Consider the following 144,179-nt stretch of genomic DNA (forward strand, 5'->3'; position numbering starts at 1 on the left):
TAAAATTTATCTGAACGTGCCCAATTTTGTAGAACACTTTTAGGTTTGTTTCCACTGGAGAAATACCTTTGCAAGCATCTGGTGGAGGAGCCACCATTTGGTAGGGAATGGACAAAACATCATGAACAAATGGACTAACACTGTTAACTTCCTTTCCACATTCTGGTGACAGCAACATCTCCTAATATTTTTTATATGTCCCAAGACTGGTTTGAGGGAAAACGATGGAAAAAAAAGGGGGGGGGGGCTCAATCATGGAAAATCATGTAGAGAGGGAAAAAGCGGAAGTAAAAAATATACCCAGGTAGTATTCCAGTGGGAACTACAAACTGGGCTGAGAAAGCACATGGATAAAACCATAGGTAGGCTGAAACACAGAAAGTTTCCCTAATGGCTCAGGTTTGACTGATTACCTAAGCAGTCCTGAAGAAGCATTTCAGATGTGAGTGTCAAGAGGAAGGCAACATAATTTGCTATGTTTGGGGTGTGACATTTTAGTAGTATTTTGGTATATAAAATAGTATTCAGGGGCGCCTGGGTGGCTCAGCAGGTTAAGCGTCTCCCCTAGGCTCAGGTCATGATCTCCAGGTCAGCAGGGATCTGCTTCTCTCTCTCTTCTCCCTTTACTCCTCCCCGCTGCTCAGTCTCTCTCTCTCTCTTTCAAATAAATAAACAAAATCTTAAAAAAGTATTCAATATGAAGAAAATTTTGATTTTGGTATTCTGAAGATGTTTCTACTTAAATTTCTTAACATTAACTCTCTGTTTCTAATATGCTGTCCATCGATTCACTTAGATTTCCTAGTAGGCAGTTTTGACATCTGGAAATAGGACACCTCTAACTTTTAATTTTCAGTAAGTATATCCCATGATTATTTTTTTTACTTCCTTGTATGTTGTCCTTAGGACTTACCAAAAATGTTGAATCAAGAAAGTAATAGCAGACAGCAACATCTTCCCTTAATAAGAATGTTTTTTTTTTTTTTAATATTTTATCACCAAGAATGTTCTCTTCTGTTGGACACTCCTTAACAGATTCAGAAAAGTCCCTTTTATTCATTACTTGCTATGAATGTTGAGATTTGCTGCTTAGTATGGAATCATGTATTACACTTCTGTATGGCTTAAGTACTAATTTTGTCATATTCAGGTAATAATATTTTCCCATAATTTATTAATATAGAAGTTTTCATTTTTTTTTTCCTCTAACATTAAAATAGTCCTGTGGTTCTGAGAAAGCTAGAACTGGCTTTCTGGGGACTTCTTTCACTATGCTCAATTTGCCAAGGTTTTCTTAGGAAATTTTGCCTTTTTATTCACAATCATCTTAGTCCAGAGTTTTCTTGTATTTTCCTTTTCTATATTGGGAATTGGTACTATGTTAGCCTTATAAATGACTTAATTAGCTGCGCCTTCATCTCTAGCCTCTGAAACAAGGTATGTAACATGCATCTTATCTGTTTCTTAATGCCAAAGTGAAACATGTTAAGTAAAATGTACTGGGCAAGCTGGTATGCACTCTTGTGCTTCTGTGTGTATAAAATAGAAGTACAAAACTTTCACTGAAATTTATTTTATCTGCCTGACCTGATTTTATATTTCCTCAGGGAAAAAAAAGTGTTGTGAATCGTCTAATTTGTTTATTTTTTGGAAAGTCAATTGTTACCATAACATTTTTTAAAATGATAGCTTAAATATCATCCATTTTTCATAATTTAAGAAATTATTTATATTTTAATCTATCACTCCTATTTATTTGTAACATTTTAATTGTATCTTCTGTTTTTGTCTTTTTCTGAATTTCTAAAATGTATGATCATATCATACTTATCAAATCTACCATTTTCCTAATCTTTGCTTTTTTTCTTTAAGAAAGAATTCTAAGAATTGTTTTTCTTACCCTTTAGTTGCTTTTATTATTTAAAATTAATAAAGCTTCTTGGATTGAAGCTTAGTTCACTTTTTTCCAGTTTTTCTTGATTTTTATTGAAAATATTTTAGGCTATCACTTTTCTCTGGTATGTTTAGTTGCATATGGAAGTTTTGTATTTAGTATTTTTCATTGTTAATTGTTTCTAAATGGTTAGTACTGTCCATCCACATTTTTTCCTTTAAACTAAGAGTTCTTTAGGAGGATATTAGAGAATTTTTTTTTAGATCTTTTTCTTTTACTTTTGTTTTTCTTTTTCTTTCTTTTTTTTTTCTTTTTTTTTTGCTGTTTATTTCTAATCTTGATGCATTTGATTGTGGTTGTGGATTTGCATTTTTTTTTTAATTTGCAGATATTTCAACAAATTTGTTACTGATGTGTTTGTGTGTGTGAATGTTCCATCTATGTTTGAAATGTTAGATACTTTCTATTGAAGGATGCAAATATTTACTGTGATTAAGCTTATTTGCAATGTTAGTAGAATCATTTTTATCCTTTTGGCTATGACTCTTCTCAATGCCCATTTTTAATCTAATAAGTTAATTAATGTAGGGTTATTTGGATTTATATAAAAGAAAATTAATTAATCAAAGAATTTGTAAGAACCCTTTTCCCCCAAATTGTTAGATTTATTTAAAGATAACAGATTATTTTCTAATGTTTATTATTCTTCCTTCTTGTCTGAGTCCCAGATAGTCAACAAGAAAAGAACAATTTTTGATACTTTCTGTCTTTGGTCATGGGAAAGATTGGGGGATGTCAACTCCAGGACAATTTCTCCAAGGTTATAGTCCAATGGTTAATAACATTATATGGGTACAAGGTTGTATTACAAACCACAGTTTCTGAAACAAGAAAAATATTTCTTTAAGACCAGTCAAGGTCCTGTAATTCAAGGCTAGTACTGTAATTCAAGTTAAATAGAAAGTGGCATATACACTTCTTGCCTTCTAGAAAGTAATCTATTTCTAAAATTTAATGTTCCTTCTCAAAAATGAACTTTAAAATGTTTAAAAATAGAATGTAAACTGAACAAGAAAAACTGGATCGAGAACTGATTTCCATGGGGCTGTTGAACTTCATTTTTTTCTTTTACTTTCCTTTGTTTTTCTTTACAAAAAGAAGAGAAAGTTTACTTTGTGGTCTGTAAGTTCTATAAGGAAAACCCTTTTTTTTCTCCACTATTTTATCCCTAGCATGAGTTTTTTAAATGTTTTAGAAATAAAGGGTGAGTGAACAAAAATGGTTGGGTTAAATCATCTGCCAAAGAGGCAAGGAAACGGATTAACTCCTTTTTCCTAGTAGTTCCTAGACCTCTCTAGCTATGATGGGATTGTAATGTTCACAATCCCACTAATGTATTATAGAGTATTGTCAGGGGACCGAAAAAATAAATAAATAAGTAAAGGCCCTTAGATACATACTTTCAAGAACCAACCTATAAATAACTCTATATCCTTTCTTACCTGGAACAAACCCCTTGTTTTCACTTTTAACCACCTCATAAGGCTGTTGGCAGGTTAGCTACTTAGTGAGGTGACATGAAAACTAATAACTGTTTTCCTACCCAATCAATTGATTGATACCATTTTTCTTCTCAACATTTTGCTTGGCTTGCTTTCCCTTTGGCTAAGAAAAGTCTCCCTGGGTTTCATAATATTTTACCATTTCAACCCACCATTTGCTGCTCCATGGGTTTTCATCACTTGAATGTATGCTTAGCTACCGCAGCAAGTTGCTAAAATCTTGGGACCAGCATAAAACAATTTATGAGAGTTCATAGGTACTATAGGTCATACTATATCTCCCAAAGTAAGAAATTATAGTTGTATGTAATTGAGATACTTCTTTTTTCTCACTGTCTAAAGTAAAGCTGGAACCTCAGATAACTAGAGCAGGTTTCCAAGACTTGGTAAATTAGCATTGCAGATTTCAGGAGCTAAATGGGGAAAAAAAAAAAGTCGGCATTTAAATAGACAACCTTATATTTTGAGTATTATACATTGTTGCCAGGTATTCTAATTGCCTTTTTTGCAAATCCAAGTTCCCTGAACAAAGGAGATTAGAGGTTGCAGACACACTGGAAGTTTCACCACATGAAATGAGTCAAAATGAGAAAGCAGTAGAGTTTATCTTTGGCAGGTCAAGCTCTCTTACTCTGTGATGGTTTTTCTTCTGGGGCTCGGTATTTTTTTTGTAACCTATAGATACATAAGCATGCATTTATTATGTTAATAATAATAAGTGTTGCTTATTGGTTGCATAAGATTTATTTACAAGGATTCTGAAAGGTAGGCACTATTTTGTCAATTTTTAACTCACAGGGTAAGAGGCACAAAGCATCGAGTGGGGTGGCCCTCAGCTACACAACTATTACTGTAGCCTGTGTGCCCTCTCTGGTGATTACTCTCTCAAAGGGAATAGTTTCTTATATTTGAGTGTGAAACCAAATCTTCATCTACATGTTGAAATAATTTTAGTCTTGATTGTTAGGTAGGATATTCCCTGTACTCCTAAACACACAAGAACATTTAGTCCCCTATCCTTCTGCTGACCAGATACGGCAACCCAGTTCTCTTGTGTGCATTTCCTTAGTGGTGCCTTGAGTATGTGCTAAAGCTGAAGGGGGTTCTCAGGTCAGGGCTGTTTGCATCTATGCAAACAAAGCATGGAAGAGCCACTACAGGCATGAGTGGTTCAACAAATATTTTAAAAATAATGGATAGTACCATATTTTAAGACTTTAAATACTTCTTTCCTTGTTCTTTCCTTTTATTTTCTTTCCTTTCATTTTTATTAAGATTTTATTTTTAAGAAAACTCTATACCCAATGTGGGGCTCAAACTCAAAACCCAGAGATCAAGGGTCTCATGATCCATGGATTGAAGCAGGGGCCCCTCCTTTCCATTTTTAAACAAGGATTTGGAGTAAGACAGCTACAGTTGGAGAAGAATTAGTTAAATTTAGCATGAGATTAGAATTAGAGTCAGGGTCTCTGTCCTCAGAGAGATGCTCAAGATGGGACATCAAAATGCATTGCAACTTCCCAGCAATGAAAACAGAGGAAAATTGATCAATTTTCAAGCATTCAGGGGTCCTAAAATAATATAAAGCACAGTGTCCCTAGAACTAAGACTTGAGAAAATTCTCAACACACACATGATATACTGGATATTTTTTAATAATTATCACAACTTTCATGAAGTAATAAATTGAAGTCTATATTTTTGACATGACTATTTTATAACTTACATTAATGCAATATAGTGATTAAGACCATAGTTCAATGAATGTTTATTTTCTTTCTTTTTTTTTTTCTCCACTTGACAGAGATACAGAGACAGACAAAAAGAGAGAGAGAGAAAGAGAGAGAGGGAAGGAGTACAAGCAGAGGGAGGGGCTCCTTACTGAGTGAGAAGCCCTATTATGGGACTGTATCCAAGGACCCTGGGGTGGTGACCTAGCTGAAGGCAGATGTTCAACCAACTGAGCCACCCAGGTGCCCCATATTTCCTGACTTTTATTTATTATTTCTAACTTAAAAAAAAAAATAAGGTAATTTTCAATGATTAAATACAGTCTGGTGCCTAGAAAATGTGTTTTATTTGCTTTTACTTTTTTGTAGGTATTTGATATGAATTGTTAGAAGTAGCTATGAATTATCACTAAAATCATTTACCAAATTAAGAATAACCCCTCCCACAATGTGCAATAAGCAGTTGAAATCAAATGTGTATGCAATCAAACTGCATTGCTACATTCTTGTAACTCTTTTTTTTAAATTCTAGTAACTTATTTTTTATTAAGGTTTATTTATTTATTTTAGAGACAGAGAAAGAGAGAACAGGGGGAAGGGGAAGAGGGAGAAAGAGAGAATGTCAAGCAGAATCCACACTAAGCTCGGAGCCCCATAGGGCTCGATTTCATGCCTCTGAGGTCATGACATGAGCCAAAATCAAGAGTTGGATGCTTAACCAACTAAACCACCCATGCACCCCTCATTCTAATAACTTTTTGATATGAAAGAAGACTCAGAAGTTAAATAATATAATGAATTAGAGTAATTTTTAATCTAGCATTCATCACAAAGCTTAGATATCATTGTATGCATGCTCACTCAATATACTCTAGAGCAGTATCATCCAATAAAAATAAAATGCAAGCCACATATTCAATTTAAAATGTTCTTACAGTCATATAAAAAATAAACTGAGACAGACTAAACTCATGGTATTATTTTTATTCTACTCAAAATATCAAAAAAATTGTTATGTCAATATGAATTCAATATAAAAATAGTAATTTTACCATATATATATATAAAACTTTATATATGTATATATTTACATATATATGTATATAAAGTCTTCAGAATGTGTCATGTAATTTAGTTTTACAGTAATTTTTACATCTCAGTTTGGATGAGCCACATCTCAGATGCTCCACAACCACATGTGATAGGTGACTACCATATTGGACAGCATAACTCTTGGGGATAAACATCACTCCTCTTCAAAATGACTCACAGGAATTCTCTCTCTTGCTAACACACAAGTAAAGAAGGGTCTTTTTTCTGAATAATTTTTCCCAGTCCATTGCAGATCCTTATACGTGGTCTTAGGTGCATACATAGCACATCAAGATTGACAACTACCTGAACTGGTGTTTGGACCAGTTCATTACCTCCACTGTGTTCAGCAAGGTGGGGTGTAGATGTGGTGGCTGCGCCTGGGTTTTCAAAAATCTTTCTACATGGAGCCTCTCAGTCCTAGCATTGGTCTCCTAATTGATCAGTAAGGAGCAGTTTTGGTCTGATGCAGACCACTCTGAGTAGAACAGCTCCACCAGAATCCCAGCAGTTGAAAGGTTATAAAAAGAAACACATTTTTATAGCAGAAAGATATTCATTAAGTAAATGTACTAATCATAAAAACAGTTCCATTCAATCTCACATAATCCACATCTCTCCTGTCCACCACATCAGTTAATTTGTCAGAATGTAGTATTTGTGAAAACCATGTAACACAATGTATATTCAGAGGAAACTATATCAAAGTTCAAGTAGAAAATTCACAGAGAAGCTGAAGCATGCAACATTTAAGAAATTAAAATAAATATAAATAAATATATAAATATATACATATATATGTATAAATATAAAAATAAACAGAGAAGACTCAAAGGACAATTATTTAACTATCAAGGAATTAATAGATATTTATGGGAACTTGAAAAATCCAAAAAGTGTTCATACTTTTCTGGTTGTGTATTAAACAAAAGTTGCAGTAACATGTTCTTTTCTTATAATATTTGACCAGAAAACTCTATACCAATGGGTACCTGGGTGTCTCAGTCAGTTAAGCATCAGACTCTTGATATAAGCCCAAGTCATAACCTCAGGGTTGTGAGACCAAGCCCTGCATAGGGCACCTTACTCAGTGAGGAAGCTGTTTGAAATTCTCTCTCTCTCTCTGCCCCTCACCCATGTGCATGCACATGTGCTCACTCCCTCTCTCAAATAAATAAAAAACAAAACAATACCAAAAAACTTTATACCAAGATAGTAACATTTGGCATCCTTTGTTTATTCTAGTAATTTCACAGAAGTCATTACAATTGATTTGATTAAATATTTTTAAAAACTAATCATTTCTTACTTTTATAATTTTAGTCCTTTTATAACAAAGGTAGACTTATAAAATATTGCCTGCAAGCAATAAAAGCTATAATCACCCAAATCATTTTCTTCTCTTTTATTTGAAATTCTTGTATTAAAGAAGAAGCTGTTTTCCTTTTTAACACCCAGGAAAGTTGATGCTTACACATGGGCACTTTAAAAATGGTTTATAATGTATGAGCATCTGCTCTCCTCTATTCAGAATATCAACAGGGAAAGTGTGATCGAATATTAAGTGTTGCCCACATCATTACTGTTAAAATGAATAAGATAAATATTTTAACATAATGGTGTACTTTATCATAAAAACATATTGAGGTTATTTGGGGGAATTCATAATGTTTCATTTAATCACAACAAAAAGTAAGGGGCATGAAATATACAGAGAATGGGCTTGCTGATGTGGGAGCTATTTTCCTTGTTGTGATCTTCAGTGGAATTCTATTAACTCAGACCCTATGCAGTTTGCAAATTAAGATTATTTAGACATGATATATTTGATTCCAGATTAGTAAAAATTTGGGAGTAATGTATTTATTTATGAGGTATAAAACTATTGCTCTTGAGAAAGGGGAATGTGGAATAATCAAAACAAGTCTCAAAAAAAAAAAAAAATCTATGCTGTAATTCTGAATTCAGGAGGTAATGTTGACTAGACAGGGACCAAGGCCTCCAGGGCAGACACCAGGGCTAGTCTCAGCCCTTCCTACTCCCCAGCCTGTGTCCTCTGGCCATCACTGGAATCCTGTGCTTTCACAATCTCACCTTTAATGAAAAAGGGTAAAACAGATGGTTATTAACTTTCCTGCCAGCTTTAAGTGTTTGTGAATCTAATTTATATGAGTTAAATGATATATGTGCCTAGCATATATTACCATGTCATTGAGAGAATTGAGCATTCATTCTTATTTAATAAATTAGGGCTTATGCAGCATATCCTCTATATTCTAAGGCATTTGTTTGTTTGCTTTTTCCTTTTTTCTCATTTTTCTCCTTCATAATTACAGAAATCAGCCAGCAGGTAGACATTAGTCTCAGATTATAATTTTGTCCATCTCACTACTTTGATTTTTCCATAGGCTTGTTCAGTAAAATCAAAGACCATATTTTATTTTATATTAAATATTTTAAGTGATTTTTATGCATAAGTATTAAATAGATTTAACACAACATTATATTTAAACTCAATACAATATTTAAATATGTTTTCAAATGTATTTACATGTAAACACTTTTCTTGGATTCTTTTTTTTTTTTTTTTTAAACTATCTGGTCTTTTAAGCCTGGCTGAATCACCCACATAAGACTTTCTAGTGTGCTCCTAAATTGTAGAAAACACAATTTTTTAGCTTTTATTTTTTTAAAATATTTTATTTATTTATTTGAGAGAAAGAGAGCAGGAGAAGAGAGAAGGAGCAGAGGGAGAGGGAGAAGCAGACTCCCCTCAGAGCAGGGATCCTGACGCTAGGTCCAGGATCATGGACCCAAGGTGAAGGCAGATGCTTAACCAACTGAGCAACCCAGGTGCCCCAATTTTTTTAGCCTTTAAAATTTCCTTCATATGATCCACTGAGATCTGGAAGAAAGAATTTGAATTTCTATCTCATTTTATATTTGTAATTTTCTTTCCCTTTTCAAATTTTTTCTCCATATGTTTTATAAAGTATACTATCTCTTTATACAACTTGACATATTTATTATTTAAAAATACATTTTGAAGATATATTTAAAGTGTGTTTACCAATAAAGGATACATGTTAAAAAACTGTTGGGAGGATACGTCTCAAGCCCATGCTATGTAGTAGAAATATAAGCAACATGTATAATTTTAAATTTCCTAGAAGTCACATTAAAAGAAAAAAGTAAACCATATATCCAACATATCAAAAATATTATCATTTTAACATATAAAAACATAAATATGTTAATGATAGATTTTGCATTCTTTTTTATACTTTTTACTCTATCTTGGAAATCCCATGTGTATTTTACACTGAGGACACATCTCTATTTGGACCTGTCACATTCCAAGTACTCATTAGCTACATGTGTCAAGTGGGTATCATCCTACACAACTCATTTTTCATAACAACACAAGGAAGTTCTTCCTCCAGTTGGTTTGTTCTTAATGCTCCCTTTTGCTATTTTTTTGTTTTGTTTTGTTTTTTCCTATCCCTAGAATGTCACATGGTAGTCCTATTCCCATATCTGGCTCTGTACCTTTGATTTGGGCTGCACATAAAATATTTAGCTTCTTTTTTTTTAGTTGTGGATATTATTTTTATTTTATTTTATTATGTTCAGCTAGCTGCTGTATAATATCATTAGTTTTTTTTTTAATCTGCTTCCTATTTTTTTAAAAGATCTTATTTATTTATTTGAGAGAGAGAGAGAACATGAAAGGGGAGAAGGTCAGAGGGAGAAGCAGATTCCCCATGGAGCTGGGAGCCAAATGTAGGACTCCATTCTAGGACTCCAGGATCAGGATGTGAGCCAAAGGTAGTTTCTTAACCAACTGAGCCACCCAGGTGCCCTACATCATTAGTTTCTGATGTGGTGTTCAGTGATTCATTAGTTGCATATAACACCCAGTGCTCAACACAACACATGTCCTCCTTAATGCCCATTACCAGGTTACCCTATTCCCTCATCCCCCTCCCTTCTGAAACCCTCAGTTTGTTTCCCAGAGTCCAGGGTATCTCATGTTTTATCTCCCTCTCGTATTTCTTCCCATGCAGTTTTCCCTCCTTCCCTGTGGTCCTCCATGCTATTCCTATGTTCCACACATGAGTGAAACCATATGATAATTGTCTTTCTCTGCTTGACTTACTTCACTTAGCATAGTCCCTCCTGTTCTGTGCTCCTCCCATGCCCTTGCTGTGCTGCCCATTTGGATTTTGAGGACTGTCCCCAGCTACCCTCAGGGAACACCTTAGCTGTGGGATCCTGAGACAGGAATCATTTCTGAATACTGGTATTCTTGCTCAATCAGCAAACCCAGCTGATGCAACACTTTCCCTAACTCCTTAGTTCTCAAACTATGCTTCTCCAAGTAGGATTAAGGTTTTCCTTTACTTGAATACAACAATAATGGGTGTTTTCTAATTCACAGAAAATAAATAAAAATCCAATAGAAAGAATTAATTTTCCCTATGTGCCTTTAAAATGTTTGCCCTAATAACATTTCTAAAAATTTTGTTTCCTGCTAATAGTTCTTGCCAGTGAGTTCTCACAGATGGTGAAATAAATTTAATATAGAGAAAATATTGCTGACAGCAAACACTAAAAAGCATCTTTTGGAAATATTATTTGCAATTTCTTTATGGTAGTGTATTTTGGCCTTTGCCAACCCATGTTGGTTTATTAGCATATAAGCCCCAGACTATAGGACTTTTTTTTTTCCTTTTTTTCTGTAGTACCCCCAAGGTCTCCTAGAGTGTATGACATACATTTGGAGAGTAATTAAATATTTATTAGCCAAATGAATTTTTAAAAGTCATCTTTTCTGGTCACAAAATAATTCCTATAAGTGAAATACCTCATGGTGCAGTCTACAACTAGTGCAATGACTAAGGGTACTTTATAACTGAACCAGTATGAGCATCAGTTGTGAAAAGTCCTTCTGGATTTTATAGAGGGCTCTAGAAGCGCCGCATCATCTGAGGAAATTCAGTATTGTTTACCTTGAGGATGACTGTACACCAGCATTTAGTGTCTATCTTGCTTTCAAGCTGGAGAACCACCTCTGCCCAAAGGGTCTGTATTCTTCCATGATCCATTCTCATTCACGTGGCTTCACATCTCTTAAGAGCAAAATCAGAAAGAGAAACAAAACATGGGAGTCAATCTCCTGATCTAAGTTAAAAGTTTAAAGTATGATGTTCTTTGTTCGGTTCACACTTTCTCCAATACATCCATGATAATTATCTTTCTTGTTGCATTTTTTGCCAACTTAAAAAAAAATTCTACTTTCATTGTTGTTTTCATCTTCTGGTCAGTGTAATATTTTTGTTTTATTTTGCTATATTTCTCTCCCTTATAGTAGTTACATCCTATTCCACTTTCATATTAGCAAAGTTAGTATGTATAACAGTGCTTTCTGTTTAGTTAGATAGAAACATCGCACATTTGACAAATTGTGATTATTGCCATTATTATTAGTTATTATTAGTTATTTAATTGGTCTGTTGAAACAGTCTTTTTTCCTTGCCTCTTTGCCATCTTATATTCTTTTTCCATTCTGTTTATATTAACTTCATATTCCTGACACAAAATAACTTTCTTATGTGAAAGGAATGCTATTTGGAGTTGGAGGAAGGAAACCAGATCCCATTAGAAGACTTACAGAAAATAAAACATTCTAAGACTGCATTTCACAATCACACTTGAGTAGCCTCCAAATAATTGAAGTCAATTATTTCTGGTCAGTGCTTGAGGTCAGTGAGCCAGGTGGGAGTTGGGAGATATGGTCGGTAAACATGGGTGGTTTATGGGCCTTTTAAGCTAGAGAAATACAAAGGCAGAATGTTTTACACATTATGGTTTGCTGGAGAACTGAAGTATCATGTGGGGATTTAGTGAATTAGTGAAATGCATAGTTGGTCTAAATATTTTTTTGTAAAATAGTAAAAATACCTTTAAAGTCTTTTCCAGCTCTCATCTTTGATTTATTTCTTTCTGTGATCTCACCGTTATACTCAAAATATCTGGAAAGGCAAGTTGACATCATATGTTGCTGACCAAGAAAAGAGGCTGCAAAGCATGGGGCACCTGGGTCGCTCAGTGGGTTAAGCCTCTGTCTTTGGCTCAGGTCATGATCTCAGGGTCCTGGGATCAAGCCCTGCATCCGGCTCTCTGCTCAGTGGGGAGCCTGCTTCCCCCTCCTTCTCCGCCTGCCTCTCTGCCTACTTCTGATCTTTCTCTCTGTCAAATAAATAAATAAAATCTTTAAAAGAAAGAGGCTGCAAAACAAAAACAAATAAATAAACAAAAAAAAGCAAAACAACAATGAAAAATATTTATTTAGAGTCTTTGGGACTGTAACCGGGATACACAGAATCCATAGAGTTCCAAAGTATGTTCAGAATTGTGAGTAGGGACTGGACGTGTATAAAGGCAAAAACTACAAGGTTACATAATTTATTCAGGGCTGACAGAATTAAACAATCAAATACATGATTGACTTTTAGCTAACAAATGTTATATCATTTCTGTTTCAGTCCAAAGTAGAAGGATTTTTTTCAAGGGGTTTGTTGCAATTGACAAGTTGTAATTGACAGATGTCAGGAGTCTCATGGTGTTCCCAGAATTGAAACAGGAGGCAGGCACAGGCTCTATTTCCTCCATATCCCACCAAAACAATTTTAAATGGCTCTTTTAGCAAAGATTACTTCATTTTTGGAATCTCCTTTCACACCATGAACAGAGCACCAGCTAACTCATCACACACATAGGGGGTCTAGAGAGCATACAAGGTATTTAATTTTCCAGAAGCATGATCATTCGGCTCCCCTGGAGTCAGTCCCAGATGAACTTTCTCCTCTTTCTGTGTCTATCCCCCTCTTCCATTTTCTGCATCTTTACCCAGGCTTCCTGCTGCACACTCCTGCCCAGTCCCATTCTGGTCAAATGCTGTGATCCTGACTGTTAATGTTTCATTCTTCCTTCTCAAGGCCTGAAAGTTCTCCATAGTATGTGTGAGCCCATAGTTCTCCATGGAAGAAGTATTAGCTATTCTAGACTGGCTAGTAGAGATCCTCGGTGGCACAAACTGCCTACTTGCCAATAGGCATCATTTCTCATCGCCTAATTTCAAAGGGCTATTAGATTAAAGCACTCCCTTTTCAAAAGGAATATGAAGGAGAAGGAGAATAAACGTGGTTAGTGAGAGAAAACCCTGAGCGACTATTCATTTATTCATTGAGAATTTAATGGGACTCATCTATACACCTATAATCATCCAATATATTAGAACATTAAAATAAATCAAACACTATGCTTTTTTTCTCAAAATTTCTTTTTTTAATGGAGAAGACAGACACACAAGTGATGAATTATGTTGCAAAAGTGCTATGATAGATGCTAAACAAAAGACTGTACAATATAAATTATTTTGAAGGGACAAATATTGAAAGCTGAGTGTTTCAAGTAGCATATTACCTGGAGAATGGGGCAACATAGAGGTAAAACTTTCCACCTGCAATGCCCACATGGCTTACATGAAAGAAACTATGGTGATGGATCAACCCATTCCTGCTCTACCATGTTTAAAGTATTTATAGAGTATACCTGCAAATACAGGATAGCTATATTAGTATATTATTATATATTATATATATAATATATTAGTATTATATATATATAAATATATATATTACTATATAATACTAATATATATATTAGTATATATATTAGTATTGATAAAACTTGAAATAGATTTGTATCAATGGTCACTACATAGAGAATAGGGAATAATTTAAGAAAGAATTGGTAAAACACTAAATTGGACTTTGTGAAGTCCTCAAAGAAAATCCTTTGTGTGCTGGTATCTTCTGTGACAGCTTAAAGAACTGTTTCTATGAGGTGTTGACAATGTGTTAAATTATGGGCAGTGGCTTTATGGAAAGAAATGGAAATCTTAGTGTATCAAAGAGTGAAAATTTTAGGAAGAAATATTCTAAAATCATTTTAAAGATCTTTGTTATGTAAAATAAAATAATACTCTGAGGAAAAATGTTTTATTTATAATTTTCCAGTTCTTCTCATTGCTAACAAGATTATTTTCCTTAAAATGAACTAAAGACTTTGTGAAATGCCAAATCAAATATAGAGTTGGATTCACTGAGTTGATGTCACTTAGCATGCCTGGGCACTGAGCATGTCTAAACTTTTTTCAAAAAATTTTTTTTTCCTTCCGAAGTAGGAACTCTATGTACCTCTTATGGTATAATGAAGAGTTGTATTACATTCCTGATATACTATCTATGTAGTGTTTGTATCATCCTATGTACTTCATGTTCATGTTGTCCTATGAACTTCAGTTACATAACTCTATCTGATGATCTTTAGATAACCTATCTGATAGTTTGGTATGAGAGTTGAATGGACTGACCAATGGAGAGCACGATGTACAAACCTAGGCATTCACCTGAACTTCCATGAATTGGTCCCAACTCCTTCTTTCTATGACCTCCAAGCTTTGAATTAGATGACCAGTTAGATTAAATTTTGAGTCAAGTGGATGAACTAGCTCTTGTTCTTCAAATATTTTTATCGCATATACCCTTTGAGACAGGTTCAGGAAATTTTAGCATTTTGTAGAGAAATAAGAATTGATAAATCCCTTTGGGAATGAGTACTTTCTTTTCCTCTCCTATTATAAAGGAAGACTAAAGATAAAGGAGCTGGATAGGAACACAGTATTTTGAAATATGATAATTACCAGAATGGTTGCATCGGCTGGCTAGAATGAGTAGTAGCAAGCTTAGCTTCTGAGGTTGAAAGCTTTGCATGAGCTGGGTTTAGAAGGTGAGAGGCACTTCTAGTAATGCTCAGATGTAGAGAGGTATCTGAGAGCATTATGGTACTGCAAGCATGGGACAAAACTGCCATTAAAATGCAACCTCCTGGGGCGCCTGGGTGGCTCAGTGGGTTAAGCCGCTGCCTTCGGCTCAGGTCATGATCTCAGGGTCCTGGGATCGAGTCCCGCATCGGTCTCTCTGCTCAGCAGGGAGCCTGCTTCCCTCCCTCTCTCTCTGCCTGCCTGTCTACTTGTGATCTCTCTCTGTCAAAGAAATAAAATCTTTAAAAAAAAAAAATGCAGCCTCCTTCATTTACACAATCTGGGTGAGAACATCTTGAGGTATACTATTTTCCAGGATCCTTTGAGATGGGCATCAACTAATCTTGAAAATTCTAAGGGAAAACCTTCCACTTGTGACAAGGGAATACTTGAATGTTGGCATGTTATACACACACATAAGTAGATATGTCCTATCTGTGGAAAGTTATGCTGTACCCCGAAGACCTGTGGGCCAACAAAGGAGTTATGGTTGGCCATTTAAGGCCATACTTCTGGTGAGCTGGGAAGGGCAGAGGTGGCATGCCTACATCCATCGCATTTTTCCTTCTTAGAGTTGGACAAGCTTAAGGGTTGAGAGGGCTAGGATATCACTAGAGGTAAGAAGAGTAGGGTGAGAGTCTTAAACTCCAGAGAAAGAAAAGTGAGCCCAGGAACCTGGAGGAACTGGTTGAATATTGAGAAGTTATTCAGGAACTCCATGGCTGCTGTGTTTGGATGGATCCCAAGTGATGGAGCCCATTTCAAACTCCACCCAGCTTTGGCTGTGCACCAGTCTCCTCTGTGACCAGCCACCTTCTGATAGAGGTAGAAAAGGAAATCTGCTGCCTAGAGTTCTCTGACTCAGAGTTAAATGTTGTATTGTATTTCTGGAGATTTGCCTATTAACTGAGCATTTGCTCTTTGGATTTGCACTGATTCCTCCTTCCTTTCCTTCTTTCTAGATTTTATAGACTTGATCTTAAAATTGAGGTAGAATGGGGGCTCCTGGGTGGCTCAGTCAGTTAGGCAACCAAGTCTTGATTTTGCCTCAGGTCATCATCTCCCATGGTGAGATCAGCCTGCCTAGTGCTCTATGATCCATGTGGAGTCGGTTAGAGATTCCCTCTCTCCCTCTGCCCCTTTCCCCACTTGCACTCTCTTTCTCTCAAAATAAATAAATAAAATCTTAAAAAAAAAATTGAGCTAGAATAAGTTTTGTGGCAAGTCAAGAGTCAGTTTTCAAGGGACCTGATAAGTGATCCAACCCAATGAGCTTTAATGTTTTTGCTCTAATATCCTCTAAAGAAATACGAAAAATATTTCTTGCAATTTTAAGTTGATTTCAAACATTTTCCTCTTCAGTTTAAATACTATAGTTACAAATGATGTATATGTTAATGTTTTAAAATACTAATATTTTAAACAAAGTTGTCATAAGACTTTTAAATGTATGCAATGGAATAGTAATACCATAACAATTAGATACCGGGGCACCTGGGTGGCTCAGTCCTTATGCCTGTGCCTTCAGCTCTGGTCATGATCCCAGGGTACTGAAATCTAGCCCCCGCATCAGGCTCCCTGTTCTCTCCCTCCCCCACTCCCTGTGCTTGCGTTCCCTCTCTCACAGTCTCTCTCTCTTCCTGTGAAATAAATAAATAAAATCTTAAAAAAAAATAACAATCAGATACCTACAATTTTTCATTTAAAAATGAAAGCTTCTCTAAGAGTCATAAATTTTATAGTATTTCACTTTCCCCCTTATCTTTTGCTTCCCTTCCATATTTTCTCACAGAATTTAATCCTAATGTAGCATATTTTATCACTGAAAATTTTTTACTTACCACCACTTTATGAATCTCCACCATAAAATATGTCTCCATGTATAAATTCAGATGCTTGTATATCTTGTAATCAAAAAAGCATGAAAGTAGTTTTTTTTTTTCTTTCAGGATAAAGCTATCATTACAATTATTAGTAGCACATAACTGATTAAAACATTATAATACAAATTTGGATTAATATTATTAAACATAAAAAGTAAACTTTCAAATGAAACCTATCTCTTAATGAGATGTATTTTTTCAATTAATTTATGTATCCATAAACATTACTAATTGCTGGAAAGAGACAGAGTTCAGTGAAAATTAACAGGAAAAAGAAAAATTTAGACCACATTAACTCTAAGTCCTAAAAAGATGAATTAGTAATTGTTGCTGATGTATTATTTACAGTAAAATGAATACATATTCTCATTAATTATTCCAGATTTAATTAGTCTATGCCAGAAATGAATAAATAAGCAGATAAAAGTTTGGGTAACAATAGAGTGGTAAGAGATTTGATAATAAGTAAAAATGAGTATAAATTTAGAGACTGTGATAATCTTTTGCAAAAAGTTCATAAAATACCAAATTCTCATTTATTTCTAATATATGTTCCTATTACTCAGTAACTTATGTTGATTTGAGGAAAGTAAACATGGGATTTTTTTCCTCCCTCTCTCTGGTATGAGGCAAAATTTTCAACTGAGATATGAACCAAGACAGAATAATTTTAAAAATTCACCAAGATGCAAAAGTTGAAATGCAGAGAAGACACACTTTCTAATGGGTAATTTTTAGCATATTTTTAAATAATTATTGACTATTTTTATCTAGCTATATGGATATTCTCCATTAATAGGTAATAAGGACACAGGTTTCCTATGTTTGTGTTGTCTGGAAGAAATAAAGTATTGTCACATTCAATATTTTGGTTTTTTTTTTCTTTTTTTTTTTCTGTTGTGTGCTACAACATGGATAAAGCATGTTTATTAGCTTTATTAGCTGTAACATTATATTAGCATGTAACATTATATAAATTTCAGGCATATAGCATTATAAGTTGACATCTGTACATTATAGCATGTAACATTATATAAATTTCAGGCATACAGCATTATAAGTTGACATCTGTATTCATTACTGTGATTACCTCCAAAAGTCTAGTTTCTGTCCATCAACATGCTTTTGATCTCCTTCATCCATTTCACCCACAAACCCCATCCACTTCCCTTCTGCTAAGGGCTAATCTGTTCCTTGTATCTATGAATTTGTTTTGTTTCATTTTGTTTGCTTTGCTTTTTTATGCCTTTTTTTTTTCATTAAAAAATTAGTTGACACACAATGTTATATTAGTTCCAGGTGCACAACCTGTGATTTGACAATTCTATCATCATTCTATGCTCATCCCAAGTGTAGTTACTATCAGTCACCATACAATGTTATTACAATACCATAGAAGGTATTCCCTATCCTGTACCTCTTACTCCCATGACTTATCCATTTAATAACTGGAAACCTGTATCCCCACTCATCTTCATCCACTTTGCCCAACCCCCATGCTCTTTTCCTATAGTAATAGTTTGTTCTCCATATTTATGGGTCTGTTTCTGTTTTGTTTTGTTTTTGTTGTTTGTTTTCTTTTCTTTTCTTTTAGATTCCACGTATGAGTGAAATCCTACTGCTTTTGTTTTTTTCTTCTGACTTATTTCATTTAACATAATACCCATGAGGCCCACCTGTGTTGCCACAGATGGCAAGATTTCATTGATTTTTATAGCTGAGTGGTATTTCACTGTGCATATGTAACATTCACTTTTCCTCCATTCATCCATTGATGGACATTTAGGGTGTTGCCATATCCTTGTTATTGTATATAATGTTGCTAAAAATATTGGGGTACACTTATCTTTTCAAATTGGTGAAATACGATTTTTTGTATTCTTTAGAAAATGCCCAGAAGAGAAATACCTGGATTGTGTGGTAGTTCTAGTCTTAACTTTTTAAGGAATCTTCATACAGTTTTTGATAATGGCTGCACCAGTTTACATTCCCTCTAACAGAGCATGAAGGTTCCCTTTTCTCCACATTCTTCCCAGTGCTTGTTACCTTTTATCTTCATGATGATAGCCAAACTAAGCAATGTGTGGTAATATTTTAGTATGGTTTTGATTTGCATTTTCCTAATAATTAGTGATGTTGAACTTCTTTACATAGTAGCTGTTTATCTTCTTTGAAAAATGTCTACTCAGATCCTTTGCCCATTTTTTAAAATCAAGTAGTTTGATTAATTGTTGTTAAGATGTATGTGTTCTTTACATATTTTAGTTATTTACCCCCTGTCAGATATGTAATTTGGAAATATCTTCTCCCATTCAGTAGGTTGAGTTTTCATTTGGTTGATGGTTTCCTTTGCAATGTAGAAGCTTTTTAGTTTGACATAGTGCCATTTGTTTATTTTTGCTTTTGTTTCCCTTGCCTTTAGAATCAAATCCACAAAAACATATCTAAGACCAATGTCAAGGAACTTAGCATCTGTGTTCTCTTTTAGAAGTCCTATGGTTTCAGGTCTTACATTAGTCTTTAATACATTTGGAGTTAATTTTTGTGTACGGCATAACATTGTGGTCCAGTTTCATTATTTTTCATGTGGTTGTCCAGTTGTCCCACCACCATTTATTAAAGATACTCTTCTTTTATCCCTTGTATGTTCTTTTTTTTTTTTTTTTAGATTTTTTGTTTGTTTGTTTTTTTGACAAAGAGATGAAGAGCACAAGTAGGCAGAGCAGCATGCAGAGGGAGAGGGAGAAGCAGGCTTTCCGCTGACGACAGAGTCCAACATGGGACTCCATTCCAGGACCTTGAGATCATGACCTGAGCCAAAGGCGGACACTTAACTGCCTGAGACTCAGGTGCCCAAATTTCCTGTGTGTTCTTGGCTCCTTTCTTAGAAACTGATTGTCCATATATGTGCATGTCTATTGTTGGGTTCTCAATTCTGTTCCATTAATCTGTGTGCCTATTTTTATGTCAATACCATACTGTTTTGATTACTATAACTTTTAATAAAATTTTAAGGCAGGAAACATGATTCCTCCAGTTTTTCTTCATAAGATTACTTTGGTTATTTAGGATTGTTCATGGTTCTATACAAATTTTTCATTTATTCATTCTAGTTCTGTCAAAAATGACTTTGGAATTTTGATAGGAATTTCACCAGACCTAGATTGCTTTCAGTAGCATAGACATTTTTTTTAATTGTGTTATGTTAGTCGCCATACAGTACATCATTAGTTTTTGATGTAGTGTTCCATGATTCATTGTTTATGCATAACACCCAGTGCTCCATACAATCTGTGCCCTCCTTAATACTCATCACCAGTCTCATGCATCACCCACCCCCCGCTTCTTTCTAAAACCCTCAGTTTGTTTCCTGGAGTCCATTGTCATGGCTCGTCTCCCATTCTGATTTCTCCTCCTTCATTTTTCCCTTCTCATAATGTCCTCTATGCTATTCCTTATGTTCTACAAATAACTGAAACCATATGATAATTGACTTTGACGTATTTCACTTGGCAAAATCTCCTTCAGTCTCATCCATGTTGATGCAAAAGTTGTGTATTCATCCTTTCTGTGGCTGAGTAATATTCCATTGTATATATGGACTACATCTTCTTTATCCATTTTTCTGTTGAAGGGCATCTTGGCTCTTTCCACAGTTTGGCTATTGCGGACATTGCTGCTATGAACATTGGGGTACAGATGGCCCTTCTTTTCACTACATCTGTATCTTTGGGGTAAATATCCACTAGTGCAATTGCAGGGCCATATGGTAGCTCTATTTTTAATTTTTGAGGAATCTCCACACTGTTTTCCAAAGTGGCTACACCAACTTGCATTCCCTCCACAGTGTAAGAGGGGTCCCCTTTCTCCACATCCTCTCCAACATTAGTTGTGTCTTGCCTTGTTAATTTTTGCTATTCTAACTGGGCTAAAGTGGAATCTCAGTGTGGTTTTGATTTGAATTTCCCCGATGGCTGATGATGATGAACACTTTTTCCATCTGTCTTCTAGCCATTTGCATGTCTTCATTGGAGAAGTGTCTGTTCATGTCTTCTGGCCATTTTTTTGTTTGTTTGTTTGTTTACTTGATTATCTATTTTTTGGGTGTTGAGTTTGAGAAGTTCTTGATAGATCTTGGACATCAGCCCTTTGTAGTGTCATTTGCAAATATCTTCTCCCATTCCGTGGGTTGCCTTTTTGTTTTGTTGACTATATCCTTTGCTATCCAGAAGCTTTTGATCTTGATGAAGTCCCAAAAGTTCATTTTTCCTTTTTTTTCCCTTTCCTTTAGAGATGTATCTTGAAAGAAGTTGCTGTGTGGCCAATGTTGAAGAGGTTACTGCCTATGTTCTCCTCTAGGATTTTGATGGATTCCTGTCTCACATTTAGGTCTTTCATCCACTTTGAGTTTATCTTTGTGTATGGTGTAAGAGAATGGTTGAGTTTCATTTTTCTGTATATACCTCTCCAATTTTTCCAGCACCATTTATTGAAGAGACTGCCTTTTTTCCACTGGATATTTTTTTTTCCTGCTTTGTCGAAGATTAGTTGACCATAGAGTTAAGAGTCCATATCTAGGCTCTCTATTCTGTTTCATTTGTCTATGTGCCTGTTTTTGTGTCAGTACCTTCCTGTCTTGGTGATCACAGCTTTGTAATATAGGTTAAAATCAGGCAATGTGATGCTCCTAGCTTTGATTTTCTTTTTCAATGTTTCCTTGGCAATTCACTGTCTTTTCAAATTTGCCAAATTTCAAAATTTGCCAAATTTTCAAAATTGCCAAATTCCTTGGAAATTCACAGTCCCATACAAATTTTAGGATTGTTTGTTCCAGCATTTTGAAAAATGCCATTGGTATTTTGATTTGGATGGCATTGAAATTATAGATTTCTCTGGGCAGTATAGTCATCTTAACAATGTTTATTCTTCTGATCCATGAGTATGGACTCTTTTTCCATCATATTGTGTCTTTAACTTCTTTCATGAGTGTTTTGTAGTTCCTAGAGTAGAAATCCTTCACCTCTTTGGTTAGGTTCATTCCAAGGTATCTTATGGGTTTTAGTGCTATTGTAAATGGAATCAATTCTCTAATTTCTCTTTCTATGGTTTCATTATTAGTGTATAAGAAAGCAACTGACTTGTGTGCATTGATTTGTATCTTGCCACATTGCTGAGTTGCTGTATGAGTTCTAATAATTTGGGGGTGGAGACTTTTGGATTTTCCACATAGCCTATCATGTCATCTGCAAAGATAGAGAGTTTGACTTCTTCTTTGCCAATTTGAATACCTTTTATTTCTTTTTTGTTGTCCGATTGCTGTTGCTAGGACTCCTATGTTGAACAATAGTGTGGAGAGTTGTGTTCCTGATCTCAATGGGAAGGCTCTCAGCTTTTCCCCATTGAGAATGATATTCCCTGTGGGTTTTTCATAGATGGATTTTATGAAGTTGAGGAATGTTCCCTTTATTCCTATACTCTGAAGAGTTTTAATCAGGAAAGGATGCTATATTTTGTCAAATGCTTTTTCTGCATCAATTGAGAGGACCATGTGGTTCTTGTCTCTTCTCTTATTTATGTGTTCTATCACATTGATTGATTTGCGAATGTTAAACCACCCTTGCCTCACATGGATAAATCCTATCTTGTCATGATGGATAATCCTTTTAATGTACTGTTGGATCCTATTAACTAGGATCTTGTTGAGAATTTTGGCATCTATATTCATCAGGGATATTAGTCTGAAATTCTCCTTTTTGATGGGGTCTTTGCCTGGTTTGGGGATCGAGGTAATGTTGGCCTCATAGAAAGAGTCTGGAAGTTATCCTTCTGTTTCTATTTTTTGAAACAGCTTCAGGAGAGTAGGTATTTTTTCTTCTTTGAATGTTTGATAGAACTCCCCAGGGAATTCATCAGTCCCTGGACTCTTGTATTTTGGGAGGTTTGATCATTGCTTCTACCTCATTACCAGTTATTGGTCTATTCAGGTTATTCGTTTCTTCCTGTTTCAGTCTTGGAAGTTTATAGGTTTCCAGGAATGCATCCATTTCTTCTAGGTTGCTTAACTTATCGGCATATAGTTGTTGATCATAATTTCTGATGATTGTTTCTATTTCCTTGGTATTAGTCGTGATCACCCCCTTTTCATTTATAATTTTATTAATTTGGTTCCTTTCTTTTTTCTTTTGGAAAAGTCTGGCCAGTGGTTTATTGATCTTATTAATTCTTTCGAAGAACCTGCTTCTAGTTTTGTTAATGTGTTCTACTGTATTTCTGATTTCTAATTAATTGATCTCTGCTCTAATATTAATTATTTCCCTTCTTGTGTGTAAGTTAGGTTTAATTTGTTGTTGATTCTCCAGATCTTTAAGTTGTAAAGATAATTTGCGTATTTGGGATTTTTTTTTTTTCCTTTTGAGTGAGGCTTGAGTTCCCTTAGAACTGCCTTTGCCATATCCCATAGGTTTTGGATCGATGTGTCTTCATTCTCATTAGTTTCCATGAATTGATTAAATTCTTTGATTTCCTAATTGACCCAAACATTCTTGGGCAGGATGGTCTTTAGCTTCTAAGTGTTTGAATTTCTTCCAAACTTCTTTTTGTGATTGAGTTCCAGTTTCACAGCATTGTGGACTGAGAATAAGCAGGGAATAACCTCAATCTTTTGGTATCATTTGAAATCTGATTCATGACCCAATATGTGGTCTATTCTGCAGAAATTTCCATGTGCGCTTTAGGAGAATGAGTATTCTGTTGTTTTAGGGTAGAATGTTCTGTATATATCCATGAGGTCCATCTGGTCCAGTGTGTCATTCAAAGCCCTTGTTTCTTTGTTGATTTCCTTCTTAGTTTATCTGTCTATTGCTGAGAGTGGAGTGTTAAGGTCTCCTATATTTCAGGCCAACAGACCTCAAAAGAAAGCTGGGGTAGTAATTCTTATATCAGACAAATTAGATTTTGAGCTAAAAGACTGTAGTTAGAGATACAGAAGGACACTGTATCATTCTTAAAGGGTCTACCCAACAAGAAGATCTAACAATTGTAAATATCTATGCCCCCAATATGGGAGCAGTCAAATACATAAGCCAACTGTTAACCAAAATAGACATATTGATAATAATACATTAATGTTCACATAGACATTTTAACAATATTGATAATTCCATTAAATGACCACTGAATGTCTTTTCATTTATATCTTCTTCAATTTTCTTTATCAATGTCTTATAATTTTCAGTTTATATGTCTTTTACCTTCTTGGTTAAATTTATTCCTAGGTTTTGTTTTGTTTTGTTTCTTTTTGATGCATTTTTGAATGGAATTGTTTCTTATGTTTTCTTTCTGATAGTTACAGTGTATAAAAACATCACTGGTTTCTGTAGATCGATTTTGTTTCTTGAAATTTCACTGAATTCATTTATTAGTCCTACAGTTTTTTGGTGGTCTTTAGGGTTCTCTATATAAAGTATCATATCATTTGCAAATAGTGACAGTTTCAACTTCTTCCTTTCCAGTTTAAGTATCTTTATTTCTTTTCTTGCTTAGTTTCCCTGGCTAAAACTTCTAAAACTATGTTGAATAAAAGTGGCAAGAGTGGATGAGCATCCTTCCCCTGTTCCTGATATTAGAGGAATAATCTTCAGCTTTTCACACCTGAGTATGATGTTAATTGTGAGTTTGTCATTAATAAGCTTTATTATATTGTGGTATATTCTCTCTGTGACAGTTTTTATCATAAATAGATGTTGAATATTGTCACATGCTTTTCCCACATCTGTTGATATGACTATATGTCTTATATCTTTCATTTTGCTAATGTGGTATAATATGTTGCTCGATTTGCATCCTTGCATCCCTAGAATGAATTCCCTTTGGTCATTTTTTAATTTATCATTTATCATATTAAATTATCATCTTAATTTATCATCTTTTTAATTTAGTGATGAGTTTGATGTGTTAATATTTTTGAGTATTTTTGTGTCTATGTTCATTAATGATAATAGCCTATAATTTTGTGTGTGTGTGTTTGGTGTCCTTTTCTGGTTTTGGTATTGGGGCAATGCTGGCCTCATGAGTTTGGAAGCATTTCCTCCCCTTTAGTATTTTGTTGTTGTTGTTGTAGTTGTTTAATTTTTGTTGTTTTTTAAAAGAGGTATAGGTATCAAATTTTTTAGTGCTTGATAGAATTCACCAGTGAAAGTGTCTGGTCCTGGACTTTTGTTTGTTGGGAGGTTTTAATTACTGATTCAATCTACTAAGTAGTAATTAGTATATTTAGACTTTCTATTTCTTCATAATTCAGTCTCAGAAGATTTGTATTTCTAGGAATTTATCTATTTCTTCTAGGTTGTTCAATTTTTTGGCATATAATTGTTCACAGTCATTTCTTATGATACTTTGTATTCAGTTGTGACTTCTTCATTTCTGATTCTATTTATTTGAGCCTTCTCTTACTCCCACCTGGAGTTTACCCAAGGGTTTATCAATTTTGTTTATCTTTTTAAAGGACCAGCTTTATGTTTTATTGCTTTTTTAGTCTCTATTGCATTTGTTCCCACTCTGATCTGTATTATTTCTTTGATTCTACCAACTCTGGGCTATGTTTGTACTTTTTCTACTTCCTTTAGGTGTAAAGTTAGATTATCTGAGTTTTTGTTTGTTTGTGTTTTAGTAAGCCCATATTACTCTGAATTTCTCTCTTAGATAGACTTCTGGTATGTTTTATTTCTGCTTTAACTTGTCTTTGTATATTTTTGTTATTCCTGATTTATTCTATGATCCAATAGTTATTCAGTAGCATGCTACTTAATCTACACATTTTTGTGTGTTTTTTTTCATTATTTTTTGTTTGTTTGTTTGTGTTTTTGTTTGTTTCTTTTCCTACTTGACTTCTAGTTTCATACCATGGGGTTGGTGAAGATGCTTGATATGATCTCAGTCTTCCTGATTTTATTGAGACTCGTTTTGTGGTTAACATGTGATTTATCCTGGAAAACGTGCCATGTGCACTTGAGAAAAAGGGATAATCTGCTGCTTTTGGATGGAATGTTCTGTATGTGTTTCTCAAGTCCATCTGGTCCTAATGTACCATTTTAAGGTTGATGTTTCCTTACTGAAGTTCTGTCTGATTAATCTATCCATCAATATAAATGGGATGTTAAAGTCCCTTACTATTAATATATTGTTGTCTATTTCTCCCTTTTGGTACACTAATATTTGCTTTATATATTTAGGTGCTCCTGTATTGGGTGCATATGTATTTATAAATGTTATATCTTCTTGCTGGATTGAATCCTTTATATTATGTAATTCCTTCCCTTGTCTTTTATTGCAGTCTTTGTTTTAAAGTCTTTTTTGTTTGCTATGAGTATACTACAACAGCTTTATTTCCATTTCCATTTTCATGAAACATTTTTCCAACCCTTTACTTTTAGTCTCTGTGTGTTCTTACTTCTTGAAGTGAGTCTCTTTTAGGCAATATATCAATGGCTCTTGTTTTTTTACTCACTCAGCCACTGTGTATTTTGAATAGAGAGTAATGTACATTTATGTTTAAGTTGTTATTGATAAGAATGTACTTACTGTCATTTTGTTAATTGTTTTCTGGCTGTTTGTGTAGTTCCTCTCTGTTCTTTTCTTCTTTTCCTTCTCTCTTTCCTTCTGGTTTGAATGGTTTTCTTTAGTGTTATGTTGAGATTTCTCTGTTATTGCTATGAGTTTTTGCATTGTGATTACCATGAGGTTCACATATAGCATCTATATATTTAATCATCTATTTTATGCTGATAGTTGACTGAATTTGAATACATTCAAAAATCTTCCTTTTTTACTTCTCTCCCATGTTTTATATTTTTTGGTCACATCCTTTTACTTTATGCATCCCTTAGCAAATAATTGTAGCCTCAGTTCATTTCACTACCTTTTCTTTTAGCCTTTATACTGACATTTTAAGTGTTTGATCCATTACTTTCACTATATATTTACCTTTTTCAGTGACTTTTTTTTAACTTTTGTATTTTTTTAATTGTTGCTATTAATTATCATCATGTCTTTTCATCTCAAAGAAGTCCCATTAACAATTCTTTTAGGATTGTTTTAGTGGTGATGAACTCCTTTAGCTTGTGCTTATCTGGAAAATTCTTTATCTGTCCTTCAATTCTGAATGAAAATCTTGCCAAATAGAGAACTCTTTTTTTTTTTTTTTTTAATTTTCTTTATTTGACAGAGATAGACCATGAAAGAGGGAATGCAACCAGGGGGAGTGGGAGAGGGAGAAGTAGGATTCCCACAGAGCAGGAAGCCTGATGCAGGGCTCAATTCTAGGACCCTGGAATCATGACCAGAGCCAAAGGCAGATGCTTAACAACTGAGCCAACCAGGTGCCCCAGATAGAGAATTCTTGTCTGGAAGGGCTTTTTTGTTAGTTTGTTTTTGTTTTTTTTCCTCCAGTACTTTAATTATATCACGACACTCTCTTCCCGTTTTTAAAATTTCTGCTGATAAATCTGCTGATAGCCTTGTACAAAGGGTTTCCCTTGTACATAACAAACTGTTTTTCTCTTGCTACTTTTTACATTTTCTCTTTAACATGAACTTTTGCTATTTTAATTATAATGTGCCTTGACATGGAGCTCTGTAGGTTTCTTTTATTCAGGATTCTTTTCAATTCCTAGATCTGAATGTCTGTTTTGTTCCCCCAGATTAGGGAAATATATGTGTGTGTATATATATACACACACATATATATACACACACACACACACTATATATATACATATATATATATATAGTGAATGTGTATATATATATTTTATATATAGTACAGAGTGAATATATATATAGTACATAGTGAATGTATGTGTGTATGTATATATATACATGTATATATGTGTATATACATATATATATATACATACACACATAGTACAGAGTGAATATATATATACTATTGATAAAAAAAAACTAAGAGTTTGGGAGAGTTAAATATTTTGAAGCTATCTGCATCTGGACTGCTTGTGTATTTTGTTTCTGCTTTTTTAGTAAACATCAGGTTTTCACAATATTTTCAGATCTTTTTATTATCTGTAGGATTTATAATGAGATCCACTTTTCCCTTTGACATTAGCTATTTGTTATTTTGCTCTTTATTACTTGATTAGTTTTATAAAGATTTGTATCCTCTAATATTCCTTTTGAAGAACAAACTAATTTGTTAATTCTTTATATTATGTAAGTGTGTTTTATTTTGTTTCCATTGTTTTCATTATCTTTTTCTATCATTCTACTTATAGGGTTTCATTTACTGTTCTTTTGTTAATGTGTTGGAGTAAATTTTAGTCAATTGGTTTTCAGTCTTATTTTTTAGTGTATACACTTAAGACTATGACTTTCCCTCAAAAAATGCCTTTATATGCTGCTCACACATTAAGAAATTTCACAATTTCACTAATACTTATATTTGATTTAATATTTCAATTCTTTGTAACAACCATGAAAAGAATACCATTATCTTAATTTAAGAACGTGGAAATAAAACTCAAAGAATTAAACTGTATAAAAACTATAGAATTAGTACAGCCCACCATGGAATCTATTTGTGCTGGCAAAAACTGTGGTCAGTGTGCTACACTAGTGGCTCCTAAGTATGACTCTGCATCAGACTTTTGAAAGTGATAAGAGGGTTCAATGTGCCTGAGGGACTCAAGGAAACTGCATTAAAAAAAAAAAAATCCTGACCAAATAATTCAATACTGTCAGGTTTTGAAATGAACACATGCTTTACAAACAGTCTACAAGAGGAGATTAGATGCATTTAGGCCTTTGAACATTCTCTTCATCTGTTTTTGATGCCTTTTCATCCAAAGATAATACTTCTTGATCAGGATTAAAATGACCTGATTCAGGACTTGTTCCACTGGCTTCTCATAATGGTGCCAGGCTAGTAGAGTAGGGAGTTAGCTAGATATGAGCATGGAATGAGACTGTCTGAACAAAAAGATGAAAACCACTAACTATCTCCAGAATGCAAACAAGCAGAGAAAGCCTTAGGGATCAGGATGCACCCTTCCATATAGCCACTGCCCTCCAGTAACCTATAGCTTCATATAGCTTCAGCATAATACATTTATATTGTGGTTTTCACAACCCTTGCAGGGGATGGCTGCCATGACAGTTTCAAAAAGGACCATATAGGGTCAAAAACTCCCCCTCCCCACTGGTAGGAGGAGTTCCTTAGATGACTGAAGGCAACTTCTTCCAAACCTTCCTAGTTATGAGCCATAGACATGCAAGTATAAGACAAAAAACTACCTGCCATTATCTGTACAGTTGCCACCTGTGGGTCTGCAGGCTCTCCAGCTTAGTGAGTGCACTTTTGCTTGGAGCATTATTAAATTCTTGCTTTCTTAAGAGTTTGGCTCTGAATTCTGTCTTGGTCAAACACAGAACCAAAGCCAGGGAACATGACTTGCCAGCCTCCGTTGTTCTAACACTTCTTCAGTTTGCTGTGTTCCAAACAAAACTATGAGCCATTTTATTTTTCCAAAAAATCATTGTTAATTTCAAGTTAAACTTTTTTTTTAAGTCCAAAACATATTCTTTCTTTCTTTCTTTCTTTCTTTTTTCCTAGATTCTTTTTATTTATTTATTTGAAAAAGAAAGACAGCGAGAGAGGAAGCACGAGCAGGGGGAGTAAGAGAGGGAGAAGCAGGCTTCCCACTCAGCAGAGAGCCGGATGCAGGGCTCAATCCCAGGACCCTGGGATCATGACCAGAGCCAAAGGCAGATGCTTAATGACTGAGCCACCCAGGTGCCCCCAAAACATTTTCTTTTATAAGTCCCATATAAAACTCCTGTTCAGTTCCTCTATGTTTACCACCCTGCCCCCATGTGTCACTCATCCTTCTCTGCCATGGTCAGAACACTACACCTGACCTGAACAGAGGGCATCATTGAGGCTGCCTTGCTCTCTGGCACCAGAAAGCCAAAAAAAAAAAAAAAAAAAGAGAGAGAGAGAGAAGGTTAAGGTATTTATTCTATCTTATTCTATTGCTCTCCTTTGTTCATTCTAACAGTGGCTGTATTTCATTAGGTCAATAGCTCTGGTTGACAGCCTTTATTCCATATCTCTGATTCTAATTTACTGTGGTAACACTGATGACTCTATTTTCACCATCCAGCCGAGGGGTAAGATCTTCCAGTAGGTGCTAATTTCTGAAATCCCTAGCATGTTTTGTCATTTCCTGTCTCACACTTTCCATACCTCTAAAAAAAAAAAAAAATCCCTTCATTGAATTCCTTTGAATTGAACACTTTTCAGGCACTATATATTTCCTCCTGAAAATCTTCCTGATAAAATCTCTGGTGGCTTCCCATTGCATTAAGAATAAACTACAAACCTTGATCTTGCCCTTGAAATCCCTACACCTATGGCCCTGCTTACTGCTTCCACTTCCTTCTTTTGTACTGCCCCCCTCAATTCTATAGCTTCTTCCTTTTTCTTTAACCTGCCACGTTTAATAGTGCCTTATTACTTTTCTCTGCATGGTGTCAGCAATGGTGCTCTTTCTTCAGTTCATTAAATGTCTGGATCCATCTGGTCTTTAAAATCATGATTCCCATATTATCTATTAAAAGACAACTTTTTGATCACCTTACTCTGCTGGGGAAGGAAAAGAACCAAGGAAAAATGAGTTGGAAGATTTTAAGAGAAAATTTAATTGACCTTACTGTTTTGAAAAGGGCTAGTCCAATTTAAAGACTTTTCTTTATCTTACCAGTATGTGTGCCCTTTATGAATATAGGCTGTGAGGTTCCAAAATTTTATAACAGGCGGAAGCTTTCCACAAAACCAATGAAATCTCCATTTCAAAAATAAAATTAAACAAATAGTATTTAACCTTTTATGACATGAACAATATTATTTCAACAGTGGAGGTTTATTTGTATAATCTACATATGTATATTCTGAACTTTATCTTCCTCTAGTATCTGTCTGTGGTGTGAATGTGTCTACAAAGCTGGATCTTAATGATTCATTTAGCCAGCCCCTTAGCATACACAAGGGTATCTTGTCTTTTCTTGTGTTATTTCCATCAAAATGTGTAAACATTTGCTTAATTTAATAACAATGGCGAAGGTATGAGAAAAGACAAAGTGTCTAGAAAAAAAACCATCAACCCACCTTTATGATTTATATGGTGCAATCAGAAACACCTCAGCAATATGTTTGTATAAAAAAGTCCATAAAAATGAATGGCTGGGTGGAATTCATTACGGAATGGGATTTGCATAAAAGGTGAGTTTTCTGCTAAACAAAGACACTGAGAATGCTTTAGAAAATTTGGAAACATTGGAGACCTACAGGTCAATTCTATGACTAAGGACCTACAAATCTCAGCTGGATAAGAGACAGATGTACTGTTCAGTACCTGGCACAGCCTTAAAACTCTGTCTATGGACTATACCACCATTATTCTGAGACAAGGCACTGGTCTAATAACCCATCTTTCAAAATGTGCAGGTTATTTTGAAAACTCTAAGGAACAAAAGAATCCATATTTAGGTAACATATAATGAGTTGTAGTATACTAAAAACCTTAACTGATGGTATTCAGACTTATATATTGTTCTCTCTATTTGCTTATTAATTTAGACTGTGGGAAAGAGTCAGCATCCTTATGCAGGACTTTCTTCACTTCAACCCTTTTTTGCAGTCAAAACAAAGTTCAAGACAAAATGAATTGAAAAATATCCATAAACTTGTGGTAAGGAAACCCATTTATTGTCCTTTTGTTTCAGTGTTTGGAAGAGAGTACATTTCATAGGGTAAAAAGAAGAAACACTGATTGGCAAGAATTCTATTTAAGGTGGGTTTTAAGAAACAGAGAGATTTTCTAATTGGTCTTTAAGTACATTTTGCAGTCCTTGGATGACCACAAGGGAACACTGGATCCAGTAAAGGGAATATTTCAACAGAGGAGGGCTTATTAAATGTTATGGACAGAGGACTCTGTGCGGCCATTTCCTGGAATAAATAGGGTTAAAGGAAGATTTTTTTTTCTTTTTTTTTTTTTGTGACTAAATGCCCTGATAGCACTTACGATGGTGGCCATAGTAGGAAGTTTCTTATTGCTCAAATATGCACTTTTTGCAAGGCCAGAGACTTTTCACTTGAACTTTCCCTTGGAAGATCTGATGACTGTTCACGAGTTCTCTTCCAGCATTTGGAGACTGGTTAAGTGCACCATTGAAATGCTCTCATTTTACAAGGCAGGAGCTTGAGGTTTACAAAAGGGGCTTTATTTTATACTGCCCAGGAAAAGGGAGGCCAGATCTGAATTTAAGTTCAAGATTCAAAACTTTCTCTAATACTGGATTTTGTGCTTTTTCCCAAATCAAAGGAAAATGGCATCCTGGGAACTTTTCAGCCAGCAAGTTCCATCTTTTCAGTTAAGGAGTCCATGGCTTGGAAGCAAACATGGACTTGCCAAAGAGCATATAGCTAATTAATGATAGATCACAGCTAATGAGACTGAAGATCAGCAGTAGATTCCCAGACTCCCACGCTTGTCCATGGCTGCTGCTTCTATTACAAGTTATGTGAATTGGTGAATGGGTTGTGAATGAGGTGATTGTATGTTGTAACATACTGCTTTGACTTCGGTGGCCAGAAGCAAGGTGTATGAGGTAGATAATACCTGCTCATCAGGTCATTATTACAATGATTAATGTGGAGGCCAAGAAAATTAAGGCCATCCCACCTCAGGTTTAGCATTAGCCCAAGTACATCCATCTTAGCTTTGGCAGCCATCTCAGGCCCAAGGGCTGAACTTTCCCTTACTTTACTTTAGTTCCAGGAAGCCCCACCCTGCTTTAGTTCCAAGAAAGTACCCCACCTTGCAACACCTCAGCAATAGCTAATCAGCTTACTGCAGAAAAGTCTGAAACTTCTCTTCCTCCCCACCCCCCCAAGTCTCTTGTAATGACCCACAAAAACCCCTGCCTTAATCAGCCTCAGGGTCCAAGTCCCTACTCCGCTGTGTCGGGTATACTTGGGCCCAAGCTTAAGCTTGTCGAATACATCAACAATGTGATTGCATTGGTGTTGGCTCCTTGGTGGTCTCTCAGACGTGAAAACTTGGCCATTACATTAAATTAAAAATTAATATAGGTGAAGCTCTATTACAATATCTGGGACCACACCGGGAGCATCTGGTGGAGGATCAGCAGGACAGCAGCACAGAAGTGATCTGAGTTTGTACTTCCTGGGGCTGTGGCCTTAATCTCTCTTTATGAAAGTATCTCACCACTGCCACAGTTTGATTTACAGCAGACATGGATGCCTTCCAGCAAAGATTTTCACAACTGTCATCCAATGTCTCTGTCTGGCTTTGCTTTGATGTGCATAACATCTGGATAAAATCTGAAACTATACAATAATGCAGGTAATTTAGGTCTTGCCTGGGAGGCCCTTTTGAGTTTCTGCTTAGAAACGCAAAACCGATGGGCTTGTGAATAAAGATACAGCTGTGCTTAGCCTCTGAGCTAGGTTTACTGGAGAGCAATGATGCTATTTATTTAAATCTATATGCATTGATTTATAGCTGATATTTTTGTCTTTATATATTACGTCCTCTTGGAAGGGAACCTTTGTTTTATTGCTTAAATTTACTCGGTTGCTCCAAAAGGGCATAAGCTCCTTTTAAATATATGCTGAAGGCAAGAAAAGTGCTGATTTAACTCTCAGAGCAATTCACGTGTAATATTAAGTTCTGTGGCTTCATTTCTGTAGTCACCTTTCTAATTTCATGCATTCCAGCATGCAAACTCCCTAACAAATGAACCTTAGGCATTATCTTAGGCATTTCTGGAGGTCTTCAGAATCTGAAGTTACTCTACTTCTTCCTATAACCCTCCAAGATACACAGACACAGACACACACATACTACTTCTGACATGGTAGGTTACAGAAAGGCTAGTAGTTATGGTCCTACCAAGGTGGACATCTTCTATTAACTGCTGCTGCTCAGACCCTCCAAAATGACTTTTTATCTGTAGACTTTCACTGATTAGCAAGAGGATGAGTCAGTGGGTCAGCAGTGATTCTGTGATTTCTGCATCCATATGAATGTGTAGGTGTGTGTGCAGATTTACATTATTATATACACATTACATGTGTATGTAGATTATATAGCTTAATTTTATATTATATACAAATATACTATGTGTAAATATATGTATGTACCTATTACATAATAATGGCTTCAAAGACTCTCTAAAGTTGGAAATGTTCATGTGCTTTGGGGAAGAATTACCACTTCTCCAAAATTTCTATAGCCCTCATTTATATTTTAAGAATTTTGTAAATTCAGTTGTCTTCAGAAGAAACCCAGGCTTTGCTTTTTCAAAGCATCAGCTACAGCAAAAAGTACACAGACTTATCTGGATGTAAGACTCAATTCTGCATGTTACTGGCTGTGTTGTCTTGAGTGTGTTACTTAACTCACCTGATCCTCAACTTCCTCAGTAGGAACCAGGATAAAAATTCACATCTCAGGAGGTTCTTGTGAGAATGAAATGCTTCTTCAGCCTCTAGCACAGTGTCTAGATTACAGCAGTGGTTCAGAAAATGACTTTCCTTTTTGCATGGATAACAGGAGGACCCTCCAGGCTGCAGAGAATAGGGAATGGCACAAGCTCAGAGAGGCTCTTGAAATTCTCTCCTCAGCAGTCCCAATAGCCAGCTCTTGCCCACAGCCAGGAGGAGAGTGGAGAATAGATGGGAAGCTGCTTTGGAAGGCAATGTCCTCCAAGAATCCCAGGTATTATTTTTAAACCAGTGGCTAAGCTTTTGATGATTACTCAGTCGTGTAAACCCTCAATCCTGCAAGACTTCCTAGTACTGAATACTTTATTGACACACTGAGGAATTCTTCTGTTTCTAGTGTTTCCTCTGCCCCAGGCTATCCCCATTTTTTACTTCTCGTCATCATTTGGGAGCTCCCCATTCCCTGAGTCTGGAGCATGCTCTCTTCTCCTAGTGGGGTTCCTAGCCTACAAGAGGGTGGGAGGACTTGAAACTGAGAAACAAATAAAGAAGCTTCCCTACTAATCTTCTATCAACTTCCTTTGAAGGCAGGGGAGTGAGACTTCTGAGTCTCTGTTCTGTCCCTGTGTTTACTCTGCCAGACCAATAGTGTTGCTGCTTTATTCAAATGGCCAGCACCTAGCCACCTTTCCAGAGATAGCTCAGGCATGCTCTCTCAGGAAGTTTTCAGAAACCTTGTGACCTGACACTTTCTGAGTGAATTAAATGTCTCTTATGTGTCATCAGCTTGACATTTGTTTGGGTTCACTTTAGAAGATGAGCTGCTTTGAGGACCATGACTATGCCCTTGGTCTCTGTCATCTCAGGACCACATGTGTGGCTAGTATTCAACAAACACCTGTTGTATGACTGAGTTACTCTCTACTGGCAGAAGCAGAAATGTGTGCATACTGCAGAGCATGGCTCTGTTAAAGCCACTCACTCTAATTAATTTCCAGTGTTGAGAAAGTACATGGAATATAGTAGGTGATTCATATCTTTTGAATATATAAATGAAAACACAAAACCAAAATTTTATCAGAAGCAGCTTCTTTAAAGATTTTTTGTTTGTTTGACACAGAGAGAGAGGGAGAGAGTAAGCAAAAGCAGGGGGAATGGCAGGCAGGGGAGAAGCAGGCTCCCTGCTGAGAAAGGAGCCTGATGTGGGGCTCCATCCCAGGACCCTAGGATCATGACCTGAGCTGAGGGCAGATGCTTAACCTGACTGAGCCACTCAGGCTGACTTCTAGCCACCCCTAGAAGCAGCTTCTTTAAAATTTGTTTAACAGCTTTATTAATATATAATAGATATACCATATAAGTTATCCACTTAGCTTCAGTATTTTTATCATTCACAGATATGTCCAACTGTCATCACCACAGTCAATTTCAGAATATTTTATCACCTCCAAAAGATATCCTGTCCTTTCAGCTATCACTCTTTCCCCATCTTCATCCTCCAGCTGTAAGTACCACTAATCTGCTTCCCATCTCTATAGATTTACTTGCTCTAAAAATTTCATATAAATGGAATAATATTATATATGTGTCCTTTAATGATGGGCTTCTTTCACATAGTACATTTTCAAGGTTATTCTAGGTAGTATGCATTAGCAGTTCATTCCTTTTATGGCTGAATAATACTCCATGGGATGGATATCCCACATCTTATTTTACCCATTCATTAGTTATGGGCATTTGAGATATCCATTTACAAGTTTTTGTGTGAACATATACATTGATTTCTCTACTATATTCTATACTATACTAATAACTCATTAATTCAACAGATTTTAGGGTGTTCTTTAGGTAGATAAATATATATATATATGTGTGTGTGTGTGTGTGTGTGTGTGTGTATATATATACTCAAGATCATTTCATCTGTGAATAGTTTTACTTCTTCCTTTTCAATCTGGATGTCTTCTGGTTTTGTTGTTATTTTTATTGTTGCTTGTTTTTGCCTGATTATCTCGACTAGAGCCTCCACTATAACATTAAATAGAAATGTAGATAGAAATCTGAATAGAAATCTGAAATAGAAATCTGTGTTGTTTTGTTTTTGTTTTTTTATAATCTTAGGAGGAATGAATCTAGTTTTTCATCATTAAGTATAATGTTAGCTGTGGGATGTTCATTGGTGCACTTTTTCATGTTGAAGACATTCCCTTCTCTTCACAGATTGTTGAGTATTTTATCATCAATATGTGTTGGATTTTGTCAAACATTTTGCATCTTTTGAGATTATCATGTGGCCTTTGTTATTCACTGATATAAAATGTCCAGTGATTTTCAGGTGTTGAATCAAATTTCACAATTTCATCACAAAACTCTTGTGTTTTGATTCGAACTGGTTATGGTTTAAATGTGACACTGTATGTGTAAAACTTCAGCACAATACCCCATTACCCAAACAACATTTACTCATTATACACATGTACTTTTGTGTACCCTTCTTATACCCGATACATGATGTTTAAGACTCTGCTAATTAAGACAATTCCCACTAATTAAGACAATGCTACAAATGCTGCCTTATCTTGCTCCTCTTCCCACTTTCCTCACACACACACACACACACACACACACACACGTGTGTGTGTGCGCGCGCGTGCGTGTGTGTGTGTCTTCCCTTTGTCTCCTCATCTGGCCCTCACATTATCCCCCTTTTCCAAATTAAATGATGACATTCCCATGTTTCTACAGATTTACCCTGGATCTCTTTCTTCCTTCACTTATTATTTCTCTTCTTTTCTGCCTTCTTTAATTCCTGCACTCACATCCTCTATTATCTTTGCAGTATATTAAAAAAAATCAGATAAGCTTAAGTAATACTACCACTCAACAACATTCACTGAGTACTTAGTAGGTTGTAGGCACTGAGCTCTGCATCATGGAGACAGAATTGAATAGAACAGTCCCTGCCTTGTAGATACAAGTGAAGAGTCCCTCTCTTCTCAATGTGGTGTGGAGATCAGCAGCTTTACTACCTTCTGAGAATGTGCTGGAAACACATTCTGCATCCCAGACCTACTTAAAAAAATATATGTGTATATATATGGATTGTCACCGAGCCCAGGTGATTTGAGTGCACAAAAATGTATGAGAAGCCTAGGAAAGGCACTCCAAAAGCATGATCAATATACAAACTGTTTCTCATTAGAACTGCTTTTACTCCTTGCTTTTGCATTAAAGATCCCTAATTTCCTCTACCTATGGAATAAAGTGACACATTACATGATATAGGACGTAATTTTTCATCTTATAATACAATTTAACTTTTATTCCATAAATAGATTTGTTTTTGCTTCCTTCCCTTCCCGTAAGGTATTCCTTCCCTTCCCATAAGGTATGCAGTCCCACTTATGCAGCTGTCAGGAACGGTTATTAAAACTTCCACTTGGAGGGGGCACCCGGGTGGTGCAGTTGGTTAAGCATGCAAGATTTGGTTTTGGCTTAGGTCATGATCTCAAGGCCCTGATCTCAGAGTAGTGAGATGGAGTCCCACATCAGGCTCCACATTCAGCTTGGAGACCGCTTGAGATTCTTTCTCCCTCTCCTTCTGCCCTTCTTGCTTGTATTCTCTCTCTCTCTCTCAAATAAGGAAATGAATCTTAAAAACAAACAAACTTCCACTTGAGGACTGGGAGATAGGCTGACTCTGACTCTGGGAGCATTCTAGAAAGCCTCAGTACAGAATGGGGTGGTGAGTAGGATATGGAATATACCAAAGAATGAGTAGACAGTGGCACTGGTTGCTTGGTACACCCAGAAAACAGTGTCTAGAAAGATGGAAAATATAATGAAACAAGATAGATAGGATGCAGACTGTGTTCAGGTTTCTTGGCTTCACTAACGGCCAAACCTCAATCTCAACTCAGATAGGCAGCCTAATCCAAGGTTCTTTACCTTTGTTTTCAGTCATTCTCCAATTTTGCCTTATTCCCCAAAACATCCAGTTCCCGTCTTTCCCTTTTGCTTAATAATGTTGACCTGTACTGCATTTTCTACTCTCATTTTTGTGCTCTCTTTATCTTACAGATTCAGTATAAATATTATTTTAAGTATATTCCAACATTATTTTCATGGCTTTCTCTTGACAATGAATCTCATTCCTTTTTCTGGATCTATTGTTTCTGGGTGACATTGTTAAGTACAGGCACTGACCTATTCAGTCTAGTATCTGACCCTACTCACCAGCCTCCCCTCTGACTTAGAAGGCATATCTACTAGCCTCACTTAGCCTCCATAGTCAATACTACTGGACACCAGTCTTGGATTGTACATTCCAATCAAAGCACTTTCAGGTATGTTCTGTGATGTCAAGGCAGGTCATACTTAAAAACAAAAAACAAAAAACAAAAAAACAAACCTCTTCATTACAAAATATTTAAACAGGTTATAACAAAGGTCAACTAGTTTCTTTACAACAGTATTTCTAGAACAGGGAATAAGGTCCTTCTGTATAAGGCCCAGTACAAACAACTTTAATAGTTGTTTGATTGTACCTGATGATGATAGTGAAAATGCTAATATTCAACCCAATAAAGAATGTGTACTTGAATGTGCCTAATGCCTTGCCTCATCCCATGCCACATGTCAGCATCACAGTGTATTTTTTTTCTCTGTAACGCAGGGGATTAGGCCCATTCCTAAATTACCAAAACAGTATTCAGAAATATCCATAAATTGGGATGCCTGTGAGGCTCAGTCATTAAACTTCAGAGCCTTTGGCTCTGAAGCTCCATATCTGGCTTCCTGTTCAGTGGGGAGCCTGCTTCTCCCTCTCCCACTCCCCCAGCTTGTGTTCCCTCTCTCATTGTATCTCTGTGTGTGTCAAATAAATAAATAAAATCTTAAAAAAAGAAATATCCATAAATTGTTTATAAACCACTTCCCTCTTCCAGCAATACTGGTTTTGTGTTCGATGCTGCACAGTTCTTCATATAAGAGAGTACAGTTTGATACCACATTTCACTGATTTCATTTTTCTTGCCTGAGTTTGAGGTTACCTAAATAAATAAATAGTCTTACTCATGCATTAGTTGGTTTCTTCTGGCAACCCTCATTTACTTGCATAAAGTGGACTCAGCATCAAAACACAGCCAAACTGGATGGACATGTTTCCCCCGTCTGCATCCAGTGGCCAGCCCCTGGAACTGCTTCGTTTTCATTTTATTCCCCTCCTCCGGACTTTTCTTGAGTAGGTTATGCCTCTAGTAAATGAACAGAAAAAAAATGGGATCCCTAGCCTTTGCAAATATGAAAATTTATGGGGTTTTTTTTAGCATATAAGTTGTGTTGCCCAAATTTCTTTTAGTATTTGTTTATTAAGAAAATACAAAAAAGAAAATAAAAGAAAAGAAAATATATAAAACAAAGTTAGTATGAATAAATTGGCTTCAAATAGTGCTTTATTTCTCTTCCTGGGGATCTAATGAAGAGATTATCAATCTTGGGGGTTTGGGATAGTCTGCTGCTTCAACTTTTGGATATTCAACATAAAATGCACAATTTTACAAACTGTTTTCCTAATGCCAGAAACTTTAACTTACTTTAGATTTATTTCAGCACACAAATGAGAAAGATCCTTTTCTTTAATTGCCAAGCCAGCTATAAATATCCCTCTTTAGTATATATTGTAAAAAGTACAAAAATAGTTGGTAGTTCACCAAATATTCTACTATTTAGGCTCTCTGAAAGCTCTCTATAAGAAATAGATTATTTGGCCATTTATTTTTTAAATATCTACTAAGTGGAATGTATTATTTTGTATAACACTCTTGGACTAAAATCTTTTCTTGTAAGAGAGTGTCTGCCATAAAAATAATTGACCAATAAATTACAAATGAATGAATGAATGAATAAAATTTGTCTTGTTTTTCATTAAAACACTGCAACTACCAAATATTCAGAAACTCCACCTATTATATCTCTTACCCACATAGTTCCAAACATTCTAAAACAATCATGGTATGGTATAGAATATATGCGATGTGTGCATGCAAACATGTATGTACACATACATACACCCCAAAATGAAACCTGTCTATGAAGAATAAGGATGCTGTCCTAGGAGACTTCATCGAAAATCAGTTCAAAGTTCTAATACTACATCCAAACCACAATGATTAAATATAATTGGCAGATGAATACAATGTTAACTACCTCTTCTCCCCATCCATCTACAATGTAACTGAAGCTCTTCCCTGTATAGAAAGCACTCGAGTTCCCTTCCACAAACTAGATTCTACTGAAAATGTCTGGAATTACTGGTCCAAGAGAAGAATGACAGTTCTCATAAACAACAGAAAGGAGAAGATATGTCTTGGCAGGGGGGAAGGAAATTTTATTTATCTATATTCAACATACTATTACTTGAGAAAACATAATGTTTTTGATCTCTTTGTGGCTGTTTCAAATGCATATAATTTATTATTATTTTATAACTTAAATGCCATTAGATAGAAAATTGTTTCTGTCACTGGGTTTTACACACACACACACACACACACACACACACACACACACACATCAGGAAGTTTGATGAAGAGGACAACAGAAATTTTCTATCAATCTTTCTACTTGTTTCTCTTTGCTATTTCTTGTATCTACCTGACATTGTAGTCTTTGTTACTTTTGAAACCAAAACTTTGTAAATTTTCACCCAGGAAGGAAAGGATAACTAGCTTTTTCCTACATCCTTAATTATTAATTTCTGATGTCACAGCAGTAGAAACCTCATATGGAACAGTAAAAACAAAACTCCAATCTCAGATGAAGGAAATTGCAATAAAGTTCATACCAACAATTTCTGGAAAATAGAAAGTTTGTTTACCTTTTATCAATCAGCCTGTTATATTTATAAAGGTCATATCATTAACAGGAAAGCCCTAGAAGTTAATGAATATTTCCTGAGTTGTTTTCAAACTTTTTAGCAGTATAATCCCTTCAAATTTGTATTGATCTTTATGTAACTCAGCCAATCTCACCTTTTGATGCCAACTGCATAATAATTAATGAATATTCATTGCATTCTTCAAACAGTTTTGAGCACATACACTTATATAAGAGCATATGCTCAAAAACAACCTTTCCTTATTCATGCAGTTCATTCTCTTGATTGAGAGACAAAGAAAAAAAACATGCCTGATTATGAGAGAGCCAAAATTACTATGAGTTAAGAAAAAGCTGAATGGTTGCACAGGGCAGTCTAATGCCAGAGTCAGGCCAAACCTTGTTCAAGTGCTGCCTGCAGTAGGGCCTGGATGGATGAGAAGAAGCTCATGGGATGAAAGGAGTATTTATAACTCATTCATCTCTGTTTTCCTAAAACATTATCATTACTGAAAGTGGGGTATTGAAGTCTGCAACTATAATTTTTGAATTGTCTAGTTCTCCAATTCTGTTTTTCTTTCAAGTCTTTTTGCGCTTTCCTTTTAGGTACATATATATTTATATTCTTATATCTTCTTGAATATTTACAGGTGTAGCACTATAAATATCATTCTTTGTCTCTAATAGTAAGTTACATCTTGAGGTGATTTTTTAAATTTTTATAGTCATTCTGCTCTCCTTTGTTTATGGCTTATAGAATATATCTCTTCCCTCATTTCATTTTCCTTCTATTTGTTTTTGAATCTACAGTGCATTTATCTGTAGACAGCATATTGTTTAGATCAAGTTTTGTTTTCTTTTTTAATCTATTTTTGGGATGATTAATGTATTTGCATTTACTGACTAGGTAAGATTTACATCTGCCACTTCGCTGGCTATTTGTTTTCTGTATGTCTTATGTCTTGTCTGTTGTTATTTTTCTTGTATTGCTGTCTTTTCTCATGTTAAATAACAGTACCTATTGTGTTATTTTATTACCCTGTCATTCTTTAATTTGATGTTGTTGTTTAATTATTTTCTTAGTGGTTGTCCTGGGGGTTAAAATTAACATCTTAATTTATAATAATCTAGTTTGAGTGAACACCAACATAATTTCAATCATATATAAATGTTTTGCTCCTGTATAGTTATATTTCTTCCAGCTTTTTGGTACTATTATCACACAAATTACAATGTCTTCATTATTCATAGATTCCATATTTTTAAAATACTCTACTTGCAAAAATAGTTCTAATGCCAAAATTAATATGAGTGGCACCTCTGTGGCCATTTGAGTTCATGAACATAATGGCAAAAAGTTTGAGTCACCCAATCTGTATGTTCCCTGCTGGGGTCAAACAAAGCAATGCTCTGCCTTCTTGTTTCAGCTCTCATAGAGAAATGACAAAGGCGTCCAGGTAGCACAGAGCAGTGCAAAAAGATCTGACTATAGGGCCAGTTGAATGGGATTTGAATCCTTAGTCTGGCACCTGTAGGGAGAGGTGCAGGCATGTCACTTAATATTTTTTCTTTAGTAAAATGAGGAAAATGGAATCTGCCAAGAGGTGTTATTTGTAGGATTTAAGATTATAATCCATGTAATTGATCATGTATATTTACATATGAATATATCGTATATATATGATTATTGTTTTACATAGATTCCTTTATTTGCATATATTTAAAATTATGACTTCAAATCTTTTTCTTGTAATTCCAATGTCCGGACTTCCTAAAGAATAGTTTTCATTGATAACTATTTTATTTTTCCTTTACATGGACCATACAAATCACCAATTTAAAACGTACAATGCAAAAGTGTCTTCCTTCCTCCCTTCCTTCCTTCCTTTCTTTCTTTTTTTTAGTACACAACATACTTTTTTTTCTTTATTTTTTTTGTTGAATATGGGACATTTCAAATAATATATTGTGGCAACTTTGGAGATCAAATTCTCTTCCCCACTCAGGTTTTATTGTTGCTGCTAGTGGTATTATTGCTTGTTTCGTGACTTTTCTTTTTTTTTTTTCTTCTTTAAAGACTTTACTTATTTGAGAGAGAGAGAGAGTGAGTGAACTTGGGGAGAGACAGACGGAAAGGAAGAGAAAGAATCCCAAACAATTTCCATGCCCAGGTTGGAGCAGAATGCAGGGATAAATCTCATGACCCTGGGATCATGACCTGAACTGAAATCAAGAGTCTGGACTCTTAACTGACTGAGCCACCAAGGCACCCCTTGTTTAGTGGCTTTTCTGAACAAATTCTGTGAAGTTTCTGCCTGGTTATCTTAGTGTTAGCTAAAGATTAGATAAAAATTTCCTTAAATGCCTGGAGCTAACAAGTCTCCCAGTCTTTGTCCACAGGCTGTATGTGTGAGGGTGGCAGCATCCCTTAAACAGTAAGCCGGGCATTTGACAATTCTGCCTTATCCTTTACTTCTTATTTGCGCAGAGCCTCAAGGTCAGCAAAAGTGGGAGTTTATGGCATCATCAGATGTCTTCTGATCATGTTCATAGCCCTGGGCAGGTGTGTGATCCTATGCCTACACTTGTCCTTATCCATTCTGAGGAATATGTCAAACATTTTCAAAGCTCTCTATGCATATCTCATTCCACAGCTTTTCCTTTAAGCTTTTTGGGTAGCTATTGTTTGTTCAAACTGTCATCCACTGCCTAAGGCAGCTATAATGTTAAACAATTGTTACTTATTTTTTTAAACAAATTCTTAGGAAAAAGGCTATTCACACTGGGGGAGCTCCAAGTTAGGACAAATGAAAATAGCCTTGAGAATGAGGCTTTTCACAGGACTGTCAGATAGGGCAATAATGGCAATTCTTGGAGATGGAGCACTGAAGGAACACCAGTTCCATTCCGCCCCTTTCAGTGGGTGCCCTTCTGCTGCTTTTGCCATGATTGTTGACTGTTAGCTTTTAAGGCTACTGTAGGACAGGATATTAGGGCTAGAAAGAGCACAAGTTAAAATTCCATACAGCTTACTGTTATTCCCGAGATTCAGCCTTTTTTTTTTAAATAAATATGCTCCAGATTACTGAAAGATATGGATTAATTTTCAGACCTCTTAAAAATTATTCTGACAAGGGGAGCCTGGGTGGTTCAGTCAGTTAAGTATCTTCCTTCATCTCAGGTGATAATCTCAGGGTCCTGGGATCAGCCTGCATCAGGCTCCTTGCTCAGTGGAGAGTATGTTTCACCTTCTCCTGCTGCACCTTGCCCCCTCACTTGTTTTCACTCTCTCTTTCTCTCTCAAAAAAAATAAATAAATAAAATCTTTAAAAAACTATTCTGACAATTGTTTTGCCAGTTCCTTATTGCTTTTATGGAACCAAGGTTTTTTTGGAAGTTCTTGAGGTTCCATTTCCACTGACAACCCCTTCTTCCCTAATTTTGAATTTTAAAGATTGTTGATGTTGATTCTCTACAGATTTCACAAAATATTGAATAAACAGGGATATCTGAACTCCACTGAACAGATGTCTCTTTAATTCACACACCAGTTCTTAATATCCACTGCAAATACTAGCCTCCAGCCATACCAAACCATTTGCAGTTTCTCTAACATGCTATAAGCTTTGTAATTCTGGGCAGCTTAGTTTCTCAGTTCATATTTTCTGTACTCCCCTTACTTTATACCTAAACAATTCTCAGTAATCTATTAGAATTATTCTTAATATGATAATTGTCTTTATTTTTTTATTTTAAATTAGCATATAATGTATTATTTGTATCAGGGGTACAGGTCTGTGATTCATTAGTCTTACACAATTCACAGCACTCACCATAGCACATACCCAGCCCAATGTCCATCACCGAGCCACTGCATCCCTCCCCACCCACCTTCTCCCCTCCAGCAACCCTCAGTTTATTTCCTGAGATTAAGAGTCTCTTATGGTTTGCTCCCTCTCTGGTTTCCTCTTATTTCATTTTTTCCTCCCTTCCCCTATGATCCTCTGCCTTGTTTCTCAAATTCCTCATATTAATGATATCATAGATAATTGACATTCTCTGACTTATTTCACTTAGCATAACAACCTTTAGTTCCATCCACGTCATTGTAAATGGCAAGATTTTGTGAGGTTTTGATGGCTGCATAATATTCCATTATATGTATGTACTACATCTTCTTGATCTGTTCAACAGTTGATGGACATCTAGGCTCTTTCTGTAGTTTGGCTATTGTGGACATTGCATCTATAAAATTTGGGGTGCATGTGCCCCTTCAGATCACTACATTTGTATCTTTAGGTTAAATACCAAGTAGTGCAATTGCTGGGTAGTAGAGTAGCTCTATCTTCAACTTTTTGAGGAACCTCCATACTATTTTCTAGAATGGCTGCACCAGCTTGCATTCCCACCAACAGTGTAGGAGGGTTTCTTTTTCTCTGCATCCTTGACAGCACCTGTCATTTCCTGACTTGTTAATTTTAGCCATTCTGACTGGTGTGAGGTGGTATCTCATTGTGGTTTTGATTTCCTTGATGCCAAGAGATGTTGAACACTTTTTAACATTTGGATGTTACATTTGGATGGCCATTTGGATGTCTTCTTTGCCAAAATATCTGTTCATGTTTTCTGCCTCTTTCTTGATTGGATTATTTGTTCTTTGGGTGTTGAGTTTGATAAGTTCTTTATAGATTTTGGATAATAGCCCTTTATCTGATATGTCATTTGCAAATATCGTCTCTCCCATTCTGTTGTTATCTTTTGATTTTGTTGACTATTTCCTTTGCTGTGCCAAAGATTTTTATCTTGATGAAGTCTGAATACATCATTTTTGCCCTTGCTTCCCTTGCCTTTGGAGATGTTTCTAGGAAGAAGTTGCTGCAGCTAAGTTTGAAGAGGTTGCTGCCTGTGTTCTCCTCAAGGGTTTTGATGGATTCCTGAATCACATTTAGGTCTTTCCTCCACTTTGAGTCTATTTTTATGTGTAGTGTAAGGAAATGGTCCAGTTTCATTTTTATGCATGTGGCTGTCCAATTTTCCCAAAACCATTTTTTGAAGAGACTGTCTTTTTCCATTGGAGATTCTTTCTTGCTTTGTCAAAGATTAGTTGACCATAGAGTTGAGGGTCCATTTCTGGGCTCTCTATTCTGTTCCATTGATCTATGTGGTTGTTTTTGTGCCAGTACCATACTGTCTTGATGATTACAGCTTTGTAATAGAGCTTGAAGTCTGGAATTGTGATGCCACCAGCTTTGGTTTTCTTTCTCAGCATTCCTCTGGCTATTCTGAGTCCTTTCGGGTTCCATGTAAATTTTAGGATTATTTACTCCATTTCTTTGAAAAAAGTTGATGGTATTTTGATAGGGATTGCCTTAAAGATGTAGATTGCTCTAGGTAGCATAAACATTTTCACAATATTTCTTCCATGAGCATGGACTGTTTTTCCATTTCTTTGTGTCTTCCTCAATTTCTTTCTTAAGTATTCTATAGTTTTCTGAGTACAGATTCTTTGCCTCTTTGGTTAGATTTATTCTTAGTTATCATAAGGATTTGAGTGCAATTGTAAATGGGATCAACTCCTTAATTTTTTTCTTCTTCTGTCTTGTTGTTGGTATATTGAAATGCAACTGATTTCTGTGCATTGATTTTATATCCTGATACTTTACTGAATTCATGTATGAGTTCTAGCAGTTTTGGAGTGCAGTCCTTTGGGATTTCCAGATAAAATATCATATCATCTGCAAAGAATGAGAGTTTGCTGTCTTCTTTGACAATTCAGATGTCTTTTATATCTTTTTTGTTGTCTGATTGCTGAGGCTAGGACTTCTGGTACTATGTTGAATAGCAGTGGTGATAGTGGACACCCCTGCTGTGTTCCTGACCTTAGGGGATATTTTCTCAGTTTTTTCCCACTGAGAATTATATTCACGGTGGGTTTTTCATAGATGGCTTTGATTATACTGAGGTATGTACCCTCTTTTGCTACACTTTGAAGAGTTTTGATCAAGAAAGAATGCTGTACTTCGTCAAATGCTTTTTCAGCATTTATTGAGAGTATAATATGGTTCTTTCCTTTCTTTTACTAATGTATTGTATCACATTGATTGATTTATGGATGTTGAACCAATCTTGCAGCCCAGGAATAAATCCCACTTGGTAGTGGTGAATAATCATTTTAATATATTGTTGGATCTTGTTGGTTAGTATTTTAGTGAGAGTTTTTGCATCCATGTTCATCAGGGATATTGGTCTGTAATTCTCCTTTTTGATGGGATCTTTGTCTGCTTTTGGGATCAAGGTAATGCCAGCCTCAAAAATGAGTTTGGAAGTTTTCCTTCCATTTCTATTTTTGGGGACATTTTCAGGAGAATAGGTATTAATTCTTTAAATGTTTGGTAGGATTCCCCTGGGAAGTCATCTGACCCTGGGATTTTGTGGGTTTTTTGGGAGATTTTTGAATACTGCTTCAATTTCCTAACTGGTTATGAGTCTCTTCAGGTTTTCTATTTCTACCTGGTTCAGTTTTGGTAGTTCACACTTCTCTAGGAATGCATCCATTTCTTCCAGATTGTCAATTCGCCGGTGCTTATTTGCTCATAATATGTTTCTTATAATTGTTTGTATTTCTTTGGTGTTGGTTGTGATCTTTCCTCTTTCATTCATGATTTTATTAATATGGATCCTTTCTCTTTTCTTTTTAATAAGTCTGGCCAGGGATTTATCAATCTTATTAATTATTTCACAGAACAAGTGCCCAGTTTCATTGATCTGTTCTACTGATCTTTTGGTTTCTATTTCATTGATTTCTGCTCTGATCTTTACTGTTTCTCTTCTCCTGCTGGGTTTAGGCTTTCTTTGCTGTTCTTTCTCCAGCTCCTTCATGGAGTAGATTTCTAAAAATTCTGATTTTGTGCTCCACTGCTCTATCACTTGCTGGGAGCTGGCTGACAGAACCTTCCTGCCCCCATGGTTTATCTTCCCATATATAACCTTGGCTTACTTCTCTTCATGTCCTACCTTCCAGAAAGTGGTTGCTTTCTGTTCATAGAATTGTTGCTATTCTTTTCTTTGATCTCTTGTTGAGTTTGTAGGTATTCAGAATGGTTTGATAACTATCTAGCTGAATTCCTGGGACCTGAAGAAATTTAGGTCTCCTACTCCTCCACCATCTTGCTCCCAGCCTAATCCATTGGAGTTCTAAGTAGGCATCATCTCTTCTTCCACTGACCTTTTCAACCAGACAGATTTGATAATATCTCACCTACTGTGCTAGCACCCTGTTTACCTCTATTACAATACCGATCAAATACTGTCATACCTTTTTTTCTCCATAAATACAAAGGACATTCACTAAAAGATAATTTTTGATCAAAACAGTGGCAAAATCCTAACTTAATACATAAATACTTAAGTATATATATCTTCACACACATACAGAAACATACATAGGTTGAAAGAAAATTTTCCTAACATTCAAAGAACATTATCTGAATGGTGATTGTGATTTTTCCTGCTTTATACTTTCCTGTATTTTCTAAGTGTGATCCCATGGTTTTTAATATTTTATTTTCTTCAGATAATTTGAGAACCTGGAGTCTAAGCCTTGGAACATTCATATGTGTCTACACTTGATTGGTCTACCTTGGAAATGTACTACTGTCAAGGGGAGACAAATTAAGGTTCACAGAGGATCCTCATATGCACAGAACATGGCTGCATAGAAGTCTGACTTGCTCTTGGTTAATAAGCCAAAATCCCTCTGGCAGCCACCAGAGCAACTTCAGCCCATAACAAAGAATTTCCTCATGCCATTCTGCCAACACAACTGAGTTAACAGTGGTGAAAATTCCCTGCCACAACTTTTATGACTAAGTGAGTCCTGAGTCCAATTACCATGGTTCTACATCCCTGCTATCCAGCATGGAATATGACCCAGGAGACATTTTTATGACACTGCCTTATTCATCATTCTTAATATCATGAATCTTTGACTGGTGACTCTATTGCATGTCTTTAAAACCAGTGCCTATCCCCCCCCCCCCAAAAAAAAATTAATTATGTGTCTCATTCTCAGAATCTCAATCAAAGCTTATTTGCTGGGTGCCTGGGTGGCTCAGTGGGTTAAGCCTCTGCCTTCAGCTCAGGTCATGATCTCAGGGTCCTGAGATCGAGCCTCATATCAGGCTGTCTGCTCAGCGGAGAGCCTGCTTCTTTTCCTCTCCCTCTGCCTGTCTCTCTGCCTACTTGTGATCTCTCTCTCTCTCTGTGTGTCAAATAAATAAATAAAATCATTTAGAAAAAAAGCTTATTTGCTTTTGCTCTATATAGTATTTAATCAAGTTTCTAAATCTAAGGATACTCTCTAAGTTGTATTTTGGGGAAAGAAAAAGAGAGAGAGAATTTAGGCACTTTGTTGGTAGGTGATAGGCATTGCCCATCCCAACATCTTTAGTCCTGGGTATTTTGGTGCAAAATATGGCCCTACCCCCTCTTTGTGACCCATGATGGTCTGCAGGTGGTCTTGTAAAACTAATCACAATCTTTTCACCATCCCTTTGTGGCATGACACATAAGTATACCTAAATTTCCATCTAGATTTTTGTTGTCTTAATTTCTTAATCTCTGTGGGTCTTTGATGTCTGAGTCATCTTTCAGTTCAGACCAAAATAGAAGCATTAAATTCTGTTAACTTCTAGCACCTTTGTGCTATGACTTTAACTTTATATTTTCAACCAGATGGCCTCCTTTATATCTTATTTCTATCTTGTTATCTTGGGTGTCATTCCAATTCTTTTTGACCAGCTTTTCAAATGGATGCTTCAAAAGGACTGTCTCTTTAGAGCTCAATTCAATACAACTCTGAGCTCTCTTCAGGTCTTCCTTACCCTCCTGCTCCACAGTCTGAGAACTTGCAACATTCCTCCTCACTGAACAACCAGGTTCCTTGAAACTGGCTTCCAGAGCTCCACTTGTTGGGGAGTAGATTAAGGAAATCAGTCATCAAGCCAGGTGTGTTGGCCATATTTTCTGATTTTTGCAGCTGTAATTTCTGGACTATATGATCATCAACACTTCCTATGTGAAAAAGCTCAACTGTAACCTGTGATGAAAAAAGCAAAAACAAATGAAGAAAGAGACGAAATAAAAATAAAAGTCAAGAAATTATACCTGCAAGAAGCTTATATTCTAGTGGGGAAAAAGCAAAATACAACTTAAAATAGTAAGTAGACAACATAGAAAAAGCACCAACTTAGAATAGTTAGAGTTCAGATAAAAAGGAGATCAAATATTTTGGGGCCAAATTATTAGTTAAGAAGAATTTTTTTTTTTTTTAAGAAATCTTGCCATAAAATGCTTTTCAGTACTAAAAGAATCAACTCTGTCTAGAACTTCACTTCAATGGAGTTATAGTTGAATTATAGCAGACCCTACTCCACAAAACTCCTTTATGGTTCTCCTGGAACTAGCATGTGGTCCAACCCTTTGTCATAGCTTGACCAAAGGTCCACCAGCCTCTGGCCCTTCCTCCATCTCTGTTTTCAACTCCCCTTTCTTGTCCTCCTCAGACCTTGTGTTTAACACAAGATGAGCCATTACACCTCACCAAATGCGACACTCTCTCTAAACACATGATTTTTTGTGTTCTGAATGCTCTTCCCTGGCCCTGCTTTGCACTCTTGCTCTTTTAAACTTAGTTCAGGCATACCTAGCAGACAGGAAACCTTCCCTGAGCACTCCTGCCGGATGTGTAAAAAGTCCTCCTTTATGCTCCTGCACTCCCTTTGTCCATCTTTCCTGCTAACTTGATCACTAATATTATAACTGTTGTTTATTTCTCTGTCTCCCCCATCAGAATGGGATCTTGAGGATATACCTACATTTCTCCTCCATATTCCTTAACAGAGACTAATTAAATGTCTGACAGGGTATCAAACTTAGATTTCTTTATATCTATTGTGGAAATTCACACATGCAAGGACATGTATTAACATACACACATCGTAATTAACAATCCTAGGGTAGGGTGAAGGATTTATAGCTAAATAAAATGTCCATTTGATGCTCTCACACCAAAGCTTTTCTTTCCCCCTGAAGAGCAATCTCATCCCTATATGTTTCAATTTTAAACTCACTAGCCCAGTGTCTTTTCTTCGTTTCCCTTGTGCAAATTGCCAGTCTGGAACGAATGCTGAAGAATGACACCAAGCACAAATGAACGATGCCCGTGCAGAAGAGCCACTGCAGTTTAAAATGCATCTTAAATGGCAGGGCTATGATGGATTCACTTCTCCTGCTTGTCCTTGAGAACCAGCAGGGGCACCCGTGTTGGGTAATAATTGCTCTGCCTTGCTTGAAGGCATAGCACTTGGTCTATAGGACATTGATTCATTTGGATCTTGTGTCTATTCCAGCCCCAGGGCATTCCCCACTGTTGAAATTGACACAGAACAGGGAAAGATAAATGTGTAAAGGCTGGGGCTTTGGGGAGCCCTGAGGCTGATATTGATGAGGCAGTAGACATGGCATTTGCTTCCTGTGGCTCTTTTCCATCATAGGAAAGGCAGACTAGGTCCTTACTAGGAGTGAAACTACTCCTTCCATCAACACATTGGAAACCATCTTTGCATCACTTAGGAAGGAAAGAGACACATGAGGGAGCATCCAAAATTAACAGACGGGGACTAGAAATAAAGTCAGCCATGGAGAACATGCTTCCTTAACTCTTCAAGCTCAGTGTCCCTTCAACATACAGAAGTTCAGCCTGTTTATTTTTTAACTCTGTGTAACCCTAATTCCTCAGGGTACCATCCGTTGACTTGATTTGACTACCATCCATTTAAAGTTCAGTGAGAATTAGAACCAAGAACCATGGGATAAAGAATATTTTTCCTGCTTCTGTGTTAATCAATACCTTAGTTCATTCTTTAAGGCTAACAGCTTGCTTATTAATACTTGCTTTAACACCTTTCCTTGGGCCCAGAAATCCAAAGCTGTTATCTAACGCCTTGGTCCCAATCAGTCCCCAGTTTTGCAAAGCCCTTATTAAAACACAATTTGCCTATCTCCCCCTGACTTCTCTCTTGGACATGAGAGAAGATGCTGAGAAAGTGATGTTCTTTCTTAGGGATGTAAGTCTAATTATCTTTGTTTGGCTGTGAGGAGTCAAGGAGCCAACATTAACAAATGCTAGTCTCTAAACTAAAACTTTTTTTTTTTTTAAGTATGTTTTTATGTTTCACTTATTCCAATTTCTTGGCACAATGAACAAACTTGCCCCTGCAAATCCTGTATGTGTCACTATAACACACAATTTCCTTTCCCTTGGGACCTCTCCAGAGCCACTTTTTCACCTGCTGTTCTGACGCCTCTTTCTGCTCAGATCTGCCCCCTGCAGTCTTATTCAAGATACTTCCTTGCACCTTCTCATCTTAGGCAAATCTTTACTCCTTCCCCTCGCTAGTGAAATTCATTCTATATTTATCTACCTTCTCTCTGTCTTTCAGTCTGTCTCTCTCTTTCCTCTGGCCTCCAATCAGCTTTTGATCTTGATACCTTGTACTGCCCTCCACATGCTCTATGCCCCAGTCAAACAAGCCACAGTCTTTCTTTTGCACACATTCTGGGCTTACTTGGCCCCATGCCTTCCCCTCATGCTGCTGCTGGCCTACAGATTACTTCATTGTACCCTGAGCCCTTGTGTGTCAGAACTCTACCTGGATTTCTTCCCAGATATCATCTGATAGAAGCATGGAAATCCTAAGCTTTACTTCTTAAAAGTTAGATTTCATCACTTTTTACTCCACAGTATTTATACCTTTAATCCTTTGGGGGGTGGGGAGGAAAGAGTATAGAATGTAAAGCCACATGTAAACAAAGGGAACAGCCTGTGGGGTGAAGTTCTAGCTAGTTTTTTTCCTTTGGGGTGGGGAGAGGGTCAAGTGTTGAGTTTGGAGGGGTTGGTTCAATAGATCTAGATGGTTCTGAATAGTTAGAAGACCCTTGCGGTGCCTGCCAATGAGTTGGCAGGCTGATGAAAATAAATGGAATGGTCTTATTTCCTGACTTGTTCTACTTAGTGATTATTGTTTCCTTATGGAAAACCACAGCTAAGAGGGAAAGCCTATGAAATGAATGAGGTGTGGCAAGTATCACAGTCTCAGCACAGAGGGCTCATCTGGGCTTTTCCTGCTCCTAGGGAGAGGAACAACTACCTAAATAGGCAGGGCTAGGAAGGCAGTGAGATCAACTGTGGTCACATGACCCTGTTGTATACTAAGCATCCTTCATTTGCCTCTAGCAGATTGAGGGAAACTCAAAGACAGATCTGTGTTTCTTTCTTTCTTTCTTTCTTTCTTTCTTTCTTTCTTTCTTTCTTTCTTTCTCTTTTTTTTCCATTTTATTGTATTTCTTTTCAGTTTTCCAGCATTCATTGTTTATGCACCACACCCTGTGCTCCATGCAATAGGTGCCCTCCATAATACCCACCACCAGGCTCACCCAACACCCCACCCACCTTCCTTCCAAAAGCCTCAGTTTGTTTCTCAGAGTCCACAGTCTTTTCATGCTTCATCTCCCTTTCCAATTTCCCCCAATTCACTTTTCCTTTCCTTCTCCTAATGTCCTCCATGTTATTCCTTATGAACCAAAAGTAAGTGAAACCATATGATAATTGACTCTCTCTGCTTGACTTAATTCACTCAGCGTAATCTCCTCCTGTTCCATCTATGTTGATACAAAAGTTGGGTATTCATTCTTTCTGATGGAAGCATAATATCAGATCTGTGTTTCTTATTGAAGTTCTAGTACAGTGTGTGTCATGATGCTCAAAAAGTGTTTACTAAGTAACAGTAAATCCCAGGGACTATTTTAGGACACAACACTTGAGAGCACAGACATCAAGCTTATGTGTTTTTCTTATATTGTCATACAAAATTAACTGCTTAATAAAAGTTTGCCAAAGATGGCAAAGCTAAATATATATTACTATAGGAGCGTAAGCCCCATGTGGGTTTTTACTATAACTTATAATCAGGCTGTGACATTTTATAATTGCTGGAGACAGGTTTTGCATATCCAGACAAAATATAGTTATTCATTAATAATTTATTGGAACAAGTTTCATTCTGATATAATAAATGAATTATTAATTGATGCTTTTAAGGAAAATAGTTCCAAACAGAAGTTGTTTTATTTCTACTTTCTGCTTGGATTTTAGGTTAGCACAATATTTGCAGAAGAAACAGATGCCACAAATTTAATTATGTAAACAATTCAGAATGTTACTTTTCAAGATTCATCATGTTATTTCAAAATATATCAAAATTAGCACATCCAGTGACAAACTAATTTAGAGGATGTGCTTGAGCCAGGGAAAAAAGGCATTACTGGCATTTAGAAGAACACATCAGGCAAAGATGGTTTGGACTGAACATTAACAGGGGACGTATTTTATGTTGAAAGTCTATCCATATTTTGTATAAAGACAGCTGCTGCTTAATTATTTTTAAAAATAATTATATAATCTATCGATGTCTCTAACTTATTAGTACTTTATGAATGACATTGTATGTAACCTCCAACAAGAGTAAAAGTCTCTCATGTCCCTCACCTTCTGTGCCTCTAGCTTCTAGTAGTTTCTGGTGTCGAGAAGGCTCTCATTAAGTGTATTGTGATTTAATAATAAACATGGTATGATAGTTATGCTTTAAAAAGTAGCACTTTGGGGACAGCTGAGTGACTCAATCAGTTAAGCCACTGCCTTTGGCTCAGGTCATGATCCCAGGGGCCTGGGATTCAGTACTGCATTGGGCTCCTTGCTCAGTGAGGAACTTGCTTCTCTCTCTGCCACTGCCTGCCACACTGCCTGCTGGTGCGCTCTCTTTCTCTCTCTCTCTCTCTGACAAATAAATAAATAAATAAATAAATAAAATCTTTAAATTAAAAAAAACGTAGCACTTTGTTTAGCTGGAGAGAAGATCCACACTGTTGAGAAATTCAATGATAACTTAAAACATAATTAAATAGTACTAATGTAACATTGCATGTCAACTATACTAAAAAAAAAAAAAAAACCTCTCATTAAATGGCAAAAGATGGAAGAAACTTTCTGTTATAATCCATTGTCAATTAATACAGGCTGTGTGTCAGCTATAGGCACTTTGGCTTGCACTAGAGATTAAAAATTGGACATGACTTAGTGCTCGTCCTTGAGCAAATCTTTGTCTAACAGAAAATGAATAAACAATGTGAACTAAAGTACTCAGAGAGAGTTGCCATATGATTTTCTTTTTAAGGTTCCCAATCCAATCACATGATTACCTTTCTAAAGACATATCTTTGACTTTCTAGGGCCTGGAAAATAAAGCCACATTCTTTAATAGGAAATATCTTGTCCAACCTTAACGATCCTGCCTTTGTCCAATGCTAATTATTCCTGTTTTTCTCAAAATCATCCTTAACTCCAATATCATTGACATCTTGGTATTCATATATATACTCTTCCCTTCCTGAAAACTCTACACCCCCCAGTAAACATAGCATTTCCCAGGTCCCCACAACAACTCAGCATCTATCTAGTTGTTCTTTTTTTTTTTTTTTTGTATTTATTGGACAGAGAGAGAGGCAGAGGGAGAAGAGAAGCAGGCTCTCCACTAAGCAGGGAGCTTGATGCAGGGCTCGATCCCAGGACCCTGGGATCATGACCTGAGCCTAAGGTAATGCTTAACTGGTTGAGCTACCCACGTGTCCCCTACTTGTTCATTCTTATAGGCCTTGTAGACTGAGGAGATAAGACTTTTTTCAACAGCCTTCTCCGACAGGAGAGCTACAAATTACAGGAGTTCGTATTGACACTGTATGTGTTAAAGGTATTTAACACAACCCACAATTTAGAGTTAGAACAGAGTTGGTGAGTTTGTGCAGATCAAGTAGAAGTAGAGAAAACAGAGGAAGAGCTGAAGTGATTAGAGCATTGACCAGAGAGCTATCAGTGAAAATAAAAACAGGAAATATGAAGATGCTGCTGGTAAGGACTTTGTCTCATTACAGTTAGACTATAGAGGGTAAAAGACAAAACAAAAACAAAAGCCAAAAACGTTATATCACTGGCCCAAAATACTTCTGGCAATAGAAATAGGAAAATTGAGAGTAGGGATGATGCCAGGAGAAGTTACTAAATTCAGATGAGGCACACTGTGTTTAAGATGATGACAAAACATCTGGGACAGGGGAAGGCGGGGAGAAAGACTTGTAGAACATTTAAAATGTGGGTCTTCAGATTTAGAGAGAGCACAGAGACAGACATGGTGGTTTTGAAGTTTGAAATTCATCACTCTTAGCACTTCAACAAATGTTATTTACCCGTTATGTCTATTCCCTGACCAGATTGTCAGTTCCTCAAGATGAGGATGGTCTACTTTTTCTGCTGCTATCACTTTAGTGACAGGACGTGTCAGATGCATAGTAGTGGATTAACTGGCAGTGAAAAAAAAAATCTATGTAAAACATAGCATATAGTGGACAGTATATATTTCTACTTTACATGTTCTCTACCCTAAAGAAGTTAGTGTCCTAGAGAAAATAAAAGATATACATAATAAACTCTAGACAGCTAGGTAAAAGTAGATAAGCCAGGGCTACAGACTTATGGGCAAACAGGGAAACTTGTTTCTGGCACTGCAAAGGGTGGAGAGAAAAACCATTATGGAATAGCTCTTATTTCTGTGGGTCTTTTATTTTTATTATTTTTATTTTTAAAGACTTTATTTATTTATTTGACACAGAAAGAGAACACAAGTAGGAAGAGCAGTAGGCGGAGGGAGAGAGAGAAGCAGGCTCCCCGCCTAGTAGGGAGAACAATGTGGGGCTGAATCCCAGGACCCTGGGATCATGACCTGAGCCAAAGGCACAAGCTTAACCAAGTGAGCCACCCAGACACCCTTTAAGTGGGTCCTTTAATGAAGAAAATGAATTTGGAGAGCTTCCTAAGCTCTAAAAGTGTTATAATTTTATGATGTATCTGCTTTTCCTTCATGTTAGGTTGTAAGTGATACTCTTTCCAGTTTTCTTAGATAGTTTATACAATGCACTTACATAATAAGCTTTAGTCTATTTGTTTCAATTTAACTGTTTTGTTTTGTTCTCAGTGCACATAATGCTTCATGGCTTCTTGGTGTAGAAGAAAGGGTGAAGAGGAGGAGAGTGGTATAGACATCCTGGCCTGGATTTGGCATAGGCAACTTTTCCACTCATATACTTATTTTGAGGTTAACTTCTTGTTCTTGCCCTGGGACCCTCCAAATGCAACTCCTGGTATCCTTCACAGATGGATGCCCCCTCTGGCCCTTATTCTGGACTAAGATTTCTTCCACTTGAATGAATATTCTGTCAACAGCTGGAAATTCCTCATTTGTTGAAGGTCCAATTCTCCTTCCTATTATATGCTCTTTCTCCCTCTTCCTTATTATTTCACTGGGAACTCAGGCAAGAGAATACAACAGCACACACACACATACACACACACACACATTAAAAAATATTACATTGTGTAAATTATTATCTAATCACACAATTTTGACTGGACAATTTCGATGAATCATATTTTAGTTTCAAACATTGAAGAGTTGGGAATCCAAGCTACAAAATTAATTATTCTTGGTTTTTAGAGTTCATAATTTCAGTGGGTATTAACATCATATTAATATAAAAATGAATATTCAAGTATTGTTTACTGTATTACTTCAAGTCTGTGAAATATATTAGAATATGGGCATATGAGGAGACATTAGCATTTGTCTTCAAATAAAAAACTATTCTCTTTCTTAAAAAACCTGTAGGTTATCAGGGTAATGTTTCAATTAAATGTGTGTGCATTATGCACATACATACCCATTATTTGAAGTTGTGTTATTTTAAACTCTTAGTTTTCTGCCTAATATCCTTGTATCAGAGTAACCAAAGGAAGTGGGTCAGAAAATCTGCTTGTATTTTTGCAATAATCATTGATCTAATCTGAATCATAGTATTATGATTAATTCAATGGAGATGTTAGTATTGGGAGAACTGACAATTCAGTATTTTCTGAGAGCACTCTATCCTTATAGTCACCTTCCTCAAGGTTCTTCTTTTCCTAAAACAGTCCCAGGTCCAGGCTAAAGGAAGGAACTAAGGTTTGAGGAGCAATTCAGCATGGAGCTTGTGTCCAGTAAGGTTAGAAGGAAAATGAAGCAGAACGAAGAGTACAATCAAAGCTGCTGCAGATAACTGGTTCTGAAGCAGGGAAACCAGGAGCCTCTGAGAACTTCATGGGCAGGGAATGGAGCAGGCTCAGAAACCAGACAGAGGGGAGTCAGATCAGAAGCAGATGAAATGGCATTGATTTCTGGCCTGGACTGTGCTGTAGAATGTGATGCTCTGCCATGTAGGTCAACCTCAGACTACTGATATTACCTTGAGGAAGGAGATGAGGACATGGTGAGATCAGATAGCAGCCAAACACTGCACCCACAGTGCCTTACATGGCATGACCCTAGATCCCTGCCTCTAAGCCCAAATAGAGGATGCCCCTTCTATCCAAGGATCACTTTGCCCTTTAACATTGCCTGTTTATAATCCATCTTGGTAGCCAACTTGTGGAATTTGTAATTCTACTGATTTCTAAATCTAGGAACTCACAGACATCCACATGGAGCCAGGTGCACAAGTCACTGAGGACCAGAAAGTTTCTACCATAATATGAGGGCACTAGGAAAAGCTAACCCAGTGAAAGATTAAAGAAATCCACTGAAGAACTTAAATCAATAGTGATCCAAAGGTCTACTCTTCTCTTTATGGACATACAAGTCAGAGAGATTTAATAGAATTTGGATGATCATGCCTGAATTTTCTGCCTCCAACAGAAAAGGCGGTAAAATTCTTTTGTTGTTGTTTTCATTGTAAGCACACAAAGTCAATAGGAATGAAGTCAAGGGCTCCATACATCATTTATTGATGTTTCTGAGAATTTCATCAAGTTCTCCTCTTATCCCCCACTATGTCCTAAAGTATGAACTCTTTCTAGATTAATTTATGGTGTTCTATATAATCCTATGTAGTATTCTACAAAATGAAGATAATTGTTGTTTTTTTCTAGAGAAGAAGTCTGTACCTTTGGAGAAAAGTCATGCCATCATGGCTAAAAAAAATATTTTCCTCCTGTTCCATGGAAGAGAAAACTAGATGGAACAAAATAGCTGAGTTCCATGTCTGGAAGCTTGCAGACAGTAAACTGAGAAGATAGAAGATGGGAAGGACAGCAAGTGGAGGATGTTGGAAATGGGAAATTCCCTAATGTCCACCTAAGGTGTAGAATCATGACCCATGCATGTGAAAAAAATAGCACTCTCTTCACTATTTGTGTGAAAGTGTAGACTTCAGGTAATAAAACTTCACTAAAAATGGGTTAAGTTTCTATATCTTTATATATTTCCAAATACTCTGTGTCCAGTTAAGGAATTAAATAATTGATTGAAGAACAAAAATGGTATTGCTTCTTTTGCTCTGTTGGATTTGAATGCAATACATTACAATTGGTCCCTTAAAAATGCCTCCAAAGGTGTTTTTTTGCTTGTTTGTTTGTTTGTTCCTTCACTTATTATAAACGATGCACAAAGTAAATGGTAATTTGTTAAAACTAAAATTCATGAAATGTGAGCCCTACATTCTACTGGGATTCAGGCAGAGCATGTATTATTGTTTTTAAGAGCATAATTTGAGTGTAACCTTTGTTTACCCACTAAAACTAGGGCAAAATGAAGAGCAGCATGTTCCCTGAGTAAAAGTTGGGGAGAAGGTATCTGTTCTCTGGAGTAAAGCAGAAAATTTTAGCAAAGTACCTAGATTTGACTATGTAACATTACATTCAGCTGATTTTGTAAGATCCATTCACTCAATCTTCTACTGCTGTTTTATTTTAGGTGATCATAAAGAGAAAGTCTTAGCAAAGAAGGATGAAAAACCAAGCTAGTCATAGTTTGGTTCCAACTAAGTTCATCTAAATAAAAGGTCACAAAATAACTTCATCCAGAAGCTTTAAATACAAAGACAAACCCTTAAATAAACTTCCTTTGCAGAAAAAAATATCTTCTATCATTGATGAGCCATATTAATAAGAAGTGGCTCTTAGGCATCTGGGTGGCTCAGCTGGTTAAGTGTCCAACTCTCACCTTCAGCTCAGTCATGATCTCTTGGTTTTGGCTCAGGTCATGATCTCAGGGCACTGAGATGGAGTCCTGCATAGGGCTCTGAGCTCAGGGTGAAGTCTGCTTGAGATTCTTTCTCTCTCTCTTCCGCTCCCTCACTCTGTTCCTCCATTCTTCCTCTGCTATCAACTCCCCCACACCCCGTACACATTCACAAGGTCTCTCTCTCACTTTCAAATAAATAAATAAACCTATCTTAGGGAAAAATTAGAAGTATCCCTTAGATGATTAATCATTAGAAATTTGAGCATCTAATTTGTAGAAAGGGGATAAATTAGGTGATGCTGAAATGTTACATGATGTTAAAGAAGGCAATTTGGAGCCACTTTTTCAATCTTCAGAAATGAAAGAAGTATGATTAAAAACAAAAATCTCACAGAATGGAAGGACCAGATGGAATCAGAGAATATGCTGGTGCTGGCATGGCTGAAACACATTTTAAGAACTAAGGTGGGGAGTTAATTTGAAGTTTCCTACATTGCTGTGATGTAATTTTTTTCTTTTGTTTCCCTCAAAAATCTTCAGTGGACTCATTCTTATTTAGTAATTTCTTCAAATTTATTATTTGGAGTGAATCACTGGAGGAACCTTCATGGGGCAATGAGATTTCAGGTAAGAAATCTGATTCTAAGGTATGGAAAACATGACAAAACTGAACCTGGAATTCAGGTGAATTTTGCAGTGCAAAAACAGACTTTCATATATTGTTAGAGGGGAAATGCTGTGTTTAATGACAGTACTCAGATCATATCACTTCACCTACAAACTCTCAGAAGACTTCTTTTTGGATTTAAAATGTCTTACCTGGCCCTGCATGGCCCCAAATCCCTACAGACCTGACTGTATCCTGTCTTCATCTGCTCACCTTTCTTTTTTATCATGTAAGTGTCAGCTCAGCTCCACTGTGAAACCTTTTAAAATCCCCCATCTAAAATAATTTTCCATATTATCTAAGAAATCACCCTACTTCAATGCTGTATGGCTTTCTTTACTCCCCCCAAAATTATCCTGTTTATATTTGTGTTTATTTTCTGCTCCCCCCATGGAAATGTAAACTCTGAGAACAAAGAATGTGGCTACCTCAATTTTCAATACCTTGAACTCCACCTAGGACCAATAAATTAATATTTCAAGAATGAAAGACATTTTACTTAGCTTACAAGGAACACAATGCTCTATTTGACATAATATAGTTTATGGACTAATTGCTTCCATGTATCTGCTAATGTATGATGGGCTATGTAGTCTACAATAGACAAAAGAAATATGCTTTGTGATTTCAGCTGGGTCCTAAGGAAACCAGGGGTATCTGAGGTATGGTAAAAAAGAACTGAGACTTGGTTAGATCTTCCAAGTCAATACAGAATGTTGGTCATATCAAGGAATCATAGAACTTTTAAGGAAAGACGAAGAAGTAATGTTTTCATGATGTGACTTTATTTAAAGCAACACCATAAAAATTTTGACCAGTGAGACTTTTGATAACTCATCTAATTTAATACCTATTAAAATATATTAAGCTGATAACATTTTGTCATTCAGCATTTCATCTTATTTTAATTTAAGACTGGTAAAAAAAAAAAAGGATGTGTGAGGATTTTAGAAAAATTAAGAAACTTGCACATTATAGAACTCAATAATTCATTTTATGAATAAGGAAAATAAAGCCTACATGGGACTAGCCATAGCTAATGAGTGACAGAGTTAGCTGGATGTTACATCTCCCAAAAGATGACTCAATGATTTTCTGACTAGATAAAGCATCTAAGATCTCTGAAAACCAGTGTTCTATAGCTCTGGGGCCCCCATTATTCTCCATTGCAAACATATTCAATAAGATTATTTTGTATCCCCATTTGTATTTCAGGAATCTAAACCTTCAAACTGATGAATAGACTATGTGGTTGAAGATGGCAACTAAAAGAGAAAAAATATTTTGGAAGGAGAGGATATAGGAGGAAAAGAAGCATATATCCACATATGCGTGTATATTTATTTATAATTATTTTGTTTATGTATTTACTTATTATGGGTTGAGCTATTGAAACATTTCTTTGGCTCAGGGGGCAGAGCTACTTCATTGATGACAGGGGTGAGGCAAATGTTGCTATCTCAGCCTTTTTTCTGGGAAAGTATGAGTACTGATTTACTGGGTTCAATTACCAGATCCACCACTTAGCAGTGGTGAATTGAATCTACTTCTTTTGGTCTCAGTTTTTGTTTATTTGTTTGTTTGTTTGTTTGTTGTTTGTGTTTTTCTGTTTGTTTTGTTTTTTCTTTTACGTAGTGTGCAGAGCAGTAACACCTTCTTCACAGTGCTACTGGGGGAGTAAATCTATCAACATACAAGTTTAGTGCAGTATCTGGAGATACTATTCCTCCCTTGAATTTAGGGTGTGTGTGAGCTGTGCACACACCTCCTCTCCAAAGACACCTAGTCAGAAGATCTCTGTCCTCCTCATCCTTAACCCAACCTCTGATGTTTGTCTTTCCTAAGAACCTATCAAGCAATTTATGTCACAAAATAAAGACCCTAAAGGCAAATAACTGGATCCTTAATGGTAAACTTTGCTACTAACAGGTTAATAAGGTGTAAGGGGTGTGTGTGTGTGTGTGTGTGTGTTTTCAGCATTGGAGGATTCACCTTCCATCTACTATTCAAATCAAACTCTGACCACTTCAGCCAATTACAAGTTGAGTTTTGTCTCTTCCACTGAAATTGTCAACAATGTAAATGCTTACAAACCAAAAGAAAAGCAATATTTTCTTAGTACTACTATTTGGCATGTACAGAAAGAAAAACAAATGGAATTAAATGTCACTATCAGAGATAATAAAGAGTGTTGTAATGTCTTTTAACATCTAAAATGTCTACTTGTATCTATCAATTCATCCATCCATTCATTCAATATTCATGTATTAATGATATATTATGTCTCCTTTTATTCTAGGTCATGAAGATGAAGACCAAAACAAGACAAAATCCTTTCTCTCTCTGATTCTGGCCATACAATTTCTCCTTAAGTCTGGAAGGATAGAACACCAAGCCAACTAAACTCTCTTCTTATGTTACCTTTACAAAAATCAACTGCCAAAGAGTTGATTCTTACACAGGTCTGACTGAGAGCAATCCTGGGTTTTCCAGCCAAGAAATAAATGGTACTGATTGCTTTGAAATTGTGGCAGGTGGGTTTTGGGTAGGGAAAGCTGTTAGCTCTCCAAAAAGAATTAAATCAGAATTTACTCCCTATTACATGTTTTTTTTTTACTGGCCCTATAGGCCTTATTGTTGTTCATTTTCATACCTTTATTTATCCAGTGAATCCTTTGGAAATTGTTGAAGAATGAGTCACACATACAAAGGAACCCAATGCAGTGCATTAAGCACAGTAAGAATGCTGTGAATGAAAGAAAAACTTCACTGAGGAAAGGAAAATGAGAAGCGCTAAGGTGATATTGGGTCTAATGTGGCACTCTACAATATGAAATAGCACCTTTGAGGAGGCCAAGAAAGGCCTGAACAGGCCCCAAGTTTTGCACAATGGCAAAAGATGCTAGTTCTGTAAGCAAAGAAGGAAATGGCTCTCAATCATCATAGAATAATAATAATGAAAAAAAATCATCAAAATTATGACAGTCCTGCTGTCCCCTGAAGTGACTTGGAAGGAGGATGAGAAGCCCCAGGATTGGACAGGATGAGAAAAAGCCTATGGAGGGACTGTAACTATGATTATTTCACCATAATAAGATATGATCTCTATAAGACACGGGTCCTCTGGAGATGAGGAAGCAGAGGCCAGGGGACCTTCAATGATCTTCCTGTGGTCTGAGACTTAGTGGCATAGCGTAAATGAAACCCAGAACTGCCAGCCTCTGAGCTCATTTTGATTCCCTTTTGTGCCAAGTACTATAATAACTTATTTTGGCTTCTGCACTGTTGCCACAATCATGGTTTCTACCACTGTGCGCTACTGAATAGTTTTAGACCCAACCTGTAATTTAGTATTTTTCTTCCTTTGTGAATAGGATAGGTTTTCTGATGCACCCAAAGCATATCTTTTTAGAGGACATTTTCCATTGAGACTGAGATGGTACATTCTAGGTGGCTAATGTTTTAGCATTGGTCCTATCTACTCTACTTTTTATTTATGTAACAATCTCAATGAACAACAGAAATGAAAATTCCTTTCCACAATAAATTATTGTCAGGATAGGAGATACAGCTTTATCTCACACAGCTGAGAATGCACAGTACTTACTTAACAAGGCTCCTTGCCCCTCACATTTAATGCTTAATTCATTTGAATTTATTTAATTCATTTAATTCTCTTCTATGTCATGTATGTATTTAGAGTGAAAAGGCCCCATAGCTCTCTTTCCTTCACAAGTTAACAGTCTAGTACTCAACTACTTTGCTCCACTCACAGATTCCATCAAGCTGCTTACCACTTCAGTGATTGAATCCTTCAATTTTTTAAGAACAAGCGTACACTGAGGGACGTTCTAAGATCTTTTGCTCAAGGGCAAAACTGATTCCCGAATAGGATCAAGTTGAAAAGCATATGAAGTGTTGTCACCTCACATACAGGAGGAAAAAATATAAATATATAAAATGAGAATCCTGTCCTTTTGGTTGCTGCCTGTTTGCCCCTAGAATATAGTCTGAGAGCTTGCTTGTTTGCTTTAGACAGAAACTCAATCTACTTTATACACATCAATGGGAGCAGGTAGCATAAGGGGTGGAAACTCACCTGCTAAGAAGTACCTGGCTGCCATGCCCTTCCTGTAGTTGAAATATCTGAGCTCAGGAGTTAGGCAACAGCTACAGAAAAATGGCATGCATGTGACCAAGGATGGAATATCTTAGATTAAAGACAAGAGGATTTACGGTTTTTATATGAACAACTTTTCCCAATATGAGTTTCCTCCTTCTTTCCTTCCTTCCTTCCTTCCTTCCTTCCTCCCTCCCTCCCTCCCTCCCTCTCTCTTTTCTTTCTTTCTTTCTTTCTTTCTTTCTTTCTTTCTTTCTTTCTTTCTTTCTTCTCTTTCTTTCTTTCTTTCTTTCTTCTTCCCTTTCTCTCTTCATTACTCCCTCCCTCCTTTTCTTTTTCTTTCTCTCTAAACTCAAATTTGTAGGGAAACTCATAAATGCTAAAAAGTTATCAAAAAGAAATAATAAATAAATGATTTAAGCAGAAAATAAACATAAAAATCTTTGATATGTCATGATTCTAGAGTAAAAAGTGTACTTTACTTCAGAGATAATGAAAACAATGATGTTCTTGCACAAACGGTATATCCACAGATTACCCTGTGTCAAACTTGGTCAAACCAAGAGATACATCCATCTGTCCCACCTGGAGATCTACCTGTATTTCTAGATAGATAGGTAGATAGATAGATAGGGATAGAGATATATGTAAACAATTATCATTAGTGTGTCATTCTAAATTGTTTGAAGCTAAGAATATTTGAATTAATCTATAGAAAAACCAAGGGTCCAAAAAAGCTCCAAAAGAATGTTTGTGGAACTGAAATACTTTGTTGACTTAATGTGAACTTGGTGCATCGGTTCTCTGAGCTTTGGGTTCCTGATATGTTCAGTAGACAAAAAAATACCCCAGGGCACCTGGGTAGCTCAGTCAGTTAAGCAGCTGCTTTCATCTCAAGTCATGATCCCAGACTCCTGGGATTGAGTCCTGCATTGGGCTCCTCGCTCAGCAGGGAACCTGTTTCTCTCTCTGCCTCTGCCTGCCACTCTGGCTGTGTATGCTTGCTCTTGCTCTCTCGCTCGTTCTCTCTCTCTCTCAAATAAATAAATAGAAATCTTTAATTAAACACTCACACACACACACACACACACACACACACACACACACAAAACCTACAATATGTCCCTTTACTGCCACGCAGAGCTCTTAAACTGAGCAATTATGATTACATTTGTTAAACCAGGGGCACACTAGTCACACTGTAAGATGCCACCTTGCAGTTAGTATAAAGAAAAAGTGGTGATTTTTAAAAGGGATAAAACAATCTATGACATTTAACCACTGAGTAGAACTATAGATTTGGGGAAGGAAGGATAAATTTGAAGTCTCCTCAACCACATATGAGGTAGATGAGTTACCAGAACCATTTCCCCTGAGTAAGAATGGAGGGGGAGAGGTTTGGGAGCAAATCAAGATAATAGTTGCTCATTGGTATATTGAGTTTGAGATACTGGAGATATCTGAGTGGAAATACATAGCAGAAAAATGGAAGTCAGAGTGTATTGTTTACAGTGTAAACAATATGCTAAAGAAAAACTATTAGAGTCATGATTTTAAAAGTGATGGTGGGAATGGTGGCAATTTATGGAATGAATAATAGAAAATACAGAGCAGTGTCTCTCCATGTTGGCTACACATCTGAATAATGACATGGTTATTTAAACCTCAGAAAATTCCGTTTTTAAGTTTCCTGTCAAATACTTCCTCCTTACCTCAGAAATTTCCTCCATTTAATTAGGTTGGCCACTTTATGATCATTGCTCCTAGAAAAAGATGTGACTTAGAAATCAGAAAAGGGTAGTTGCTGGTTTTTGAGACTCTTGAGCATATTGATCCAAAAGAGAAAGTAAGCCCCTAGGACTCAGATGAATAAGAGCACCAGCAACTCTCCCCACTAGGTCAGCATTCTCTGGGTTCCAGAAGAAAGCCTAGTCTTGAACAGTCTTGACTGGCAATGTTCACAAAGGTGGAGAGGGCCTTCTGAGAGCTTTTCAACGTCTTCTTGTGCTGGGGAGGTAGAACTGCAATTCCATTCACCCAGGAGGGACAGGGGTGTTTCACCAGAAAGGAAAGGGGTTTTGCAGACAGACACAGGGAGGGTGCCGCAGCAATGTCAAGAACTGATGCCCAACCCCTGGTGGACTGGTATATATCTCAAATAGACATGGACTACTTCAGTGACATCTCCAAAGACTTCTAGGTAAACCCCTTGTTGTGGACTGTATGTATTTTTTTCGAATTCAATGATGAAATCCCAATCCTCATTGTGCTGTTATTTGGAGATATAGCCTTTGAGAGGTAACTAGGGTTAGATTAGGTCATAAGGGGGGGACACCTGAGTGGCTCAGTTGGTTAAGTGGTTGCCTTCAACTCAGGTCATGATCTATGGGTCCTGGGATCAAGCCCCATGTCTGCCTTCCTTCTCAACGGGTTTTATGCTCTCTCTCTCTCTCTCCCTCTCTTCCTGCTCTTCCCCACTGTGCTCACTCTCTCTCTCTCTCTCTCAAACAAATAAATTAAATATTAAAAAAAAAAAAAAGATCAGGTCTTGATGGTTGAGGAAAGATCCCCATGATGGAAGTAGTGGTCTCCTAAGGCAAGAAAGAGATTGTTTCCCCACACCTCCATGCGTACTCACTGAGGGCAGCCCATATGAGAACACATGGCTTAGGAAGCTCTCTGCAGACCAGAAAGGAGGCCCTCACTGTACACCAACCATATTGGCACTCTGGTCAGACATCCAGCCTCTAGAATGCTTACAAATAAATTTCTGTTGTCTCAGCTTCTCAGCTTACAATATTTTGTTAAGGCAGCCCATGCAGACTAATACAGCTTTCAAACTTACATGAAATCTCTGAACATAAAAAGGAAAACCCAAACTACCCAACATTAAATCAACCCTACCGGGATAGAAAAGAGGTCAACACTGAAATGAGATTCAGTTATTGAGAACTAGAGACACTGATACTGCTTTTACTCCCACTTGATGTTGTGAGATTCTTTCATTTAATCAGAATCTGTAGTAATGAAGGCCAGTTGTCCTTACTTCCCAACAAACAAACTCCACATATTTTCTGATGTGCAGAGTCACAAAGGAAAAAAAAAAAAAAACTTGATAATTACATACAATTTAAAAGTATGGCAGAAGACCAGAATATGAATTACATGAAACATAAGTCTGTACATGAGGGAAGACCACTGGATCAGTGGCAGGCAAAGAAGTAGAGTGTGGATTTTCCCATATGAAGGGCAAATACTGTGGAGTGTTCATCCCAGAGGACAAGGTACTTGCAACAAAATAGGATGCTGGTGTGGGAAGGTGGCAGAGCAGAGCCCATAATTCTTAAATAAACTAAGCTGAAAAAAGAAAATGACACATTGCTTGAGAAAAAAATAAGACTTGGGCACCTCGGTGGCTCAGTGGGTTAAAGCCTCTGCCTTTGGCTCAGGTCATGATCCCAGGGTTCTGGAATCGAGCCCCACATAGGGCTCTCTGCTCATCAGGGAGCCTGCTTTTCTCTGCCTGCCTCTCTGCTTGCTTGTGATCTCTGTCTGTCAAATAAATAAATAAAATCTTAAAAAAAAAAAAAGTAAGAACAAGGAAATGATCTTTCTCTCTCCTTTTATATGTGGGTGTTGTTTTTAAATTGTTATTTTTAGAATGATAGGAGCATGTAGCATATATTGCACCTTATGGAAAAGATATAATTGATAAAGAGGTTAAAATTTTGGAAAATGAGGGCCCTGCTAATGTATAAATGAGCATTTAATGTCTACTTATATAAGGTGTACCCTGCATTTAAAGCAATTAAATTGCTTTAATTTCATTTATTTTGTTAACTAAAATTTTAATTTAATTTTTTTTAAAACCTACAAATAAATACTATCTTTATAAAATTTTTAAATGAAAACACACACATGCAAACACAGATTGATTCCTCAGGTGCACACCTAGGATACGACACAACTGGAAATTCAGCTCAGACTATGTGGGTTAGTAGTTGATACATGCCCGTGTTCTCAAACCGAGTATTCAAGTGGCCCAACACACCATAGAGGGCCACTGTGGGTTATTTTAAAATTTTTAAAGAAACACAGTGATACTTGACATCTGCAAAGCACCGTGTGAACCACTTGGGTAAAATAGTGGACATTTTCAACTTTAGACTACACTGTGCTCTTGTTGATGTAAAGCTCGTTCTCAATATTTGCTGCCATGAAAAGTAAGTACCACATGAAAATCTCTGGGAAATGGGATAAGAAGCACCTAAACTGACTCTATGGTTTGAAAAGTTGTGCAATGCTCAATTAATATTCAGTAATTGTAGTTTGAACACTAAAACAACATTTTCTAATTTATGTGCATTATTTTTCTAGAAGCTATAAAGTTATTGGGGTATAAATATTTTTTCAACATTTTTAGATTTAGCGACTTAAATGAAAGTGTGAAGTAATTCTTTTGGTCTAGGAGAAGATGGAAAAGTTACTGAGACCCTACCAGCCCTGGGAACCTAGAATACCTGTCCTGTATTGCAGATAGGAAGGGGAGCAAAAGCCAGGATGGAGAGGTTAACCTTGGAACAGAGAGGAGATATTCCTTATTCTTAGCTAGAACTACATAGGGTCATGACATGTACATTGACATTTTCAAATAAAGAACAGAGAAATTACAAGAATTTTGACCTTTTGGTCAGGATCTACTCAGTGAGTAAGCAGGGAGGTTGTCTGCTGAAAATCAAGAGGTAGGATTGAATTTAGAGGTTCATGAGACTAAATAGGTTCTGAGGTCTAAAGGCATATGGGATCTCTATGCTATATGCAGCTAAGCATATACTATATGTTCAAAAAATTCTTGGTTTTTTATTGAATCTAATATTATCATATCAATTTTTAATTTTTTTCTCCAAAACTTTTGTTTTAGAAACTTTTGTTTCTAAACTCCATTTAGTTAACATACAGTGTAATACCAATTTCAGAAGTAGAATTTAGTGATTCATCACTTTCACACACCCGGTGATCATCACAAGTGCCCTCCTTAATCCCTGTCACCTATTTCCCCCATCCTCCACTCTTCTCCCTTCTGGTAATTTATCAGTTTTTTCTCTATAGTTAAGAGTCTGTTTCTTGGCTTGCCTCGTTCTTTTTCCTCCCTATGTTAATCTGTTTTGTTTCTTAAATTCTACATATGAGTGAAATAATATAGTATTTGTCTTTCTTTAACTACCTTATTTTTCATAGCATTATACTCTCTAGCTCCAGCCATGTTGTCTCAAATGGCAAGATTTCATTCTTTTTGATGGCTGAGTAATAGTCCATATTTTGTATATATCATAGCTTACCCATTTGTCAATGGACATTTGGACCCTTTCCATAATTTGGCTTTCCCTTTTCATAATTTGGCTGTTGCTTTTAATGTTGGTATAAACATCAGGGTGCATGTATCCATTTGAATCAGTATTTTTGTATCTTTTGGGTAAATACCTAGTAGTGAAACACTGGATCATAAGGTAGTTCTATTTTTAACTTTCTGAGGAACCTCTGTACTGTTTTCATTGGAACTATTGGAAGGATATATAAAAAAGGAAAATAAAAATCTATGATTTTGCAGTTTGTCATGGTATATCTGATATGCTTCTAGCTCTGTTTGAGATAAGTGATTTTTATGCAGCTACACACATTTTCTTTAAAAAAAAATAAGTATAAAGAGGATTGTGTGAGATGGATGCATGCTGGCATTGTCAAGAGGTACCTAAAGCTGCTGAACAAGATGTGTTGGATAGATACATATTTTAAAAATTGTTTTAATTTGGCTCTTCCGTCAAAATGTCACTCAAGAGTGTCCTTCCCCACCCACTGCTTGGGACTGTCAGTGACCTGACAAGGTACAACTGTCTCTCAGTTAGTTTATTTTAAGGTTTGAAAGAAGTGAGGGAGAATTAAAAGCAGAAACCCAAAATAGATATTCAATCCAAAATATAGGCAGTGTTTGGAGGAAATTATGCAGGGAACTTAAAAAAAAAAAAAAGTAGAATTAAGTTTCATTTTAAATAAAAACTTCTGTCAAATATCTTGGTCATATGATCTTCCTGGTTTTTCTAATTAAAAAAAAGTTTCTGTGTTACCTTTAAACGAAGTCTACCTTCTTTAAACTAGAATTTATAACATTAAATTATGTGGCATTAAATTACCATTCCAAGTATTGGAATTGGGAGAACATGGGGGTGAGGAACATCAAGGTCAATAGATGTGTAAGATCCAGCAAGTTATTTAACATCTCTGAACTTCCCCTTATTCTTGAATAAAAAACAAAATAGGGTTTTTGCTCCCAGGAAGATAGAGTGGACATGTGTTCTCTTATTCCTTCTGTTCAGAATTAAAAAAAAAAAAAAATCCTGGACAGTATACAGAAATGAAACAAAACAAACCAGCCAAAAAGAGAAAGAAACAAAAACATAAGGAAATCTCAGAGTTAGGAAGAAGAAGGTGGACTAGCTAGAAAACTTAGCATTGAGTTTTCTGGATCATATTTTCACTTCATATACCCTGCACACGAAGCAATAGAAGCTAGCAACAAAGAAACTCCAAAAGACAAAGATAAAATGTCCCAGCAAAAGTATGCTCTTTGTAGCCAAAGAACCAAGAAAGAGGCAATGTGGAAAGAGAGAAAAGTTTTAGACAGTAAGCACTCACTCTTCTGCTGAACTTCATTACCTAAGGATCTTTAATATCTTATGGCCCCATCACCATCCATACCATAGATACTGAGTGGGGAGCTTCAACTGGATAGTACCAGAGAGGGTTGAATAGGGAACAAAGATTTTCATTCCTCCTGGTGGTTAAGTGTGCTGTCATCCCCCCACCTTGGGTGTTAATGGAGAACATGCAAGGCCTCCTGGACTTCTATCTACTTTGAGAAATAACAAGGAAACTCTATGTTGGGATGGCATTTAAGAAGACCTAGTGAAGAGTCAGGTGTTTTACCATAGCCCATTGGTAAGAAGGCCAAACCCAGTGGTGTCCAGGAACAGTGCCTGGGGAACAGTAATTCAGTACTCTTGCCCTTTCCTGCCAGAGTGGCATCAGTAGAAGCTTAATTGAGAGTTGGAAATCCCATCTTCACTCATAAGTAATTAGGAGCTCTCTCCTCTGACTTCAGGTGTCACTGGAAGTTGAATAAAGAACCTAGACTTCTACTTCCACTTGGCATGACCAAGGCAAAACCCAGCCTTCCTCTGTCAGACTGGTATCATGAAAGGTCAGCAGAAACAACTGAATTAAGATCCAGAATCTCATAATATAATATTCTTGATGTCCACATCTTAAGTGAAAATCACTTATATGTGAAGAACTAGGGAAATCTCCTTAATTTCTCTTTCTTCTGTCTTGTTGTTGGTGTATAGAAATACAATTGATTTCTGTGCATTGATTTTATATCCTGACACTTTACTGAATTCCTGTATGAGTTCTAGCAGTTTTGGAGTGGAGTCTTATGGGATTTCCACATAAAGTATCATATCATCTGCAAAGAGTTATAGTTTGACTTCTCCCTTGCTGATTTGGATGCCTTTAATTTCTTTTTGTTGTCTGATTGCTGAGGCTAGGACTTCTAGTACTATGTTGAATAGCAGTGGTGATAATGGACATCCCTGCTGTGTTCTTGACCTTAGCAGAAAAGCTCTTAGTTTTCTCCATTGAGAATGATATTTGTGGTGGGTTTTTCATAGATGGCTTTGATGATATTGAGGTATGTACCCTCTATCCCTACACTTCGAAGAGTTTCGATCAAGAGAGGATGCTGTGCTTTGTCAAATGCTTTTTCAGCATCTATTGAAAGTATCATATGGTTCTTGTTCTTTATTTTATTAATGTATTGTATCACATTGATTGATTTGCAGATGTTGAATCAACCTTGCAACCCTGGAATAAATCCCACTTGGTCGTGGTGAATAATCCTTTTATTTATTTAGTTATTTTTTTTATTTTTTTTTAATTTTTATTTATTTTTAAAATTTTTTTCAGTGTTCCAGAATTAATTCTTTATGCGCCACACCAAGTGCTCCATGTAATATGTGCCCTCCATAATACCCACCATCAGGCTCACCCAACCTCCCACCCCACAGCCCTCCAAAACCCTCAGATTGTTTTTCAAGTTCCACAGTATCTCACGGTTCATCTCCCTATCGAATTTCTCCCAACCCCTTTCTCCTCTTCATCTCCCCATGTCCTCCATGTTATTTCTTATGCTCCACAAATAAGTGAAACCATATGATAATTGACTTTCTCTGCTAGACTTATTTCACTCAGCATAATCTCTTCTAGTCCCATCCATGTTGATACAAAAGTTGGGTATTCATCCTTTCTGAAGGAGGCATAATCCTCCATAGTATATATAGACCATATCTTCCTTATCCATTCATCCGTTGAAAAGCATCTTGGTTCTTTCCACAGTTTGGTGACTGTGACCATTGCTGCTATGAACATTGGGGTACAGATGGCCCTTCTTTTCACTACATCTGTATCTCCGGGGTAAATACCCAGTAGTGCAATTGTGGGGTCACAGGGAGGCTCTATTTTTAATTTCTTAAGAAATCTCCACACTGTTTTCCAAAGTGGCTGCACCAACTTGTATTCCCACCAACAGTGTAAGAGGGTTCCCCTTTTTCCACATCCTCTCCAACACACATTGTTTACTGTGTTGTTAACTTTGGCCATTCTAACTGATATAAGGTAGTATCTTAATGTGGTTTTGATTTGAATCTCCCTGATGGCTAGTGATGATGAACATTTTTACATATGTCTGTTAGCCATTTGTATGTCTTCTTTAGAGAAGTGTCTGTTCATGTCTTCTGCCCATTTTTTGACATGATTATCTGTTTTGTGTGTGTTGAGTTTGAGGAGTTCTTTACAGATCCTGGATATCAGCCCTTTCTCTGTATTCTCATTTGCGAATATCTTCTCCCATTCCTTGGTTGTCTCTTTGTTTTGTTGACTGTTTCCTTTGCTGTGCAGAAGTTTTTGATATTGATAAAGTCCCCAAAATTCATTTTCACTTTTGTTTCCTTTGCCTTTGGAGACATATCTTGAAAGAAGTTTCTCTGGCTGATGTCGAAGAGGTTACTGTCTATGTTCTCCCTAGGATTCTGATGGATTTCTGCCTCACATTGAGGTCTTTTATCCATTTTGAGTTTATCTTTGTGTATGGTGTAAGAGAATAGTTGAGTTTCATTCTTCTACACATAGCTGTCCAATTTTCCCAGCACCATTTAATGCACCCAAAACCATAAGATACCTAGGAATATACCTAACCAAAGGCAAAGAATCTGTACTCAGAAAACTATAAAGTACTCATGAAAGAAATTGAGGAAGACACAAAGAAGTATAAAAACATTCCATACTCATGGAAGTAATATTGTGAAAATGTTTATGCTACCTAGAGCAATCTACATATTTAAGGCAATCCCTATCAAAATACCATCTAACTTTTTTTTTTAAGATTTTATTTATTTATTTGACAGAGAGAAATCACAAGTAAGCAGAGAGGCAGGCAGAGAGAGAGGAGGAAGCAGGCTCCCTGCTGAGCAGAAAGCCCGATGTGGGGCTCAAACCCAGGACCTGGGATCATGACCTGAGCCGAAGGCAGTGGCTTAACCCACTGAGCCACCCAGGCGCCCCTACCATCTAACTTTTTTTAAAGAAATGGAGTAAATAATCCTAAAATTTACTTGGAACCTGAAAGGACCCAGAGGAATATTGAAAAAGAAAGCCAAAGTTGGTGCCATCACAATTCCAGACTTCAAGCTCTATTACAAAGCTGTAATCATCAAGACAGTATGGTACTGGCACAAAAACAATCACATAGATCAATGCAACAGAATAGAGAGCCCAGAAATGGACCCTCAACTCTAAGGTGAACTAATCTTTGACAAAGCAAGAAAGAATTTTCAATAAAAAAAGACAGTCTCTTCAAAAAATGGTTTTGAGAAAATTGGACAGCCACTTGCAGAAAAATGAAACTGGACTATTTCCTTACACTACACATAAAAATAGACTCAAAGTGGAGGAAAGACCTAAATGTGAGTCAGGAATCCATCAAAACCCTGAGGAGAACACAGGCAGCAACCTCTTCAACCTTAGCTGCAGCAACTTCTTCCTAGAAACATCTCCAAAGGCAAGGGAAGCAAGAGCAAAAATGATGTATTCAGACTTCATCAAGATAAAAATCTTTGGCACAGCAAAGGAAATAGTCAACAAAACTGAAAGACAGCTGACAGAATGGGAGAAGGTATTTGCAAATGTCATATCAGATAAAGGGCTATTATCCAAAATCTATAAAGAACTTATCAAACTCAACACCCAAAGAACAAATAATCCAATCAAAAAAGGGGCAGAATGGGTGCCTGGGTGGCTCAGTGGGTTAAAGCCTCTGCCTTAGGCTCAGGTCATGATCCCAGAGTCTTGGGATCAAGCCCTGCATTGGGCTTTCTGCTCAGCGGGGAGCCTGCTTCCTCCTCCTCTCTCTCTCTCTCTCTCTCTGCCTGCCTCTCTGCCTACATGTGATCTCTGTCAAATAAATAAATAAAATCTTAGAAAAAGGGGGGAGCAGAAAACATGAACAGACATTTCAGCAAAGAAGACATCCAAATGGCCAACAGACACACAAAAAAGTGTTCAACATTTCTTGGCATCAGGGAAATCAAAACCACAATGAGATACCACTTCATACCAGTCAGAATGGCTAAAATTAACAAGTCAGGAAATGACAGGTGTTGGCAAGGATGCAGAGAAAAAGGAGTCCTCCTACACTGTTGGTGGGAATGCAAGCTGGTGCAGCCACTCTGGAAAACAGTATGGAGGTTCCTCAAAAAGTTGAAGATAGAGCTACCCTATGACCCAGCAATTGCACTACTGGGTATTTACCCTAAAGATACAAATGTAGTGATCTGAAGGGGGCACGTGCACCTGAGTGTTTATAGCAGCAATGTCCACCATAGCCAAACTATGGAAAGAACCCAGATGTCTATCAATAGATGAAGGATCAAGAAGATGTGGTATATATATACAATGGAATATTATGCAGCCATCAAAGGAAATGAAATCATGCCATTTGTGACGATGTGGATGGAACTAGAGGGTATTATGCTTAGCGAAATAAGTCAATCAGAGAAAGACACTTATCATATGATCTCCCTGATATGTGGAAGTTGAGAGGCAAAGTAGGAGTTTTGGGCAGTAAGGAAGGAAAAAATGAAACAAGATGGGATCAGGAGGGATACAAACCATAAGAGACTCTTAATCTCACAAAACAAACTGAGGGTCTCCAGGGGGAGGAGTGTAGGGAGAGGGTGGTTAGGTTATGGACATTGGGGAAGGTATGTGCTATGGTGAGTGCTGTGAAGTGTGTAAACCTGGTGATTCACAGAACTGTTCCCCTGGGGCTAATAATATATTATATGTTAATTAAATATAAAAAAAATATTTAAAAAGAACTAGGGAAATCTCAACTTGAATAAGAACAACAAATAGAGGTTTTATTTCATGTTGCAGCTATAACAAATTATCACAAACTTTGTGACTTAAGACAGTATTATCTTATAGTTATAGAGGTCAGATGTCTAAAGGGTTTCTCACAGGGCTATCATATAAGTATTGAAAGAGCTGCATTTCTTCTGAAGTCCCTGAAAGATTGTCCATTTCTTTCCCTTTTCTGGCCCCTTGAGGTTCCCTACTTCCTTGGCTTGTATTCTTCTTCCGTCTTCAAAGGCAGAAATGGATAAGGCATTCTCACACTATATAACTCTGACACTCATTCTTCCTCTGCCTCTTTCTTCCACTTACAAGGATCCTGGTAATTACATTGAGTCCATTCAGACAATTAAAGAGAGTTTCCCCCTATTAAAATTAGATGATTAAGAAAATTCCATCTGGGGGGCTTGGGTGGCTCAGTGGGTTAAAGGCTTGGCCTTCAGCTCAGGTCATGATCCCAGGATCCTGGGATCGAGCCCCACATCGGGCTCTCTACTCAGCAGGGAGTCTGCTTCCGCCTCTCTCTCTCTTCCTACTTGTGATCTCTGTCTGTCAAATAAATAAAATCTTTAAAAAAAAGAAAGAAAGAAAGAAAGAAAGAAAGAAAGAAAATTCCATCTGTACCTTTAATTCCCCTTTTCCCTGTAACCCAGCATATTCACAGAATGAGACATGGACATTTTAAGGGCACAGTATCTATTTACCACCCAAGAAAACATTATAAAACCCAAGATCTTTTTTCATTTTTTAAATTTAAATTCAATTAATTAACATATAATGTACTATTGGTTTCAGAGGTAGGGGTCAGTGACTCATCAGTCTTATATAATACCCAAAGCTCATTACATCACATGCCCTCCTTAATGTGTATCATCCAGTTACCCCATCTCCCTACCTTTCTCTCTCCAACAACCTTCAGTTTGAAAAACCTAAGTTTTTTTTTTTAATTTCTATATTCTGTTCTTTGTTCTTTGATACTCTTGCTGAGATAGTAATTCATTGGAAATTGTATACTTCTACTCTTTCCCATTATTCAAATCATGTCACTGCTCCTGAAAATTCCATATACACTTGCCTCCTCCATGATAAAGGATATTCTTGAATAATTAATAAATCGATAATAATAAGTACCTCCTTGTTTCAAATTAGATATACATTTGTATGTGGGCTATTATAAGAAGGGTAACCAGTGGCTCCTCAAATGATCCATTTTAAGTATTCCTTTGTGATTTTACTATTTTCTTTTAAAAACAAATACCCAAACACCAAACTATGACACTATATCAGCTTCTCATCAAAAGAAGACATGTTAATTTTATTTTGAATACTTTCAAAGCAGAAAGATCTCATATTTCAAACATAATGGGACATAAAGAGAGGCAAAGTATCTTCGCTTGAACTGATTAAATATTAATAGCAGTAGCTTGTGGTAACATAGATACAGAAATGCAGTTGAACCCTGAACAACCTGGAGGATGGGGTGCTGACACCCATGCAGTTGAAAATCTACATATAACTTTTGACACCCCCAAACTCAATTACTAATAGCCTACTGTTGACCAGAAATCTTACTTATAACATAAACAATAAAATCACTCATATTTGTATATTATATGTATCATTTGCTGTATTCTTACTGTAGAGTAATCCAGAGAAAAGAAAATCTTTTTAAAAAATTATAAGGAAGAGGAAATACATTTAGAGTACTGTGCTATATGTAAATGGACCCACACAGTTCAAACTCATGTTGTAAAGGGTCAAGTGTATAAACATATATCATGGAAAAAGCTATACAAAGAGATACATGAAGAAAATACCTACAGATAAACAAAATGGAAATATAAAAGTATGTTCCATCCACAGGAAAGAAAGAAAATGAAGTAAAAAAAAAAAATAAAAATAGAGAAAACAAACAGAAAACAAAAGATGGCAGACTTAAGAACTAACATATTAATAGATTCATTAAATGGAAACAGTCTTTAAGCACCAATTGAAAGCTATTGAAAGGATGGATTAAAATCATAGTAATTCTGAGTGTGTATGCATAAAACAACAGAACTATAAAATGTATGTCACAAAACATGATGGAACTAAAAAAAGAAATAAACAAATATACCATTATAGTTAGTATTTCAGCTTCCTTTTCCCTACAATTGATGGAAAAATATATTGAAACAAACAATATATAGAACGCAATTAGCAAACAGGAACAAATTAACTTCAATAGAATATTCCACCCGAAAAGTAGGGAATGCATATTATTTTAAAGCACCCGTAGTATATATATCAACTAGATCATATGCTAGGCCACAAAACAAACCTCAACAAATTTAAAAAATATTGCAATAATACAGAGTATGTTTTCTGGCAATGATGGGATCAAACTAGAAATCAATAACAAAGAAATAACAAAAATTTCCAAATACCTGGAAACCAAGTAAAACTTCAAAAATAATGCAGGGGTCAAAGAAGTCTCGAGAGAAACCAAGACATACATTGAAAATATTGAAGATGAAAATATAATATATCAAAATTTGTAGGACAGAGCTAAGTAGTTAAGAGAAGGAAATTTATTGCATTGAATGTTTACATTAGAAAAGAGGAAAGGTCTCAAATATATAACCTAAGTTTTCACATTAAGAATCTAGACAGTAAAGAAAAGGAAAAGAAACTTAAAACAAGAAGAAAGATGAAAATAATGTGGTAAAGAATAGAAGTCGATAAAATTGAACAAGAAACATAATAGAAGTCAATGAAAAAGACTGATACTCTGAAAAGATCAATAAAACTGCAGACCTGTATCAAGACTGACAAAAAAGGGGCACCTGGGTGGCTCAGTGGGTTAAAGCCTCTGACTTCAGCTTAGGTCATGATCCCAGGGTCCTGGGATGGAGCCCTGTGCATCGGGCTCTCAGCTCAGCAGGGATCCTGTTTCCTCCTCTCTCTCTGCCTGTCTCTCTGCCTACTTGTGATCGCTGTCTGTCAAGTAAATAAATAAATTCTTAAAAAAAAAATGACTGACAAAGAAAACAAAAAGAGAGAAGATAAAAATTATTAAAATCAAGAGTGAAACAGGGAACATCACTACAGGCCTTGCAGATATCAAAAGAAAATGAGGAAATAGTATAAACACCTTACACAGATGTATTTGACAACTTAGATAAAAATGAACCAATTTTTCAAAAGCACAAATGACTACAACTCACATACCAAAAATAAATTAATAACCCTATCACTATGTAAAGAATTGAATTTGTAATTTAAAAACCCACAAAAAGAGAAATCTCAAGGGAGAGATGATATCATGTTGAATTCTACTAAATGTTTAAAGAAGAATTAATTCCACATAAATTCTTCCAGAAAATCGGAGAATATGAATGACTTTCAGTTTATCTTGTGAAGCTAATATTGTTTTGACACCCAAACCAAAGACAGAATGTATGAGAAGAGTAGAGGAGAGAAGGGGAGAGGGGAAAAACAGACAGAAACAGACAGGTTTAATACTGATGTCCCTCGGGGCGCCTGGGTGGCTCAGTGGGTTAAAACCTCTGCCTTTGGCTCAGGTCATGATCCCAAGAGTCCTGGGATCCAACCCCACATCAGGATCTCTGCTCAGTGGGGAGCCTGCCTCCCTTCCTCTCTCTCTGGCTGCCTCTCTGCCTACCTGTGATCTCTGTCTGTCAAATAAATAAATAAAATCTTAAAAAAAAATACTAATGTCCCTCATGAATATAGGTGCAGATATCATTTAAAATATCAGCAAATAGAATTAAATAAATAAAATAACTAAATAAATAAATGAAATTAAAATAATTTATAACAAGAATTTTATGCCATGACCAAAGTTTTTTATACCAAGAATGTAAGGCTAATTCATTATTATCTACCATATTAACAAAATAAGGGAGAGAAATTCCATGATCATATTAATTGATGCACAATAAGCATTGGGGATAATTCAAACCTAATCATCATAAAAATGCTCAGAAATGTGGAAATACAGAGGAATCTCCTCAACCAGATAAATGGCATCCTACACTTAATTTTACACTTAATGACACTTTCTGCATAAGATTAGAAACAAGAAACTAGTACCTGCTCTCAGCATTCTTATTCAGCATATAACCAGGAGCTCTAATAGGGTAAACGGGCAAGAAAAGAAATAAAAGGCATACAAGTTGGAAAAGCAGAAATAAATCCATGTCTACTTACAGATAATGTATAGAAAATTCCAGTAGATTAAAACTATAACCTCAAATTAAAAAGTAATTTTAGAAAGGTAGTATAATACAAGATAAACATACAAAAATCAATTGCTATATACTAAATAACTATTACTTGGGTTAGTGATGTGTTTGTGTATCACAGTGAACACATGAGCACTGAAATTAAAAGTAGGATGTATCTTCAATGACCAAAAAATTAAGTAAGTGTAAATGTAACAAAAAATGCACAGAAATGGTATGCTGAAAATCACAACAATATGATGGAATAAATTTAGAAAATCTAAATAAGTGGAGAGATATTCTGTGTTCAGAATTGTACAACTCAAAAAAGTAAAGATGCTAGTTATCTCAAAGCTGATATACAGATTTAACACACATTCTTTCAAAATCGTAAGATTTCTTTTTAAAGAAATAGAAAAGATTATTCCAAAATTTATGTAAAAATCAAAGGAGCTATAGTAGAGTATCTACAATAATTTTAAAGATGGAAAATAAAGTGGGAAGAATACCAGATGGCAGAATAGTCAAGAATGTATGATATTGTCAGAGTGATATACACATGGATCAGTTGAACAGAAAAAGAACCGAGAAATAGGCCCTTTCAATTATGCCCAATCCATTTTAGACAAAAGTCAAAAAATAGCGACAATACCAAATGCTGGTGAAGATGAAAAGAAACTGAATCACTTTTTTTTTTTTTTTAATATGGAAATGTAAAATAGTACAGTCACTCTGGAAAACAGCTTGGCATTTTCTTTAAAAAAAACTAAGCATACAATTACCATATGGCTCAGCAATTGTACTCCTGGGCATTTATCCCAGACAAATGAAAACTTTGGTCACAAAAAAACTTTTACATGAATGTTTACAACCACTTTATTTATAATCTAACACTTGACAACATTCTGGCTGTGCTTAAGCAAGTGAATGGTTAAACAAACTGTGGCCCATCCATATCATGGAGTACTACTCAGGAATTAAAAGGAATGAACCACAGAAACACTCTACAACCTGGACAAAATATCCAGTTAATTATGCTGGCAGGGAAAAAAAAAAAAAAAAAGAAAAGAAAAAAAGAAAAAAAAAAGCCAATCCTGAAAGATTACAGGCTGCAATGTTCCATTTATACAATATTCTTAATATGGCAAATTGTGAAAAAAGGGAGAACAGACTATTGATCGGAAAGGTAAGAAAGAGGGTGTGGATATAGCATGAGAGGGTGAGTATGTGGGCTGATGAGCTTGTCCTGTATTCCGATTGTCAGTGTTTATATACCAGCCATGCACTGTAGGACAGGTTTGCAAATTGCTCCTATGGGAGGAAGTGGGTAAAGGACATGCGTGATCTTTCCATGTTACATCTTGCAAATTCCTGTAAATCTACAAGGACATAATATTTAAACTTTATTTTTAAAGGAAGGCAGTAATGTTTATTCTATAAGTTTGTTGTAAGAATGAAATATATTTGGGGCAACTTGGTGGCTCAGTCAGTTAAGCACGTACCTTTGGTTCAGACCATGATCTAGGGTCTTGAGGATCAAGCCCTGGGGCGGCTCCCTGCTCAGTGGGGAGTCTGCTTCTCTCTCTCTTTCTTCTCCTCCACCATTCCCCTGCTTGTGCCCACTCTCTCAAATAAACAAATAAAATCTTAAAAAAAAAAAAGCGATATATTTTAAAGTACCTGTTTGAAGCCTGGTAATTACTAAACACTCAGTTTTATCTAATTTTACTTCCCTTTGCTCCTCTCCTACTCCTTTATAGACACCTTGGTTTCCTGAAAATGAAATGTTTTCCCCCAGTGAGATATATCATGCCCTTCCCAAACTTTCAACTATGATGAACTTTTCTGGAGGAAGATCTGTTCCCCACAGTTTGGGTATGAGACATAGGTAAACATGAGGAGAAGCGCTGTTACAACACACAGACACAAGAGGTAATTCCCTATGGCCGTTAAAAGTAAAGATCAGATTTCAGTGGAATATTTTGGTATTAAAGGGAGGGAGGCACAAAGGCCTGGACCCTGTGCTACTAATCGCCCTGCTACCTTGTGAGGTTCTTGAGGACAAATAACAGACTAAAGAGCCAAGACCATCCTGCTACTAATTTTAGGACTCCAGGAGACACATGAGCTGGAAGCAAGGCCTCAGGTTCCAGGACACAGGCAGGACTTGTCCCTTCCACCTGCTTCAGCCACAATCAAACCTTAGTACCAGCAGCTGGTAGTTTGTATTTAAAAGATAATAATATTTAGTCCCCTTGAGAGATCCAAGGGGTGTTAACCTACTGTGTTGTGTGACCTTGTAGCTCCAAGTGTTCAAGTAAAATTAGCTCCTTTACTGTACAAAGAAGTATTTCTACAAAGAACCAGATTCACAAAGTACAAGTAAAACAAAAGCAAGCATTAATGTTATCTATGTGTTCCCTACACTCAGAAGAGGAGCAAGGTGAGAGAAGCGAAGAGGAAGGGTAAAGATGATGGGTGCTCAGAGACCCAGGCTTCAGGCACCTGTGTAGGCAGGGGGAAGAGAAGAGAGTGAGGCACCTCCTGTGGCTACCAAGCCCCATCCGGTCAGAGAGCAAAAGCAAATGCTGCTGAAACTGGGGCATCTCTTTCAGTGTCCTGACTGGGAAGAAAACACCGGCATTACCAACTCTCAGTTTGGGGCTTATAGGGGGAGAATCCAGATGTTCCGACATTAAGCAGCCAGGCATTCCAGGGTCTGGCTGCTTCAGCAACAGTAACTCATCAATCTTCTGAGAACTCCACCAACACATTTTACCTAAATGGAAACCATTGCATCATAATTAGATACTATCAGACTATGGCCTACTGACTTAAATTAATTTAGGAAATCATATGGGCACTTAGCAACCTGGGCATTTTCTAGCCTCAGGGGAATGAGAGAAGGCCCCCCAGGGTACCCCCTGGGAATGGCCATTGTTCAACCTTAACTAGCCACTAACTGTAGGTGAGACATGGTCCGCAGATCAGAGGTGGTATATTAGCAATGGGCTAGATCTAGCTCAAGGCACTGTCATGATACTGCAGTGGTTCATAGGTGCCCCTGACTCCCAGGGTGGATGTTTCTGATAAGCATCCTCTCATGCATGCAACGTTTGAGAGATCCTACTGTGCACAACAGTTTTGTAAGATGTGTTGGGTGGACTCAGGAATAAAGTGTGGCTAAAAGTGTAGTCCCAAACTGCTAAAAACTCCACCAGTTACACTCACAGTTTCCAGTGGATACGTGAAGGCGTGTGTCCTTGTGTGTGAACTTGATAAGTATTTCAACAGACTTTCCTGGCTAATGCTCCCTTAAGTGGAGCACACAATCCTTATGGAATTTCCAGTCACTTGTTTTTTGTCTTCATGAGAGTGCTAAAGATGCTTTTTATATTCTCAGTAACAATACTAAACATTAAAGTAATAGTGAAATGATAATGACAAGCAGTTAACGCTTTCATTTTATGCCCTCAAACCCTAGTGAACTGGGTATTCTGTGGGATTTTTGCATTTTACACATGAAGACATTGAGTCAGAGAGGTTATAAGAGTTTATCCAAGGTCCAATGAATTAGTGGAAAATTATAATCCTGGTCTGGCTCTAAAAAACAAGAATTAATGTTTTGGCTGCTGAAATAATTTTCCTTCTCCTTCTCTCCAAGATCCAATCAATTCCCTCCTCTTGGGTTCCATTACAATGGCAGAATGAGGCAGACACACTTGGGTACAGGGAACATGGAGCCCTTTCCTATGTGGTGTGAAGCATTATGTCTTTCCTGCCAGCTTCAGGGCTCCTATCTTCTGCATCTCTTCTGGGGGCCATGAGGAGGCCTTCCTAGGTCCTTCTCATCAGCCAATTGCACAGGAAGGAAGAGAAAAATATAATAAGGTGAATTTCTAATCTCTCTGTTCTCCCACCTGAAAGAGCTTACCACCTTCCCTGGCTGCTTCCTACCCCAAACACCCAGCACCAATCCACATCTCCACATATGACAGCATCAGGGATCTCCATCCCTGGGATTGATGGAGAAGGTTACACACATAGAAGACAAAGGTGTCTTCTGGAATAGGTGGCATAGAGGTGCTGACAGACATTTGACCTCCACTTAAAATATCACTGTTTTTGTTTTTGTAAAAGCTTTTCCACTGGCCAAGGGCAGATGCTGTGTTCTGCCTTGATCCCCAAGTGCTATGGACATAGGTGAACCCAATAGTGACGCAAAGGAAGAGGAGGGGCCACACAACCATGCCCCTCTGACCCCACTTCAACCACCAACAGCCAGATTGCCTTTTCCAGAAAATGATACTATTGTTCTTTTGTATGCCATATAAGACAGGGTCATCAAACTCCCATTTATTAATATAGAATGGCTTCATGTGTTGCCCAGGGCTTTCATGTCGATGTTTGCTTACATTTCAAAGTAATAGCATCATTTATTTCCTTTATAGCTGCCCAGCAATTTTAGGTAACTCTTTATATCTTCCCTCTTGTGAAGACATCAGAGTTTTTATTTGGCATATACCAAGGCTTGAGAAGGCAAGCAGCCTTTTTTACAGCAACCATCAGGGAAATCACTGATTTTGATAGATTCAGGTTTTTTCTACCATTCTCAGTTTATACTTTCTATTAAAAAAAAAAAAAAAAGTCTCAATGGGCTTAGAACTTCAGCTTGGAATAAGAAAACTCCAAAGAAAAATGCTAAAAGTACAGGGGAGACAGTCTTCCTGATTTCATTAAAACAGACACTTGAGAAGATATAAACAATTCAGACATAGAAGCAATGTTCACCAATACAACATCACCAGTCCTCCTCCCTCTCTCATTCATTCTCTACGAATATTTCCCAGTGAGTCTTCTAAAGAGAAATTTTACAAGTCAATTTTTAAATTAAAATTCATGAACAATTGACTTGGAACCTGAGTCAAACTGTGCACCTCTTATGATACTTTTATGGTACTTGGGTGAAGTCCTGGGTACCTGGCCCTAGCCATATTTCTCAGCTATTGCTTGTAACTTCATTCTTTACCCACTTATCCCAATTACAAATAAGCCCTAACAGAGTAGATCACTTTGTTTGTGTGTCTGTGCATCTTTCCACTTAATGGTGCTACTATTTCCTTTAATGCTACGTGCTTATCTATGGTCTTCTGCACATGGAGGTTGAATCTGACCATCTCTGTCCTTTCCCTTCCAGGTTTAGCGACCTTCATTTGCAGGGTGATTTATAGGAATTAATAGGATAGAAATTGAATGGCTGAGCCCAGTCATCTATTTATGAATCTCAGGCTAATAGAATTTATTTAGACTTGTCTGTGATAATGGTGTTTCAGCCCATACTTGATATGAATGTGTGACAATTGACCAGTTTACTGGAAGTTCTAATTCTATGAGAAGTTACAGACATGGTACCTGTCCCCCAAACATTTATAATAACAGAGGCAACATACACACACACACCTGCCCACCCACCTACTCCCTCCACACACACACAGGATACACAAAACTCAGTGGTCTCACCTACTTATTATTAATCTATCAAGATTTAGCAAGTGCCTACCTTGTGCTCAATCTTGTTTGGGTATTGTGACTCCAACAAAAAAGACCAATGTCTACTCTTGGGACGGTTTCATTTGATGGGCAGGATGGAATTAAATAAATAAACAAATGCATTCTTATAACATGGTAGAACGTCATAAAGTATAGTGTCTAGGAGTGATGGGACATATACCTGAGAAGCTACTGCAGATTGCACTGACCCCGTGGTACCTCTAGCAAATGAGAACATAGCTCGTTCTCCAGAGTAGCCTCTAAAGGGCCCTGCTAACTTCCTCAGTGCCTGCTACAATATATCCATCTTTAACCTATATTCCTTCTGCTCCAATTTAAGCATTCTCTTGGGTAATTCCTTTTAGAACCTGAGTTCTGTGAAATGCAGTGTGCATAAGAACTCCAGGGAAGTTCAGGAAAAAGGTTGAAGAATGGAACTTGTCCAATTTAAACTACAGGAGAATTTGGGAGTAAGCAGAAAGCAATTACATAGTTAGTTGGTCATAACCAGGGTGGTGGGGCCAGCACCTCCACACCACCTTTTTCTGGAAGCTGCTCCAAACATTTAATAATGATTGATTATAATATCGTTATTTTCAGTCCAATTTTTACCCATGTGGTGTTCTATCTAACAAAAAAAATACATTAAAAACACCTGCTAATCATCTGCTTCAGCTAATTTATTAGGAAAAATTCTAATAGTACTTTTGCATTTTTCTAATTAGGTATTATGAGTTTTAATTAATGTCTTAATTAGATGCCATTATGTACTCATGACACTGGTGAATCATTTGAAACCAGGCCTTGATTACTATATTGATTTGTGTTCTGTTCTATTTTTTAATTTCTTTTGTTTGTTTTTCAAAAAAAAAAAAAAAAAGGTAGCTGGGAACTTTTTCTGTTTAGGAAAGCTTCTCTGCAGCTAAACAGTGCCTCCGCTCAGCCACATTGTCTGGAGTGTGATTTCATCTCATTCTTTTTGTTTTTTTTTTAATTTTTTCACTGTTCCAAGATTCTTTTTTATGTACCACACCCAGTGAGCCATGCAGTACATGCCTTCCATAAAACCCACCACCATGCTCACCCAATCCCTCCACCCTCTCTCCTCCAAAACCCTCAGTTTATTTCTCAGAGCCCACAGTCTCTCATGATTCATCTCACTTTTGCTCAATCTCTCTTTCTATGCACCTCGCACTTGTTAGAGGTCCTGATCCCGGATGTTTGTTATGTGGGCTAGTCTGAGCCGCCCCCTCCCATTCTCTTCAGGCAACCCCACTGTGCTGGGTATTCACTCTGTAATTAGGTGTTTCCATAATGCTCATCAGATGCTGAATTCGCAATGAGGTTGTAGAAAGAAGTTAATTACAGAATCTGAACTGGAGAATGGGAATTGCCCTCCGTAAACAAATAAACGAGCCACAGTATGACACAGTTTTAGAATGACAAGTGTAAAAATTCCATGCCTATCTGAAAAGGTTCAACTGCTTTGCATCATCACTTCCAAAACAACCTTCGTTGTGAATGAGTAAGAAATAAGTGGAGGTGGGAGCTGGGGCTAATGCCTTATCCAGATATCCATGATTATTCATTCCAGATATGAGGCCTGGAAAAATCTTTTTGATTTTAGTGTTCATGTTGTAACTTCTTGACTCAGTGAAAAAAGAAAAAGCTCTTTCTGCATATTCTGTACAAGTAGCTGGAATAAGATACAAAGCTTATTTTATACAATTGCGAATGCCATGCAATCAGAAAGGAAACAGGTGTAGACTTCACAGAGGTAGGAACAAAGAGAAGGCTGCAGAAAGTGATAATTTATGTCATATGAACAGAACATGTGTTGGTTCTCGTGATGTCTGTGATCGATTGCTGTTTTACTTTGATCTTATCCTCCATCTAGTGTGATCAAAATGGCTGGGAGGGTAAAACTACATTTTGCAGACTTTTTTTTTTTTTTTTTAAAGATTTTATTTGACAGAGATTACAAGTAGGCAGAGAGGCAGGCAGAGAGAGAGAAGAGGAAGCAGGCTCCCTGCTGAACAGAGAGTCTGATGCGGGGCTTGATCCCAGGACCCTGGGATCATGACCTGAGCCGAGGACAGAGGCTTTAACCCACTGAGCCACCCAGGTGCCCCTGCAGACTTTTTTATTAGCAAGAGTTACAGATTTGATTTAGGTGGTACAGATTTGATTTAGGTGGGGCCAAACAGATGCATGTGCATCTGTGTTTGTCTGATACAGATTGTAATAGATGTGGCTGATAGTTCTGAACCTGGTGTCCTGAATGGAGCCATATCCCACATGGGGTATCCTGACTATGTATGTTTTCGGATCATAGAGTATGTGCAGCAAACTTGGCAGCCCAACCTTTGGAGGGGTTTGTGAAATAATACTTAGAAGCTCAACCCAGAATGTATCTTTAACTGTTTGAACCCTCTGTAAGCTATGCCATACCGTATAATAAATCCCTTCCAACCTAAACTAGCTAGGATAAAATCTGTTCTCTATAACTCAGCCGTTACAAGGACAGTTTTAAATCCATTCCCATGTCAAAATGTTCTACTTTTATTCATTATTTCTTAGGTAGCTATTCGAACTGGCAAACTCTGATGATATAGTTGAAATTAATTCTTTTGTTTCTCTTGGAGATGAATTTTTACTTTAATAATGAACTCTGAAAGACAAAAACCATAACCACGTGAGAGAAAAAATACATAAAGATAGTATGTGGCCAGCTGGTAAGGAAATACTTATAGTCTGGGAATCATTCCTTGGCTTCTCTTCATACCACCTCAAAAGTTAATTTTTTCATCCATGTTTAAGATAGCAGAAAGTGCTAAACAGTGATGCAATGACTATTTTTGTCTTTATATTATAGAATATTTCATATGGTATTAATACTGTAATAAATCATAGGTAATCATAAATGACCCTTAAAAATTATCAAGTCACAGTCAAGTTTTATTTTACCTCCACCCTCATGCACTCATCCCAACTGTAGTTATTTGGAAGATATTCTCGGATTATAGCATTTCAACGGTAAATATATCAGTCAGCATGTATTTCTAAAAGATAAGGCATTTTTTAAAATTTTAAAATAACCAGATAACTAGGCTTAAATCTATAAGTAAATTAATAATAACTTTTAATATCATCGGTGATTTAGGTAGGGTTCAAGTTTGCTGACTTTTTTTTTTAAGTTTGCTTGCTTGAATTTGGATTTTAAATACATGGCAACAGGGTAATAGATCTTTTTGCTGTTGTTGTTGTTGTTAATAGATCTTTTAAGTTCCATTTGATTGAATCAAATGCTTACTGATTTATCTTCTAAGACTTTTTACTTTCCTCTGCAATTATTTGTGAAGAAATGAGATATTTGTCATATGAAATTTCCATAATCATCCTCATGTCATGTGTCTCTGCTCTCAGTACTGCCTGTAATTTGCTGTTTGTATCATAGCGGCCTCATAGAGATTTTGGTAAGAATTCTTTCTGTAATTCCTTCAGATAACACACAACATGTAGCAGATTGTCCTTGCAGTGATGCTGGCAGCTTTGATGATCACAGTCTAGATCCATCACTTTATTAAGAATTGGAAATCAGGTATTCTAATTTTGTTGCTGTTTTTGTTGCTCATTAATTAAAATAGATCATAAACATGTTAGTAGTTCTGACTGAAGTACAAAACTGCATGACCCTCACTTAGACCAAGTAAATACAGTTGATCCTGAAAGATGCAGGGTTGTGGGATGCCTACCCCATGTAGTCAAATATCTGCATACAGGCTTTGACTCCCCCACAGCTTAACTAATGACCTGTGGTTGACAGGAAGCTTTAGAAATAACATCAACAGTTGATTACCACATATTTTGTGTACTATATGTGTTAAATGCTGTATTCTTACAGTAAGGCCAGTTAGAGAAAGGGGCCTATTCTAAAGAAAGTCATAAGGAAGACAAAATACATTTATGGTACTGTATTTATTGAAAAAAAAAAAGAAAAAGAAAAAGAAAAAGAAAACCTGTGTGTAAGCGGATCCTCACAGTTCAAACCGGTTTTGTTCAAGTATCAACTGCTTTATCTCCTAATACACAAGAAGTAGACTCAGGATAATAACACCAACCTCATCTTCAACAATAGGACTACTAAACTAGTGAATATATTGCTTTATTTTATTTTACATTTCACTTTTTCTTTCTGGTATAATCCACCAGAATAATAGTAAAATGATTGTTTTACATATTTTGAAATACTTCCTTTTGATTTAATTATGTCATCAACTTGAGATACATGTGTTTGCTGCATTTGTCTTTTGGAGGGCATTATTTTATTTTTAATTTTGAAAAATTCACAGGCTTACAAAGTCAAATCATCTAGAGAATGGATGCTCAGTTTGAGAATCTTTTTATATGATTAAGGTCAATGACCTTTCTTTCTTTGTAAAATATAAGCACATATTTCTAACTCATTTTTCTATAGAAATGTTGGTATTTTTTTGCTATATTCTTCTCTCTTTTTTGACCATTGTTTTTGTATATTAGTCACATCAACCTTTTGTCGGGGATATAAGTTATAAATCACATTGACGTGCCATTGCTACACGTAAGTCTTCATTATTAATGCTATTGAGAAGCAAAGGCAGACAAGCAGACATTAATGAATACCCACTTTCCAGAACATAAGTTTAGAGTTCAAAAGTGAAGAAGTGTAAATACAAAGCTTTAGAGCTTATGGTTGCTTAAATTTATAAAACAAGACATGTTCAGTCTTCCAGGTAAAAGAACAGAAATTCCAAAGGGAGACTCCAAATTCCTACAGTTCATATTTTATGGGGTACTTGAAGTAGAGAAAATAATGTTGTATAGGTTTTTTTTCTTTTTCCTTTGGAAGATTTAACTATGGGGATGGAGGGATCATAAAGGAGGGAGTAAAGTGCTTGTAAGAAGAGAGAATAATTGAGAAGCACAAATGTATATATAGGTCTATCAAATGACCTGTATAACAGCGACACAGAAAAACAGAACTCCCAGGTAGAATGCTATTTATTTTCAAGCAAATAGAAATAAATGCACCTCAATTTTTCAACCTCATTAATATAGACAGATTATTTTAAAGTTAGATAGAAATTTTGAGTGAAACTGGGAAGACAAATCCCCACTAGATTTCTCATCTTGGTTCAGAAAGGAATTTGTTCTGATTTCATTGATCTTACCATTTAATATAAAAATGGTGTATTTGTTTTATCAAAATTAGAGGGAAACAGAGCAACTATGATATCTGAGGAAGTACTGCTAAACTTTTTTGTTATCCTGGAAAATCTTATATGTTGAATCAAATCTTATTTGGGTTTGGGAATGATGCTGTTCCCCAAATTTAATGTGCTTGTTGTTGTTGTTGTTGTTGTTTTAATTTTTCAATAAACATATAATGTATTATTAGCCCCAGGGGTACAGATCTGTGAATCGCCAGGTTTACACACTTCACAGCACTTACCATAGCACATACCCTTCCCAATGTCCATAACCCCACCACCCTCTCCCGGCCACCCTCAGTTTGTTTTGTGACATTAAGAGTCTCTTATGGTTTCTCTCCCTCCTGATCCCATCACGTTTCATTTATTCTTTTCCTACCCCCAAACCCCCTCATTGCATCTCCACTTCCTCATATCACGGAGATCATATAATAGTTGTCTTTCTCTGACTGACTTATTTCTCTAAGCATAATATCCTCTAGTTCCATCCATGTTGTCACAAATGGCAAGATTTCATTTCTTTAGATGGCTGCATAGTATTCCATTGTATAAATATACCACATCTTCTTTATCCATTCATCTGTTGATGGACATCTAGGTTCTTTCCATAGTTTGGCTATTGAGGACATTGCTGCTAAAATATTTGGGTGCACATGCCCAGATCACTATGTTTGTATCTTTGGGGTAAATACCCAGTAATGCAATTGGTAGGTCATAGGATAGCTCTATTTTCAATATTTTGAGAAACCTCCATGCTGTTTTCCAGAGTGGTTGTACCAGTTTGCATTCCCACCAACAGTGCAAGAGGATTCCCCTTTCTCCACATCCTCGCCAGCATCTGTCATTTCCTGACTTGTTAATTCTAGCCATTCTGACTGGTGTGAGGTGGTATCTCATTGTGGTTTTGATTTGTATTTCCCTGATGCCGAGTGATTTGGAGCACTTTTTCATGTGTCTGCTGGCCATCTGGATGTCTTCTTTGTGGAAATGTCTATTCATGTCTTCTGCCCATTTCTTGATTGGATTATTTGTTCTTTGGGTGTTGAGTTTGATAAGTTCTTTATAGACTTTGGATACTAGCCCTTTATCTGATATGTCGTTTGCAAATATCTTCTCCCATTCTGTCAGTTGTCTTTTGGTTTTGTTGACTATTTCCTTTGCTGTGCAAAAACTTTTGATCTTGATGGAGTCTCAATAGTTCATTTTTGCCCTTGCTTCCCTTGCCTTTGGTGATGTTCCTACGAAGAAGTTGCTGCAGCTGAAGTCAAAGAGGTTGCTGCCTTTGTTCTCCTCAAGGATTTTGATGGATTCCTTTCTCACATTGAGGTCCTTCATACATTTTGAATCTATTTTTGTGTGTGGTGTAAGGAAATGGTACAGTTTCATTTTTCTGCATGTGGCCGTCCAATTTGCCCAACACCATTTGTTGAAGAGGCTGTCTTCTTTCCATTGAACATTCCTTCCTGCTTTGTCAAAGATTAGTTGACCATAGAGTTGAGGGTCTATTTCTGGGCTCTCTATTCTGTTCCATTGATCTATGTGTCTGTTTTTGTGCCAGTACCATACTCTCTTGATGATGACAGCTTTGTAATAGAGCTTGAAGTCTGGAATTGTGATGCTACCAATGTTGGCTTTCTTTTTCAATATTCCCTTGGCTATTCAAGGTCTTTTCTGGCTCCATACAAATTTTAAGATTATTTGTTCCATTTTTTTGAAAAAAAATGGATGGGATTTTGATAGGGATTGCATTAAATGTGTAGATTGCTTTAGGTAGCATAGACATTTCCGCAATATTTTTTCTTCCAATCCAGGAGCATGGAACATTTTTTCATTTCTTTGTGTCTTCTTCAATTTCCTTCATGAGCACTTTATAGTTTTCTGAGTATAGACTCTTTGCCTCTTTGGTTAGGTTTATTCCTAGGTATCTTATGGTTTTGGGTGCAATTGTAAGTGGGATTGACTCCTTAATTTCTCTTTCTTCTGTCTTGTTGTTGTTGTAAAGAAATGCAACTGATTTCTGTGCATTGATTTTATATCCTGACACTTTACTGAATTCCTGTATGAGTTCTAGCCAACTTGGAGTGGAATCCTTGGGGTTTTCCACATATAGTATCATATCATCTGCAAAGAATGAGAGTTTGACTTCTTCTTTGCCAATTTGGATGCCTTTAATTTCTTTTTGTTGTCTGATTGCTGAGGCTAGGACTTCTAGTACTATATTGAATAGCACTGGTGATAATGGACATCCCTGCCATGTTCCTGACCTTAGCAGAAAAGCTCTTAGTTTTTCTCCATTGAAAATATTTGTGATGGGTTTTTCATAGATGGCTTTGATAATATTAGGTATGTGCCCTCTATCCCTACACTTCGAAGAGTTGTGATCAGGAAGGGATGCTGTACTTTGTCAAATGTTTTTTCAGCATCTATTGAGAGTATCATATGGTTCTTGTTCTTTCTTTTATCAATGTAATGTATCACATTGGTTGATTAGTGGATATTGAACCAACCTTGCAGCCCTGGAATAAATCCCACTTGGTCGTGGTGAATAATCCTTTTAATGTACTGTTGGATTCTATTGGCTAGTATTTTGGTGAGAATGTTCACATCTGTGTTCATCAAGGATATTGTTCTGTAATCCTCTTTTTTGATGGGATCCTTGCCTGGTTTTGGGATCAAGGTGATGCTGACCTCATAAAATGAGTTTGAAAGTTTTCCTCCCATTTCTATTTTTTGGAAGAGTTTCAGGAGAATAGGAATTAATTCTTCTTTAAATGTTTGGTAGACATCCCTGGGAAGCCATCTGGCCCTGGGCTTTTGTTTGTTTGGAGATTTTTGATGACTGTTTCAATCTCCTTACTGGTTATGGGTCTGTTCAGGTTTTCTATTTCTTCCTCATCCAGTTGTGGTAGTTTATATGTCTCTAGGAATGCATCCATTTCTGACAGATTGTCAAATTTGTGGGCGTAGAATTCCTCATAATATGTTCTTATAATTGTATTTCATTGGTGTTGGTTGTGATCTCTCCTCTTTCATTCATGATTTTGATTTTATTTATTTGAGTCCTTTCTCTTTTCTTTTTAAGTCTGGCCAGGGGTTTACAAATCTTATTAATTCTTTCAAAGAAACAACTCCTAGTTTCATTGATTTGTTCTATTGTTTTTTGGTTTCTATTTCATTGATTTCTGCTCTGATCTTTATGATTTCTCTTCTCCTGCTGGGTTTAGGCTTTCTTTCTTGTTCTTTCTCCAGCTCCTTTAGGTGTAGGGTTAGGTTGTGTACCTGAGACCTTTCTTGTTTCTTGAGAAAGGCTTGTATCGCTATATATTTTCCTCTCAGGACTGCCTTTGCTGTATCCCACGGATTTTGAACGATTGTCTTTTCACTATCATTTTTTTCCATGAACTTTTTCAATTCTTCTTTAATTTCCTGGTTGACCCATTCATTCTTCAGAAGGATACTATATAGTCTCCTTTATTAGGTTCTTTCCAAATTTCCTCTTGTGATTGAGTTCTAGCTTCAGAGCATTGTGATCTGAAAATATGCAGGGAATGATCCCAATCTTTTGATACCAGTTGCGATCTGATTTATGACCCAGGATGTTATCTATTCTGGAGAATGTTCCATATGCAGTAGAGAAGAATGTGTATGCTGTTGCTTTGGGATGAAATGTTCTGAATAGATCTGTGATGTCCATCTGGTCCAGTGCATCATTTAAGGCCTCTTTTTCCTTGTTGATCTTCTGCTTGGATGATATGTCCATTTCAGTGAGGGGAGTGTTAAAGTCCCCTACTATGATTGTATTATTGTCAATGTATTTCTTTGATTTTGTTATTAATTGGTTTATATAGTTGGCTGCTCCCATGTTAGGGGCATAGATATTTAAAATTGTTAGATCTTCTTATAGGACAGACCCTATAAGTATGACATAGTGTCCTTCCTCATCTCTTCTTATAGTCTTAGACTTAAAATCTAATTGATCTAAGGATTGCCACCCCAGCTTTCTTTTGTAGTCCATTAGCATGGTAAATTGTTTTCCACCCCCTCACTTTAAATCTGGAGGTGTCTTTGGGTCTAAATGAGATTCTTGTAGGCAGCATATTGATGGGTTTTGTTCTTTTTATCCATTCTGTTACCTTGTGTCTTTTGACTGGGGCATTTAGCCCATTTACATTCAGGGTAACTATTGAGACATATGAATTTAATGCCATTGTTTTGCCTGTAAAATGACTGTTATTGTATATTGTGTCTGCTTCTTTCTGGTCTACTACTTTTAGGGTGTCCCTTTGCTCAGAGGACCCCTTTCAATATTTCCTGTAGAGCTGGTTTGGTGTTTGCAAATTCTTTCAGTTTTTGTTTGTCCTGGAAGTGTTTTATCTCTCCTTCTATTTTCAATTATAGCATAGCTGGATATAGTATTCTTGGCTGCATGTTTTTCTTGTTTCATGCTCTGAATATATCATGCCAGGTCTTTCTGGCCTGCCAGGTCTCTGTGGATAAGTCTGCTGCCAATCTAATATTTTTACCATTGTATGTTACAGACTTCTTGTCTGGGCTGCTTTCAGGATTTTCTCTTCGTCACTAAGACTTGTAAATTATACTATTAGATGATGGGGTGTGGACTTATTCTTATTGATTTTGAGGGGGGTTCTCTGCACCTCCTGGATTTTGATGCTTATTCCCTTTGGTATATTAGGGAAATTCTCTACAATATTTCTCTCCAATATACCTTCTGTTCCCCTCTCTTTTTCTTCTTCTTCTGGAATCCCAATTATTCTAATGTTTTGTCTTATGGTATCACTTATCTCTTGAATTCTCCCCTCGTGGTCCAGTAGCTGTTTGTCTCTCTTTTGCTCAGCTTCTTTATTCTCTGTCATTTGGTCTTCTCTTTCACTAATTCTTTCTTCTGCCTCATTTATCCTAGCAGTAAGAGCCTCCATTTTTTATTGTACCTCATTAATAGCTTTTTTTATTTCATCTTTGTTAGATTTTAGTTCTTATATTTCTCCAAAAAGAGCTTTTATTTCTCCAGACAGGGTTTCTTTAATATCTTCCATGCCTTTTTTGAGCCTGGCTAGAACCTTGAGAATCATCATTCTGAACTCTAGATCTGACATATTACCCATGTCCGTATTGATTAGGTCCCTAGCCTTTGGTACTGCCTCTTGTTCTTTTTTTTTTTTTTTTTTGTGGTGATTTTTTCTGCCTTGTCATTTTGTCCAGATAAGAATATATGAAGGAGCAAATAAAATACTAAAAGAGTGGCAAACACCCAAGGAAAATGTGCTTTAACCAAATCAGAAGAGACCCCAAATTGTGGGGGGGAGAAAGGGGGTAAAAAGAAGTTCAGAAAAAAGAATTGAAAAAAAAAAAAGAAAACCAATAAAGAAAAAAATATAAAAAAGAAATATATATATATATATATTATAAATATAAACTATATAGATATATATATATATTAGACTGGTGGCTAGAACAGGGTCGCCCACTTAATTTTGGGAGTATTTTGGTCACTTAGAAGAAACTACTTCTCGGAGGAGTCAAGATGGCAGATAAGTAGCAGGCTGAGACTACTTCAGGTAGTGGGAGATCAGCTAGATAGCTTATCTAAAGATTGCAAACACCTACAAATCCAATGGGAGATCGAAGAGAAGAAGAACAGCAATTCTAGAAACAGAAAATCAACCACTTTCTGAAAGGTAGGACTGGCGGAGAAGTGAATCCAAAGTGACGGGAAGATAGACCGCAGGGGGAGGGGCCGGCACCCGGCAAGCAGCGGAGCAATGGAGCACAAAATCAGGACTTTTAAGTCTGTTCTGCTGTTAAGGACATCGCTCCAGAGGCTTAACTGGGGTGAAGCCCCCGCAGAGTCAGTGTGGCCTCAGGTCCCGCAGGGTCACAGAAGGATCGGGAGTGTCTGAGTGTTGCAGAGCTTACAGGTATTAGAACGGGGAAGCTGGATACAGAGACAGAGGTGAGGAGTGAGCTCTAAGCTCGGGTTACCTTGAACCGGTCGCAGGCTTGATCCGCTTAGAGCGCGGCCGGAGGCCAGGGTGACATGAGTAATTGGGCGCTCTTCTCTGAGGGCGCACTGAGGAGTGGGGACCCAGGCTCTCAGCTCCTCTGGGCTGGAAACAGGGAGGCCACCATCTTCATTTCCGTCCTCCAGGAACTCTATGGAAAGAGCTCAGGGAACAAAAGCTCCCGAAAGCAAACCCGAGCAGATTACTCAGCCCGGCCCCTGGTAAGGGTGGAGCAACTCCGCCTGGGGCAAAGACAGTTGAGAATCACTACAACAGGCCCCTCCCCCAGAAGATCAACAAGAAACCCAGCCAGGACCAAGATAACCTACCAAGGAGTGCAGTTTCAATACCAAGGAGAGCAGCGGAATTCCAGAGGAGGAGAAAGCAAAGCACGGAACTCATGGCTTTTTCCCCATGATTCTTTAGCCTTGCAGTTGATTTAATTCTTTTTTCTTTTTCAATTTTTTTTTCTCTTCTTCTGCTAATTTTTTTTAACTTTTACCTTGTTCTTTTTTAACGTTTTTTAACTAGTTTATCTAATATATATATTTTTTCCTTTTTATATTTTTTTCTTTATTCGTTTCCTTTTTTTAATTGTTTCATTTTTTTTTTCTTTCTGAACCTTTTTTTATCCCCTTTCTCCCCCCTCGCGATTTGGGATCTCTTCTGATTTGGTTAAAGCATAATTTCCTGGGGTTGTTGCCACCCTTTTAGTATTTTACTTGCTCCTTCATATACTCTTATCTGGACAAAATGACAAGGCGGAAAAATTCACCACAAAAAAAAAAAAGAACAAGAGGCAGTACCAAAGGCTAGGGACCTAATCAATACAGACATTGGTAATATGTCAGATCTAGAGTTCAGAATGATGATTCTCAAGGTTCTAGCTGGGCTCGAAAAAGGCATGGAAGATATTAGAGAAACCCTCTCGGGAGATATAAAAGCTCTTTCTGGAGAAATAAAAGAACTAAAATCTAACCAACTTGAAAGCAAAAAAGCTATTAATGAGGTGCAATCAAAAATGGAGGCAATCACTGCTAGGATAAATGAGGCAGAAGAAAGAATTAGCGATATAGAAGACCAAATGACAGAGAATAAAGAAGATGAGCAAAAGAGGGACAAACAGCTACTGGACCACAAGGGGAGAATTTGAGAGATAAGTGACACCATAAGACGAAACAACATTAGAATAATTCGGATTCCAGAAGAAGAAGAAAGAGAGAGGGGAGCAGAAGGTATATTGGAGAGAATTATTGGAGAGAATTTCCCCAATATGGCAAGGGAACAAGCATCAAAATCCAGGAGGTGCAGAGAAGCCCCCTCCAAATCAATAAGAATAGGTCCACACCCCGTCACCTAATAGTAATATTTACAAGTCTTAGTGACAAAGAGAAGATCCTGAAAGCAGCCCGGGAAAAGAAGTCTGTAACATACAATGGTAAAAATATTAGATTGGCAGCAGACTTATCCACAGAGACCTGGCAGGCCAGAAAGAGCTGGCATGATATATTCAGAGCACTAAACGAGAAAAACTTGTAGCCAAGAATACTATACCCAGCTAGGCTATCATTGAAAATAGAAGGAGAGATTAAAAGCTTCCAGGACAAACAAAAACTGAAAGAATTTGCAAACACCAAACCAGCTCTACAGGAAATATTGAAAGGGGTCCTCTAAGCAAAGAGACAGCCTAAAAGTAGTAGATCAGAAAGGAACAGAGACAATATACAATAACAGTCACCTTACAGGCAATACAATGGCACTAAATTCATATCTCTCAATAGTTACCCTGAATGTTAATGGGCTAAATGCCCCAATCAAAAGACACAGGGTATCAGAATGGATAAAAAAACAAAACCCATCTATATGTTGCCTACAAGAAACTCATTTTAAACCCGAAGAGACCTCCAGATTTAAAGTGAGGGGATGGAAAAGAATTTACCATGCGAATGGACATCAGAAGAAAGCAGGAGTGGCAATCCTTATATCAGATCAATTAGATTTTAAGCCAAAGACTATACTAAGAGATGAGGAAGGACACTATATCATACTCAAAGGATCTGTCCAACAAGAAGATCTAAGAATTTTAAATATCTATGCCCCTAAAGTGGGAGCAGCCAACTATATAAACCAATTAATAACAAAATCAAAGAAACACATCGACAATAATACAATAATAGTGGGGGACTTTGACACTCCCCTCACTGAAATGGTCAGATCATCCAAGCAAAAGATCAACAAGGAAATAAAGGCCTTAAATGACGCACTGGACCAGATGGACATCACAGATATATTCAGAACGTTTCATCTCAAAGCAACAGAATACACATTCTTCTCTACTGCACATGGAACATTCTCCAGAATAGATCACATTCTTGGTCCTAAATCAGTTCTCAACCAGTATCAAAAGATTGGGATCATTCCCTGCATATTTTCAGACCACAATGCTCTGAAGATAGTACTCAATCACAAGAGGAAATTTGGAAAGAACCCAAATACATGGAGACTCAACAGCATCCTTCTAAAGAATGAATGGGTCAACCAGGAAATTAAAGAAGAATTGAAACAATTCATGGAAACAAATGATAATGAAAACACAACGGTTCAAAATCTGTGGGACACAACAAAGGCAGTCCTGAGAGGAAAATATATAGCGGTACAAGCCTTTCTCAAGAAACAAGAAAGGTCTCAGGTACACAACCTAACCCTACACCTAAAGGAGCTGGAGAAAGAACAAGAAAGAAAGCCTAAACCCAGCAGGAGAAGAGAAATCATAAAGATCAGAGCAGAAATCAATGAAATAGAAACCAAAAAAACAATAGAACAAATCAATGAAACTAGGAGCTGGTTCTTTGAAAGAATTAATAAGATTGATAAACCCCTGGCCATACTTATCAAAAAGAAAAGAGAAAGGACCCAGATAAATAAAATCATGAATGAAAGAGGAGAGATCACAACTAACACCAAAGAAATACAGACAATTATAAGAACATACTATGAGCAACTCTACGCCAACAAATTTGACAATCTGGAAGAAATGGATGCATTCCTAGAGACATATAAACTACCACAACTGAACCAGGAAGAAATAGAAAGCCTGAACAGACCCATAACCAGTAAGGAGATTGAAACAGTCATCAAAAATCTCCAAACAAACAAAAGCCCAGGGCCAGACGGCTTCCCGGGGGAATTCTACCAAACATTTAAAGAAGAACTAATTCCTATTCTCCTGAAACTGTTCCAAAAAATAGAAATGGAAGGAAAACTTCCAAACTCATTTTATGAGGTCAGCATCACCTTGATCCCAAAACCAGACAAGGATCCCATCAAAAAAGAGAACTACAGACCAATATCCTTGATGAACACAGATGCAAAAATTCTCGCCAAAATACTAGCCAATAGGATTCAACAGTACATTAAAAGGATTATTCACCACGACCAAGTGGGATTTATTCCAGGGCTGCAAGGTTGGTTCAACATCTGCAAATCAATCAATGTGATACAACACATTAATAAAAGAAAGAACAAGAACCATATGATACTCTCCATAGATGCTGAAAAAGCATTTGACAAAGTACAGCATCCCTTCCTGATCAAAACTCTTCAAAGTGTAGGGATAGAGGGCACATACCTCAATATTATCAAAGCCATCCATGAAAAACCCACTGCAAATATCATTCTCAATGGAGAAAAACTGAAAGCTTTTCTGCTAAGGTCAGGAACATGGCAGGGATGTCCATTATCACCACTGCTATTCAACATAGTACTAGAAGTCCTAGCCTCAGCAATCAGACAACAGAAGGAAATTAAAGGCATTCAAATCGGCAAAGAAGAAGTCAAACTATCATTCTTTGCAGATGATATGATACTATATGTGGAAAACCCAAAAGACTGCACTCCAAAACTGCTAGAACTTGTACAGGAATTCAGTAAAGTGTCAGGATATAAAATCAATGCCCAGAAATCAGTTGCATTTCTCTACACCAACAACAAGACAGAAGAAAGAGAAATTAAGGAGTCAATCCCATTTACAATTGCACCCAAAACTATAAGATACCTAGGAATAAACCTAACCAAAGAGACTAAGAATCTATACACAGAAAACTATAAAGTACTCATGAAAGAAATTGAGGAAGACACAAAGAAGTGGAAAAATGTTCCATGCTCCTGGATTGGAAGAATAAATATTGTGAAAATGTCTATGCTACCTAAAGCAATCTATACATGTAATGCAATTCCTATCAAAGTACCATCCATTTTTTTCAAAGAAATGGAACAAATAATCCAAAAATTTATATAGAACCAGAAAAGATCTTGAATAGCCAAAGCAATATTGAAAAAGAAAGCCAAAGTTGGTGGCATCACAATTCCGGACTTCATGCTCTATTACAAATCTGTCATCATCAAGACAGCATGGTACTGGCACAAAAGCAGACACATAGACCAATGGAACAGAATAGAGAGCCCAGAAATAGACCCTCAACTCTATGGTCAACTCATCTTCAACAAAGCAGGAAAGAATGTCCAATGGAACAAAGACAGCCTCTTCAATAAATGGTGTTGGGAAAATTGGACAGCCACATGCAGAAAAATGAAATTGGATCATTTCCTTACACCACACACGAAAATAGACTCAAAATGGATGACGGACCTCAATGTGAGAAAGGAATCCATCAAAATCCTTGAGTAGAACACAGGCAGCAACCTCTTCGACCTCAGCCGCAACAACTTCTTCCTAGGAACATCGCCAAAGGCAAGGGAAGCAAGGGCAAAATTGAACTATTGGGATTTTATCAAGATCAAAAGCTTTTGCACAGTAAAGGAAACAGTTAAGAAAACCAAAAGACAACTGACAGAATGGGAGAAGATATTTGCAAACGACATATCAGATAAAGGGCTAGTGTCCAAAATCTATAAAGAACTTAGCAAACTCAACACCCAAAGAACAAATAATCCAATCAAGAAATGGGCAGAGGACATGAATAGACATTTCTGCAAAGAAGACATCCAGATGGCCAACAGACACATGAAAAAGTGCTCCATATCACTCGGCATCAGGGAAATACAAATCAAAACCACAATGTGACATCACCTCACACCAGTCAGAATGGCTAAAATGAACAAGTCAGGAAATGACAGATGCTGGCGAGGATGTGGAGAAAGGGGAACCCTCCTACACTGTTGGTGGGAATGCAAGCTGGTGCAACCACTCTGGAAGAAAGCATGGAGGTTCCTCAAAATGTTGAAAGTAGAACTACTCTATGACCCAGCAATTGCACTACCGGGTATTTACCCTAAAGATACAAACGTAGTGATCCGAAGGGGCACGTGCACCCAAATGTTTATAACAGCAATGTCTACAATAGCCAAACTATGGAAAGAACCTAGATGTCCATCAACAGATGAATGGATAAAGAAGAGGTGGTATATATACACAATGGAATACTATGCAGCCATCAAAAGAAATGAAATCTTTCCATTTGCAACGACGTGGATGGAACTAGAGGGTATCATGCTTAGCGAAATAAGTCAATCGGAGAAAGAGAACTATCATATGATCTCCCTGATATAAGGGAGAGGAGATGCAACATGAGGGGTTAAGGGGGTAGGAGAAGAGTAAATGGAATAAGATGGGATTGGGAGGGAGACAAACCATAAGTGACTCTTAATCTCACAAGGCAAACCGAGGGTTGATGGGGGGAGGGGGGTTGGGAGGGGTCTGGTGTTATGGACATTGGGGAGGGTATGTGCTATGGTGAGTGCTGTGAAGTGTGTAAACCTGGCGATTCACAGACCTGTACCCCTGGGGATAAAAATATATTATATGTTTATAAACAATAAAATTAAAAAAAAAAAAAAGAAACTACCTCCCAAAATTTTAAAGTATGAAAAACGTATATATGGGTAAATACAATGAAGAGATGGAATATGCCTATAAAGATAATTTTTTTTTAATTTCTAAAAAATGAGTTGATAAGATAAGTTGGTTGGGAGAATAAAGAAAAAGAAGGTGGAGAGAATTTGCTCGGGCTGGAGACTAGAATAAGCCCAGTGCTAGATTTAGGGGGTATTTTGATCTATTAGAAGTTGTACCCCAAATTTTTTAGAAGAAAAAACCCTATGTGTATACAAAAAATAAATTTAGATACAATGAAGGATAATATATGACTATAATTATGAATGTTCAAAAAAGATTATTATTTTTTTTATGAAAGGTATTGTTAAGATAAACTAGTTAAAAAATGTTAAAAGAGGAAAGGGGAAAAGTTTTAAAAAAATAGCAGAAGAAAAAAATAAAATTTAAAAAAATTAATTAACTTTGCAAGACTAAAGAATCATGGGGAGAAAGCCATGAATTCCATGCTTTGCTTTCTCCCCCTCTGGAATTCCGCTGTTCTTTCTAAGCAAACCAAACTTGGTCTTGGCTGGATTTCTTGTTGATCTTCTGGGGGAAGCGCCTGTTGTAGTGAATCTCAAGTGTCCTTGCCTGAGGAAGAATTGCACTGCCCTTACCAGGGGCCAGGCTAAGTAATCCACTTGGGTTCGCTTTCGGGAGCTTTTGTTCTCTGAATGCTTTCTGTAGAGCTCTGGAGGATGGGAATGAAAATGGTGGCCTCCCAATCTCCAGCCTGGAGGAGCCAGGAGCTCAGGGCCCCACTCCTCAGTGTGCCCTCAGAGAAAAGCGCTCAATCACTCCCATCTCCCTTGCCTCCAGCTGCACTCCGAGCTCATCCAGCCTGTGACCAAGCATCTCTGTCTCTGGCACACAGCTCTGCCTGGAGTCTCCGAACCCTGCAGATCCCTGAGCTCTTCCAGGGGACAACTCCCTGGATCTTGTGGGGACCTCATTCACAGAGCAGTGGCTTGTGCCACGGATTACAGTTCAAGGTAACCCCGAGTTGTGAGCTCACTCCTCAGCTCTGTCTCTGTAGCCAGCTTTCATGCTCTAATACCTGTGAGCTCTCTGACACTCAGACACCCCCGATCCTTCTGTGGCCCCGCAGGACCTGAGGCCACGCTGTCCCTGTATGGGCTTCACCCCAGTTTAGCCTCTGGAGCAATGTCCCCCAGTGGAGCAGACTGTTAAAAGTTCTGATTTTGTGCTCTGTTGCTCCACCACTTGCCGGGAGCCGGCCCCTCCCCCCACTGTCTATCTTCCGTCGCTTTGGATTCACTTCTCCGCCGGTACTACCTTTCAGAAAGTGGTTGATAAAATTTCCATTTCTAGAATTGTTGTTCTTCTCTTCAATCTCCTGTTGGATTTGTAGATGTTCAGAACAGTTTGATAAGCTATTTAGCTGATCTTCTGCTACCTGATGTTGTCTCAGCCTGCTACTTCTCCACCATCTTGACTCCTCCCCCTATAATGTGCTTGTTAATGAAGGTTTATTTCACTGTGTGATGGAAGGAATATTAAACTTTCTCAAGAACTTCAGATTGCATTGTCCTGTAAATGCTGTATGATACAATATACAAATGTTTGGAGGATATGATCTCAACAATCATGGGATTTTTTTTTTTTAAATCTGAAAGGGAAGTTGGTAGTTTCTGTTCTAACATCATAGTTATCAATCAAAAACAAATAAGTCCAGGGGTTGCATTTTGTGGCCCTAAAATGCTCTTTATCAGAAGAGCAAGACATAATTTAGCTCCCTAAATTCCAGTCTCTTGTGATTTCCTCCTATAAAAAGCTGCTTCTCCTAAATAATGTGATTTGGAAGGAGAAAATGTATACATCAGGGTCCCCCTTTGCCACAGATCTAATACAGATAATATCAGTGTACCACCAATGGACCAATAGTTTTGTATTAATATTCAAATTTGAAAATTACAGGGCTCTGCATTTTACAGGGTTGGTCCAGAGGGACAAGACATTGATAACCAGTCCAAGTGGGAGGTAGAATTAAAAATCCAAGCCTGACCAATTCAGCTTCTCCATCCCTACTGCAACTCATTGCTATAATTAAATTGGATATCTTCTCTTATTCTTGAGATTCAAGGCCAGCAGAGTTAAGGTCATGCACAAAGTAGTCACTAAGATATCCCTGAACAAAGGCACTCCAGAATTGAGTGATCTACTGTAAACTGCCTTAGTCTGTGCCTGCAGGGGCTTTCTTATTCATCTGTCTTCATTAGTACTTCTTAAGACCTCAAAAGGATTTCAAGAAATGTTACAGTTAACTTAAAAGAGAACTAAACAAACTCCCCACTAGTCAAGTCTTCAAGGGCATCATTTTGATGGCCTAATAATGCCTCTGTGTATGAAGGTGACATATGTGTGTAACTGGTTTCAATAGCATTGTAGGTGTTCAAAATCCAGAGCTAGTCACTCTGTTGCCCCATTCGTGATAAATAGTTAGGATCCGACCATAGCTCCAGACAATACAGAATTCAGTGCTTCTCTAGAGCTCAATATCCACAGTTTGCTTTATCGTCAATGGTGTCTTAACCCACTGCTAACAAACTCTGACAAAATAACCTTTTTAAGGGCGCCTGGGTGGCTCAGTGGGTTAAGCTGCTGCCTTCAGCTCAGGTCATGATCTCGGGGTCCTGGGATCGAGTCCCGCATCGGGCTCTCTGCTCAGCAGGGAACCTGCTCCCCCCCACATCTCTCTCTCTGCCTGCCTCTCTGTCTACTTGTGATCTCCCTCTGTCAAATAAATAAATAAAATCTTTAAAAAAAATAACCTTTTTAAGCTGGAAAGGCCTAAAAGCACTTGAATTCTTAATGCTGTCTGCACCTGCTGCTTCTCTTGCGACATAGGGTTAGCACAGTGAGCATGGATATATCAAACATGGCTAAATGGTTCAATTTGATATAGGTTGTGATGAACTTTTTATAATGGTTTTATATTCCAGATACTAGAATTTGAAATTGTAATGCATTAAATAGAGGATAGGCCTGGGGCCACCTAGACCTGCTTATGAATCAATACTCCCTATGACCTCAGGAAATATGCTTCAACATTATGAACTTTATTATTCTTATCTCTAAAATTAATGGCGTTTTCTTTTGCTTGAATTTCCCCCCTTTCTATCTATTTGGATGTCTCATCTTTTTAAGTTCTTGGTTCATATGTTCCAGTGTCAAGGAGGTCTTCCCCAGATTGCTCCGCAAAATTGCATGTTGTCTTTACATGGCTGTCTATAGTTGGCTTCCCTGATTTATGTTCAATATTCCTTGTCATTATCTGATATGTTATAATTTTACTTGTTTACTATATATATCCCCAACTGGAATATAAGTTTTTTGTAGGGAAGGACTTTTGTCTGTTTGGTCCTTGCTTTATCCTCAGTATTTCAAACAACTCATATTCTGTAGAATCAACCTAATAAAATTATTTAAGATAGGGAAAATAGTTTCCATCTTACAAGGGTGTTGAGAGGACATAGTGAAACAGGTTTTTTAACAAATATTATCACATACCAATTTTGCATGCATAAGATTATTCATAGCTGCTAAGGACACAGAGCTTCAAATGAAGTGGATTTTGTCCTAAACTTCACTGACCTTATGTTTTAATAGGTATAGTGTGACATTAAAAGACAAATTCTACCATAACTTATTTATTTTGGCATGTACTACAAGTAGGAAGTAAATGGTGGACTGAGAGTGTGTGACAGGGAAACATGCATGATCTGAACTCAGGGAAGGGCTTACAAAAAAGCAATGTTTAACTTGAGACATCAGGAGTCAAGGGAGGGAGGGACCCATTCCTCATAATGAGGAGCATGTATAAATGCACTGAGGTAAAAAGAAATTAGTGTTTGGTGACCTGAAAGAAATATAGCATGGGTGGAGTCAAGAGCATGAGGACAACTGTCTCTGGAGATGATACTGGACAAAACAAGGAGGCTGGAGGACATCTATGACAATGTCTGGGACACAATGCTGCCCCAAAACTAGTAGTCTTAAAATAATCAATAAAAATATCCAAGATATATATACCACATTTTCTTTATCCATTCATCTGTTGATGGACATCTAGGCTCCTATACAATGGAATACTATGCAGCCATCAAAATTTGAATTCTTGTCATTTGCAACAGTGGGGATGGAACTAGAAGGTATTATGCTAAGCAAAATAAGTCAATCAGAGAAAGAAAATTATCATATGATCTCATTGATATGAGGAATTTGAGAAACAAGACAGAAGATCATAGGGAAAGGGAGGGAAGAATGAAACAAGAAGAAACCAGAGAGGGAAACAAACTATAAGAGAAACAGAAAACAAACTGAGGGCTGGAGGGGAGAAAGGTAGGAGGGATAGGTGGCTGGGTGATGGACACTGGGGAGGGTATGTGCCATGGTGAATGCTATGAATTGTGTAAGATTGATGAATCACAGACCTGTACCTTGAAACAAGTAATACAGCATATGTTAATTTAAAAAAAAAATAAATAAATACAATACACATAAAAAAATACCCAAGATAGAAATGTTGCATGGATTTCTAGGGTGGCTGTGAAGAGTGACACAAATGACCACTATAGGTTATAAGGGTCCAGTCCAGAAAATAGAAACCAATCTATGTATTTTAAATAGAAAAATATGCATAAAATTGGTCAGACTGTGATGGAAGACCTGAGAAATCAAAGAGGGACCTCACTGTTAACAAAACAGGAAACCACTGCTGCTAAAAATGGAGGTCTTAAGAGAGGAGACAGTGTTAAATGAAAGCCGGTGGAAAGCAGGCTGTAGTGCAGTCATCTGGCAGGCCTAGAAGTCACTGTAGAGAGCTCACAGCCTCTTCTACAGAAGATACAGTTAGAGGCAGAGGGAAAGGAAATATCTGTTCTCCCTTCAGCCTTCAAATCACCTTCTTATGCTTCCCATTGGCTGAACAAAGTGGGAAGTCAGTCGGTAAGACATTATGAGAGATGTAGTTTCTGTGATGAACAGAGTGTCAGAAAATCAGTGAAGGAAGCTGAGAGCAGTGTCACAAATAACCTCTACAAAATCCTTCTTAAATAGAAATAGGGATGTTAATTGCAGCTCTGTGCTCATTAGGAGCCACAAATATATTTTGCAGGCTGCACCCCATCTCCATAAGTCATGAAACCACAAGCTGTACTATGCAAGGAAAATATCTGTTTCTAATGCAATGGTCTATAAGTGTTATATACAAGGCAGTAATATACACATTAATAAGCCATACTGAAGAAACTCTAGTTCTTTCCTAATTAAAATGTAAGATCTTCAGGGTTTTTTTTTAAATCTTTATTTAAAAATGCCTTCATTTAAACCAATTGATAATTAATGAATATTTAGAAGGTTTGACCTTTCTAAAAATATGTATATATGTGTATATATATATGTATAATCTATCATCTATCTATTCCATTACTGCATTATTTATAGATAACCACTATTAACACAGCAGTATAGGGAAGATATTGAAATTACCAAATTTATATAATTATAACTACTTGGGTATAATAACAAAGTATCCTGATTTAATAATTGTAATTTTCCTGGGACTTGAGTTTGAATTATGCTACAATAAGGGAATACAGATATTTTTTGTCATGGACACTGAACCAATCCCTGACATGCTTATTAAATATGAAAATCTATTATTTGTCCATTCGATGTCAGACACAGAATAATTGCAGTTATATCAATTTGGAAAAAAAGGTTTATTTCATTGAAGAAAACATAGTAATTTTGCAATCAATGCAATATGAATGAAAATTTCAAAGTTGCTTCATGTTGTATGAGGAAAAAACAAAAATAAACAAAAGCTTTCAATGGAAATACACCTTGGAAATAAGCCAAGATCTAGTTTAAAAGTTTCTTTGTGAATTGATACTAATCAAATGCTAATTCTGATGAATGGTGAGGTTGATCCACATTTTCCAATTTTATTACATGCATTTTTATTTGTTAAGTTTATATAGTTGGAATAATACTACACATAAGTTTACTTATATTATTGTGGTATGAAAATGGTACATTTTCTTATAAATTAGCATCATTTGGTTTTTAAGTAAGACTTTTTCCTCAGGTCTTCAGATTATACACACTTAAAAAATAGTGGTTTCAGATCAATATTGAGAATAGGAACCATGATCAACAAAGTTTCCTACTTAAAAAAGAAAGAAAAAAAATCTTCTGAAAGCTGAGCTTTATTTTTAGCTAAATGAAGAAACATTTCATAGAATATTTACTGAAAACAATCAATAAGTCCCTAGTAGGTATAAGTCAATATATATCAAGTCAGAAGCATACTATTACATGGAAGTCTATGTGTTTTACCAAACATACAGAGAATTTACATTGAAACAGACCACTGACATTTTCAATCCATTATTATTATTATTTTTCTGTTTTTGGTAGTATAATATTCAGCATCCCAAGCAAAATCATGTGTCTAACTAAATAACTCAGTAAAAATTGTGTTTAGCCAACTTTCAGGAAAGTAATATTTAATTTCATTGCACCAAAAAGCCTTCACAGATTAAATCAGCATATTTCAGAGCATCCCTTTCTTCTCTCCTTGACTTGTATGAACCACAGGGAGGGTGTTGGTTTTGAGACTTTAGAACCATGCTACTGGATTCTAAGCTCCAGTTTGGCATTCACTAGTTCTTTGATAAAGAAATGACTTAACCTCTTTGAACTAAGAGTTTTGAGTTCTTTTTTCTTCTGCCCTCAGATGACTAAGCATTCAATAAACTCTAGCTTGTACTCCTCTGTTAAACTAAATATTTTCTCATGTGAGCTACTTTGTGAGAAGGAAAGATCTGACAGCTGAGTAATGGAAGTCTCACCTCACAAAGGACATCTCTCTTTATTCTTGGACTTGTTTCTATGTACAGCTATGTTTAACCTACTGTCTCACTGATAGGTACCTGACCTTGGTTATCCTTTCTGGCTGTTGACTAAAAGACAGATGCTGGACTGGAGGCTCATTGTACAGCAGTGGAAGAAAAGGGTCTTCACAGAAAAGCAAAAAAACTGACTGGCCAATCAGAACTTGACTTGATCAAAGCTAATATCCATCATATTCTTATATGAGTATATCTTATTTATTAAATCTAATATAACCCATTTTTATTTTAGAGATTAAAGGGTTATAGTTTTTGTTATTTGGAAACTGGAGAGGAGATGATGCATATTCTCCAGGGAAGAAGATAGTCGGCATTACCCTAAAGGCCAGACTCATTCTGGACAAGCATAGTAAACAATGGAGCCTATGATACTCCAGGATGGAGAACCTTGACAATAAGACAGGCAGTGGGCTAATGTACCCTGTCGCTTATCCAATCACTTTATCCTTTCAAAGGGCCCAAACACAAATAAGATACAGCACGAATGTGCTCCATTACTGAAGGCAGATCTGAAAAAGTTTGTATGGAGACAAAGGATGGAGGTGGTGTTTATTTAGCATCATAAAAATCAAGAATGACTTCATGGAAGTTCTTGGCCTAGATTGCAACAAGCAAGGAGAGTTTCAAGACAGAGATAGAGGAAAGGAATACTCTAGTGACCAATATCAAGGGCATGATGTGCTATGGTGGCTTTGTGGGAATGCAGATATTTCCATTTCACAGAGTCTGACTGATTAAAGAACAGTAGGACACAAAGCTGGGGAAATACTTTTCACAGGAAAAATTAACTGAAAAGCTCTGATAATGTCTTCAAATTTACTGTAAAATGATAGTCTTTGGATTGTACAGACTTCATTTGGAAAAAAAAAAGAAAAAGAAAAAAACTAGCAGAACCTATGTTCTTTGAGGAAGATGATCTTGACAATCATGTAAAGTTTCTATAGTCATAGGTCTTTTGTTTTTGTTGTTGTTGTTGTTTGTTGTTATTTAGGTAAAAACAGACATAAGTAAAATAAAACAGATTTCCTCACTACAGGATATCTAACAAGCTAATGTGCACAAAAATATTGAGGAAGACTAATAGAAAGTGGTTTTCCCAAAACTGTTTGACAATGACAATTCCCTTTAAAGAAGCATCTTGTAGTATTGCTGTTCACCAATCATGGCTTGGAAAATGTTGGTTTCTGCAGTAAGGTCCTTGCTAGACTGTTAGCTCCTGTAAGAAGTACACACTGTGTTGTTAACATTTCTAATATCTGTTTCTAAAAGTTTGACATAGGACAAGTCCTCCAAAAATAGTTATTTTTTTAAAAAATATATTTATTTATTTGAGATAGAAATAGAAAGTAGGAGAGAGAGCCAGACAAAACACACTCAAGTTGGGGGCAAGGGTAGAGGGAGAGGGAGAAGTAGACTCCCCACTGAGCAAAGAACCTGATGTGGGACTCTATCTTTCAGACTCTGGGATTATGAACTGAGCCAATGGCAGATGCCCAACTAACTGAACCACCCAGGCTTGCCTCCAAAAAGTTTTTACATGGAGTTGCCACAATTGGAAACTAACATTTTCCTAGTTTTCTATAGTTCTTTATCCTTAGATCATTGTTTTGGGGGCTTGATTATTTAACAATTCATAAGTGGAAGATAAGCTTATAGGAAAAACACTAGAGATGCTGAGCCTTGGACTAGAATAATCTCCCCAAGTACCATCCTGTTTAATATAAAACCTAAGCCAATTTGTCTTTAAAAAGTGATCTTGGAAAAATCTTTCTTTGTCCAAGTGTCTTACTTTCCAGCATGGGTGAGCTGGAACTTACCAGTGCTATAGCAATCAAAGGAAGACAACCTGATTTACTAGAAAATCACAGTTTTAGAGATACAAAGGCTTTCTTTGAATGCTATTTCCTAGTTACAAATTATGGCAATGAAGAAGTTACTTAGTTTATTTCAACTTTAGTTTTTCCATCTGCAAAAATGTGAAATTCATAGTCTCAATAGAGGATGATATCTGAGCTTATGAAGTGACATTTCAGGTTCTTACATTTCAGGTTCTCAGCGCCGTATCTGGGTCATGGGCCCCTCAATAAATCATTGACAGTTTTGAGGAATTAGAGAGGTTCTAGAATCAGACCTGGCCAGGGGAAAATAACAAAATTATAATCATCCTGTATGTCAGGTGATGAGTTGTTGGATGTCATTAATGCAAAAAACAAAACCAGACAGTTTAGACTCAGGAAGAAGATGTTTTATCTGAATTCCATGTTCATCCTATGTACACAGAATTTGTGTACAAAATCATTTAATGTTTACGAATAATAAGCCGTCACTTGTTGGCTGGGTGGTATACTAAATTCACCTTCTCAGCCAATACTTAGAATAATACTATGAATTAGATTATGTTTGTATCCACCATCGTTCTAGCCCAACATGATGTTTTCAGAAAACAAAAATGCATGTTTATTTTTTGTAACAAGAGGACTCCCAATTTATGGCAGTAAGCATAAAGCATCCAAAGTCCATTTGAGGGAAGAGGAATCCATTGTGGCTGGAGCAGAGATTTTGAGAGAGGGTGTAGGAAGAGATAAAAATGTAAGGGGTCACAGAGGATTGAATTTTGGATAGATTGTAATCGGACCATAAACCAGGTCCAGATGTGTACACTTACTCCTACAGTGAAGTCACAGCTATTAAGGGATTCTCAACTGGAGAAGAACAGTGTGACAGTGATTTTCTTTAGAAGACTCAATCTGATAATGGTTGTTTATCTGCAGTGATTTGATCAAATTAACCGGATATGCTTCCCAGCTTCACAAGGAAATTGTAACATCAAGTTTAGGAGCTGTTCTTCCTCTTGCATTTACCACATTTTATGATTAATTTTTAGAAGCTAACTATAGTTGTACAGAGAAGGTGGTCTGCAGCCAGGCCACCAAGAACTGCAGCATGATGTCAGTGCAGTTTTTTTTAAGGAAAGCTAAATTAGCCAACAGATGCTATAGCAGTGCCTAGCACAGAATAAATGCCTGGAGAACTTTGCTCATGTTTGCATTGCTAGTATAGCAATCCTGAAATTTTTCTAGTCAACAATTTGTATTTCCACAAGACTTTCTCATAGGGAAATTTACCTTCCAAATAGTCTCTTGGGTTTGAAATTTATGTCCCCACTCATGCTCTCATAATTAGTGTTTTAGGAAGACATATACTGTGGGGTACCTGGGTAGCTCAGTTGGTTGGGCTTCTAACTCTTAATTTCAGCTCAGGTCATCGTCTTAGAGTTGTGAGATCCAACCCTGCATCATGCTCTGTGTTCAGCATGAGTCTGCTTAAGATTCTCTCTCCCTCTGCCCTACTTTCACTCTCATTAAAAAAAAAAAAGAAAGAAAGAGAGAGAGAGAGATGCATTCTCAGAAATACTAGAATTCCTAAGCTTTAGATATTTTAAAGGTTTAACTTAAATATTTTTGTAGCATTTGGATCTCCTTTTTCTTAGTCTTTTTCCCCATTTGCATGCATTTCACCAAATTATCTCCACTTCTCTCTCAAAGCTTCAAAATTCTGCTAATTTAGAAAATTAACACAGCGGTCATACCCTCGAGTATCCTGAGAAAGCACAAAAACTATGCAACCAGTCTTTATTTTCTGATCTAAAAGCCAAAAAAACTGTAATTTGACTGTTTTTCTGTTAATGGAGCCACAGTATTTGCTACAATCCTGTTTGCTAAGTTCACACTGCTGTTCATGATGACTATAATCACAAAATCACCTCAGGTCACTTTGGGGGAACTCTCAACAGGTATATCTCAACTTGAACCCTCTTCACTTTTGCCTCAATTTTGCAGTGAGCAGAGTTCCCCTGGTTGATTGGTTCCCAAACTGTCTGCTTTTTTCCAGAATTAGGGTCAAAGGGAAGTGAAGCAGTCCAGGGGTCACCAGTCTGCAGAGCTGTGTAGTTTTCCATGCATACCAGAGTCAAAAGAAGTTTCAATTTGAATTCTTTCGAATAGAAATGTGCTTAAGGTGAAAAATATAAGGCAACACCCTGCCTTTGTGAACATAATTCATTCTTTTTTTAATAAACTCCATTTATTTATTTGAGAGGGGACAGAGGAAGAGAGAGGATCTCAAGCAGACTCCCCGCTAAGCAGAGGACCCGAGGTGGGCTTGATTTCATGACCTTGAGATCATAACTGAGCTGAAATTAAGAGCTGGCATTAACTGCTGAGACACCCAGATAACCCAGCTCCCTTTTTTTCTGAAGATGTTTGAGGTCCTCAAGAATACCTGTTATTCTCGTCTGTGCTATGTATGTTGATACACTGAGCTGTCCAGGAATGTTTGCCCAGACCATGGTACACCACTGACCTCTTTTTGGAGTCCCTGGGTCTGCTTTTAGTTTGTTTGTTCATTCAGTTATTCTCTATCTTATTAGATTTTCTTTTTAGCTTTTTCCTGCTCACCCCCTTTTATTTTTAAACTAGACTGCCAATAAGCAACCTTGTTTACCCCACACACATCCCTACTGCATTTTAACTTATGCTTCTAATAACATATTCCTCAAGCTGTGAAATCCAAAAACCTACCTCCTGAGAATTATATCAGACAAGAAATAAAGCCCCTAAATAAAGACTTTGTGAGTTCTATTTTGAGTGACATTTGTTTCCTTCTTATATTCACCTCCAGGATTCATTCTCTACATTTCCCACAAGGACTGTCGAGAATACCTCCCATCTTATCCCTACATCTGTTTGGTGCAATTCTTTCTTGGTGCAGCTACAAAATCAAATATGATCATGGTGTTTTCTGACTTAAAATCATTTGGAGGTTTTCCTCTGACAAACAATAAAATTCAAGCTCCTCTACATGACAATTAAGGTCCCACAAGTTCTGCTTATCTCCTACCATTTAGATTTGTATCTGTCGCATGTACCTCATACCCTTCTGAAATACTGCAAAGTGCTTCCTTTTTCTTTTCTTTTTTTTTTAAAGATTTTATTTATTTGACAGTCAGAGATCACAAGTAGGCAGAGAGGCAGGCAGAGAGAGAGAGGAGGAAGCAGGCTCCCCGCTGAGCAGAGGCCTGATGCAGGGCTCGATCCCAGGATCCTGGGATCATGACCTGAGCTGAAGGCAGAGGCTTTAACCCACTGAGCCACCCAGGTGCCCCTGCTTCCTTTTTCTTAAAAGCAAAATGAAGGCTTACCTTCAAATATGCTACAATTTATGCCTAGAATAGCACCCCCCTTTTTCCTTCACCTTCTTGACCTCTTGATCTTGAGAACACAGCTGAGGGTCTCCATGCTGATTATTGGCCTTCCACAGGCTTGCCAGTGCACTTGTTATTCTATAATTTAATTGTTCTTTCACTCACCAGTTTTTCTCTACTGGGTTTTAGGCTTTTTAGGGCAAAAGCTGCTTGTGGCAGAGTTAATCTCGGCCCCACATCCTATCTGTCTCCCACCAGATCTACCAAGATGCTAAAGATTCTCCAATCATTCTAGGCTGCTCTGGATCTCCATACTTCTGCCTGACATGTGAACACTTCTTCATGAGTCCAGATTTATGACCATGTTAGTTTACCTAAGGACTTTGATAAGGCTCCAACTAGAAATTATTTTCTTTGCTTTTAAGCCAAGTGTTCATACCTGCATAATGTCTAGCACTTTGTTGCTGTCCACTGCTTGTAAGCCTATCTCCTGCTTACGGACTTATACCATCTCAAGAAAAGGAAATATGTTTGATTTCACTTTGCATTTTCTGAGGCTACTGTGGTCCATCATGAGAGTAAGTTGTCATTATAAATATTGTGTTAAATAAATAAGTGATATTTGTAATACCTGTTCTGTCAGAGGGTGGGGGGGTGTGATTTTTGTTCCTCATTTCCTTTCTTTTTAATTAATTAATTAAGTATTTGAGAAAGAGAGAGACAGAGAGAGCAATTGAGAGCGTGAGTTGGGGGAGAGGTAGAGGAACAGGGAGAAGCAGAATCCCCATGAGCAGGGATCCCAACATGTGGCTCCATCCCAGGACCCCAGGATCATGACATGAGCCCGAGGGCAGACACCCAACCAACTAAGCCACCCAGATGCCCCTTTTTTCTTATTTTCTTTGGTTTAGCCATATTCTTTTTTTTTTTTTTTAAGATTTATTTGACAGAGAGAGATCACAAGTAGGCAGAGAGGCAGGCAGAGAGAGAGGGGGAAGCAGGCTCCCCGCTGAGCAGAGAGCCCGATGTGGGGCTCGATCCCAGGACCCTGGGATCATGACCTGAGCCGAAGGCAGAGGCTTAATCCGCTGAGCCACCCAGGCACCCCGGTTTAGCCATATTCTTGATGAGTGGTTCTCAGATACGTCTGAAGTTTAAAAATACTTGGGTATTTTTAGTTAACACTCTTGACCAGTGTTTCTCAGATGTTAAGATGGGTAAGAATCACCTAGGAATCTTGTAAAAATGCAGATTCTGAGTCAGTAGTTCTAAGGTGGGGCCTGGGATTTTATTTTTCTAGCAAGCTTCAGGGAAATTGGTATGCTGTTGAATGGGAAGCACACCAAGTGGAGAGCCATGAGCCTCCCGAGTCAGAATCTCTCAGAATCTGCTCCGGGAATTGCACATATCTAAGAATTTCCCCAGTGGCCCTGATAATCAGAGGTTGGCATCTCTGCAAGTTGTGACTCTGTGTATTCCTCTAGTACTCCTCTATTAAATCTGCAACACAGTGGAACAACTAGCCATATATTGTTCCAGAACCTGTGGTTATATAGGTGACAGGAATGCTCCTGACCTCATGCAGCTCACAGTCTAATGAGAGAAACATAAAAATATGTTAAAACCATTCTTCCATGTTCAGATAAAGGCAAAAAAAAAAAAAAAAGATAATCAAGGTGCTGATTTGGCAATAACAAGGGAAGACTTATGTTTAAGCTAAGATTTGAATGACATAATTACAAAAGCCATGGGATTAGCAGAACAGAGTTGTTTAAAACAAAATTAAGAACAAATGCAATTCTCTGAGTCATAAAAGAGCCTTGGCAAATTCTAATCTCTCCAAAGACCCAAGTAGCTAGAAAAGAAAGTACCAGAGGAGAGTGGCTTCTGGTGAAGTGAATAGGGAACATACAAGCACACACCTTGATCATCTACCCCAGCAGCACAATGAGAGAAATTTTCTTAATCAATGTCCGTGGTAGGGATGCTATGGAGATGGATGCAGTCTGTCTTGCTCCCTTTAGCATGCTGTGTAGTTGAGAATAGCAGCAACAATCCTCTGAACCTTCTGCAAATATTTTTATTCATTTCCAGAAACATTATTTGTGCATAAAAAGAACAATATGAACAATATTTTTTAACTTTTTCAATGACATTTGATCTTTTATTTTCTATTTATCTAAATAAAAACCAAGAAAGAATCTTTGGTTTATAATTGGGACCATGTATTGAAGAGCTAATTCCTTCTAACAATCCCCACTCTTTTTTTTTTCCACTATGGAAATAAAGCATAGAATGGCATTTTCCTTGATCTGATATTTTTCAAACTACTTCAAATGGACCTGAATCTCCATCATTTGCAATTTCTATATCCCTTGACATAATACCAAAGCAATTAAAAAAACCAGGACAGGTGCATCTTCTACTACATCCTGCACACTGGATTCTATATCCTGGGAAATTTTTAGATGCTTATTCTTTAATTAGACCCCTTCTTTCTAGAATTTTCAGTGCCCTCCTTTTTTTAAAGCTCAGGCCACCTTAGTCTTGATTCAATAATAAAATCAAAATTGGCATTTCAGTGGTTATTTTATCAACCAACACAATTTCCAACCTGCCTCATAAAACTCTTCAGAGTTCCCCAAATCTCTTTATTCTGAAACTATTTTCTAAATAGCCAGTATTTTTCTGGTACAAATAATTTTTAACCAACATTACAATAAAAACATATTAATTTGCATTGAAATTGCTAGACAAATTGGTCTCACAACAAGTAGCAAAAAAAAAAAATCTAAGATAATAGTTTTATTTGTTCATTTTTTTCAATTTCATCCATATTTTATTTCTCAGGAAGCATTGTATATTTTAACTTGTTACTCATCACATCACCCATTTTAACACTGCAAGTTTGACTCAAACCCTTCAGATTCCAATCTTTTAATATATTAAAATTAAATGAGATAATGGGGCAACTGGGTGGCTCAGTAGGTTAAGCCTCTGCCTTCAGCTCAGGTCATGGTCTCAGGGTCCTGGGATTGAACCCTGCATCGGGCTCTCTGCTTAGCGGGGAGCCTGCTTCTCCCTCTCTCTCTGCCTGCCTCTCTGCCTACTTGTGATCTCTGTCTCGCCATCAAGCAAATAAATAAAAATAAAAAATCTTTAAAAAAATTAAATGAGATAATTAGATAAGGCACCCTATGTTTGACACATAATAAAGATGTAATAAATAGTAGCTATTTTCATTAATACCATTATTTCCTCTAATATCATTTTATGAGAATGTTCTCAACAGCAACCATGAGTCTTGTTATCTATTCCATGGAGTTTACAGAATGAGTCAATATTGAGAGGATTCAGTCATGGGAGAAGATAGTTTAATGAATGAATGAATGAATGAATGAACTTATGAGAAGGACAGTGTGCATGCATGCAGGGTAGAAAGGGCAGCAGGATACAGTGAGAGAGAGAGACTCTAAAGTATGCTCCAGGCCCAACATGGAACCCGATGCAGGTCTCAATCTCAAGACCTGAGATCATGACCTGAGCTGAAATCAAGAGTTGGACACTTAACTGATTGAGACACCCAGGCACTCCTAAGAAAATGTTTTAAATAGAATAAATTAAATACCATATTGAAAACAATAGTTCATAGTCAACTCTTGAAAATCTAGTAAGAAAGGAACAGAAATGCAAGTAGGTAGGAAACCTAAGGGGAGGCATTTTCTAGGGGTCTCCTCCTTATTTCATTGGCAGAAATTTATCTTATTTTGTAGATGCTAAAACTGAGTCTCAGAGATATTAGGAAAGTCACACAGCCAGTAAGAAATTAAACTATGACTCAGACAAATCTGTCTTAAGCCCAGGTCCCAAGCCATAACTTACCTCTGAAGCTGGAGCTGACATCTGGGATGACAGAGTGACAAATCTGTGCAAATGACTCTGGGGTGCTACACTGTAGGTCTTCCTTGTACCTCAGCACACAGACCGTTGCTAACTGGGGTAAGGGGAAGAGTTTTTTTTTAATCTGCAACAGCATCAGCAGGCAATGATTGGATACAAATCACCAAGAGGGTCAATCCTTCTCTAATACAGATCTCTAATTGGGTACAAAGACACTCACAGTTTCAACTAAACAAAGATCATTTACATTGAATGATGAAACACTCACCCTGGAAAAGTCTTCAGGAGTACATATCTCTGAGATGAATGATAGAATGTTATCATAACAATCAATTCTCCCATCTCTCACATACCTTTCTATCTACAGCACCCTCTACCATAGTGTGTCCTCTGGGACGTTAGAGTTGTGTTCAAATGACACCTGTTCAGTGTTTCTTTATAATGAAACTCCAGAACTTTAATGGGTGAATGTGCATGAGACTTAGCAATTTTCAATTGTGTGTGTGTGTGTGTGTGTGTGTGTGTGTGAAGCACTTATTAACCATTGTTAAGGAATTTATTTGCTCTTTTTTAGAGATAGGGAAAACCCTCTACATTTGAGCTAAGTGATTTGATATTTAAATCCTTCACTCTTGTTACCATTCTACTGTGTTTAGATGCTTTCTGTGAGTGTATCCTAGTAATGGTTTGGAACTGGGTCACTTCAGACTATTTCAAGTCAAAGGGGAAAGACATAAATGTAGCCAAAATAGCTGAAGTGATCAAAATTGGAAACTGAAGAGGGATTGAGCCCAAGGTGGAGTTGAGAACATAGAGGTTGAATAAGCAATCAGAGCTAGACAATACATCTATTGTCAGTAGACAAATGGTCACTGAATCTTTTTGATTGTACATCCTATCACAAAAACAAATGCAAGCATCTCCAAAAATATATGCTACTGTCAAGTTACATTATGTGAATTATAAAACAAGTAAAATCAACAAGGTTTGAGCTAAAGTGAAATAATCAATATATATTTTAGTATTTTGCCATTGATTTTTCTATTTTCATTAGCTAGTTTCTTAAGACACAGAATATACTCAGGGTACCTGGGTGGCTCATTAGGTTAATGAGGTTAATCTACCTTCAGCTCAGATCATAATCCCAGTGTCCTGGGCTCAATTCCTATATCGTGCTCCCTGCTCCGAGGGGAGTCTACTTCTCCCTCTGCCTCCTGCTCATGTGCTCTCTCTCTTTCTCTCTCTCTCTCAAAAATAAATAAATAACATATTTTAAAAAATCAAAATGTGTTCTACAAAGGGAGCAAAATTTAAAAAAATCACCCAGAATATATTCAAAGAAAAAATTATTCTTTAAAATAATGAATATAAATTTATATTTCAGTCTTCTAGATAATTTTGACAATTGGTAATCAAGCAGTCATGGATGAGATTGCATCAGGAACTAGAGGGTCATCACCTCTGCCATTTTCTTGTCATTTTCTTGTGCTTATATTTTAGTCTTGCCTAATCTGGTGTCATAGCAGAAATCTGTTTTGCAAGGATATATATATGCCCAGACTCAATATATTCTGCAAATCCACTTAGGGCACAGGGCTATGATTGGGGAAACAGAGGGAACTATGATTTATCCCTCTGCACTGTGGTCTGCCCTCACTCTTGGAATGCTTCACTTATCCTATGTGACCTGGAACTGAAAGGCAGAAGAAACTACAAGAGTGCCATTGTCGACACATGTTAATGGTTGGTTGACATTGTTTTCTATTCTATAATTTGACTTAAAATATAAACATAAAGTAATGTAGTAGTATTTTTCTTTAGTACCAAAACAAATAATCTTAAATTCTCCCCGGGACTCAATGGTAGGCTGCTAATGCCTCCCAAAGATATGTTAGCATCCTAACCTCAGAAATTTGTCAATGTCATCTTATTTGGAAAAGTGTCTTTGCAAATAAAATTAAGTTAATGTTCTTGAGATAAGTAGACTATCTTGGATTATTTATGTGAGTACTAAACACCATCACTTATATTCATCCAAGAGAGAATCAGAGAGAGATCAAGAACATACACAGCAGAGGCAATGTGACCTCGTGGGGCAGAGCCTGGAGAGATGTGCCCATAAGCCAAGGAATGGTGTCAGGAAACAAGGGATGGATTCTCCTCCAGAGCCTCTGGAGAGACAGCAGCCTTGCCAACATGTTGATTTCAGACTTCCGGCCTCCAGAACTAAGATAATAAATATGTATTGTGTTAAGCCACTAAAGTTGATGCAATTTGTTATAGCAGCCATGGAAACCTAATACTGGTATCAAATCTAAAAAAAAAAAAAAAAAGAGTCCAGTGGTTTAGAAACCAGAATGGGTAACTATGGAAAGTGATATATCTAATTTAATGACTTTAAGACAAAACTTAATGAAGGGTTTGGCAAGATGGGGCTGGTTCCTAAGAGGACCAAGAAAAAAATTTCTACATCCTGGGGATGAGGTAGACACAAAAACACCTTATATATGTTGAAGATTATATAGGAGATCTTCATGTTCTTGTCATTTTATTTCTTTCTCACAAAAGGTGTCTCTGGTTTGATATACTATCTCCTTCTTATGAGGAGGAAGTTGAGGCTCAAAGTCACCAAATAATGTGTCTATGATCAAACTGTCCGTGAATTGTGTTGGAGTTATGTCTTGGGTCTTCTGATTCCAGGTCCAATGTTTAGATGACATAAAATTGATGTTCCTTGATCTCCTCAAATTCCATGTCTTTGTAGACCTATTGCAGACCCATTCTATAAATAAACATATAAATTCATGGCAAATGGAGATAGGAAAATATGCTTCCATCCTTAGAGGCAGAGTTGCTTTGTATGTACAGAAAGTCAATGTGATTGGCATTAACTCATATATTTCCCTACTCAGACATGAATCAAACATATACCACTGCAATCTACTCCATTCAGGAAAAATTAGCACCATATTTTAAAAACCATAAACAAGAATCTTTCAGGCTTGCACTGTAATATGTGAAACCAAAAATGGCCTTTAATATTATCAGAAGCCATGAATCTGTCTCCAAATCCTAAAGATTTCAAGTACCATTTGACGTTTTTCCCCGGGACTGATTTACGTGATCTCATTAGGTAGTTAGTAGAAAACATATAGTTTTAAATACTCAAATAAGCTTTCTACTATCATTAACTTGTGACATCAGCTATAGTTTTCAGAAAAGATAATTCATTCCTCCATTTTCACTTAAGGCATGTTATGCTGCATTTTCCAGAGAGAAATGAATGTAGTATTAGTATAACAGATCCAAAATACACACACACACTGGCAATTGCAGATTTTGTGAAGGCCATTGAATAGATTTAAAAAAAAAAAAAAGAGGCCTTGTTCCCTTAATAACAGGATTTTAGTACTTAATCCCATCTTTAAATTAGTCCAACTTATCTCACACTTTTCCCAAGCAATAGGGATGTGCACCAACATACGATGGTTATGTGTTCTCGTCATTCCTGTCCTGAAGTTCCTTCTGCTTGAGTTACTCCCTCCCTGTGCTTGCTCCTGTCATCTAGTCCATTGGTTTTATCACCTAGTTATAAAGCCCTCGTGTGTCTTTATAGTTGCTACATGTGTTCAGTTTCTGGCTCTTTGGTCTCTTACTTCTTCTTTCTGAAGACCTTGGCTCAGAATCAAATCATCAGTCCATCCTGCTTCAGACTGGCTTGTTGTGTCAGAGAACTTGATCTCTCACTCCAGAACACTGGTGGGTGCTTTGCTTTGGCTACCTGACCCGATTGTGCACAGATATTTGTAGTCCTAGGCAGACTTAGTCTTAAGAAGACTTCCAAGTACAAAGATTCTTTATATTCAGTCTGACTTTTCTACTCCAATTTATACACTAAATAATAACCGTTTAGATTCTAGTATATTCACAGTCTAGAATGTGAGACATATATGTAAATACATTAATTCATTACCATTTGCAAATATAATAATAAAAGAAACTCAAGGCACAGAATTCATAGACAGATAAAAGTGGTTGACCACAGTGAAGGAGCAGGAAAGTCTTGTTGAAGAAATAAAAATTGATGTGGTCTGTAAGCAATCACTATGATGTTCCTAGCCAAAGAGAAGGCTACCTCATTTGAAGGAATAATAGAGTCACAGACCAAGAAACAGTGAAACAGTGTGGCCCCTTAGGCAATTATAAAGCATTTGGCATTGCTAGACTAACAGCAAGCAGGGAGACTAAAAACAGACTGTCATCCTTGAAAGCCTCTTGGGTCAGGAATTATGAAAGCCTTCCAACATCAAAAATTGGATATAAAACCCTAAAATGACTAAGAGGAAAATATTCATAAATTACAGTTTTCAAAAAATTTTTGAAAAAGCTGCATTTGTTCTGAGACATCCAATAAATGAACAGAAAACTCTGTAACCCCATTTTATAAGGTGGGTAGGGCTGGTAGAAGGAGCTGTGCTCTCTTTTCCATCTCTTTGCCCTCTGGTAACTCTTAGCTACAAAATCCTACATAAATGTGGCTAGGAAATGTAGTTTCTATATTCACTGTGCATCACCAGTCCTGATTCTCTTGAAACTGTGAAAACTCCATCTCCTATATTCTGAGGCCACAGACAGATATTGTCCAACTCTCCATTTATCTAGTGCCTGGCTTATGGTGAGAGCTAAGTGCTTCTTAACAGTTACTTGAGAGATAAATGTCATTAGAGATGGGATATAGTCAATATCAACCACAAATTCCAAAGTTATGGGACTATGGGACATATTTCTAGATTTCAGTGAAAAGTGCTTGTTCTTGAGTTTCAAACCTTAATTCTAGCACTTACTGGATATGTGACTAAGAAGTTTGCTCAATCCCTCTGTATTTTCATATCTTCAGCTTTAAAACTAGGATAGAAACCTATATACATATTTTTTAATCATGATAAAAAGTAGTAATATATATAAGGCTAACATAGCCCGGTGATGAAGAACATAGGGCCTCAAGGAATAGTACCAAGGTCCAAATAACAGCACTGCCACTTCCTGGCTGTATGGCTTTGGGCAGGTAAATTGTCCATGCTGTACCTTATGTCCTTCATCTTTTAAAAGTGAGAATAATGATGATATCTTTCTTACAGAGATTGTGTGAGGATACAATAAGTCAATGTATATAAATCACAGTGATGTATGGGTCATAGCCATTGCTTAATAAATGGTAGATATTCATATAGTAAGGCACTTAGGGACATAAAAACTGGTTAAGTAAATATAACATAATGATGATATGGCTTGAAACACTCAATAAAAAGTTTCTGGGGCTCTGAAGGGCCCATGAATATCAGGATTTCAAAATTGGCATAGGGCTGAGTGGGGCACCTGTAGAGAATGTGCAAAGTTGAATTGAATTCCTGATTTACTGGGAAGCAAGAACCAACTGAAATACCAAGCCAAACCTCATGGACAAAAACTGTCATAAAAATTAAGAGACTGCTTTAGAGGTTACATAAAATGAAGAGAGATACTCAGGATGCATTGCTGACAGAGATTCTCTGAGGCAATAGAGAGAACCTAAGCCTGGGTGTGCATCTGATTTATAATAGAATAAAATCAGAGTAGGAAGATGACTTTAGCTATCAAATTTCTATGGGAATCACACAGTTATTTTTTTTTAATATGCTACCAATTGAAAACACTACTAGAGAAACATAATATTGTTAATAATAAAGAACACAATGTTGATATTAAGAGCTATCTTTATTGCCAGAGTCATTTATATGCATCTGGTGGAAGGAGAAAACAATACTGCAGAAAGTACACATGCTTCTTACAAATCCACGATGAAAAATGACAGGACAATACTTAATGATAAGGAAACCTGGAATGTGTAGTCAGTCCATGGAAGGTTGGCTACCCCTCAGTGACTACTTCATGCAATAAATGGAGAAGAACGAATGATCTCCACTGCTCCACTTGGATCAAATGACATTTTCTTTGGGTAGAAAGGGAAAAATGCCCTGAGAACCACAATTAAGCCTTCATTGACTCTAAGCCTTTTCTGTCCTGAATTCATGGCACATAAATATAAATGTTTCTATTGGCAAATATCATTTGACTTGGTATGAAATTGAAAATAAAGAACATATTTGAACGACACATAGAACATTTAGTTTAGAACATATATTCAGTCTGGAACATATAGGAGATACATAGCATATTGGGATGGACATTTCCAGTAGTCAGTTAGGCATTTGGGTCTATAACTTAAGAAGCAGGTTGAATTCTAGCTATGAATTAGTGGGCATTACATCTAGTTCATTTGAAATCACACAAAGGGGAAAAAGTGTCATATGTTCAGATATTGGTATACTGGGAGGGAGACAAATCGTAAGAAACTCTTAATCTCAGGAATCAAACTGAGGGTTGCTGGAAGGGAGGGAGATGGGAGGGATGGGGTGTCTGGGTAATGGGACATTGGGGAGGGTATGTGCTATGGTGAGTGCTGTAAATTGTGTAAGACTGATGATTCACAGACCTGTACCCATGAAACAAATAATACATTATATGTTAATAAAAAATAAAAATAAAGAAATCAGTATACTAATTCAGATAGACCCCTCAGCTGAAAATAAAAACTGGATTAAATTAAAAACAAAAGATGGATCAAGAGAAGAGCATGGTTATTAGAACTTGAAGAAAACTCTGAAAATAGCTATCCAAAAAATATGCTTAATGGAATTTGTGATTTTAGATAGAGGATGTCAGGTGAGATCACCCAATGTCTAGCCATAAAGGAACAGAGAAGTGATTTACTGAATTCTCTCTTTTGCCAAACTTTTGTATCTTTTCAGTGCATCCTTTTGGCCATATCCAACTGAAAGCCTGGTTGGTAGACCATAGCATCAACATTTTAAACTGCAGGGAAGGAAAGTGAATTTGGGAAGACTGCTAGAGAATATTCAACAACAACAAAAAAGCAAAAAAAAAAAAAAAAAAAAAAAAAAGAAGAAGAAGAAAAAAGAAAAGAAAAGAAAACCCACAAAAACAAAAACAAAACTGGGGATTAAAAAAAAAAAAATACACTTCCTGATGAAGAAAGTTAAAATTACCAGGCAAATGAAATGGTTTTATACTTATAAGCAACAAAAATATAACCTCAAAATACATAAAGTAAAAAATGATAAAACTTCAATTTATAGCAGATGAATCTAACAATCATAATGGAAAATTTCAATAAATCTTTCTCAATAACTGATAGACCAAGCAGAAAAAAAAGAAAAATGAAAATTTGAAGATATGATTAAGAAATTTTCTCTGACATATATAGAACATTGAACTCCCAAGTGTCAGTACATAGAATTTTCAAGGTAACATAGAACAATTACAAAAAATAACTATAAAATGACTAAGCACATCTCGACAATTTCAAAGGATTTCAGTCACACACAGTATGCTCTTTGAACAAAATGTCACTAAAAAAAAACAAAAAGACTCTAAATAAAAATAATCTTCATAACTTTGACTAAGATATATACTTCTAAGTAACACATATCAAGGAAGAAATTTAAATGAAGATTAGAAAACCTTTGGAACAAGATGATATTAGAAACAATGCATATCACAAATTGTAGGATACAACTTTGAAGGATAACTTTAACTTCCAAAAGAATATATATATATATTTTTTAAAAGATTTTATTTATTTATTTGACAGAGAGAGATCATAAGTAGGCAGAGAGGCAGGCAGAAAGAGAGAGGAGGAAGCAGGCTCCTTGCCAAGCAGAGAGCCCGATGTGGGGCTCGATCCCAGGACCCTGAGATCATGACCTGAGCCGAAAGCAGAAGCTTAACCCACTGAGCCACCCAGGTGCCCCCAAAAGAATATATTTAAAACAAGAACTGAAAATTGATAAACTATGTGTAATCTTAAAAAGTTAGAAACTGAACATCAAATTAAAAATGAAATAAAAAGGGGCGCCTGGGTGGCTCAGTGGGTTAAATCCTCTGCCTTCGGCTCAGGTCATGATCTCAGGGTCCTGGGATCGAGCCCCACATCGGGCTCTCTGCTCAGCGGGGAGCCTGCTTCCTCCTCTCTCTCTGCCTGCCTCTCTGCCAACTTGTGATCTCTGTCAAATAAATAAATAAAAAATCTAAAAAAAAAAAAATGAAATAAAAATAATGCATCTCAGAAGACACAATTAAATGAAGAGATATTCAGTGCTCATGCATTGGAAGAATTAATATTGTTAAATTGTTTGTACTACCCAAATCAATCTACAAACTCAAAGCAATTTCTATCCCAAAGGCATTTTTCACTGAAATAGAACAAACTAATCTAAAATTTGTATGGAACCATAGAAGACCCTGAATAACCAAAACAATCTTGAGAAAGGAAAACAAAACTGGAGCTGTCACACTTCCTGATTTCAAACAATATAACAAAGCTCTAGTAATCAAAACAGTATAGTATTGACTTAAAAAAAAATAAATCAATGGAAAAGAAGAGAATCCAAAAATTAATCCACACATATATGGCCAAGAATATACAATTGGGAAAAGATAGTCTCTTCAATAAATGGGGCTAAGAAAACTGGGATAGACACATACAAAAGAAGGAAACTGGACCATTATTTTACACGGTACACAAAAATCAATTCAAAATGGATTGAAGACCTGGGTGCCTGGGTGGCTCAGTTGTTAAGCATCTGCCTTCAGCTCAGGTCATGATCCTGGGGTCCTGGGACGGAGCCCCACATTGGGGTCCCTGCTTGGTTGGAAGCCCACTTCTCCCTCTCCCACTTCTTCAGCTTGTGTTCTTTCTCTCACTGTCTCTCTCTCTCAAATAAATAAAATCTTAAAAAAAAAAAAATTGTAGACTTGAAAGTAGGCCCTGTAACCATAAAATTACTAGAAGAGAATGTAGGGTATAAGCTCTTTGACATCAATCTCCTTGATGATTTTTTGCTTTGACATTAAAAGCAAAGGTAGCAAAAGTAAAAATCTACAAGTGGGACAGCATAAAACTAAAATGCTTCTGCACAGCAAAGGAAACCATCAACCAAATGAAAAAGCAACCTACAAATGGGAAAAATAATTTTAAATCTTATCATGGATTTTTTGATTAACTAGTTGGGGGAATTCTTTCATAATATATATGTCTATAAAATCACATGAACATTTAAAATATTTTATGATTTTGTGTATCAATTATACATCAATAAATTTGTAATTTTAAAAAGTAAATAATGTATTTAGAGTAAAATTAATAATTAAATAAAAATAAATATCAATAAGACCAATTTGCAGTTCTTTGAAAAAACTAATAAAATTAATAAAAAATATTGAAAGTGCTCAAGAAAAATATCAGAGATGGGGGCACCTGAGTGGCTCAGTTGGTTAAGCGTCAGACTCTATTTCAACTCAGGTCATAATCTTAGGGTCATGAGATCGAATCCCACTTTGGGTTCTGTGCTCAGTGGGGAATCTGCCTGAGATTCTCTCTCTCCTTCTCCCTCTGCCTCTCCCCCCTACTCTCTCTATTACTCTTTTGCTTCCTCTCTAAATATAAAAAAAAAAAAAAATGAAATACATCAGAAATGATTAAGTATAGGGACACCTGGGTGGCTCAGTTGGTTAAGTATCTGCCTTCTGCTCAGGTCATGATCCCAGGGTCCTTGGATTGAGTCCCATAGTGGACTCCCTGCTCAGTGGGGAGTCTGTTTCTCCCTCTGCCTGCTGCTCCCCCTGCTTGTGTGCTTTCTCTCTCTCTGACAAATAAATAAAATCTTAAATAAAAAATAAATGAGTAAGTATAACCATAATAGATCTTGCAGATATTAACATATTCTGAGAATATTATTAAAAACATTGTCTATTAAGTTTGAGAACGTAGAACAAGTGGAAAATGTCTATGAAAGTGTAGTTTATCAACACTGATATGAGAAAAATAAAGAACTAAACAATGCTAAATCTATTAAAGACATTAATCAAATATTTTATTTTATTTTTTAAGGATTTTATTTATTTATTTGACAGACAGAGACCACAAGTAGGCAGAGAGGCAGGCAGAGAGAGGGGAGGGGGAGAAGCAAACTCCCTGCTGAGCAGAGAGCCAATGTGGGGCTTGATCCAAGGACCCCAGGATCATGACCTGAGCTGAAGGCAGAGGCTTTAACCCACTGAGCCACCCAGGCACCCTCAAATATTTTAATCTTCTCACAGAAAACTCCATGCCCAGATGACTTCATTAGTGAATTCTAACAGACATTTAAGGAATAAATATACCAATCTTAAATGCATTGGGAAATATAGGAAAAGAACATTTCCAAAATGCTTTATGAGCTTTGTTAGAAAAATATGTCAAGGACATCATAAGAAAGGTAAATAGTAAATTAATTTCTTGCATGAAGATGGATGCAAAATCCTCTTAAAAACTTGCACGTACTCAGCAAACTTTATAAAAAGATAAATCACGATCAAGTTGGATTTTTCTAGGAATGTAAAATTAGCATAATATTTGAAGACAATTGGTGCAATTCTTTACATTAACAGAATAAAGGACAAGAAGCAATACATGCAGGAAATCTTGTGACAAAATTTACCAGCCGTATTGTGATAGCATTTCCTAGAATCCCAGGAATAAAAGGAATCTTCTTTACCATGCTTCTTTAGTTTACCAACCTATGTGTACAACATACTTAGTGATGAAATATTAGAAGCTTATCTTCTGAGACTGGGAACTAGAATGTTTACCACAAACTGCCAGATCAAGAAAAAAGGCAAGAAGAAGGAAAACACTGGAAAAGTTTTAGGAATTACAGGCAACCATTAGGTTCTTAGTAGTCCAGTTTCACTAGTCATCCAGATACATGGAGAACCATGATTTAAAAAAAAAAAAAAGAGAAAGAAAAAGTGGTAAAGCCATGCAGCACAGGGCAAATAGACTTGAGAAGAAAGGGGGAATAACACGTGATAGTAATTGAAAGGTAGGAAGTAGTAGTAACGTATTGAAAATTAAGGGAACATAAAAGTAAAAGGTTAGACAATTGAATATTAAAGTAAAATTTTAGAGTTATTACTTTTGAGAGTGATATTTTATATATATAAAAAAAGACTATAATATTTATGGACTTGAAATGCTCAAGAATCTTTATGGTTAACCATATGTTTATCTCACCAGTATGGATTTTGGAGTTACCCTTTTGAATGGCAGAAGTTTAAGAGAAAAAGACTGTGAGCCACAAGCCAGAGTTACCTGTGAAATAACTGAACTAATAAATAAGGGAGGCACCAAGAGTTTAGCCCATCATTGTTCATGATGAGAAACAATAATTGAAATAACCAGATGAAGGTAAAGAGAAAAATAATAAATAATAAAATAATAAAGAAATTGGAGAAGTTAGGATCTGAAACATGGTCATGTTGGAATCTGAAAAATGAACAAGTCTATAAGAGACTATCACATCTTGAGGGTTGTGGAAATTAAACATCTCCTGCTTGTGAGGTCACGGGAAAGCCAAGTCCTTAGGCTAGATCAAAGCAAAACTTTGGAAAGAGGAATAATCTTGTGAAAAATTTAAAACTTGAATTACAGGTGTTTTTGGTTGTGTTTTCTTTGTTTTGTTTTTTTTTGTTTTTTGTTTTTTGTTTTTTTTCCTGCACAAAGACAGCCTAGGCAGTACAAAGCAAAGGGATGGATGGAGGTCAATAGTAATTTACTCCCCATCACTCTGCTGATAGGGATCTTGCTGTTATCACAGATGCCTTCTATAGGATAAAGTAACAGATATTTTTAGTCCTCATCAATGTTTACTTTCTTATCAACTTTCTGGACTGGTGATTCATGATGTCCTTGAAACACCCAATAGTTTTAGCACTTATGGTTATCTGAGTCAATTATTATAGTGGGGTTGCAAAATTTTGATTTTTAAAAAATTCTATCATTGCTGGAGCACCAAGGTGGCTCAGTCAGGTAAACATCTGCCTCCTGATTTTGGCTCAGGTCATGATCTCAGTGTTGTGAAATCCAGCTCCACGCTGGGCTCTGTACTGGGCATGGAGCTTGCTTAATATTCTTTCTCTCCCTCTTCCTCTAGCCCTACCTCCTCCTCTAAAAAAGAAAGAAAAATTTTCATTGCTTCCAAATTTTTAGTTGGCATTCTCCACTCTTCCTTCTCTTCTTCCTCCTCCTCCTTCTCTGTTGTCTTCTCTTCTCCTTCTGCTTCTTCTTCCTCAAATTGTTCAAACTTTTTCCAATGACGTTTTAAAGCCAGTTCTTTTGATCTATTGACATTCCATACTATTCTTTGCTGATTTGCTTTCTAACACAATAAGATCATACTATTGTGCTTCTTTTGTTCCAAAAGACTAGGTTTTTTTTTTTTTTTTTTAAGAAACACTGGTTCTTTTAATAAGAAAAAAATAAAATAAAATAATTAACCAAGACCTAGAGGTTAGATGAGTTAATTGGTAATGGGATATCTCTATTTCTAAGTTTTTTGAACGAAGAAAAAATACTTATAAAAGTTTGATAAGAAGTTACTGGAGTGATTAAAAAAAAGGAGTTACTTGAGTGATCACTGATCTTTCTTGAGTGCTTATGTTCACAATATGAATTATAATTTTATTTCTTTTTATTTCTTAGAGTTTTATTTCTTTTATTTCTTTTCCTTTTTTTTTTTTTTAAATAAAAATTCTACTTGTGAGGGAGCTCCTGGGTGGCTCAGTGGGTTAAAGCCTCTGCCTTTGGCTCAGGTCATGATCCCAGGGTCCTGGGATTAAGCCCCGCATCAGGCTCTCTGCTCAGCAGGGAGCCTGCTTCCTCCTCTCTCTCTGCCTGCCTCTCTGCCTACTTGTGACCTCTCTCTCTCTCTCTGTCAAATAAATAAAAAATATCTTTAAAAAAAAATTCTACTTGTGAGTTTGCCTTTTTATGTTTTTAGCTTTATTTTTTTTCTGTATGTTAAGACACATGTATTTCTAAAGTCAAAAGTGAGTTGGGGGAAATTGGAAGGGGGAGACGAATCAAGAAAGACTGTGGACTCTGAGAAACAAACTGAGGCTTTTGGAGGGGAGTGGAGTGGGGGGTTGGGTGAGCCTGGTGGTGGGTATTATGGAGGGCACATATTGCATGGAACACTGTGTGTGGTGCATAAACAATGAATTCTGGAACACTGAAAAGAAATTAAAAAAAAACAAACAAACAAAAAAGAAAACTTCCCCTAGTGCATCAAGAAAATAAAACAATGTCTTTTCCAGTTTAAAAAAAAAAAATACAGTTATACCCAGAAAATTCTTACTTCTATTCTTATCCTCTCTGCTTTTTCTCACCCACAGGTGTTTTTTTTTTCCTCTTTAGATTCTCACTTATCCTTTCTGTATTTCTTTTTGCAAATATAAGCATCTACAATATGTGTATTGAATCAGTTCTCCTCTTTTGATACAGAAAATAGCATACTATATGTACTATTTTGCCCCTTGATTTTTTTTTTTCATTTAATAATACATCCAATTTGGTACACCTGGATGACTCAGTCATGTATGTGATCAACTCTTGATTTTGGGTCAGGCCATGATCTCTGGGTCTTGGGGTCGAGCTCTGCATAAGGCTCCACTCTTAGTGTGGAGTCTGCTTGAGGATTCTCACCCTCTGCCCCTGCCCCCACCTCCAAAATAAATAAGTAAATCTTAAAAAAAATACACCCAATAAATCATGTTCTATCATTTGACAGAAATCAATCTTGTTTCTTGTGCCTAATATGTTTCTATTGCAATAATGCTATAAAGGATAAACTTCAGCTTTCTTAAACTCCATTCTTGATGGTTCATGTGTGGTAACAATAAAACTTTAATTTCTTGTGACATTTCTTACCAGGAGAAATCTGAAGAACCTTAAAGAAAATGATTCTAAGGAAGAGTTATCCCTATTGAGTTTGGAAGAAGGTTCACTGGATATCTAGTATGTTTTGTTCTTGATAATGATAACATGATATTTCTAAAGAAGCCATGACTCTCTTTAGACAAATTTCCAATAAATGTGCTTCCCTTCACTACTTTCAAGTAATTCCCTAGGGTCATGCTAGAAGTGTGAACTGTGCTGAATTATATAGATAGATTACAACATAACAGGCCAACCAAGATAAAACAAAACTGGAGAAAAAAGCTAGAGACAATGAATAGAATTAGACTATACCAAATAATCACCCATTCCTGTATAGAGCCAAAAAGTATCCCTTAGAAACCCAGTAAGTGCCGGAGCTTTGATCATAAAGATACTCAAGTTGCATCAGGCATGTTGGAAAATCACATAATGGGAACACTAGGCTTGTAGGTGGGGGTCAAAGAGGCTTTTGGAGTCCCTTGAGAGGATATCCAGGAAAGCTGTGATTCAGTGTAATGGGGCTCTGACATCAGGCTGCACTGGCTGCCTGTGTAGAGCACAATGCCTGGCCTCAGAAAACAGTGGAAGTCCCAACAAAGATTCAAGAAGATTCTGAGAAAGTGATGATTGCTGAGCTCAGAATTGGGAATTTTAACCTAAAAAACATTTTAACAACAATACAGAACTTCTGCCCTACCTGCTCTAGACCACTGGGTGGGAAGAAGAGCCCTAGAACATTCACTGTGGGCTTGTTACATTGAGGAGGATGCAAGTATAACAGATGTGAGGTAAAAGACAGAACAAACACAGTGTATAGCAAGCAAGACAGTGTTGGAATTCTAATTTGCTGGACTAAAATTCCTTCATTTGCTTTTGCTTGTCAGGGCTGGAGGAGGTTTATACACTAGAATGGAAATGGGTGCTCCTGATTGTGAGAATTAGTGGGACTCAAAGGCAGGGAGAAAAAATAGCTATTATAAAAACAAGCAATAGCTACAGAGTACCAGAGCAGAGGCTGACAGCATGGTATCAGATCAGGAGCAAGGCCAAGTTTCCAGCACAGGGCAGGGAATTGATCAGGGTATTGGGAAGCTAAGGCCTTGGCAGTCATGGCCAGTGTTAGGTGTGAGCTGTCTAGATCCTGAAAGTAAGAATGGATGAGCCAATTCACAGAGAACTTATGTGTTATTGGAAGGACTCAAGTGTGCAAGCATAGAGGCAGAACTCAAGGCATGGACCATGATTTCCTTGATTTTTATTTTCAGAGGCATTTGGAATAGCATTGCTTCAGAGTTCATCTCCAAGGTGGAATTAGAGTTGAATAGAGTCTCCTGCCTCCCTTGTCCTTCTTCATTCTTAGCCCATTAGCAGAGGGAGGAAAGTTGGGATGCTTCCTTCAACCAATGACTTAGGAACCTGTCTTTGTACCATCACCCCCACCTGCTTTTAATAAGGCCACTTGATAACACCAGAAGATTCAGTAGCCATGGTCTCCATGGATTCCTTTCAACTTAAACTTTATATTTTTAATAAGCTTAATTGTGATCTTTTGAAGTGCCCAATTAAAGATTTAAAGAAATAATGAATATCCCAAGGTGTCTGTCTGCCCCAGGTTTCTCTGCAAATGAGAGAAGTAGACTTTTTCTCTCAACCATGGGGAATAATTTTAAAGCTGATTCTGTTTTTATTCCCTGCTCTTCATCTCCAGTTGCTTCAATTTTTCTTTTCCATAATTCTCTGAACTTTCACTCTCCAGCTCTGAAGCCTGTTCTGACCAGAGCCTGACCAGCCTTTGGCTACCTTCTTCCTTTGTTCTCTAAGGGACACCTAGACCTTTATTGTGGAAGCAAAGTAAAAGCAAAATTCCACATGGGTGTTTGAGTCCCTCCACAGATCAGTACATGTGGTTTCCGTGAGTTCATTTGGAAACCCTGCAAGACAGAGGGTTGAAACAGGCTTCTCTTTGAAACCTCAAGTGTTACCTTTCCAAAAGAAAATTTTACTCCAGAGGATTCCAGGGACTAAAATACATGTCTGTGTGAAATCTTCCATCTAGCTCTTCTCTCAGCAGAATGAGCTCACTGTGCCAAGACTGATATAAGTGTCTCTCCTCTGCCCACAGGCTTTCTAAGGTGCTTCATCACATACTTCACTCCCTATTTTCAGCCATGCATTGGGTCCCTCAAGCTCAGGGGCTACACCATTCATACACCCATTCATTTGCACATTCAATAATCACTTAACAAATGCCTCCATATTCCTGGTATTATCAGGTGCCAGGAATACCATTGTTACCAGAATGAAAAGCAATTCTTGTCCACATGGATCTATACAGACTTTTGGACAAAACACACATATATCAAATCATCACATGAATAAATATCTAGCTATAAAACTGTAAATATCTAGCTATAAAACTGAGCATGCAGTGCTATGAGTGCATAATTTGCTATATTTAGAGAGGTCAAGACTTTCCTGTGAAGTAAAAACTTACCAACTTCTGAAAGTTGGGTAGGAATTCCCTTGGTAAAAAGGAAAGGGGAGGGAATATCACTAGAGCAGAAAAAAGGACCAAAAGGGAAGACCTAAGGTGATATGGCTAAAATACTCCTAATCTTCTAATATTCTCCTATCAATAAGGTGTTATTGGGTAGAATTATTGCCTGAACTGGAGAATGTTTGGCATTTATCTACCAAAAGCCAGGATCCAAGGCCCAGCCAAATGTGCCCCCCCCCTCATATTTTGAAACATCTGCAAGTCAGACTAACAACTCCAATTAAGAACCACTATATAGGGCTTACTAAAGATTCTTGTATTTAAATGTGATGTACAGAGTGGTAGAGGAGACATTGGAATGACATGAACTTGACAACAGTGGTAATGCTGATATTTTTCAGAGCCTTGGGGGACAGGGGACAAATCTCTAAGAATTAATTCCCAGAATTGACTTTTTGAAATAGATGTGCTAATTACACTCATATTGAATGCTTAGTCTTGTTCCTGTCGCTGTGTTCATCCCTCCTTGTGTTTTATCTACCTGTTTATGTTTTCCAGGGTTAGCTTGCTATGGCCATAAACAAGAGAGATGTAGGATTCAATAGATATTTAGGAAGGAAGATTAACAGTTTTGGACCATGTAATATATATGAGAGTAAAAGAGATGGTTGTATAAAATTGGTTTGTGGCTACATAGTTGCTGAGATAAAATACTGGAAATATGACTATATTTGAGTGGGAGAGATTAGCCATTTTTTTGCAGATGTGCCTTTCAAATATCCAAGAGGTAATATCTCACAGTAGTATAACTAGATCAAGGGTTCAGGCATGAGGGGCGCCTGGGTGGCTCAGTGGGTTAAAGCCTCTGCCTTCAGCTCAGGTCCTGGGATCGAGCCCCGCATCGGGCTCTCTGCTTAGCAGGGAGCCCGCTTCCTCCTCTCTCTCTCTCTGCCTACTGGTAATCTCTGTCGGTCAAATAAATAAATAGATAAATCTTTAAAAAAAAGGGTTCAGGCATGAGAGCTGGTTTAGAAACATAATTTTGGGTATCAGACACATATAAGTAAGATATATTAGTCTGGTAAGCCTGCCTTAACATACCACTGACTGGGGGGCTTAAATAACAGAATCATGTCTTCATAGTTCTAGAGTCCAGAAATCTAAGATTCAAGTGCTGGCAGGATCAGTTTCTTCTGATGTCTCTGTCCTTAGTTGGCAGGTTGCCAGATTCAGCTGTCTTTATGTAGTTTTTTCCACTGGACATGTCTGCATCCTAACCCATATTCTTACACGGACACAAATTTTATTGGATTAGGACCTACCCAGCTGACTTCATTTTATCTTAATTAGCTCTTTAAAATTCCTATCTCCAAATTATAGCCACATTCAGAGGTACTGGGGAACGGGTTAGGACTTCAACATATTAACTTGATGGGGGACATAATTCAGTCCACAACAGATGATAATGGAAGCTGTGGATATGGTAATGGAAGCTATGGATGTGATATGATATTGCTTAGAGGAAGAATACATAAGAAGAGAAAGCCTAGGTTGCAAAATTAGGAACCCATCATTCAGGGGAAGAAGGTGAAAGAGGAACCAAAATCATAGAGAGAAACAAGGAGAGAACTAGGTTAGAGAAGCCAAGGAAATTGAATGTCTTGACAAAGACACAATTGTGAAAAGTGTAGAAGATTAAAGATCAAGAAGAAATAAGAACTGAAAAAGGAGCCCTGCTTTCAATTTTATCTACTCAGTGTCTAATCTAGTGACTGCAATGTAGTAGCCATTATTAATTATGTATGTATGTATATACTGCCAGTTTGGAGTGTGCAAGAAGGAAAAGGAAGACAAAATGAGGCTGAATATTATAGATTTGGCTAACCATATCTGTGCAAACTTAAGAGATTACTCTCTCAGAGCCTCAGTTCCAAATTATGTAAAATAAATTTGATAACTTCTATCTTACATTTTTTTGATTGAAATTATATGAATGGCACACATATCCAAAAAACCTAGCGTTATATACAAACAATGAATCATGAAACACTACATAAAAAAACTAAAGATGTACTGTATGGTGACTAACACAATATTAAAAAAAAAAAAAAAAGCCTGTTGGATATTATTCAGCTCATTGAAATATTTTAAGCATTGTACTCAAACTGGTTAGGAACAGTAAGAAATGGAAAGTCAGTCTGTGTCAAGCCCACTCCTCACAAGAGAATGACATGGATCAAATCTAGAGAGGTTTTTTGTAGATATGCATTTCCGAGTGCAATCTAGGATGAGAATGGGAGACTCTGGTAAGAGAAAATAATACAATGGAAATGGAGCAAAAGCAAAGTTGGAGCAAAGTAAGGATACCAGCATAGCTGCATAAGCAGCCCAGGATATGGACAGCTCTTTGTTACTAATGTCTGCGTGGAACAGTCTCAGTTTAAAATAAGTGAAAAATAAACAAATCCAGAAATAAGTTATTTCTATTAGTATATATGATGTGTTTTCCAAGCCAGTTAATCAGTCATTCAAAGGCATGGGTTATGGATTTAATATACGCAGCCTTTTAAGAAAGAAAGCCATGAGGTCCTTGCCCTGAGAGAATATTCTACTGCCTGCCTTGGTAGGTGAAACAATCCTATGTAAAGACACATCAAACAAAAGAGCCTCTGCTGGGGTGCTTTCTGTTTAAATACAAATTAAAGTCAAGGAGGCCAATTAGGTAACTGATTCTGAATCCTTGGAAGTCTGTTCCATTTTTCTGGTATTATTCTGCCTTGATGCCAACATTTCCTACTCTGGGTACCCAGAAGATTTATGAAATCTTGATTTCAATTAAGAAGAAAAATGATTGTTTTTTAATTTCTATTATATGCAAAATAATTATGTTGTTCATTAACTCATTCAGTCTTTCTGTTGATAACCCAGGTAGGTTTCATAGTCTCCACTTTACAGTTCATGAAACTGAGGAGTAGAAGCATTGAGTTCATTAATTTACCAAATTCAGAGGGAGAGGCAGTGTGACAATGCCATAATGATATGCCTGAGCAGGGCCCAACAGGTTCTACAGGAAAGGGTGGGTGCCTCTCTACCCAAATCCATACTGAGTGACCTTACAGGTAGTTCAAAATTGGCCTTGGTGGAATGATTTACACTAAAGAAAACTTTATAAATCAGTGTTTTTATATTTATTTATTAATTTATTTATTTTTCCCCAGAGAGCTAGTTGTTAAACATTTACCAGAATACACTGACTGATTAAAGCCAGTTCCATGCTGCCTCCAGTTTATCATCTTTGGGAGCTATGGCAATATGAGGTCTTAGTCTCTAGATTCTTCTATACTTCAGATCTTTCCTATGATAGCACAGGCTGAGATGTGCACCCCCCCATTTGTTTACACCAGAATTTAATTATTTCATTCATGTCACAGTGTTCATTTGAATTAGCTGTCACCTCCTATAAGAAACTCTGCAAATCCCAGCCATATCCTCACTCTACATGGAATCAAATCATACTCATTACCCTCAATAGAGCATGTGTTAATTAATGTAACCAGTCATCTTCTAGTTTGTGCAGATAGGTGAAGACTCATGAACATGGCCATTGCAACATGACCCATTGGAACAAAGCTGGATAGCAAGAAAGTACAAAAAAACAAAACAAGAAACAAACAAATAAACAACAACAATAAAAACAAAACAAAAGCCCTGAAATGGAATAGATTAAAATATTGGCAGCTTTAATCCTCATAACTCTATGAGAGAAATATCATTAACCTATTTTACAGACCCAGTTTTTGAAGCCCAAAGAACTTACATAGCTGACAATGAGCAGAAGTACAATTTGTACTCTCAGCTTCTAGTAGAGCCCTTGCACAGAGTGGACCCTCATGAACGTTTATTGATGTGAATACAAGGACAGATGTGTACCACAGACTTTTCTTCTTTGTTGCATTTTTGGAGTACATTTTCTAAAGGATGATTTTCATAAATCTATTCTAAATCTCTGTCACTCTGATATAACTCATTTTGAGAAGGCATTTGATAGAATTGAAGAGGAAAGACAGGATAAAGTGTGTGCTGCTGTTTGTAATAAGAGAGAAAATGAAGAAGTTTTAACAGATATAGAGGGGGAGATAGAGAACCACTTCTCAGAAATTTATTTATTTTTTGTTGCCTTTTCCTGTCTCACATTCCTCTTCAAAACAGACCTCCACAAAGGTCAAAATTCATTGCATCGGCCATATGAAATATTATGACACAGAACCAGTTGGAGGAAACTCAAAGAAAGGGGGAAAATTGCCTGTTGGGACACACAGAGGATACCATATAGACCTGAAGAATTGATTTCCTTTGGCCTTTTGAAGTATAAAAAGAAAATAATCATCTTTTAGACACTCCTCTGGTCTATGTCCAAGAAAGACAACCTCAATGTTGGAAAGCTGCTTTGTCTGCTTTGTGTTCCTCTTTCTAGTCAGTCTGAAAGCATGAAAAGGGAGTGAAGGTTGGAAGACATGAGTAGTCCTAGCCGGATCACCAACTTCCGGGGACCTGGGAAAAGTCTCTCTTTTACTCTGGGTCACCATATCCCCATCTTTAAATGACTCTCAGGAGAGATGAGGAAATAATTTCTAAAATTTCCTTTAAATCTAATATTTTATGATCCAAAGAGTCTTCAAGGTTGCCCATGCTGAAACATTTAGTGTTGTCTGTGAACAATTTTGCTGCTGTGACCTAAAAAGGTCCTGGAAATAATTCCAGGAATATTCTCACCGTGACAACCATTGATTTCAATGTGGTTGATGGGTTGATTTCTTGAAGTCAGGTGAATTTGGAGCACTTTAAAAATTAGGTGATAGGCTGAAGGAGACCTAGACATTGAACTCTTGCTTTTGTTCTCCAGGAGCCCTGGTGCTTGGAGTAGTATTTTTGAAAGTCTCTTTGATGTCTTTAAGAAAAATGTCAATTCCTTCTTTTCCTCTAGCCCTACTCTAACTTTTCTCAAATGAAGAAAAACAACTCCATCATCTGAAGTCGCCTTAGGTCTAATGCCATCTTTGCTGATAATAAAACTTCTCTTATTTAATTAGGGCAGCCTGAAGTCTATGTTAAGAAAAAAAAAAATAACCAAGATTTTCAAGAAATAGAGAGTCAACTAAATAGCTGAACACTGTTTCCTCTTGAATGTGAGCTGATTATACACAGGCTGAAATGCTCAGAGGGCCATGGAAATACATCTCCATTTTTTGCCTTTAACCATTTTCTCTCATTTTAGTTGTAAATGTGCTATTTTAGTAAATTAGCAAAAAATGATGTGTTTGCCATTCATTCAAACCTGTTTCCCAGGCTTTATTTTCCAAGTTTGGGTTGGAAGATATCCAAGTGTTGAGAAGAAGAAGAAGGAAAAAAAAAAACGCACAAAAACAGCAAGCTGGAAATTGGAGATGATTCTTTAATATGCACGTAATTATGTATGCCCCATACCTTTGTATTTACTCCAATTATACTTTTCTTCAATTGTTTCTAGATTCCGTTTTAATAATGATTAGAGATACCGTAATCCATGTGTTTTATGGAATCTGGGGGAAGAGTCTGGTGTTTGAAGTATTCAGTCTTCCTCTTACTATTGGTGCCTGGCTCCCTCCTTTCTGCCCCTGTACCTGTCACCTTATCAGCTATTGTTCTCTCCCATCTCTCCTTGCTTTCCCTCTCCATGACTCTCTCACTCCTGATTCCCCTGCTCCTCCCAACTCCTCTTGATCTCTTTCTATTATCTCCTTTTTCTTTCTCTCTTTTCTACTTACTCCTTTTTCTATAGTTTGTCATTCTTCTTCTTTTTGCCAACTCAAAGTTAACAAGAATAACCTATGTAGGGTTGCATTCTTCATAAGAAAAATCATTTACAAAGAGGCCACTTTGTTTTTTTTTTAATTTATTTTTTTCAGTATTCCAAAATTCATTGTTTATGCCCCATGCCTAGTGCTCCATGCAATACGGATGTAGCTTGTTATTTTTGGAAATAATGTCTGTATCTTTCAACTCAATATGCATTGAGTCTGAATACTGTTAGGCCATGTTGGGCACTGAAATTATGAAGACAAAGAATACATACCTGTTATATTAAGAATGTGGTGGGGGGAATATGTGTAAATGTTTTGACTGAGGAGACACAATGTGTGATGGATTAATGATAAATAGTTTTATTTTTCTGGTAACGTCATCCGCCTTTGCCCCTGAAGATTGGACTCATTGTCATATCTTCCCTTGGGACTTTAGCTGACATTCATTGCTTTGTATTTCCTAGATGCAAGTCTTTGCATCTTTTTTCAACAGTTATAGTTTAATTCACCATAAAAAATGTTTGCTTTATCATGATGGAGGTATTTCTAACTCTCATTCATTTTGGAATCAAACCAAATCTTTCCAAACATAGGAAAAATATATGCAAAAATCCAATGTTTTCTGCCATTTAACCAGTTCTAAGAGAGGTAAGACCTAAAATGTCTATGGCTATAAGAAGGAATTCACAGCTTTGCAGGTAAAATAAACTAAAATTCTTAATTTCCTTCTGTCTTTATCTTACTTTCTATGTCTGGGCTATTCATTCTACGTCAAATTCCCTACATTAAACCACCCAAGCAATGAACCAACAGGATGGGTTAGATTTCCACCTATGCCAGCTCCATGTTTTACAAATACATGCTTTGCAAATGTCCCATCTTTAAACAACTACCTGGCAGATACAAGTTCATGTCTAAACTAGTATCTTACTGGTAACTTGGACAGACAGGTGTGGACCAAATTTGTACCCAACCCAGACATTATCAGTCATTCTACATATACCTGTTATGTGCTTGCTGTATTATTCCAACTTGACCATATAGCATGTTCCTTCCATGTGATGCTTCATAAATTACAGACACTTGGATACTTGAGTCCTATTCAGTATATAAAAATCTGAATGTCCAGGGTGTGGGTGTTGACATATGGCATCTTTATTTTTATTTATTTATTTTGGGCCATTTAATAAGTGATCAGATGCACACTGATTCTTAGAACCATGTCTTTACTCAAATCCAGGCCAGTATATTGAGGTATATAAGTGAACAGGACATGATCTCTGCCAAAACAGCCTGATAAATGTTTTGATAGAATTACAAACAGGATAGTGCAGCAGACAGAAAAGGATGCCTAAATGTACTGGGCAATTAGAGGTGATGCACACCTGATTAAAAGTAGAGATAAGGAATTATCCAAGCCCCAAAGATAGAAAAATACATTTCAGGGAATTGAAGCCAGTGTAAAAAGTAAGGAAGAAAGGGGCAAATAGATCTTAATATAGAGACTCAAAGTCTGACTATTTTTCCTCTTTAGTTATTATGAATAGAAATAGAGATTAAATATATTTCCTTAAAAATAAATTTATTTCCTTAATTGGGCAGGAGAGTGGTAGTCAATCATATGTCATTCTCTAGTCACTGACAAAGATCAAAGAAAAACAAAAGCAATTCTTTAGGAGGTTATCCTGTGAAAACAACCACCCAACTCATATCCCACTAGACAAGTGTTTCACTAACACTAAGTATCCATAAATCCCAATGAGAGCTGTTACAGGGCACTGAAAAAATGAAAACTTGTACTTTTTGATGAGATGTGCTGAGTATACTAGCCTCATCAAATCTGAACTTTGTTGTGTAGTATTTTTGGAGAAGGAGATTCCTGAAGACAGTTGCACAAATAATTTAATGAACCAAATATGTGTCATGTCCTTCAAGTACCTAATTTGAAAGCTAGTATTATGACCCTGGCCTCTGATAACATCTCT

Source organism: Enhydra lutris, unplaced genomic scaffold (assembly GCF_002288905.1).
Source record: "Enhydra lutris kenyoni isolate GAN:26980312 unplaced genomic scaffold, ASM228890v2 scaffoldscaffold78, whole genome shotgun sequence".
NCBI lineage: Eukaryota > Metazoa > Chordata > Mammalia > Carnivora > Mustelidae > Enhydra > Enhydra lutris.